At 44.5% G+C, this 117,500-nt stretch overlaps 4 protein-coding genes and 3 pseudogenes across 5 annotated transcripts in view; 4 read left to right on the top strand and 3 right to left on the bottom strand.

The window, feature by feature from the left end:
* Positions 1–3,101, top strand: part of LOC121553542 (storkhead-box protein 1-like) — a 70,312-nt gene extending 67,211 nt beyond the window's left edge. Inside the window, exons 3-4 of the mRNA XM_041866727.2 lie at positions 1–1,444; positions 2,407–3,101. The exon at positions 1–1,444 is cut by the window's left edge and continues 1,506 nt beyond it. Coding sequence (XP_041722661.2) covers positions 1–1,444; positions 2,407–2,560 — 1,598 coding nt within the window. The 3' untranslated portion in view covers positions 2,561–3,101. The remainder of the gene's footprint in view (positions 1,445–2,406) is intronic.
* A 780-nt stretch (positions 3,102–3,881) lies between these two features.
* On the bottom strand, positions 3,882–9,843 carry LOC121553779 (zinc finger protein 883). Its single transcript, XM_041867164.2, has 2 exons — positions 9,715–9,843; positions 3,882–7,759 (listed from the first exon to the last, which is right to left on the bottom strand). Exon 2 carries the CDS (start codon positions 7,608–7,610, stop codon positions 5,961–5,963), a length of 1,650 nt encoding a protein of 549 aa, XP_041723098.1. The 5' UTR covers positions 7,611–7,759; positions 9,715–9,843; the 3' UTR covers positions 3,882–5,960.
* Positions 9,844–18,061: 8,218 nt separating this feature from the next.
* LOC121553237 lies at positions 18,062–20,901 on the bottom strand (annotated as a pseudogene).
* A 413-nt stretch (positions 20,902–21,314) lies between these two features.
* LOC123482749 lies at positions 21,315–22,794 on the top strand (annotated as a pseudogene).
* A 19-nt stretch (positions 22,795–22,813) lies between these two features.
* LOC121553236 lies at positions 22,814–23,594 on the top strand (annotated as a pseudogene).
* A 10,572-nt stretch (positions 23,595–34,166) lies between these two features.
* LOC121553634 (transmembrane protein 150A) lies at positions 34,167–89,542 on the top strand. Its single transcript, XM_041866899.2, has 8 exons — positions 34,167–34,559; positions 34,824–35,084; positions 47,364–47,411; positions 48,470–48,556; positions 54,117–54,184; positions 71,034–71,161; positions 83,626–83,803; positions 84,389–89,542. Exons 2-8 carry the CDS (start codon positions 34,927–34,929, stop codon positions 84,631–84,633), a joined length of 912 nt encoding a protein of 303 aa, XP_041722833.1. The 5' UTR covers positions 34,167–34,559; positions 34,824–34,926; the 3' UTR covers positions 84,634–89,542.
* Positions 89,543–94,064: 4,522 nt separating this feature from the next.
* Positions 94,065–104,140, bottom strand: LOC121553633 (S-adenosylmethionine synthase). 2 transcript variants are annotated; one of them, XM_041866898.2, is made up of 9 exons: positions 103,885–104,140; positions 99,450–99,527; positions 98,472–98,594; positions 97,190–97,446; positions 96,039–96,164; positions 95,796–95,888; positions 95,505–95,687; positions 95,146–95,279; positions 94,065–94,802 (listed from the first exon to the last, which is right to left on the bottom strand). In XM_041866898.2, the coding sequence occupies exons 1-9, from the start codon at positions 103,952–103,954 to the stop codon at positions 94,700–94,702; spliced, it is 1,167 nt and encodes a 388-aa protein (XP_041722832.1). In that variant the 5' UTR covers positions 103,955–104,140; the 3' UTR covers positions 94,065–94,699. The 2 variants fall into 2 exon arrangements, with proteins under 2 accessions (XP_041722832.1, XP_045067489.1); XM_045211554.1 differs by lacking the exon at positions 94,065–94,802 and having other exon boundaries at positions 95,142–95,279.
* Between the last annotated feature and the right edge of the window lie 13,360 nt (positions 104,141–117,500).

The raw sequence follows: 117,500 nt of genomic DNA, 5'->3' as shown, positions 1-117,500 counted from the left end.
CGTCAGACTACAGCTCGGCATACCCCCAGAGCAGCACCCTAAGGATAGACGACAAGGTTAGAAATCAGAGGGAGAGGAAGAACAGAGGGAGGAAGAGCAGGGAGGGAGGGAAGGAGAAGGAGGGAGAGGATAGGATGACACAGCAAGCAGAATATGGCAGTACAACAGACCACAGACACCCAGCAGTAACACGCCAAACCCTGGACTCTGATGCTATCCTCCCTAGTACCCACCTCTATGACCCAGTCCCTGCCCACCTGTGCGACCCGGCCGTGCCCTGGCCAAAGCCTGCTGTGCATCGCAGGCACTCCTTCAAACACACAGACACACAGGGAGACCTAACCCACAGGCCTGACCTGCTCTCCTCTCACCAACAGGCCTGCAGTACCACCCATAACCAGCAGGGGCTGGTACACAGCAGCGTTGGCAGTAGAGAGCACAGGAGTCCAGGGCATGGAAAGGGGGACATTGATGGGTTAATGGTGGAGAGTAATGGCTTTATGATAGAGAGTGTTGAGTTTATAGAAGATGATCACAGGCTTTACCAGAGAGCAGAGGAAGAAGATGAGGATGCCTGTAGTTCTCTGTATCTGAGTGAGGAGGGAGTCATTGACAACAGAGAGGGCTATCAAACATGCATGTCTCACTATCATGACTCTCAGTCCCTCTACCATGATCCTAAGACCATATACCAAGACACTCACTTCGACCACCAAGACCCTACTCTCTACCACGACCAACCTCACTCCCCTACCCACTACCACGACCAACCTCACTCCCCTACCCACTACCACGACCAACCTCACTCCCCTACCCACTACCACGACCAACCTCACTCCCCTACCCACTACCACGACCAACCTCACTCCTCTTACCACGAGCCCCAACCCCACTTCCCTGACCCCCATTCCCTCCAAGGAGACTGGGATAGTGCTTATGCGGAGGAGCACTCTTCTACCATCCACCAATACCCCCCTCTGTCCCCAAACAGCCCCCACGGACAGGAGGAGGAGAGGTGTGTCAGGGTGAGTCGCTCTACCCTTAGCCACCCGTCAACAGGGACCCACAGCGATCCCAGTCCCAGGCGAGGAGCCCCGATCCTTGGGGAGAGACGCGACGCCAGCCTCTCCCTGGAGGGTTTGGAGCTTGCTGGGGTGGCAGACAGCAGCATCTTTGACTACTGCCAGACCAGCGAGGTGGAGTCGGACACTGAGACCCTCCATAAGTCAGCAGATGAGGGGGATGGGGAGTCGGCTCACTGGGGGTGCGGAGTAGAGGAAGAGGAGGAGGAAGAGGGGGGCTTTGAGACCCTTGGGGAGAGAGGAGGCCCTCAGAGCTCCAGTATCAGTCTGGGCATGCCCAGTGGAGCTGGAGGGGGAGAGATAATGGGGGAGGCGGGGGAGAGTCAGAGCAACACTGGAGACAGCGGGATAGACTCGCCACGGTGAGTTTCTTTGTATTCAAATGTTGATGATCATCATCGAACATTAATGGATTGCAGTTATACCACTTTTAACAAAAGGTCTCATTATATTTTGTGGAGTGATTGTGACAATTTGGCACTAGCTAGGTATTATTAAATGACCATGATATTCACCAGCATTAGTATTTTTACGAAAGACAAAATACTCTTATATCTTCTCTTCTCCCTTAATGAATATGCCCCAGGAATGGCCTTCATTAGTAATGTTATCTCAGTAGAACTCTTCTAGGCAGCAGTACCTATCCTCCTCCCATACTCTCCTCTTCTGTCCTAAGGTCCCAGTCTGCCAGAAACACACAGAGGTACTTAGCCCTTAAATCCCCTGTTTATTTGTCTTCTCACCTGCGACCTAGACCCCTTTTTCCAGCTGTAAACCTCTCTCTGTGACTGAGGTAAAGGCTACAGGGCCTATAGCGCTGGCCCAGGGAGGGTGGAGGAATGTGGAGCTGCAGTGAAAATAAGCTGAGGCTGGAGGTAGTTAGATGACCCATGGCCCTGGTCGGCGGTGTGACTTCTCTCTCTTCCCTTTTCATGTAAATGGAGATAAAGCTGAACAAACACCCCGTAGCCAATTACACCAGGCAGTGTTTAGACAGAGGGGGATGATTACCGTGATTAATGTAGTTACTTATGAATGGGTAAACCCTCACATTTAACATTGAAAGAGTGGAAAAGGGAAGAAGTTTTGCCATGAACTTTATAAGGACTTGGCATTTTCCCTTTTGTGGTGAAGAGTCGTTTTTTCACCCTGAATTTCACAGTATACTTAGTGAATGTGAGTGTGTCTATTAGTGTATTGCATATCGTATTTCTATCTTAGTGATATGGTTAATCTCCCCACAGGAGCATTTTGTGTGCAAATGCATTTTATAATAATTTATACTATGCATTTACACCCGGTTCTTCTATGTTTCTCCCTACAGGACCCGTGTGACTCTGGCGACCAACAACACAGTGATTCTGGAGGGTCTAAAGAGAAGAGGTTTCCTACAGAACCTGGAGAAACTGCACTCCAAAAGCTCCGCCATGAGACCACAGAGCTCTTTGCTACAGCTCACACCAGTCATGAACGTATAAGAAACCATAGGCCCCCAGATGCATCTCCGAGGGAGGGACATTGAGCTCCCTTACGCAGCTCCCTGATGCAGCTCCGTCTGTTCCGCCATCAAAAAGCGTGGGAAGTAGGAAGAACGTGCTATCAGATATCGGGATCACAGCCCCAGTCTTCTTGGACTTATAGCATCTGTTTTTTCCCCCACTGCTGTCATTAACCTGCTGTGAACACCTAGCTTTTCCTCATTGTCTATGCTGGTTATTTATCCAGTCGTCCAGACCTGCCCCAGTGGACGTCCTTGTATATTTTATTTCCCCCCATTCTGTATATAACATTTATCAACAAATATATCCTGAGATGTATTCAGCTAACGACTAGTGAATCTGCTGTGATGAATGCATGATCAGTCAATAGGTGGTGTGGATGTAAGAGGTTGTACTATGAGTTGGCATGGTTTTTCCACTACATTCCACTTGGCCTGAAATGACAAAAGTACTCAGTACTGTATTATTATTATTTTTGACATCTTTCCTTGTAGCCATGTGTAACACATATAAATATTTATGTACCACAAGCCACCGCCTCACTGAATGTGTGGGTAAAACATTTTCTCGCTCCTCCAGTTACCCCTCGTCACTTGAGCCTCCATCAGCACCTAGGGCTTAGCTTTTCAGCACCATCTGCCAGGCTTGTTTGCATTCAATAGTAGTAGTACCTACCTACCCTTTCACCTGAAATGACTTTACTTAAGAGGAATTCCAGTGAAAAGCAAACAAGTTCATTGACGTCGCTCAGAAACGGCCGATACGAACCAAAACCTGCCAGACAGCTGATAAGCTAAGTCCTGGGTGTAGGTGGAGGCTCCACCTCTGGGGAAGCTAGAGTTAGGAGTATGGTGTGGATGGAGGAATGCGAGGTGGTTTAGTGATGGGTGACGTGTTAACTTTTTTTTTTTTAAAGTAATTGCTAAACCGTGAGACTTTCACAACTAGAAGGGCGGGCTATATTTCATTTTTCTATGAGGTAAGCAAACCTTAGGCAAGACTGCCCCCAATTGGAAGGAGTAAAAAATGTAGGCATTTCTCAAAACTCAAATGAGCCAATGGTTTGATGGTTACAGCAGTCTGTGTGGAGGGGGGGAGCATTATCACTTACGTAACACAGAAATTCTCACAAATATTTAAGTGGCAAGACCAGTTTTCAAAATCACATGGATTCATGAACATTAAACATATCTACATTGGCCCTGCCCAATATCGTATTTTTAGGGCATCCCAAACTAATTTCATTACCAGACTTATATTTATATCAAAATGACAAATCAGACAAAAGAAACCATTGACGCAATGTTTACAGTCAACTTTTATTTATCCATATATGTACCACTCAGAGATTTGGGGAGAGGTGGAGCTGGGTGGGACCTCTACAGAAAGCCGAGCCATATAGGGAGCAAAAACAATGTAACTCACTTTTTTTCCTTAATTCAACCTCTAAGAAAATCTACATTGAGGCCAATCAACAAAGACAGGAGAGCAAATTAAATGACAATGAAGATGTGTAAACACATAATATACATAGAAGCCCAAAAATAATAAAGTAATGACGTCAACTTAAAATGTTGGGGGTAAGTTCTGAATAAGAAAAAAGGTGTTGCCAAAACCGAACAAGTTTTTTTTGTATGTTTTTGTTTTATGACAGTTCGGCATACATTTCCATAGCATGCAATAAGGCACCTATCTAACACAAGGAATAAGCCTATGCTACTGTTTGAAGCACAATTGTTATTCAAAGGGGAAAAGAATAAAGACTACTCAAAATAAAACATTCCCTCCCATAAAAAACTGTATAATAGCTATTTTTCCCTTTCAAAATGACCCAAACCGTATTTTAAAAAATACATCAGCTTTTAAAATAGATATATATTTTTTTACACCAAACAGTAAATAGAAAGCGTAATCCTGTGGAATTTGGAAAACCTGGAAGTTCAAAATTAAGAGTCTTGTCAGTAAAAGCAACCTCTAGTCTAGCTAGGTAGTATACACTACGCTATTATTACACGGTCAGATTTGATAACTTCTACTCCGAAAACCTTCAGTGAAGCCAACTATAATTCTATACACTGCTAATCAAATTAGTCTCTAAAGCAATAGCAAGAAATAACTCTTGAACATCCGAGTCCATCCATCGTCTATCTAATAATAATAATAATAATAATAATGTACATTTGGTGCTGGAACAGAGAACTGGATAGGGAATTATCAATTAAAACAGACGCAAGTCAACTTCAGATAACGCTACCAGATAGTTTTATTTTTTTGCGATGCATTTTGTCCATTTCTCATTGTCATGTGTTAATTGCACCACAAAATACGGTGGCTTGAGGCAGTATTGCTCTCCACAGTCTTTAGCTGTACAGTATGGACCATGTCACTGGGTACATACCGATCCACTTTACCTGATCCCCATGGAGCTGCATCACACTGGATGGAAACCCAGATCCGAGACATGACAGTATGTACATACGAGAGCAGTAGCAACATTTCCTGGTAGCTCTGTAACAAAAACAATTAATAAAAAGGAAAATGGAGAAGGGAGGGGAGAGATTACGTGGATGTTACTATAAAAAAACATCTCATTTCTGGAACAAAACTGCACAGTAGTCACCTATACAGATATATAAAAAAAAGGATAAATCAACATTTATTTACATAGGATTTATGTCTTTTCGTCATGATTTTACAGGTGGTAAGATGGGGTAAAAAAAAAAGTACAATTGAAGAATTGCTAATTTATACCATCAAGACAGTATGACTCGATAGCAAGTTGCATCAGTAGCCAAGAGTGGGAGATTGACCTCAACGAGGGTCAGATCGGATAAGCACTCCATATAATAGGGGGAGAATTATGCACGAGTGAAATAACTACAGGAGTTTCTCTCCGTTAGTCGGGTAACATGTATCTAGATTATCAAAATAATGTTTATTTTCTTTAAAAGCAATCAAAAAGAGGGGTTCTGGAGCGAAAAGCACAATCACAAATGAGAAATACAGGCTCATTCAAAATGTCTATCACACAATTTATTCAAAACTAACTGATCTGAAAGTCCAAGGAACTTGTCAAGCAACCCAACAGCTCGCCTGTAAAGGGTTATTATAAGTTCAGGCTAGAACTTCTTTTTCTCCTCTTGAAAAGGAGGATATTTTTGTTGTGTCATTGTCCGTTAGTATCGACTGCTCCACACAGAGACAGTTAAACTCTGCCCCTGACCACTACACTGTTACTGGGAGAGCTGGCCTGGTTTTATTCGATGCAGTCCTTGTCGTCTGGAGCTCGGGACAGATTGGTAGAACAGAAACATCACGGGTGGGTGTCGGCCAGGGCTGTGTGTGAGTGAGAGACGGAGTAGGTGTGTGTGTAGGGATCTCACTGGTCGATGTGGATTCTATGATGCCTGGAGAGAGAAGATGAATGGTTGAAGCCTTTGCCACACTGGGAGCACCTGTATGGCTTCTCGCTGGCCAGGATGCGCTGTTTGAGGATGGTGGTGTGGGGGAATCCCTTCGTCGAGGGAACGGCGCTGTACTGTTGCTGCACCACCACCTGCTGCTGCTGCTGCTGCTTCTCCTCCTGGTGAACACGCTGGTGCCTGGACAGGGAAGAGGAGTGGTTGAACCTCTTCCCACAGTGGCCGCAGGTGTAGCTCTTCCCCTCCGAGTGGACTCTTTGGTGGCGGGACAAGGAGGAGGAATGATTGAAGCTCTTGTCGCAGTGGTTGCAGGTGTACGGTTTGTCTCCCACGCCTCCCCCTCCACCCTGGTGCAGCCTTGCCTGCTGCTTCATAGTGGACCCGTAGGAGAAGGCCTTGCCCTGTGGAGGGGAGGAGTAGATGCGTGCCTCCAGGTGGACCTTGTGGTGCCGGGAGAGCGAGGAGGAGTGGTTGAAGCTCTTGTCGCACTGGGCGCAGGAGTAGGGTTTCCCACCCGAGTGGACCAGCTGGTGCTTCTTAAGGTGGCGCTTGCGGACAAAGCTCTTCCTGCACTGGTTGCACTTGTAGGGCTTCTCCCCAGAGTGGATGCGCTGGTGCTCCCGCAGGGTGGCAGCTGCAGCGAAGCACTTCCCGCACTGTGTGCAACGGTGGGGCTTGTCCCCCGCGTGGGTCTTCTGGTGCTGCTTCAGGCTAGAGGCCGTGGTGAAGCCCTTTCCGCACTGGGAACAGGTGAAGGGCTTCTCCCTGGCATGGAGCTCTTGGTGCTTCTTGAGGTGGCGCCGGCGGATGAAGCTCTTCCTGCACTGGGTGCACTTGTATGGCTTGTCCTCCGAGTGCATCTTCATGTGCTCCCGCAGGGTAATGGCCGCCGCAAAGCTCTTGCCGCACTCCGAGCAACGGTGGGGCTTCTCCGGGCTGTGGATCATCTGGTGAGACTTGAGGTTGAAAGCGTCGATCACCCCCTTGCCCACCATCTCCACGCCTGTGGTGGCGTACGCTTTCTCCTTCATGTGGATCTTCATGTGCTGCTTGAGGCTTGACTCCACGGCAAAGCTATCGCCGCAGTGCACGCAGATATAAGGGTTGGTGGCCTTGTGGATCTCGAAGTGCTGGTGCAGGTCGGCCATGCTGCCAAAGATCTCTCCGCACTCGTTGCACTGCAGGCCATGGGCCTCGTGGATCACAACGCCATTCTCGGACTCCACAGTCAGCTCGCCCCCCACGTGGTCCGACTCCACCTTAACCACATGTTCCGTCTCGGTTTTTAACAGCACCTCTCCCAGCAGCGCCTCCCCCTTGACCTCGCCCCCCAAGGTGAAGCACTGGATCTCCCCGTGGTGGTCCGGCTTGGTCACGTAGTCATGGTCAGTCTCCGTGACGATGGCATCCACGCAGGCCACGGCAGTGAGCCCTTGGATCTTGGCCAGGTCGGCCCCGTGGATCTCCAGCTCCAGGCCACGTTTCTCCTCCGTCATGATCTCCGTCTCGGCCGCGTAGTGCAGGTCAACCTGGCTGTGGGCAATGACACACTCCGACCCCAGCGTGTCAAGGCCGGGTGTGTCACACTCAGTCTCTGACTCAGCCATGAGAACACACTCCAGCCCAACGACCTCCGTTTTAGAGCCGGACGGGAAGCTTAGAGGGACTTGGGGTAGAAAGAGCTCCACTTAGTATGGCGAGCACAACTGGGTTGGTAGTAGTGCTTAGATCAGCAGTCAGTCAGTCAGTCAGAGACCTGTCAGGTGGAAGAAATATAAGATACAGAGGGATTAAGTGATGTGACATTGAGCTATCATTTACATCTCAACTAAGTGTTTCCATGCTAATGAAGTTAACGGTAATACTGTAGAACATGTTCAATGCTGCTGATACTAAAAGCACAGAGCTGCTGGTGTAATAGTTATAATAGATTCAAATATGTATTATCCTTGCAGTAAAAGGGGTGAATAACGTTTGCAGAATACTATTCCGTTTTTTGTGCAATAAAAATCAAGAAAACATCTGAAACTCTAAGGAGCCATAGCACTATGACACTTGTTATTAGCCAGATAACTAGCCAGCCAAGACCCCCAGCTAGCAATAATTTAAGGCTAACTAGCCCAAGTGACAGAAGTACCAGTGTCAACAATACACAGGACAAAATAACATGACAAAATACTGGTATTCATTCTGCAGAGACGAAGGGTGTTTTCCGTACTCTAACAAAGGGCAGACATTTCACGAATTTATAAATTATTTTAAACAGTTGAGGTGCATATTAATGCTTCGTTAGCTGGCTATAAATTGCCATCTAGCGGGCTAAATGTTATTTAGCACCAAAGTTATGCGCAAGAGCTGCGGCTACCTGGCTATCTAGGCAGAGGCAGAATGGAAAACATGCAATGACTATGCAAGAACCGATATAAAAGATGGACGCGGGCTTCACAGAAGCCTTAAGTTAACTAAACATTATTTGAAATGGCTGAAAATAGTCTAAACACACTCTTTAACTAGCTAGACCAACAGATGATAACATTTACCAAATTGGCTACATAGCCAACATTAGCCCGCTAGTTAGCTGGCTAGGGTAGGGGGAAAACAACTTAACGACGATACAGCATTGTTAGCGGCTAATGTTTGTCGAGTTAGCGCGCTAACTAGCTTTGTAGCTGATAACTAGCTGGCTAGTTAGTTAGCCGCATGGTTGATCAACAAATCAAGAGTTTCCCCCACATATGTGCAACAAACCTTACATTCACCGAAGTCATTTTTTCATGGTTAGGAATACAATAACGAACGCGGAAATTCTGACAGAGCTTGTGCGCAGTTTTAACAGGCCATCTTGTCTTTGCCACACCACCACTTTCCAGTTAGCCAGGGAAACATAAGATGGCTGCCGCTACGCTAGCTTCCGCCCTTCAAAGCGCATTTCAGAACTACGAAGGGCTTTCCAAAAGTATTACAAAATCCATATTCAAGTAACGGTAGGTTGAGCAACAAGAGGAGAAAACTAGATGTATACAACCCAAATATACAACACCGAGGTGCAGACGGGGTAGTTTTTCGCTATAATCCGTTAAAATCAGCCTGAAACAAAGATGGCTAACATTATCCGGGCGAGGAGTTCTCGCCTCGCTAAAAAGCCCGGGAAAGGCGACCCCATCTTATATAACAATGCATAACAAAGCACGGCTCAAATGCCTTAGAAATCATAAAATACACACAAGACGAATGACTGTATAATCGCAGTTGATTCAATTTACCAATGTATTGTAAGATTGAGAACGCTCGAGCAACAAGCTACCCAAAATGTCCTCGAGATGCGACAACATTCCATGAGCATATTTTCAGCCCATATTCAATATGGCCTAGCCTCGCGAACTACTGCGCTAGCGTACATTGATAGCAGGCTACCTAGCCTAGATATCAAGCTAACTAGCTGGCTATCTTCCTAGCCAGCAAGCACATAGGGGGCCCGAGGTTCATTTTCTTGGAACCATCACTGGGTGAAAATGAATCACTGAAGTAAAATAAAATTTGATAGTGTAATAATTTTGGGCAGAATTTAAGAATATATAAATAACTTAACTAGATATCTGAATAAAAAAATAAGCGTGTACACAATGATCACCTAATCCTAGCCTGTTAATACGCAACCTAAACAGACAGCTGATTGGGAGATTAATTAGTATAGGTCCGCAGGGTACCCACCTCTTTGTCTTCGGGTTATGATGAAACAAAAAGTTTATGGGCTCTGCACAACCGATTGCTCCTGGATGCTTGCTTGCGACTGTCTGCAATGTCTTCCTCTCTCTCTCTTTCTGGAGAGCTTGCGCCACTGATCTTCTGGCGCCAACAACGCATTGTAGGTTGTCACTGGCACATGCAATCAAGACTGCCATCTATAGCCCCGGAGTAATACATCGATTCAGGCCACTGAGGTTCAGGCCGATTGCCTCCACTGTACAAAGTTGCCTTCACCACCCTCCTCTCTTTTATCCCTCCCTATTCTTCATTGGCATGGGAAACATATGTTTACATTGCCAAAGCAAGTGAAATAGATGATAAACAAAAGTGAATTAAACAATTAAAAAACTAACAGTAAACATTACACTCACAAAAGTTCAAAAATAATAAAGACATTTCAAGTGTCATATTATGTCTATGTACAGTGTTGTAATGATGTGCAAATAGTTAAAGTACAAAAAGGAAAATAAATCAACATAAATATAGGTTGTATTTACAATGGTGTTTGTTCTTCACTGGTTGCCCTTTTCTTGTCGCAACAGGTCACACATCTGGCTGCTGTGATTGCACACTGTGGTATTTTACCTAATATATATGGGAGTTTATCCAAATTGGATTTGTTTTCGAATTCTTTGTGGGTCTGTGCAATCTGAGGGAAGTATGTGTCTCTAATATGGTCATACATTTAGCAGGAAGTTAGGAAGTGTAGCTCAGTTTCCACATCATTTTGTGGGCATTGTGCACATATCCTGTCTTCTCTTGAGAGCCAGGTCTGCTACGTCGGCCTTTCTCAATAGCAAGGCTATGCTCACTGAGTCTGTACATAGTCAAAACTTCCCTTAAGTTTGGGTCAGTCACAGTGGTCAGGTATTCTGCCACTGTGTACTCTCTGTTTAGGGCCAAATAGCATTCCAGTTTGCTCTGTTTTTTGGTTAATTCTTTCCAATGAGTCAAGTTATTATCTTTTAGTTTTCTCATGATTTCATGATTTGGTTGGGTCTAATTGTGTTGCTGTCTTGGGGCTCTGTGGAGTCTGTTTGTGTTTGTGAACAGAGCCAGCTTACATTTACATTTTAGCAGATGCTCTTATCCAGAGCGACTTACAGTTAGTGAGTGCATACATTTTTTTTTCTTCTTCATACTGGCCCCCCGTGGGAATTGAACCCACAACCCTGGCGTTGCAAACGCCATGCTCTACCAACTGAGCTACATCCCTGCCGGCCATTCCTGCTGGGCCAATTGTGCGCCGCCCATGGGTCTCCCGGTCGCGACAGAGCCTGGATTCGATGCCACTCGGTGCCCACAGCTTACTTAGGGGACTCTTCTCTAGGTTAATCTCTCTGTAGGTGATGGCTTTGTTATGTAAGGTATGGGAATCGCTTCCTTTTAGGTGGTTGTAGAATTTAACGGCTCTTTTCTGGATTTTGTAATTAGTGGGTATCATCCTAATTCTGCTCTGCATGCATTATTTGTTTTTTTTTTACGTTATACACAGAGGATATTTTTGCAGAATTTCAATTTGGTGTTTGTCCCAATTTATGAATTTTAAATTGGTGAGCAAACCAATCTTTCCACATTTTGTTACATTACAGCCTTATTCTAAAATGAATTAAACTGTTTTTCCCCCTCACCAATTTATACACAATACCCCATAATGACAAAGCAAAAACAGGTTTTTAGTATTCAGACCCTTTTACTCAGTACTTTGTTGAAGCACTTTTGGCAGCGAGTCTTCTTGGGTATGACACTACGAGCTTCTCACACCTGTATTTGGGGAGTTTCTCCCATTCTTCTCTGCAGATCCTCTCAAGCTCTGTCAGGTTGGATGGGAGCGTCGCTGCACAGCTATTTTCAGGTCTCTCCAGAGATGTTCGATTGGGTTCAAGTCCGGGCTCTGGCTGGGCCACTCAAGGACATTCAGAGACTTGTCCCGCCTACTCCTGCGTTGTCTTGGCTGTGTGCTTAGGGTCGTTGTCCTGTTGGAAGGTGAACCTTCGCCCCAGTTTGAGGTCCTGAGAGCTCTGGAGTAGGTTTTTCTCTGGAGAAAGGATCTCTCTGAACTTTGCTCCGTTCATCTTTCCCTGATTAGTCTTCCAGTCCCTGCCGCTGAAAAACATCCCCACAGCATGATGCTGCCACCACCATGCTTCAGCGTAGGGATGGTGCCAGGTTTCCTCCAGACGTGACACTTGGCATTCAGGCTAAAGAGTGCAATCTTGGTTTCATCAGACAAGAGAATCTTGTTTATCATGGTCTGAGAGTCCTTTAGGTGCCTTTAGGCAAACTCCAAGCGGGCTATCATGTGCCTTTTACTGAGGAGTGGCTTCCGTCTGGCCACTCTACCATAAAGGCCTGATTGGTGGAGTGCTGCAGAGCCGGGCGGCCAGCTCTAGGAAGAGTCTTGGTGGTTCCAAACTTCTTCCATTTAAGAATGATGGAGGCCACTGTGTTCATGGGGACCTTCAATGCTGCAGACATTTTTTGGTACCCTTCCCCAGATCTGTGCCTCGACACAATCCTGTCTCAGAGCTCTCTCAGAGCTCAAATCCTTTGACCTCATGGCTTGGTTTTTGCTCTGACATGCACTGTCAACTGTGGGACCTTATATAAACAGGTGTTTGCCTTTCCAAATCATGTCCAAAAAAACAGTTTTATCAATTTTAGAATAAGGCTGTAACGTAACAAAATGTGTAAAAAAGGGAAAGTGTCTGAATACTTTTTGAATGCACTGTATGTTGAAGAGGGTGGGGCTCAAGCTGCATCCCTGTCTCACCCCCATGGCCCGTGGAAAGAAATGTGTGTGTTTTTTGCCAATTTAACTGCACACTTGTTGTTTGTGTACATGGATTACATAATGTTTAGGTTTTTCCCTCAACACCACTTTCCATCAATTTGTATAGTAGACCCTCATGCCAAATTGAGTCACAAGCTTTTTTGAAATCAACAAAGTATGAGAAGACTTTGCCTTTGTTTTGGTTTGTTTGTCAATTAGGGTGTCACACACACACATACACACACACACACACACACACACACATTCGTTTTCGGCACTTGATGTGTGTGTCTATGGTAGGCTAAATCAGTAGCTAGAGCCCGCTGTCTGTCGGCTAGTCATATCAAAACAATAAAGCAGATTTGTAATTTGACATCATGTTCATGGACTTTTGAAATGGAAGTATTCACTATTCAGACCATCCCAAATTCTTGCACATAAACAACAACCAATCTGAGAGACGAAATTCAATAGCTATAGGCTTAGTGTGTCAATGGCCTGGAGCATCCCTGTATTTGCACCCATTCACAGCAGGTGTTGTCTTGTAAAGGAAATACTTTGTATTACAGTGCCAGGACAATCAGGCCATTCACAGAACTGGAAAGACGCATGAGGTCCACTATTCTCACATTCTGCTGCTTGGCCTATATTATTGACTTCCTGTTTCTCTGGGAGTCTCTGAGAATTAAAACACCATTATGTGTAAGGGAGAGTGTAAATTCCCTCAGTTTATTAGAAATGAGGCAAATGGACAACATGAATATATGTTTGATTGTAATTTAGAGAAGAAACTGCAGTCATGCATTTTTACAATCATTGTCTTAAAGCCCCCATGAAGTCTTTTTAATGTTATTTTAAAAAAATAATCACTGTATGTCTAATAAATTACTGTGTGTGTTTATGTAATGAAAATAGCTCAAGAATAAGGCCTCCCGAGTGGCACAGCGGTCTAAGGCACTGCATCGCAGTGTTGCGGCGTCACTACAGCCTGGGGTTCGATCACAAGCTGTGTCACAATCGGCCGTGACCGGGAGTCCCATAGGGCGGCGCACAATTGGCCCAGTGTCGTCCGGGTTAGGGGAGGGTTTGGCCGGGGGGGCTTTACTTGGCTCATTGCGCTCTAGCGACTCCTTGTGGCGGGCCGGGCGCCTGCAGGCTGACTTCGGTCGTCAGTTGAACAGTGTTTCCTCCGACACATTGGTGCAGCTGGCTTCCAGGTTAGGCAAGTGGGTGTTAAGAAGTGCGGTTTGGCGGGTCATGTTTCGGAGGACGCATGACTCGACTTTCGCCTCTCCCGAGCCCGTTAGGGAGTTGCAGCGATGAGACAAGATCGTAATTGGATTGCAATTGGATATCACGAAATTGTGGAGAAAAAGGGGGTAAAATTACAACAACAAAAATAAAACAAATACTGAACAATTACTCTAAAATATATTTGTAATCATTTATCTTCCTGAGCCTCTTTTGGCCATTGAAATGATCAGTCTGATAGTGTGGGCATTAGGAAACAAATGTGAAGATATTTACATACAGCCCTGATTGGCTGATAGAATTGTCTAGAGCCCACGCCCTTACCCAGATGAACAGTCATTTTTTTTCAAACAGCTCATACACAAAAAAGGGCATTATTATCATTTTCACACTTTCAGAGTGTTATTTCAACCTCAGAATGTGGAAATGTCATAAAAAAAACTGGAAAATCACGTTTTTAACTGCACTGCCCTTTTAAGTCAACAAATGACAACATTGAGGTACACATGTGCAGTACTGCAGTCTGATATACAATATAACTGGAATAATCTTTTGGATGAAAAAGGTTATTATGAAATGCAATGATTTTAAATGTATAACCTAAGTAAAGGGTTAAAAACATAAAATACTCACTTCTAAAAACCTGAGCACACAAACTGATGACATACAGAACCAGTTTATCATTGTGTTTTTGAGATCAAATACAATTTTATTTGCCACAGGTGCCGAATACAACAGCTGTAGACCTTACAGTGAAATGCTTACTTACAAGCCCTTAACCAACAATGCAGTTTTAAGAAAAGAAAAACAAGAGAAAAAAGTGTTAAGTAAAAAATAGATAACTAAAAAATAAAAATAGCAAATAATTAAAGAGCAGCAGTGAAATATAATAACTGTAGGGAGGCTATATACAGGGGGTACGGGTACAGAGTCAATGTGCGGGGGCACCGGTTAGTTGAGGTAATTGAGGTAATATGTTATAATACAGTGTTATAATATAATACAGTTGAAGTCGGAAGTTTACATACACTTAGGTTGGAGTCATTAAAACTCGTTTTTCAACCACTCCACAAATGTCTTGTTAACAAACTATAGTTTTGGCAAGTCGGTTAGGACATCTACTTTGTGCATGACACAAGTAATTTTTCCAACAATTGTTTACAGACAGATTATTTCACTTATAATTCACTGTATCACAATTCCAGTGGGTCAGAAGTTTACATACACTAAGTTGACTGTGCCTTTAAACAGCTTGGAAAATTCCAGAAAATGATGTCATGGCTTTAGAAGGTTCTGATAGGCTAATTGACATCATTTGAGTCAATTGGAGGTGTACCTGTGGATGTATTTCAAGGCTCAGTGCCTCTTTGCTTGACATCATGGGAAAATCTAAAGAAATCAGCCAAGACCTCAGAAAAAAAAATGGTAGACCTCCACAAGACTGGTCATCCTTGGGAGCAATTTCCAAACACCTGAAGGTACCACATTCATCTGTACAAACTATAGTACTCAAGTATAAACACCATGGGCCACGCAGCCGTCATACCACTCAGGAAGGAGATGCGTTCTGTCTCCTAGAGATGAACGTACTTTGGTGCGAAAAGTGCAAATCAATCCCAGAACAACAGTAAAGGACTTTGTGAAGATGCTGGAGGAAACAGGTACAAAAGTACTACTGCTCCAAAACCGACATAAAAAGCCAGACTACGGTTTGCAACTGCACATGGGGACAAAGATCTTACTTTTTGGAGAAATGTCCTCTGGTCTGATGAAACAAAAATAGAACTGTTTGGCCATAATGACCATCGTTATGTTTGGAGGAAAAAGGGGATGGCTTGCAAGCCGAAGAACACCATCCCAACCGTGAAGCACGGGGGTGGCAGCATCACGCTGTGGGGGAGCTTTGCTGCAGGAGGGACTGGTGCACTTCACAAAATAGATGGCATCATGAGGAAGGAAAATTATGTGGATATATTGAAGCAACATCTCAAGACATCAGTCAGGAAGTTAAAGCTTGGTCGCAAATGGGTCTTCCAAATGGACAATGACCCCAAGCATACTTCCAAAGTTGTGCCAAAATGGCTTAAGGACAACAAAGTCAAGGTATTGGAGTGGCCATCACAAAGCCCTGACCTCAATCCTATAGAAAAGGTGTGGGCAGAACTGAAAAAGCGTGTGTGAGCAAGGAGGCCTACAAACCTGACTCAGTTACACCAGCTCAGTCAGGAGGAATGGGCCAAAATTCACCCAACTTATTGTGGGAAGCTTTTGGAAGGCTACCCGAAACGTTTGACCCAAGTTAAACAATTTAAAGGCAATGCTACCAAAAACGAATTGATGTATGTAAACTTCTGACCCACTGGGAATGTGATGAAAGAAATAAAAGCTTAAATAAATAATTCTCTCTACTATTATTCTCATTTCACATTCTTAAAATAAAGTGGTGATCCTAACTGACCTAAGACAGGGAATTTTTAATAGGATTAAATGTCAGGAATTGTGAAAAACTGAGTTTAAATGTATTTGGCTAAGGTGTATGTAAACTTCCGACTTCAACTGTATTTCCACTGAGAATCATGTATTTTAGTTTATGCAGATTAGCAAAAGAGTTCCAGAGCAAGTTCTCAATCCCACAGGATGAAATATCCAATGTTTCCAGAAGAGTTATGTTCATAAACAGATAATGTACAGTGAGGGAAAAAAGTATTTGATCCCCTGCTGATTTTGTACGTTTGCCCACTGAGAAAGAAATGATCAGTCTATAATTTTAATGGTAGGTTTATTTGAACAGTGAGAGACAGAATAACAACAAAAAAATCCAGAAAAACCATGTCAAAAATGTTATAAATTGATTTGCATTGTAATGAGGGAAATAAGTATTTGACCCCCTCTCAATCAGAAAGATTTCTGGCTCCCAGGTGTCTTTTATACAGGTAACGAGCTGAGATTAGGAGCACACTCTTAAAGGGAGTGCTCCTAATCTCAGCTTGTTACCTTTATAAAAGACACCTGTCCACAGACGCAATCAATCACTCAGATTCCAAACTCTCCACCATGGCCAAGACCAAAGAGCTCTCCAAGGATGTCAGGGACAAGATTGTAGACCTACACAAGGCTGGAATGGGCTACAAGACCATCGCCAAGCAGCTTGGTGAGAAGGTGACAACAGTTGGTGCAATTATTCGCAAATGGAAGAAACACAAAAGAACTGTCAATCTCCCTCGGCCTGGGGCTCCATGCAAGATCTCACCTCGTGGAGTTGCAATGATCATGAGAACGGTGAGGAATCAGCCCAGAACTACACAGGAGGATCTTGTCAATGATCTCAAGGCAGCTGGGACCATAGTCACCAAGAAAACAATTGGTAACACACTACGCCGTGAAGGACTGAAATCCTGCAGCGCCCGCAAGGTCCCCCTGCTCAAGAAAGCACATATACAGGGCCGTCTGAAGTTTGCCAATGAACATCTGAATGATTCATAGGAGAACTGGGTGAAAGTGTTGTGGTCAGATGAGACCAAAATTTAGCTCTTTGGCATCAACTCAACTCGCCGTGTTTGGAGGAGGAGGAATGCTGCCTATGACCCCAAGAACACCATCCCCACCGTCAAACATGGAGGTGGAAACATTATGCTTTGGGGGTGTTTTTCTGCTAAGGGGACAGGACAACTTCACCGCATCAAAGGGACGATGGACGGGGCCATGTACTGTCAAATCTTGGGTGAGAACCTCCTTCCCTCAGCCAGGGCATTGAAAATGGGTCGTGGATGGGTATTCCAGCATGACAATGACCCAAAACACACGGCCAAGGCAACAAAGGAGTGGCTCAAGAAGAAGCACATTAAGGTCCTGGAGTGGCCTAGCCAGTCTCCAGACCTTAATCCCATAGAAAATCTGTGGAGGGAGCTGAAGGTTCGAGTTGCCAAACGTCAGCCTTGAAACCTTAATGACTTAGAGAAGATCTGCAAAGAGGTGTGGAACAAAATCCCTCCTGAGATGTGTGCAAACCTGGTGGCAAACTACAAGAAATGTCTGACCTCTGTGATTGCCAACAAGGGTTTTGCCACCAAGTACTAAGTAATGTTTTGCAAGGGGGTCAAATACTTATTTCCCTCATTAAAATGCAAATCAATTCATAAAAATGTTGACATGCGTTGTTCTGGATTTTTTGTTTGTTATTCTGTCTCTCACTGTTCAAATAAACCTACCATTAAAATTATAGACTGATCATTTCTTTGTCAGTGGGCAAACGTACAAAATCAGCAGGGGATCAAATAGTTTTTCCCCTCACTGTAAGGTATCCCCATGGAAACTATTGCCAGACATTTTGAGGACTTCAAGGTTGTTAAGTCCCAGTAAGGATATGGTGTTTGAGAAGATGGTGCTTGTATGGGAGCTATCCAGGTACTGAAGACGTGAGAGGTATGTCATGGCTCCAAATTCCAAACCAGTCAGCTTTGTGTGATGGAAATCCAACACCTCAAGACTTTCCAATCCCTGGAATCCCATTGTTTCTATCCGGATATCAGTGCTGGTGCTCGTATTGAGGTGGCGTAGGCGTGGAAGTCCCTGGAACTCCAGTTTGCAGCAGCCTTTCATGACGATTTGGTTGTTGCTCAGATCCACGTATTGGAGGAGAGGCATATCTTCCAACGTATCATTAAAGAGTATAGGATATGAGTTTTCTTTTATTGTCAGTCTCTCTAAGGTTTTTGTATGGGAAAGCTGCAAACTAGATATGCCGTATAGTTCACACTGTGTAAGAACAAGCTCTTTGATACATCTGAAATTAACATGTTCCATGAATCCCGCGAGGTTGTGTTCAAGGGTGATTTTTGTAGCGTTTGTCATGCAGCGAAATACTGGGTTGGATCCAATTGTCCTCTCTTTCTGATAGTAGTATATTTCCTAAAAGTTTATCAAGCAGAGCCCATCCAAAGAATGAATTCCAATAACAAGAGAATCCCTGTAGTCGCCAATGACCAGCTTCCCCACAGAGAGACCAGCGAGTGCTTTGAGGCCGACTGTGCTTGCATTACCTGAGGCAAATGCATCTCGTAGATGCAGCTCTCGTAGGTTAATGTTCTGAAATGCTCCTGGCTCTATATGTAATACAGGATTTCTGTTGAGTATAATTGTAATGTTGTTCCTAATTTGCCTGTTGATGACATAGGATGGGATAGACATGGAGAGGAGATTGTTTGTCCCGACATTCAACTCCTGCAGTTTGGTTAAATGGTTTATATGCAGATTCTCAATGGAGAGAAGACCAGTCTCAGCAAGAACAAGCTTTTGAAGGAGATACAGTGAGTTTAAGGTATTGTTCCCAAGGTTTCCAATGGGGTTTCCAGTAAGAATCAATGTTGTTACATTCCTCACATTGTGGAAAGCATCATCAGCTATATGTTGGAATCTGCATCTGTTGCACAATAAAAGTATCAAATACCATTTACTCCTGCATATCTTTCGGAAAGTATTCAGACCCCTTGACTTTTCCACATTTTGTTACATTACAGCCTTATTCTAAAATGGATTAAAAAAATAATAATCCTCATCAATCTACACACAATACCCCATAATGACAAAGTGAAAACAGGTTTTTAGAAAATGTTGCTAATTTATAAAAAATGCAAAAACAGAAATACCTTATTTACATAAGTATTCAGACCCTTTGCTATGAGAATCGAAATTGAGCTCAGGTGCATCCTGTTTCCATTTATCATCCTTGAGATGTTTCTACAACTTGATTGGAGTCCACCTGTGGTAAATTCAATTGATTGGACATGATTTGGAAAGGCACCCACATGTCTATATAAGGTCACACAGTTGACAGTGCATGTCAGAGAAAAAACCAAGCCATGAGGTCGAAGGAATTGTCCGTAGAGCTCCGAGACAGGATTGTGTCGAGGCACAGATCTGGGGAAGGGTACCAAAAAATGTCTGCAGCATTGAAGGTCCCCAAGGACACAGTGACCTCCATCACGCTTAAATGGAAGAAGTTTGGAACCACCAAGACTCTTCCTAGAGCTGGCCGCATGGCCAAACTGAGCAATCGGGGGAGAAGGGCCTTGGTCAGGGAGGTGCCCAAAAACTCAATGTTCACTCTGACAGAGCTCCAGAGTTCCTCTGTGGCGATGGGAGAACCTTCCATCTCTGGAGCACTCCAACATTCAGGACTTTATGGTAGAGTGGCCAGATGGAAGCCACTCCTCAGTAAAATGCACATGACATCCCACTTGGAGTTTGCCAAAAGGCACCTAAAGACTCTTAGACCATGAGAAACAAGATTCTCGGTCTGATGAAACCAAGATTGAATTATTTGGCCTGAATGCCAAGCGTCACGTCTGGAGGAAACCTGGCACCATCCCTACGGTGAAGCATGGTGGTGGCAGCATTATGCTTTGGGGATGTTTTTCAGCGGCAGGGACTGGGAAACTAGTCAGGATTGAGGGAAAGATGAATGTCCTTGAGTGGCCCAGCCAGAGCCCGGACTTGAACCCAATCGAACATCTCTGGAGAGACCTGAAAATAGCTGTGCAGCAATGCTCCCCATCCAACCTGACAGAGAAAAATGGGAGAAACTCCCCAAATACAGGTGTGCCAAGGTTGTAGCGTCATACCCAAGAAGACTCGAGGCTGTAATCGCTGCCAAAGGTACTTCAACAAAGTACTGAGTACTTATGTAAATGTAATATTTCCGTTTTTTATTTTTAATACATTTGAAAAAATATCTAAAAACCTGGTTTTGCTTTGACATTATGAGGTATTGTGTGTAGATTGATGATGGGGAAAAAATAATTTAATCAATTTTAGAATAAGGCTGTAAAATAACAATATTTTGAAAAAGTCAAGGGGTCTGAATACTTTCAGAATGCACTGTATGTGCTACATATGTACTAACATATAAAACCGATAGTAATTGTCCAATAGTTGACAAAAATATAATTCCAAATACCTTGTGAGATCAAGGACTTACAAATCCGATAATTGAGGGAAAATACTGTGCTGTAAAGATGTCAGGTAGTTAAAACTGAAATCCAGAGTTTCTGTGTAGGGAGGAAGGGCTGGTACTGTATGTAGCTGAGGTTTCTCCCTGCACATGAGTAGTGCCCGTTTTGAATCACCTAATAAAAATGACATGTTAAGACACATAGTCATAGATACAGTATAATGCAATGGTTTAACACTATCAATAACCCTTAGGATTTTGAACTATTTATATTGTAAAATAATCATATTCCAGGGACAAAAATATGAATACAGCTATCAAATTCACTATTTTCCATCATCACCATCATCTTCAATGTTGTCCAATATTACTGTTATAGTGTGGACACTATATAAATAATTACACTGAATATGTGTTGTAACTTACCTGCAGTATAGTATGATTGCTATTCATGTGTGCATGGTTATTATTGGCATTGACCGTGACCTTTCCCCTTTTATGATGTCATCACCAAGAGTCAGATCTGTACAATGTGATTCTACCACAGGTTGAGTGGGCTGTATCGTTCTGCTGTTTTTGTACCATGTGTACATGGCTGTACACCTTTTATTTATTGGGATGAAAGTAAAGGAAAGTAATATTGAAATGCGTGTGGGCACTCCTTGTCAAGTTACTACAATTACATTTTAACGATCAACCATTCAACAACAACCTGTCAAATACAGTGTGGTCCTCTGTAGCTCAATTGATAGAGCATGGCGCTTGTAACGCCAGGGTAGTGGGTTCGATCCCCGGGACCACCCATACGTAAAAATGTATGCACACAGGACTGTAAATCGCTTTGGATAAAAGTGTCTGCTAAATGGCAGATTATTATTATTATACTTTACCTCTGTGCAAATGTCTCCTTCCACAGCACGCAGGAGAAACAAAATCCACAGGAGAGCGGAAACCATGTTGTTTAGTTAAGTATTCAACACTTAGTAATTGATAATAACATGTTAGTCAATAGGCTACTACTATATACTAGACTATCACTATCTATTTGGGAAGTGGCTCTGCATCTCACAGGTATTGTTTATATATGGATGATGACGAGCTAAATGTTCACGTTGTTCCTCATTTTCCTTCCTCATATTTCTAAAAGGACAAAAGCTATTTTAGTTTGTGTTCCCGTCTCCACACTGTCACCACAAATATATATATCTTCAATCTGAAAAGTAGATACCAGTATTCAGGTGCATGGAGAACGCCACCAAAATCACCCTGAACCGCTGTCGTGTGGGATTCATGGAAAATGTCAAATTCAAACAAATCAAAGAGCTTGATATCAGACACAGTAGATTGTTTAAGATTCCAGGTTCTCAGCTCACACATCAGCAAACTAGAGAGAAACTAACAATCACTGACAATGAAATACCACTTCTTTCTGGTGTCTTTATGGATATGCCTCTTCTCCAGTATGTGGATTTAAGTAACAACGGGATAATTCCGAATGGCTGCTATATCTCACAATTTTCTGGACTTGAATCCCTCGAAGGGTTGGATTTCCACAATAGCAAGCTCACTGGAGCTGATGACCTTTTTAACATGGTGAATCTGAGTCATCTCAAGTATCTGGATATCTCCAATACAGGAATCACTGTCACAAACCAGTTGTTCTTTCAAGGACAGGAATCTGAGTGTGCTCAAACTATCTGGCGACAAATTACTCAGGAATATCTAAAATAATTTCTTTGTGAAGCTTACTTTTCTGGAAACTTTAGATATTTCATTTTGCGGTATTGAGAAGCACCTCTGGAACTCTTTTGTTAATCTGAATACGTTACGAGAGTTGATTCTCAGTGGAAATAAATTGATGTCTGTGGATTTTCTATATAATCATAGCCTTGCTTCACTAACATGGATGGATATAGGCAAAAATCTGATTGCGAGAATTAAGATGAATATTCTCCATAATGTACCTAAAAACCTGATAGCATTTGATTTATCCAATAATCCAGTGGATTGCTCCTGCTCACAAATTGACTTTATTATATGGATGAACCTAGGGGCGCAGCTTTGGTTTTAGAAGTGGGGGGGACATAATCATGATTAATATTACATTTTTTATCCGGTAGGTTAAACACTCCAAACAGCCTACCCGACTGCTCGGAGGCGTCAGCATGGTCCTAAAGCACACCGTTGCCTCGTTTTGTATCACATTCCAATGATAAAACTGGGGGGGACAAAATTGCCATTTCAGAATGTCCCCAGTGAAAGTTGCGCCCCTGGATGAACCATAAAAAAATCAACACAGACCACTAAAGTGTTTGACTTTGATGTTGAATACTACACTCACATCTTGAGAGTTACACTTTTAGTGCCCATCTTTGTTGTCATTTTTATTCTTACATTGTCAGTCTTGGCCTACAAGTTCCAGTTCCACCTGCGTTACTGCTGCGTTTTGATGAGAGGCTACAAGATCTCCCGCCAGCAGGATTGCCTTTACGATGCCTTTGTGATCTACTCCAGCAAGGACGAGGCCTGGTGGAGAACCTTGAGAAAGGAGTCCCTCCCATTCAGCTGTGCCTCCACGAGTGGGACTTTGAAGTGGGCAAGTCCATCACCTCCAACATCATAGACGAGGGCATCATGGGTAGCCGCAAGGTCATCGTGGTGGTGTCACGCCACTTCATTGACAGTGTGTGGTGTCACTTTGAGTTTGAGGTGGCTCAGTCCTGGCTGGTGCTGGAGGGCAACCCCAACATCATCTTCATCATACTGGAGGACGTGGAGGAGGAGAGGACCAAGAAAGTGTTTGGGCTCCACAAATACCTGAAGAAGAACACTTACCTAAAATGAAGGGACATCTCAAAAACACAACCATAAACTGGTTCCCGTTGATGAGCTGACATTATTCTCAGAATTAGCATCTCTGTTGTCAGCTTTTTAGCATAACTATATGGCATTTAAGCATTCAAGTTGTTAATGAATGCATGAATGCAAGAATGTAATAGTAGCCTTGAATGATCTGAGAACTAAGTGGTAGAGTATAAATGTGAAATGTAATGGAAACAAATACTGCCTTGGTTTAAAAATAACATTGTTAAATGACAAAATCTAGAAAGTTACCTCTTTCAAAAGAGATAGTGTTATCAAAACAGAAACTGAAGAAATGATACCCTTGCACATTCGACAAATTCATAAGATAATGTTACCTTAAAAAGAGAAGTTTTGAGTTTCAGTCTGTTTGTACAGTTTAACATGTTTAGAGGAGTTTCCACCAACAGCTTTTGAGATGTATTTCCCAAGGGCATTTTTGTTGGCATTTGGGATGTCTGTGGGGTTTACCCAAAGTGGATGGTCGTGTATGAGTGGCTGTGTCCGAATACCCACACATGCGTTCTAAATAGTATGCAATTTGGGTATACAAAAAAATACAGTTTTATAGTATGTGTAATTGTCTTCACCTGCTGACCTCACCTAATTTACCAGTGGATCTTACCTCATTTACCTGTAGAAACTCAACTTGATATTTTTACTTGTGGGTCTCACTTTTACCTGTGAACTTAATCTCTAAACCTCACTTTTACCCTCTGACGCCACCTTTAAATGTGCACCTCTTATCTACCTGAGGACCTCACCTTTAGTCCTACCTGTGGATCTGACTGCTACTTGTCCCAGGAGAGATGTCTCATAGTGCCAGCACCTTGGACCTTCAGTCTGTGTCCTCTGCATGATGGACCAACACAAGCACCGTGACACTGTGCCAGCTGGCACTGAGAGGATTGAGAAACAACTAAGTTAGTTTTGGTAACACTGTCTTCTAGTCTACCTGTATAAAAGGCCAGACAGCTTTTCTAGCACCGGGGGCTTCCGCCCTTGGAACAGCTGTCTGAAGCTAGCCTTTTATACACCCCCTATGTATCCATTCATATAGCCTTTATAACAGCTACATAAGACATTATGATATCCATCATAGGTCTGGTTCATATGTTGCTGTTCCTATAACATTGTGTAAACGTTGTCCCCTACGGAAACAGCTGGGGTCCACTCTAGTGAAGTCTCAGCAGAGGATTGATCAGTGAGTGAAGAAGTGGACAGACCTTCGCCAGGCTGTGGAGTCAGTCAAGGTAGGTTTGTAAAAATTCAAGACCCAAAAAAAATAACTAAGATTTCCAGAAATATGAGTCATTTTAACCTTTTTTTAAATTCAAATAACAGTGTCCATTTACATTTGTGCCCTGTCTCCTGTAACAGCAAACACTTACGTTCATTTGGAGGATGGAAATTAATGTAACACAACTTCCCTGTTGCATGCTCACATTGGCATGATGGATGAAACTGGCATTGAAACCAGTGTGTCAGAGATATTCTGTGTATCTGCAGAACAGGTTAGGTGAATACCATCCAATAGTTCAATCGAGCACAGGCTTAACTAAATTAACAACAAAGACGGAATGCAATATGACATTTTATTAAATAGTTTGGAGAATGGCCTCGTCTGATGATGCCCAGATGATGTGATGACAGGTAGCCCTATGTGGGGCTGCTGGCATCAAAACCCCCAAGCTGGGTGAAAGGAGTTCCAATGACGGGCCTTAAGGTTATTTTAGCTGGTGGTGGTGGGAAAGTGGATGGTTGTCAAAAACTGTTGCTGAAAAACAGCAAGTGAGAGAAAATGGGTAAGTTGACATATAAATACATCCCATTCGTTGAGAGAGAAGAAGGTGATAATTGCAAGAGTGAGCCCATAGGTTGAACAGCAAGCATGAGGAATGTGCATTATAGTGCCATGCTTATAGTAGCCAGGACAAACATATTTTCACAATTTCACTAATACCATAAACATCAATACATCCTAGCACATTGTTGGTCTCATTCAGTAGTTTTTACCTGATAAAGTAGAATGTATATTCCTAAAACATACATTGAAAATGATACTGTTGCTGCTTCCTGTTGTCGTGTCTTTTTGATGTATGGCCTAGTGTCAAAAGACCGGTTTTAGATGTCCAAATTCATAATCAATATGCTGAAATAAATTGTGATATTTTGAAGACCAATACATAAAAGTTACTCCCTACACACACGTCACACGTGTTCAGATTACTTGTATTTTGCTAAATGAGTACCTTCTAAACTGGACATGCACCAATATTGACCAAGCGGTCACTGTTCTACTGTAATTATTAGAATCACAAATGAATCACTCACATCAATATTGTATTGAAATCAATGGAAGTGGGACAATAACCGCGGCGACATGTACCCTTTGCGCTCTTCTAACAGACAAACAAACCTACATGTCTGTCGATAGATGACCACCTGTCGTTGCCATTTATCAATTTATATCTCTGTGAGAAAATGATTTCGGTAGATGGCCAATACGGAAAAGGAAACAAAACACTTTTTTGAGTCGATAATATCAACGAATCACCACCTCACATCGATTTGTAACTAGCGACAGGGGTTGGCTTTCATTTTAATGATAGCATAACCCTCAAAAATCCATGAATTCATGTGAAGCCAGATACTTTTATGGGCAGAGCGGCCGAATTTCTTCTACCCACAGTGTTTTCAACATGACAGCTACGTTCTTTAGTCCCACTACGGACTGGCGCGTATGTCAAAAGCACTGGTAATAAACCAAAGTTAATGATATGTTTTAAACAATTGATTTTGGGAGATTGTGATGACTATAATCTTTAATACTAACATCACCAATCTGAGGTAAAAACGATGAGTATTTCCTGTAATTCACGTGTGGTGAATTCCACCATAGGGAAGTTAGCGTAATATAACATAATTCAATATGCCAAAGTAATTCAATATTTTTTCTATATGATGATAATAAACGTAGCGCACACACATTTTTTACAACAATGACATCTATTTCTTCCTATTTTAACCATGGAGAGATATGTTAAATGCTCGTAAATACAATGTAACCAGGAACTCTAGACTACAGCCCGTGTGGCTCAGTTGGTAGACCATGGCACTGGTTCGATTCCCACGGGTGACCAGTATGGGGGAAAAAAGTATGAAGACGTATGCACACAAATGTATCATCTATAAAGGTGAATGACATTCTGCACATGAGGAGGAGAAGAAACAAGAAGCTATGATGATGCGTTTGTGTTCATTCCCACTATGTCCTTAGAATAGGAAGTGAATGATGTTATGCTTACTGGATGAAGTTAAACGAGCCTTCCTGATTGATCTTTCATAAACTACATCACTAGATCATCTGCCTCTGAAGCTAAGCAGGGTTGGTCCCTGGATGGGAGACCAGATGCTGCTGGAAGTGGTGTTGGAGGGCTAGTAGGAGGCACTCTTTCCTCTGGTCTGAAAAAAGATCCCATTGCCTTGTGTAGGGTGCCGTCTTTTGGATGGGACTTTAAACGGGTGTCCTGACTCGGTGGTCACTAAAGATCCCATGGCACTTATTGTAAGAGTAGGGATATTAACCCCGGTGTCCTGGCTAAATTCCCAATATGGCCCTCATAGCATCATGGACACCTAATCATCCCCAGCTTCCAATTGGCTCATTCATCCCTCCTCTTCCTGTAACTATTCCCCAGATCGTTGCTGTAAATGAGAACGTGTTCTCAATCAATTTACCTGGTAAAACAAAATAAAATAAAAAATGAACACATAAAGGTGTTGCTCCTCCCAGTGGTGGAAAAGCACAGAACATTTATGATTAAACAAACAGTGACGCAACACTGACAATTAATCATGTGTCACAATAAGAGAGAACTGCAACTGGAACTTCAAATGTATTACAGTCGTTATTCCTATAGGCAACTATAAGGAAACAACAGCATAATTACACTGCATATTACACTGGTAGTTCCTCTGATGTAGGGCCTTGTTTGGTCTATCTGGTTGAAACCTCCTGGCGTGAAGGTTAAGTATTGGATTGACAGTCTCAGGGTCCTGTGTTCATGTCCTGGTTGGGGCTACCCCCACTGAATATGCCACAGTATTAAACTGTTTGGTCTTTCTACTCTAAAGCATTTATCCCTCTGTTCAGACCTGGTCCAGCCGACCCTGGATGTCAACAGTGCCCACCCCAACCTGTACCTATCCGATGGCAACACTGTAGCCAAGACGATGAGCGAACCCAATAACTACCCAGATCATCCAGACAGGTTCGACCACTGGCAGCAGGTGAGAGGAACACTGTTTATATCCAAAACGTTCTATCCACAGCAGTATATGTGGCGAGCTGAATTTGACCAAACGACTCTTGTAGGCTCAGGTGTGATGACGTCACATGCCAGACTAGGAAAGGACGGGGGTTTCTCAATAGTTTCAGATAATATTTTCAAAGCACTCATAGTGCTTTACGATGTATGGTGGGTGGGTGGGCGGATGGTCAGACTCGTATCCAATTAACGCAACTAATTCAATTAAATTAAAATCTATTCAATCCCAGCCGCTGTGTGAGGAGGGTCTGTCAAGAAGTCACTACTACTGGGAGGTGTACTAGAGAGGAACGGAGACCGACATCGCCGTCCCCTACCAGAGCATCAACCGCAAAGGCAACAGCAACGAATGCAGCCTGGAGCCTGTACTGCTCTGAGGACAAACACTCCTTCGTGCACAAGAACCAAAGCACAGATATAGCCAAGCCCAGGACGTCAAGGGGAGGAGTGTATGTGGACCAGATAAATGGGGCTCTGGCATTTTACAGTGTATCTGTTGCTTGAACCTCCCTCACAAAGTACAGACCACCTTCATAGAGCATCTCTACCCTGCCTTCAGTCAGTGGTGTAAAGCACTTAAGTAAATATAAAGTACTACTTAAGTAGTTTTTTGGGGTATCTGTTGTAGTGTTTAAACAGTTTATGACTTTGTTGATGTTTGCAAATGGTGTGTTAGAGGAAGTCTGTTAGGTGGCCTCCTGGGATTGGTTTATGGGAAAACACCCATATTATGTTACATAGGGCATAGGATATAAATACCATGGTTAAAACAAAGGAGGACAGAACAACATATTATTTTGAGTCTGTTGTTCTCCAGATGCCTGCAGATGTCTGTCAATTTACGCTGAAATCTTGTGATATAAATAAACCTTTATAATCAAAGTACAGTGTAAGTGGACTCCTTGGTCTCTGTCATGGTTTCGGCCGAGACTGCTCCTCCTCCTGGTTCGGGCAGGCTTCGGCGTTCGCCGTCCCCGGAGTACTAGCTGCCACCGTTGAATGTTTCGTGGTGTGATTGCTTTGGTCTGTCTTGTACACCTGTGTCTGTTTGTGTTCTGATTACGTGTCCTATAAGTTCCCTGTTTTGTATTGGTTAGATTGTGTGTTGTTGTCTGCCTGTATTTTCGGAGCTGCGTGTTGACGCTCTGTTTGTTTGTTTAGTGTTTACGCATGGTTTACGTATTCACTCGCCTCTGCTTGTTTCGAGGCCGTGTATTGTATTTTGCACTTTTGACTAGTCAAGTCTGTTGGACGAAGCCTCTGTGTCCTGCGCCTGACTCCTCCACCACATCCACATCGGTTCATCTGACAGAACAACACACACCAACCATGGAGTCAGCAGGAGCAGCTGCGACACCCAAGTCGCTGGAGGAACGGATCAGCTATCAGGACACCATGATCCGGCAACTTGGGTCCGCCATGGACGAGGTGTCCAACACTCTGCGCCGGTTGGTTACTGGGGAGGTGCCCACGTCTTCTTACACCATCCCATCACCAACGGCCAGTCCTCCTCTCTCAGCACCGGAACCCAGGGGCATTCGGCTCTCGCTCCCGAGGGCATATGACGGTTCTGCAGCCGGGTGTCAAGGGTTCCTCCTGCAGGTGGAACTTTACCTGGCTACCCTACACCCAGCGCCCTCGGGATACGAGAGCGTCTCCGCCCTCATCTCCTGTCTATCCGGCAAGGCGTTGGAGTGGGCCAACGCCGAATGGAGGGGAATAGACGCCGCTACCATCACCTACGCGGAGTTCTCCCGCCGCTTCAGGGCTGTCTTCGATCACCCACCTGAGGGAAAGGCGGCGGGGGAGCGTCTGTTCCACCTCCGACAGGGGAAGAGGAGCGCACAGGAGTTCGCCCTGGAGTTCCGGACTCTAGCGGCGGATGCGGGGTGGAATGAGAGGGCCCTCATCGACCATTACCGGTGTAGCCTGCAGGGACACCAACCTATCCTTCGACCAGTTGGTGGACATCTCCATCCGTCTCGACACCCTGCTGGCTACCCGCGGACGTCCCGAGTGGGGGTCGTCCATTCCACCCTCCAGCACCTCCGAGCCGATTCCCATGGAGCTCGGGGGTGCTGGCGCTAGGGAGAGGAGGAGAGAGAACCCGAGGGGGGCCATCCCCTGCACCAACTGTGGCCGTGGAGGACACACCGCGGCCAGGTGCTGGGGAGGGTCTCCTGGGAGAGGGGACAGCAGGTCACGCACTGGGGAGTCATTTCAGGTGAGTAGGCGCCCCACTTACCCAGAGCTCTCTGTTGGTCACATGAGTATTCCTGTGAGATTTCCACAGGTGGCACCTCATTCCCAGCATAAGGCGCTAGTAGATTCAGGCGCAGCTGGGAATTTTATTGATCGTGCATTTTGTTATAGGTTAGGAATTCCCCTTCGGCCGGTAGAAGCCCCCTTTCCTGTCCACGCCCTAGACAGCCGGCCGTTGGGGTCGGGGCTGATCAGAGAAGTCACAGCACCACTTAAGATGACGACGCAGGGGGGTCATGAGGAGATCATTCAGTTTTATCTGATTGACTCTCCTGCTACCCCGTGGTGCTGGGGCTTCCCTGGTTAAGCGCCCATGATCCTACCATTGCGTGGCAACAGAGGGCTCTTATGGAGTGGTCTGCCCAGTGTGTAGGGAAATGTCTAGGTGTTTCCTTAGGGGCGACCTCGGTAGAGAGTCCGAACCAAGTGCCCGCAATGCGCATTCCCCCTGAGTATGAGGACTTAGCACTTGTGTTCAGCAAAACGAGGGCAACACGGCTACCACCTCATAGACAGGGGGACTGTGCGATAAATCTCCAAACAGGAGCGGCACTTCCCGCAGAGCCGTGTGTATCCCCTGTCTCAAGAGGAGACTGCGGCTATGGAGACTTACATAGCCGAGTCCTTGGCACAGGGATACATACGGTCCTCCACTTCCCGGTTTCCTCGAGTTTCTTCTTTGTGAAGAAGAAGGACGGGGGTTTGCGCCCGTGTATTGATTACCGTAGTCTCAATCAGATCACGGTTAAGTACAGTTACCCTCTTCCACTGATTGCGACTATGACAGAATCATTACGCGGAGCGCAGTTCTTCACAAAGTTGGATCTCAGGAGCGCGTACAATCTGGTGCGCATTAGGGAGGGGGGATGAATGGAAAACGGCATTTAGCACCACCTCGGGTCATTACGAGTATCTCGTCATGCCATACGGGTTAATGAATGCTCCTTCAGTCTTCCAATCCTTTGTTGACGAGATTTTCCGGGACATGCATGGGCAGGGTGTGGTAGTGTACATCGACGACATCCTAGTGTACTCTTCTACACGAGCCGAGCATGTAGCCCTGGTGCGCCGAGTGTTGAGAAGACTATTGGAGCATGACTTGTATGTCAAGGCAGAGAAATGCCTGTTCTTCCAGGAGTCCGTCTCCTTTTTGGGTTATCGGTTGTCCGCGTCTGGTGTGGAGATAGAGGTAGACTGTGTGTCGGCCGTGCGTAATTGGCAGACTCCAACCACTGTAAAAGAGGTGCAGCAGTTCTTGGGTTTTGCTAATTACTACCGGAGGTTTATCCGGGGCTTTGGACAGGTTGCAGCTCCCATTACGTCCCTGCTAAAGGGGGGTCCGGTTCGTTTGCAGTGGTCAGCTGAGGCGGACAGGGCATTTGTCAAACTGAAGAACCTGTTCACCTCGGCCCCGGTGCTGGCGCATCCGGATCCCTCTTTACCATTCCAAGTAGAGGTAGACGCGTCCGAGACCGGTATTGGGGCTGTCCTGTCACAACGGTCCGGCACGCCACCTAAGCTCCGCCCCTGTGCGTTCTACTCCAAGAAGCTCAGCTCGGCGGAGCGCAATTATGACGTTGGGGACAGGGAGCTGTTAGCTGTAGTCCAGGCCCTTAAGGTGTGGAGGCATTGGCTTGAGGGGGTTCAACACCCTTTCCTCATTCTGACTGATCACCGTAACCTGGAGCACATCCGGGCAGCTAGGAGATTGAACCCTCGTCAGGCTAGGTGGAACATGTTCCTGACCCGGTTTGTTTTTAAGATCACATACATCCCAGGGTCCCAGAACGGTAAGGCAGACGCCCTGTCCCGGCGGTATGACACAGAGGAGAGGGCCATTGAGCCTACTTCCATACTGCCGGAGTCTTGTCTGGTGGCTCCGGTGGTATGGGAGGTCGATGCGGAAATCGAGCGGGCACTGCGTACCGACCCTACTCCCCCGAGTGTCCTGTGGGAGCGGACGTACGTTCCGCTCGAGGTTCGTGATCGTCTTATTTATTGGGCTCATACATCACCCTCCTCTGGACATCCAGGTATTGGCCGGACAGTGCACTGCCTTAGCGTGAAATACTGGTGGCCAACGTTAGCTAAGGATGTGAGGGTTTATGTCTCCTCCTGCTCGGTGTGCGCCCAGTGTAAGGCGCCTAGACATTTGCCCAGGGGTAAGTTACATCCCCTGCCCGTTCCACAACGACCATGGTCCCACCTCTCGGTGGATTTCGTAACCGACCTACCCCCCTTCCCAGGGGAATACCACCATTTTGGTCGTTGTGGATCGGTTCTCCAAGGCCTGTCGTCTCCTCCCAATGCCGGGTCTCCCTACTGCCCTACAGACCGCCGAGGCCCTATTTACCCACGTGTTCCGGCACTATGGGGTCCCCGAGGATATTGTGTCTGACCGAGGTCCCCAGTTCACCTCCAGAGTCTGGGGGGCGTTCATGGAACGCTTGGGGTCTCGGTGAGCCTTACCTCGGGGTACCACCCAGAGAGCAATTGGCAGGTTGAACGAGTCAACCAGGATGTGGGTAGGTTTCTGAGGTCCTATTGCCGGGACCGGCCGGAGGAGTGGTCTAGGTATATCCCCTGGGCAGAGATGGCCCAGAACTCTCTCCGCCACTCCGCCACCAATTTAACACCTTTCCAGTGTGTTTTAGGGTATCAGCCGGTCCTGGCACCGTGGCACGAGAGCCAGATCGAGGCTCCTGCGGTGGACGAGTGGATTCGGCGCTCGGAGGAGACGTGGGACGCTGCCCATGTCCATCTGCAGCGGGCCATCCGTCAACAAAAGGTGAGCGCCGATCGCCACCGCAGTGAGGGACCGGTGTACGCACCGGGAGATCGAGTCTGGCTCTCGACTCGAAACCTGCCCCTCCGCCTGCCCTGCCGGAAGCTGGGTCGGCGGTTTGTGGGGCCCTTTAAAGTCCTGAGAAGATTGAACGAGGTGTGTTACAGGTTACAACTGCCTATTGAGTACAAGAATATTAACCCCTCGTTCCATGTGTCTCTTCTCAGGCCGGTGGTAGCTGGCCCACTCCAAGAAGATGAGATAGGAGAGACCCCTCCGCCCCCTTTGGACATCGAGGGGCCCCCGGCGTACAGGGTCCGGACCATCTTGGACTCGAGGCGCCGGATGAGTGGTCTCCTGTATCTCGTGGAGTGGGAGGGGTACGGTCCGGAGGAACGGTGCTGGGTGCCTAGGAGGGACATCCTAGATCCATCCCTCCTGACTGAGTTCCACCGTGGGCATCCCACGCGCCCGGGTCCGCGTCCTCCTGGCCGTCCCCGAGTTTTAGTATGAAAAAACATATTTTTGATTACTGGAAAAGACTAATAAAATGTTGAGAAAGCTTTGAGATGAGTGATGGGTCGGAATGTGCTCAGACAGTTTGGTGACACAATTACAAATGTGGGTTGCAATGGAGTGAAATGAAAAGGTTCTCTAAATGTCCGTTCTTGTAAATGTATCACTAATAAAACGAAATAGCTTTAGCATCTAAGAAAGAACTGTATTGACATTATACTAAAAACACACAGTATGACACTTATTGCAAGGTTTAGTTTACAGCCAACCACTAGTTTTCCATTAATAATTTAAGAAACAATGAGATTTCAAAGCACTAGGTGGCAGTATAAATACATTCAGCCTTGTCCTTCTGACTCCAGCTCATTTACATTGCATTGGAGTCATCGAATCTTCATTTTGATTAGCTGCGGGGAATTGATCGTTGATTGCGATACGGTTTTGGAAAACTTGAATGGAGTGAATGGAATGATATCAAACACAAGTGTTGATGAGTTCGATATCATTCCATTGATTCCGTTCCAGCCATTACTATGAGCCTGTCCTCCCCTTCATTAGGCCCATTTGATTTGTTTGACTAAAAAATCAGAGCTAAACTGCAGGCTCGAACATCAATGCATGTGGGGGGCGCGAGAAAACAAATAGGTTCGCTTTATTTACTTCTCCCGACCGTCGGTTGAGCGGAGTTCGTCCTTTGTGGCCATTGGATATCCAGTCATTTTCTGCACCTCTTGCCCAACAGGGCGAGTTAAATGAAACGTACCCAGTCCACGACGCTGTTGGGAGGAGTTGAGCTCAACAGCTGGCTAGCTGCTTTGAAGCTTTTTGCCAAAGCTACCTCCCCACGACAACACACAGACTAATTGTTCCATTCAAAGAAGAAAAACGAACTAGGAGGACTTAAAACTGCCCTAATATATAAAAAATGAATCGTTGGTATTTTTCGTGAGAAATACGGGAGAGATTTGCCTCGTGAAAAGGTGCCTTTTGACAGAGCTGTTGCAGCTATAGGCGCTCGAGACGAGAGTGAGGTGAAGCGAAAGTTGGGAGCGAAAAACGGATCTTTCCAAAAGGGAAAAGGTGAGATGCTGGGAATCTATCTAATCTTTATTTCCTGTAACAATTAGCAAGAGTTAATAGGCAATTTAGCATCAAATCGCTAACTAAATAATGCAAATGTTGCTAAAGTGTCGAAAAAGTTGATATCATCTTGTGTGTTTACACTGTAAACCAGTTGACTATAGTCACTCAAATACCTAACTCATCTGTCCTGATCTCATAATAGCCAATAGTGACCACACGATGATGGTGATGTTGAGTAGCCTATCTTCTTTCTCTTTCCAGACGCGACACGTCGCCTCACCACTCTCTTCCATTCCTTACCTCCAAGTCACAAACACGTCGGCTGAGATGCGGCTGCCAGTCACCTGGAGTTAAATGCTAGTCCATGAGAGGAGAGTGGGAGTTTGGCCAAGGACGAGGAGAAAGAATAAGAGGTTTCCCGAAGCAGAGGGACCGAGGGACAGAGCAGGGAGAGGACATGTCTCTTTGGGTGATACTACCTGTCAGTCTGCCTTCCTTGACCATCACTGGAATATGGGTTGTGTGAGTGTCTCTGCATTTTGTTGATATTTTAAGCCAACTCAAAATAGTCCATTGTTGTTTGGTCCTTTGGCACTGACTGGTGTGCATGCATCCATTTTATGGATGAGGCACAACATGTCTCACACATAATCTCAAATATTCAGTCATTGGCCAACTCTGTCATACAGCATCAAAATACCCTGATAAAGCAATCCACAGCCATAGTTTCATATAGATTTTTTACCTGACATTTCATGGCAGGATTGGACAATATATGGGCATACAAACCAACTGTGCCAACCACCACTACTTCTCTGGCCAGAGAATCTGTCTGCATAGCTGCGGTGCATTCCAGGGCTCCATGGTGATATGAGTGGATTAGTTCCCTCCCCAGGCCTGTGTGTGGCCTTAGATCACCACTTCTGTCTGTATTATAGCTTGGGCTGTGGTTCATCTCTATCTCCATCTCCATCTCCATCTCCATCTCTCTCTCTCTCTCTCTCTCTCTCTCTCTCTCTCTCTCTCTCTCTCTCTCTCTCTCTCTCTCTCTCTCTCATCTCTCACCATCTCTCTCTCTCTCTCTCTCTCTCTCTCTCTGTCTCAAAATAGCAGGTTCAGGTAGCCTGTAGGCCAATTGTTATATCCGGACCTTTATCAGAACTAGGCCTATGTGAAGTCACTTAGGGTTGTTGGCTTGGGGTTGACTCCTTGATGAGTGTCTAGGGGCTTGGAGGGAAAGGGAGAGGATGAAGAAAGATCAAGTTTCAAATTTTGTCACGTTTTATTGATCGATTGATTGAATTTATTTGACAATTTGTAAAATACATACATAAGGGCGCTCCAGCCGGTGACGCCTCCACATACAATTTAAGAAAATCATCAAGGATAACACAATAAAGCTTAACGGCTTATTTCCATTGTGGTCCAAGTACAGTGAAATGCCTTTCTTGCGAGCTCTTTCCCGTAATCAATATCAATAGTACTATAAAATAAAGTAAAGTAGAACAAAAACACATGAGAAGTAGAAATAATAATAATAATAAGAGGAGTAAGTAAGTAAGCTAGGTCGCTGGTTCGAATCCCTGAGCCGACCAGGTGAAAAATCTGTTGATATGCCCTTGAGCAAAACACTTAACCCTAATTGCTCCTGTAAGTCGCTCTGGATAAGAGTGTCTGCTAAATGGCTAAAATGTAAATGTATATACAGGGTCAGTTCCAGGGTCAGTTCCAATACCATATTTACAATGTGCAGGGATACTGGAGTGGTAGGGGTAGATATGTATAGGGGTAAGATGACTAGGCATCAGGATATATAATAAACAGTGTAGGAGGACGTAGAGACATTAGAAAGAGAAAATACATAATGAGGGTGGATGGAGAGACTGAAAAAGAGTGAGGGAGGAGAGACACTGAGAGAACGAGAGATGGAGAGGGAGGAGGGGGCATTTGCTGCCATGTTGCAGCCAGATTCTTCTCACCTATTTCCTTCCTGTCCAGTGGGCCTCACAAGGGTGCCCTGTCTCCCAGAGCAGTCAAGGGTCCCTCTCCCTGGGCAGCGGAATGTGAAAGGGCACGCTTTGTTACGTAACCCCCCCCCCTCCCTGGGTGGGAGTAGGGTAAATACTGGGCTGACGGGGTAGTCACAGTCGGAGTGCTTATTCGGGGATTTCACACGGCAACCCACACACAAGCACTGCACGCCCTTCTCCGCCCTGCGGCATCAAATACAGTGCCTTTCAAAAGTATTTATTAAGTTTTTCCTATTTTGTTGCATTACAACCTGTAATTTAAATAGATTTTTATTTGGATTTCATGTAATGGACATACACAAAATTGTCCAAATTGGTGAAGTGAAATGAAAAAAATAACTTGTTTCAAAAAATTCTAAAAAATATATAACGGAAAAGTGGTGCGTGCATATGTATTCACCCCCTTTGCTATGAAGCCCCTAAATAAGATCTGGTGCAACGAATTACCTTCAGAAGTAACATCATTTGGTAAATAAAGTCCACCTGTGTGCAATCTAAGTGTCACATGATCTGTCACATGATCTCAGTATATATACACCTGTTCTGAAAGGCCCCAGAGTCTGCAACACCACTAAGCAAGGGGCACCACCAAGCAAGCTGTCACGCCCTGACTCTGGGGACTCGTATTTGTTGAGTCAGGGTGTGTATTTTCTGTGTGGTATGTTCTATGTTGTATTTTCTAGGTTTAGATCTAGATCGTCTAGATCTATGTTGGCCGGTGTGGTTCCCAATCAGAGGCAGCTGTCGCTCGTTGTCTCTGATTGGGGACCATACTTAGGTAGCCTATTGGCACTAGTGGGTTGTGGGATCTTGTTCCGTGTTAAGGTATGTTGTGTTGTGCTGCCTTGGACTTCACGTTTCGTTTTGTTTGTTATTTTGTCGTTGTGTTTGATATTTAATAAACATGTACGCATATCACGCTGCGCCTTGGTCCGTCCCATCTGTAAGCGAACGTGACACAAGCGGCACCATGAAGACCAAGGAGCTCTCCAAACAGGTCAGGGACAAAGTTGTGGAGAAGTACCGATCAGGGTTGGGTTATAAAAAAATATCAGAAACTTTGAACATCCCAAGGAGCACCATTAAATCCATTATTAAAAAATGGAAAGAATATGGCACCACAACAAACCTGCCAAGAGAGGGCCGCCCACCAAAACTCACGGACCAGGCAAGGAGGGCATTAATCAGAGAGGCAACAAAGAGACCAAAGATAACCCTGAAGGAGCTGCAAAGTTCCACAGCGGAGATTGGAGTATCTGTCCATAGGACCACTTTAAGCCGTACACACCACAGAGCTGGGCTTTACGGAAGAGTGGCCAGAAAAAAGCCATTGCTTAAAGAAAAAAATAAGCAAACACGTTTGGTGTTTGCCAAAACGCATGTGGGAGACTCCCCAAACATATGGAAGAAGGTACACTGGTCAGATGAGTCTAAAATTAAGCTGTTTGGCCATCAAGGAAAACGCTGTCTGGCGCAAACCCAACACCTCTCATCACCCCGAGAACACCATCCCACAGTGAAGCATGGTGGTGGCAGCATCATGCTGTGGGGGTGTTTTTCATCGGCAGGGACTGGGAAACTGGTCAGAATTGAAGGAATGATGGATGGCGCTAAAACATGGAAATTCTTGAGGGAAACCTGTTTCAGTCTTCCAGAGATTTGAGACTGGGATGGAGGTTCACCTTCCAGCAGGACAATGACCCTAAGCATACTGCTAAAGCAACACTCGAGTGGTTTAAGGGGAAACATTTAAATGTCTTGGAATAGCCTAGTCAAAGCCCAGACCTCAATCCAATTGAGAATCTGTGGTATGACTTAATGATTGCTTTACACCAGCGGAACCCATCCAACTTGAAGGAGCTGGAGCAGTTTCGCCTTGAAGAATGGGCAAAAATCCCAGTGGCTAGATGTGCCAAGCTTATAGAGACATACCCCAAGAGACTTGCAGCTGTAATTGCTGCAAAAGGTGGCTCTACAAAGTATTGACTTTGGGGGGGGTGAATAGTTATGCACGCTCAAGTTTTGTGTTTTGTTGTCTTATTTCTTGTTTGTTTCACCAAAATTTTTATTTTGCATCTTCAAAGTGGTAGGCATGTTGTGTAAATGAAATGATACAAACCCCCCAAAAATCCATTTTAATTCCAGGTTGTAAGGCAATAAAATAGGAAAAATGCCAAGAGGGGTGAATACTTTCGCAAGCCACTGTACAGTGGGGAAAAAAAGTATTTAGTCAGCCACCAATTGTGCAAGTTCTCCCACTTAAAAAGATGAGAGGCCTGTAATTTTCATCATAGGTACACGTCAACTATGACAGACAAATTGAGAAAGAAAAATCCAGAAAATCACATTGTAGGATTTTTTAAATAAGTATTTGGTCACCTACAAACAAGCAAGATTTCTGGCTCTCACAGACCTGTAACTTCTTCTTTAAGAGGCTCCTCTGTCCTCCACTCGTTACCTGTATTAATGGCACCTGTTTGAACTTGTTATCAGTATAAAAGACACCTGTCCACAACCTCAAACAGTCACACTCCAAACTCCACTATGGCCAAGACCAAAGAGCTGTCAAAGGACATCAGAAACAAAATTGTAGACCTGCACCAGGCTGGGAAGACTGAATCTGCAATAGGTAAGCAGCTTGGTTTGAAGAAATCAACTGTGGGAGAAATTATTAGGAAATGGAAGACATACAAGACCACTGATAATCTCCCTCGATCTGGGGCTCCACGCAAGATCTCACCCCGTGGGGTCAAAATGATCACAAGAACGGTGAGCAAAAATCCCAGAACCACAAGGGGGGACCTAGTGAATGACCTGCAGAGAGCTGGGACCAAAGTAACAAAGCCTACCATAAGTAACACACTACGCCGCCAGGGACTCAAATCCTGCAGTGCAGACGTGTCCCCCTGCTTAAGCCAGTACATGTCCAGGCCCGTCTGAAGTTTGCTAGAGTGCATTTGGATGATCCAGAAGAGGATTGGGAGAATGTCATATGGTCAGATGAAACCAAAATAGAACTTTTTGGTAAAAACTCAACTCGTCGTGTTTGGAGGACAAAGAATGCTGAGTTCCATCCAAAGAACACCATACCTACTGTGAAGCATGGGGGTGGAAACATCATGCTTTGGGGCTGTTTTTCTGCAAAGGGACCAGGACGACTGATCCGTGTAAAGGAAAGAATGAATGGGGCCATGTATCGTGAGATTTTGAGTGAAAACCTCCTTCCATCAGCAAGGGCATTGAAGATGAAACGTGGCTGGGTCTTTCAGCATGACAATGATCCTAACACACCGCCCGGGCAACGAAGGAGTGGCTTCGTAAGAAGCATTTCAAGGTCCTGGAGTGGCCTAGCCAGTCTCCAGATCTCAACCCCATAGAAAATCTTTGGAGGGAGTTGAAAGTCTGTGTTGCCCAGCGACAGCCCCAAAACATCACTGCTCTAGAGGAGATCTGCATGGAGGAATGGGCCAAAATACCAGCAACAGTGTGTGAAAACCTTGTGAACACTTACAGAAAATGTTTGACCTGTGTCATTGCCAACAAAGGGTATATAACAAAGTATTGAGAAACTTTTGTTATTGACCAAATACTTATTTTCCACCATAATTTGCAAATAAATTCATTAAAAATCCTACAATGTGATTTTCTGGAATTTCTTTTCTCATTTTGTCTGTCATAGTTGACGTGTACCTATGATGAAAATTACAGGCCTCTCATCTTTTTAAGTGGGAGAACTTGCACAATTGGTGGCTGACTAAATACTTTTTTCCCCCACTGTAGCTACTGAAAACTAGACAATAACTTTATAGTACAGTCCATCCATAGCTAGCCAGCTTCTTCCATTGATTCTTCCATTGACCTTTCAGTTTGCAAATGTTTTTTTTCTATTGAAAAGCTGCGTGTCAAATGGAAATTCAGTACAGAGGCATTTTCCATGCTCTTCTAAATGAGGAAAACAGGGAAAATGAAATATTAAATTAACCTTTTAGATGTAGCCTGATTTAGCCTGAGGTAACCTGTACTGATAGTCAGCCATTAAGCTCCTCTCTGTTTTCTTTCAGTGGATGACATCTTGGATGCTGATTTGATTACAGAACAACAAATGATAGCAGCACTTTCTCCAATGACATTTCATCATCATTTAATTTATCATGGGGCAGTTTAGATTCAACAGTATCTCTACATCTGTTTAGTGTGTAGTTAGTTGTCCATGATGAAAATGTTAGAAATAATCATGAACTCAAAAGTAGGCTAATACACAGCGATAGATTGCAGTAGTATGACTAGCAAAAATGACTATCAAAATCCACACTTGACTTGGACTAGCTTATCCAAAACCTAAGCTGTGGTCTCTGCTGGTGGTGAGGGTAGGCAACAACACATCCACCACACTGACCCTCAACATGGGGGCCCCTCAGGGGTGCATGCTTAGTCCCCTCCTGTATTCCCTGTTCACCTACGACTGCATAGCCACACACAACTCCAACACCATCATTACGTTTGCAGACGACACAAAGGTGGTAGGCCTGATCACCGACGACGATGAGACAGCCTATAGGGGGGAGGTCAGTGACCTGGCAGTGTGGTGCCAGGACAACAACCTTTCCCTCAACGTCAGCAAGACAAAGGAGCTGATCGGGGACTATAGGGCATAACAACACAATCTTCCATCTCAGGAGGGAAGTTGTACATCTGCAACATTGAGAGCATCTGGACTGGCTGCATCACTGCTTGGTATGGCAACTACTTGGTATCCGACCGCAAGGCGCTACAGAGGGTAGTGTGTACGGCCCAGTACATCACTGGGGCCGAATTTCCGGCCATCCAGGACCTCAAGCAAAGAAAGAGCACTTTATTTAGAGAAATTGCCCTTAGGCTCTAACCAAACCACACTTGGCGTTATTTTAACTTCAAGATATCCATGAGTTCACAAAAAAGAGGTTGAAAACAGTTAGCCAGCTCAGTGAGACAGGACATGCTGAGTGAATGTGATGATTGGGTTTCTGCAGGATAACTTTGTTGCTCTTTCTTATCTAACTGTCCTCTCCGTGTTTTATAAACCCTTCTCCTACCTGAGAGGCCCATGCAGGGTGAGGACACTTTCAGTAATCTTTTACTACCTGTGTGTGTGTGTGTGTGTGTGGAGAGAGAGAAAGTTGTGGAAGAGAGCTGTGGTATCCTGGGTCTGTGTGTGTGTGTGAGAGAGAGATAGAGTTGTGGAAGAGAGCTGTGGTATCCTGGGTCTGTGTGTGTGTGTGTGTGTGTGTGAGAGATAAAGTTGTGGAAGAGAGCTGTGGTATCCTGGGTCTGTGTGTGTGTGAGAGAGAGATAAAGTTGTGGAAGAGAGCTGTGGTATCCTGGGTCTGTGTGTGTGTGTGAGAGAGATTAAGTTGTGGAAGAGAGCTGTGGTATCCCGGGTCTGTGTGTGTGTGAGAGAGAGATAAAGTTGTGGAAGAGAGCTGTGGTATCCTGGGTCTGTGTGTGTGTGAGAGAGAGATAAAGTTGTGGAAGAGAGCTGTGGTATCCCGGGTCTGTGTGTGTGTGTGTGAGAGAGAGATAAAGTTGTGGAAGAGAGCTGTGGTATCCTGGGTCTGTGTGTGTGTGAGAGAGAGATAAAGTTGTGGAAGAGAGCTGTGGTATCCTGGGTCTGTGTGTGTGTGAGAGAGAGATAAAGTTGTGGAAGAGAGCTTTGGTATCCTGGGTCTGTGTGTGTGTGTGTGTGAGAGAGAGAGATAAAGTTGTGGAAGAGAGCTGTGGTATCCTGGGTATGTGTGTGTGTGTGTGAGAGAGAGAGATAAAGTTGTGGAAGAGAGCTGTGGTATCCTGGGTCTGTGTGTGTGTGTGTGTGTGTGTGTGAGAGAGAGATAAAGTTGTGGAAGAGAGCTGTGGTATCCTGGGTCTGTGTGTGTGTGTGAGAGAGATAAAGTTGTGGAAGAGAGCTGTGGTATCCTGGGTCTGTGTGTGTGTGAGAGAGAGATACAGTTGTGGAAGAGAGCTGTGGTATCCTGGGTCTGTGTGTGTGTGTGAGAGAGAGATATAGCTGTGGTATCCTGGGTCTGTGTGTGTGTGAGAGAGAGATACAGTTGTGGAAGAGAGCTGTGGTATCCTGGGTCTGTCTGTGTGTGTGTGTGAGAGAGAGATAAAGTTATGGAAGAGAGCTGTGGTATCCTGGGTCTGTGTGTGTGTGAGAGAGAGATAAAGTTGTGGAAGAGAGCTGTGGTATCCTGGGTCTGTGTGTGTGTGTGAGAGAGAGAGAGAGATAAAGTTGTGGAAGAGAGCTGTGGTATCCTGGGTCTGTGTGTGTGTGAGAGAGAGAGAGAGATAAAGTTGTGGAAGAGAGCTGTGGTATCCTGGGTCTGTGTGTGTGTGAGAGAGAGATAAAGTTGTGGAAGAGAGCTGTGGTATCCTGGGTCTGTGTGTGTGTGTGAGAGAGATAAAGTTGTGGAAGAGAGCTGTGGTATCCTGGGTCTGTGTGTGTGTGTGAGAGAGAGATATAGCTGTGGTATCCTGGGTCTGTGTGTGTGTGAGAGAGAGATACAGTTGTGGAAGAGAGCTGTGGTATCCTGGGTCTGTGTGTGTGTGTGAGAGAGATATAAAGTTGTGGAAGAGAGCTGTGGTATCCTGGGTCTGTGTGTGTGAGAGAGAGAATAAAGTTGTGGAAGAGAGCTGTGGTATCCTGGGTCTGTGTGTGTGTGTGAGAGAGAGAGAGAGATAAAGTTGTGGAAGAGAGCTGTGGTATCCTGGGTCTGTGTGTGTGTGTGAGAGAGAGAGATAAAGTTGTGGAAGAGAGCTGTGGTATCCTGGGTCTGTGTGTGTGTGAGAGAGAGAGATAAAGTTGTGGAAGAGAGCTGTGGTATCCTGGGTCTGTGTGTGTGTGTGTGTGAGAGAGAGATAAAGTTGTGGAAGAGAGCTGTGGTATCCTGGGTCTGTGTGTGTGTGTGTGAGAGAGATAAAGTTGTGGAAGAGAGCTGTGGTATCCTGGGTCTGTGTGTGTGTGAGAGAGATAAAGTTGTGGAAGAGAGCTGTGGTATCCTGGGTCTGTGTGTGTGTGTGAGAGAGATAGAGCTGTGGTATCCTGGGTCTGTGTGTGTGTGAGAGAGATACAGTTGTGGAAGAGAGCTGTGGTATCCTGGGTCTGTGTGTGTGTGTGAGAGAGATACAGTTGTGGAAGAGAGCTGTGGTATCCTGGGTCTGTGTGTGTGTGAGAGAGATACAGTTGTGTATCCTGGGTCTGTGTGTGTGTGAGAGAGATAAAGTTGTGGAAGAGAGCTGTTGTATCCTGGGTCTGTGTGTGTGTGAGAGAGATAAAGTTGTGGAAGAGAGCTGTGGTATCCTGGGTCTGTGTGTGTGTGAGAGAGATACAGTTGTGGAAGAGAGCTGTGGTATCCTGGGTCTGTGTGTGTGTGTGAGAGAGATAAAGTTGTGGAAGAGAGCTTGTATCCTGGGTCTGTGTGTGTGTGTGAGAGAGATAAAGTTGTGGAAGAGAGCTGTGGTATCCTGGGTCTGTGTGTGTGTGTGTGAGAGAGATAAAGTTGTGGAAGAGAGCTGTGGTATCCTGGGTCTGTGTGTGTGTGAGAGAGATAAAGTTGTGGAAGAGAGCTGTGGTATCCTGGGTCTGTGTGTGTGTGTGTGAGAGAGATAAAGTTGTGGAAGAGAGCTGTGGTATCCTGGGTCTGTGTGCCTCCCGTATTTTGTCTGCCATTCACACCTACCTGTCCAAGTTCAACTTGGTGTGTGTGAATGGCAGTGTAGCTGACTCTTGTATTGTGGAGAAGTCACTGTTATTGGACTTGTGCTTTAATGCTCTTCCCCTCTCTCTCTCTCTCCCTCTCGCTCGCTCTCTTTCTCCCTCTCTCTATCCCTCTCTCTATCCCTCTCTTTCTCTCTCTCCCTCTCTTTCTCGCTCCATATTTCCCTATCTGTTGTCTCTCTCTCTGGCCTAGTAATGGTAGTGATGATGATTATTCATGGTTGCCATGGCTTCAGAGGCAGATGGCAGAGTTTGTGTTTACCAAATCTAATTTATTTTGGGGTTCAGGTGATGTGTGTGCACGAATGTTAATGTGTGTGTGTGCGCGCGACTGTGTGTGTTTGTGTGTATGTGTGGCATGATGCTCCTAGTAGGGCGAAATCACAATATTTTCCTCATTTTTCACGGTATGGTGGTGTTTGACCGTATTTTATGTTTCTTAATAATAAAGTTCTAAATATGTTTTATGAGGAGTGCATGATGCTAGGATGGCAACAAATGAATTCTAAGTGTTTTTAGTGGGCTTTCTCTATTCTGATTATTTTATACTCAACCAAACTAGGACAGAACTGACAGTGAAGTAGTCTAATCTTTGTAGAACTTTTCATTTATTTAGCACGGTATAAACATATTGTTATAGACAGTATTATAAAAATCCATACCAGTATACCTTAAAATACAATATATCGCCCAGCCACGGCAGTAGCTTCCATCCATGGAAACACTAGTTGCAGTTTAGCCTGTCACTGACCCCTGAGCACTGTCAGATTTATGCACACAGGAGGACAAACTGTGGGCGTTTCTCAATATGCATACTCCACACTGTCATGCTCCGAGTGCATTCTCCGAGGACGTTCTCTTGAGTACGTTCTTGTCAGGACGAGAGTGTGGAGAACGCATAAAACATTCAATTTGAGAAGCACTCCCCCTACTGTATTACCTCACGCAGCATCTCCCCATTCACTGAACCTTCTTCCAGCCAGGACAATGGCAACAATAGAGACAAAGCAAATGTTTTACTTCATAACTATTCGTTAGCTATATGTGAATCATAATAATCTAGCTAACCAGATAGTTTAACAGGCACAAATGACCTAAAACTAGTGCTATGCAAGGTAGATGTCAATTAGTGGGTAGTTCGCTGCCAATTCTTTGTGGCTATCTGGCTAGCTAGGTAACAGTAGTAGCTAGCCAGTTAATGTTAGCCCTATTGACTTACAATGGGCTTCCGATCTACGTACACTACAGTGGGTATTGTAGGCAGGTAAACATGCTAAAATTCACACAGTATGAATTTATTAACGTATTAAGATGAAATATTGTAATCAGGCAACGTATGAGATGTGAATGGGCAACATTTCATTCCGAAGTCTGAGTTATTTTCTCTCGCTTCAGCTCAAATAATGTCCGTCATTTTTACGTGATTGCGTCATATTCTGTGCATACTTTCCGTTGAAGCTTGCATCGATGTATGCTTCAAAATATGTACAAACAGAGTATGCATCTGAGAAGTGCCCTCCCATACTTTGATTTAGACTCATACTCCGACCCTCCCGTGCTCGGAGCACGGTAGGATGCATTTTGAGAAAGACCCTGTGGGTTTGTGACACAGCCTACACAGATGTCTGTCTGACCTACTGCATGGGGTTGTGCTTCGTCATTTTTCAGGTCATAATTCAATGACAATTACCCTTTACCAGAGTTTGATTTTGTTGGGTGCGTTGTATTCTGGTGCACTCTTTTTTTTCTCTCTGCTCTCTCTTCCCTCGCTCTCACCCATCTCCCCTTTCTATCCTCTCTATCCCCCTCCCTCTCTCACCCCTTCTCTCACCCCTCTCTCATCTCTCCGCTCATTGCCCCTCTGATGGGGAGACCAAGCGGTCAGTGACCCAGCTGAATCAACCTGTTTCTGGGTTAGAACACGCTGACCAGACTGGTCCTCCTCCAGGACTACACCCAGATTTCCTCACATTAGTCCAGTCCAGTGACCGATTTTAGTCCAGTTCAAGCAAACAATAATATCGATTGGAATTAGGAAAATACACATTTGGGTGATTTTGATCGGTCAGAATTGCTAGCTAACTGATTTTTCATCAGGTGACCTGGTTCCGAGGAGGGGGAAGTAAACAGGACTATCTCAGTGACAGGTTGTGTTCTCATTGGTGGGTTTGTTTGTTCTAACGGAAGGCTAGAGTGTGCAATGACTGCATAGATAGAGAGCCTACATTGAGAAGGTATACAACCAGTGATAACCTTTAAACTACATTGGATGTGATTTCCCCCCCCGATATATCCGGTTTAGCTGGTATTGCAGGAATTACAGGAATTTGAGAACCCATTTCATACGTCTAGGTTTTATCTTCTACGGTGGACAGGTTGCTTGCCTCCCTGGATTTCTCTACCTGAATTTGTAAAATATTCAGGGAATTCTTACGACTTAAGCCTCATCCACTTCAAAAATGCCTCCTCCCTATCATAACACTCTGAAAGCAATGCATTTTACCGCTAGAGCATTCTCACATAACGGTCATGTTTCAAATAACCTACATTTTACCTCCAACTCCTCTCACCCCCCCTCTCCTCTCCTCTATTGTGTGAACCTCTACCCTATGGTTGGAAACAACAGTCTTTCACCCCTGTTCTCCCTGGTTCAACCACAAAACCACCAGTGACGGTTATTGTTGTTCCTGTTCCTTTATTTCTCAATGACTCACTGGTTCCGACTGTATTTATCTTTTGACTGTTTATAAGAATAGAGGCCTCTGAGAAAATAAGTATTAAACATTTTAGACTGTGGTTAACTGTTCCCTGAATCAGTTTTGCCATTCCAAGTTATATGAATGACTGTGAGTTCATAACCCTCATGCTTCATGTAATCAAATGTTCAAGTTGCAGTTGTGTGGTCCAGATTGAAGACCATGGTTAGTTGATGAGGTGTGTTTTACCCTAACCATTACCCCTTTACCTGATCCATGTTGTCTATATAATGTGTAGTCTAACCCTTCTCTTTACCTGTCACAGGTACGTCATGGCCCTGTACAACCAGCACGTCTGCCCTGTAGATAACTGGTACGTAGCTAAATAATTCGTGTTAATAGCTGGTTATAACAGCTGTGTAGTTTATTCATGTTAATAACTAGTTGACTCTCCTCTCACAACAAGGAGTCTCTCTTGGCTCTCCTCTCACAACAAGGAGTCTCTCTTGGCTCTCCTCTCACAACAAGGAGTCTCTCTTGGCTCTCCTCTCACAACAAGGAGTCTTTCTTGGCTCTCCTTTCACAACAAGGAGTCTCTCTTGGCTCTCCTGCTCTCCTCTCCTCTCACTCACTCATCCCTGTATCAGCTATGATAAGATACCAGGCTAGCTGTTTGTTAGCAGTCTGTTAGTAGTCTGTAAGCAGTCTGTTAGCAGTCTGTTAGCTGGCTGTTAGCAGGCTGTTAGCTGGCTGTTAGCTGGCTGTTAGCAGTCTGTTAGCAGTATGTTAGCTGGCTGTTAGCAGTCTGTTAGTAGTCTGTTAGTAGTCTGTTAGCTGGCTGTTAGCTGGCTGTTAGCAATCTGTTAGCAATATGTTAGCTGGCTGTTAGCAGTCTGTTAGCAGTATGTTAGCTGGCTGTTAGCAGGCTGTTAGCTGGCTGTAATCATGATACTTTTCTTTGTAGGAAAATACTAAAATCACCAGGAATTTGTTTAATTTAGGAAACCTGTTCCAAGTATTACCATGAATAAAAAAAAGAGATGTGATCGTGTCTCAATCAAGGTATTCAAACTCTTTTTGGAGTTAGTTTGCAATGTACAGATTATTATAATAATGTTCCGGCCCCCCGACCATCTGCTCCGACAAGAATCGTCCAGCAGCTGAATCTAGTTGCCTACCCCTGCCATACTGGGTGTGTGCGGTTGTCAAAGCACTTTTCCATGTAACGTCACTTCAACTAGTATTTCCATAATAGGGCTGTTGCAATAGTGAAACATAGTCTGCTATTATTTACTAGACTGTTTCAGTGTTTCAAGTTACAAGGGCTGCTTAACATTACTTTTAAAACCTTGTCCTCATCAAAACATCCCTCTCCTCCCCCTTCTGTGTGTGTGTGTGTGTGTGTGTGTGTGTGTGTGTGTATGTGCACAGGTTGTATAACCAGTCGTGTGACAAGGAGCTTTATCTACAGAGTGGACCAACGTTGTGCTGTACTCTAGACAATGTTCCTCTTATCAGGTCAGTCTGATTTCTCTCTCTCTCGCTCTCTCCACCAATTTCAATTTCAATTTAAGGCCTTTATTGGCATGGGAAACACATGTTAACATTGCCAAAGCAAGTGAAACAGATAATAAACAAAAGTGAAATAAACAATAAAAAATGAACAGTAAACATTACACTCAGAAGTTTCAAAAGAATAAAGACATTTCAAATGTCATATTATGTATATATACAGTGTTGTAACGATGTGCAAATAGTTAAAGTACAAATGGGAAAATAAATAAACATAAAAATGGGTTGTATTTACAATGGTGTTTGTTCTTCACTGGTTGCCCTTTTCTTGTGGCAACAGTCGTTGGTCCACTCAACAGGTCACAAATATTGCAGCTGTGATGGCACACTGTGGTATTTCACCCAGTAGATAAGGGAGTTTATCAAAATTGGGTTTGTTTTCTAATTCTTTGTGGATCGCTGTAATCTGAGGGAAATATGTGTCTCTAATATGGTCATACATTTGGCAGGAGGTTAGGAAGTGCAGCTCAGTTTCCACCTCATTTTGTGGGCATTGTGCACATAGCCTGTCTTCTCTTGAGAGCCAGGTCTGCCTACGGCGGCCTTTCTCAATAGCAAGGCTATGCTCACTGAGTCTGTACATAGTCAAAGCTTTCCTTAAGTTTGGGTCAGTCACAGTGGTCAGGTATTATGCCACTGTATACTCTCTGTTTAGGGCCAAATAGCATTCTAGTTTGCTCTGTTTTTTTGTTTGTTCTTTCCAATGTGTCAAGTAATTCTCTTTTTGTTTTCTCATGATTTGGTTGGGTCTAATTGTGTTGTTGTTGTCCTGGGGCTCTGTGGGGTCTGTTTGTGTTTATGAACAGAGCCCCAGGACCGGCTTACTTAGGGGACTCTTCTCCAAGTTCATCTCTCTGTAGGTGATGGCTTTGTTATGGAAGGTTTGGGAATCGCTTCCTTTTAAGTGGTTATAGAATTTAACTGGTATTTTCTGGATTTTGATAATTAGCGAGTATTGGCCTAATTCTGCTCTGCATGCATTATTTGGTGTTTTACATTGTACACTGAGGATATTTTTTGCAGAATTCTGCATGCAGAGTCTCAATTTGGTGTTTGTCCCATTTTGTGAATTCTTGGTTGGTGAGCGGACCCCAGACCTCACAACCATAAAGGGCAATGGGTTCTATAACTGATTCAAGTATTTTTAGCCAGATCCTAATTGGTATGTCAAATCTTATGTTCCTTTTGATGTCTCTCTCTACCTCTCTCTACCCCTCTCTCTCGCTCTCTCTACCCCTCTCTCTCGCTCTCTCTACCCCTCTCTCTCTCTCTACCCCTCTCGCTCTCTCTACCCCTCTCTCTCTCTCTACCCCTCTCTCTCTCTTGCTTTTCACTTCACCACCCCTTTCTCTTTCTCCCTCTGTCTCCTCCTTTCCTCTCTGTATCGCTGTCACTATATCTTCCTCTGTCGCTCTCAGTCTCTCTCGGTTCCTGTGTGTGTGTGTGTTTCTGCGTATGTGTGTGTGATTCCTGTTTCTGAAAATAACTGACGGCTCAGATTTGTGTGTGTGTGTGTGTGTGGAACACACACACACACACACACACAGACACAGGAATTCCCCAGAAAAGAGGAGTCCGTTTTCAGATGGGGGTTGAGAGCTTTGTTTAGCCTCTCCCATCCCCAGAGCTTTGAACATCAGAGGACTGTTAGGGAATGTACAGTGAGGGAAATAAGTATTTGACCCCTCTGCAAAACATGACATAGTACTTGGTGGCAAAACCCTTGTTGGCAATCACAGAGGTCAGACATTTCTTGTAGTTGGCCACCAGGTTTGCACACATCTCAGGAGGGATTTTGTCCCACTCCTCTTTGCAGATCTTCTCCAAGTCATTAAGGTTTCGAGGCTGACGTTTGGCAACTCTAACCTTCAGCTCCCTCCACAGATTTTCTATGGGATTAAGGTCTGGAGACTGGCTAGGCCACTCCAGGACCTTAATGTGCTTCTTATTGAGCCACTCCTTTGTTGCCTTGGCCATGTGTTTTGGGTCAGTTGATGCCAAAGAGCTCCATTTTGGTCTCATCTGACCACAACACTTTCACCCAGTTCTCCTCTGAATCATTCAGATGTTCATTGGCAAACTTCAGACGGGCATGTATATGTGCTTTCTTGAGCAGGGGGACCTTGCGAGCGCTGCAGGATTTCAGTCCTTCACGGCGTAGTGTGTTACCAATTGTTTTCTTGGTGACTATGGTCCCAACTGCCTTGAGATCATTGACAAGATCCTCCCGTGTAGTTCTGGGCTGATTCCTCACCGTTCTCATGATCATTGCAACTCCACGAGGTGAGATCTTGCATGGAGCCCCAGGCCGAGGGAGATTGACAGTTATTTTGTGTTTCTTCCATTTGCAAATAATCGCACCAACTGTTGTCATCTTCTCACCAAGCTGCTTGGTGCTGGTCTTGTAGCCCATTCCAGCCTTGTGTAGGTCTACAATCTTGTCCCTGACATCCTTGGAGAGCTTTTTGGTCTTGGCCATGGTGGAGAGTTTGGAATCTGATTGATTGATTGCTTCTGTGGACAGGTGTCTTTTATACAGGTAACAAGCTGAGATTAGGAGCACTCCCTTTAAGAGTGTGCTCCTAATCTCAGCTCCTTACCTGTATAAAAGATACCTGGGAGCCAGAAATCTTTCTGATTGAGAGGGGGTCAAATACTTATTTCCCTCATTAAAGTGCAAATCAATTTATAACATTTTTTACATGTGCTTTTCTGGATTTTTTTGTTGTTTTTCTGTCTATCACTGTTGAAATAAACCTACCATTAAAATTATAGACTGATAATTTATTTGTCAGTGGGCAAACGTACAAAATCAGCAGGGAATCAAATACTTTTTTCCCTCACTGTAAATATATGGTTTCTATAGAAGACTTGGAGAATGTAAATATGGAGTTGTGGCCAAATATATTATATGGTATTGAAAAATCTTACAGGATAAATGGCTCCTGCCTCTAGAAGTTGCAATTACTCTTTCATGGTTCTCTAATCTAGCTGTGAATGAGAGAAAGGGTTGGGTGTGTGCGCTTGCTTGCTTTTTAGTGTGTGTGTCTGTCTGAGTGGCAAGGCCCAGTCAGCTGAGAGGGCTTAACAGGAGACAGGACCAGGCAGACAGGTACACGCTCGCAGGCAGGCATTATGACTGATTGCCTCACCCCTATAATGGCTGGTTTCCCCCTTCACTTCCTCTTTCTAGGAAGGGTCGGAGAGTAGGTGAAGGGTAGAACAGTAGGTGAAAGGTCAAATGCTATGTTATAGCAGAGAAGAACACTCAGACCTTTTCTCAATTGGAGTTCCTTGATTCCTCCCGTCCTTTCCTCCATCCTCGCCTCTTTTGGAAAAAGGTCAAAGGTAATTGAGGAGACAAGGCGAGGAGAGGAAACATGGAAACAAATGACTCTCCTTGTGTCATCAGGTGTTTACATGCAGTGACTTCGGAAAGTATTCAGACCCCTTTTTTCACATTTTGTTATAACCTTATTCTAAAATGGATTAAATAAAACATTTTTCTCAGCAATCTACATATAATACCCCATAATGACAAAGCAAAAACAGGTTTTTATAAATTTCTGCTAATTTATTAAAAATAAAAAACAAAAATACCTTATTTACATAAGTATTCAGACTCTTTGCTATGAGACTTGAAATTGAGCTCAGGTGCATCCTGTTTCCATTGATCATCCTTGAGATGTTTGTACAACTTGATTGGAGTCCACCTGTGGTAAATTCAATTGATTGAGCATGATTTGGAAAGACACACACCTGTCTATATAAGGTCCCACAGTTGACAGTGTTTGTCAGAGCAAAAACCAAGCCATGAGGTCTAGGAATTGTCTGTAGAGCTCCGAGACAGGATTGTGAGAAGGCACAGATCTGGGGAAGGGTACCAAAAATGTCTGCAGCATTGAAGTTCCCCAAGAACACAGTGGCCTCCATCATTCTTAAATGGAAGAAGTTTGGAACCACCAAGACTCTTCCTAGAGCTGGCCGCCCGGCCAAACTGAGCAATCGGGGGAGAAGGGCCTTGGTCAGGGAGGTGACCAAGAACCCGATGGTCACTCTGACAGAGCTCTAGAGTTCCTCTCTGGAGATGGGAGAACCTTCCAGAAGGACAACCATATCTACAGCACTCCACCAATCAGGCCTTTATGGTAGAGTGGCCAGAAGGAAGCCACTCCTCAGTAAAAGGCACATGACAGCCCGCTTGGAGTTTGCCAAAAGGCACCTAAAGACTCTCAGACCATGAGAAACAAGATTATCTGGTCTGATTAAACCAAGATTGAACTCTTTGGCCTGAATGCCAAGTGTCACGTCTGGAGGAAACCTGGCACCATCCCTACGGTGAAGCATGGTGGTGGCAGCATCATGCTGTGGGGATGTTTTTCAGCGGCAGGGACTGGGAGACTAGTCAGGATCGAAGGAAAGATGAACGGAGCAAAGTACAGAGAGATCCTTGATGAAAACCTGCTCCAGAGCGCTCAGGACCTCAGACTGGGGCAAAGGTTCACCTTCCAACAAGACAACGACCCTAAGCACACAGCCAAGACAACGCAGGAGTAGGCGGGACAAGTCTCTGAATGTCCTTGAGTGGCCCAGCCGGAGCCCGGACTTGAACCCAATCGAACATCTCTGGAGAGACCTGAAAATAGCTGTGCAGCAACGCTCCCCATCCAACCTGACAGAGCTTGAGAGGATCTCCAGAGAAGAATGGGAGAAACTCCCCAAATACAGGTGTGCCAAGCTTGTAGCGTCATACCCAAGAAGACTCAAGGTTGTAATCGCTGTCAAAGATGCTTCAACAAAGTACTGAGTAAAGGGTCTGAATACTTATATAAATGTGAAATTTCAGTTTAATTGTTTATAAATTTGCTAAACTTTATAAAAACCTGTTTTTGCTTTGTCATTATGGGGTATTGTGTGTAGATTGATGAGAATAAATATATATTTAATAAATGTTATAATAAGGCTGTAACTTAACAAAATGTGGAAAAAGTCAAGGGGTCTGAATACTTTCCGAATGCACTGTAGATGGAATCGCAAAATACATAAAATGTTGTAAAATAATTTTTAACTAGTTGTGGCAGACATTTTATAGACAAAAGGATAAATAAGTAGTGTATCATTTTAAAATGTGTGCATGCTTTTCCCCTCCGAGAAAACACTAGCTGTTTCAAAGGGGGTGTGGCTGATTTCAATGTTCTTCGACGGTAGGATACACATGAGAATCCTCCGCCAGAGGAGGCAATCGAGGAGACGAGCAAACTCCTTCGTTCACCTATTAAAGATTGACACTCTCCAACATATGGCGACCACTTATCCGTTTCCGGGTCACAGATGAGAGGAGGACGGAGGAGTTGAGGAGAGGACAGTCTTTTACCCAATTGAGAAAAGGCTGAGACACAGACACACACACACAGAGAGAGAGACACTGTTTGTCTGTTGATGGTTGCCCGTGATCTAATTGGTCTTTTGGTGTTGAACTCAGTTGTTCCCCTGTTTGCTTCTACAGTAAATGTGGGACTCTTCCTCCAGAAAGCTGCTTCTTCAGCCTCATCTGCAGCACTGGATCCTTCATGGGTGAGTCTCTCTCTACTGTCAACATACATGAACTCATCTGGGTTGTCAGAGTTAATCAATTAACTAAAGTTAACTTTTTGTAATATTTATTTATTTTCGCAATTAATCGCATTGTCTGAAATACACTGAAAACATCCTAAATACATCATCTATACAGCTAAAAACAACAATGCAATGTCACAACAAGTTGACTTTGAGGTTAAATAAAAGTGTTCTTTATCAATATACCTGATTTTGCTGACTGTTACTTTGGACAAAATCAAGATGTCAATATTCTTGTACTTCTTTTTGTATAATCTTAAATTACAGGTCAATTTGAGAAAATTCTGAATTTGCGATTAATCATGATTAGTCACAGCAAATCCTGTGATAAACTCGATAAAATGTTGGAATCGTTTGACAGCCCTAGCACTCATACATCTATGCACGTGTCGTGCCCTGTGTGTGTCAGCAGTTTGAGTCTAACCACTCCAGACAATGATTCCCAGCTGTGGCTGAGCCCACTCCATTGATGCAGAGCCCTAGGCATGCATGTGTCTGTGTGTGTGCGCGTGTGTTATCCACTGTGGCTGGGTGGGCCAGGGCGGGCAGCCGGACGCAATGCCAAGCATAAGAGAGCCATCCCAGCTCTGCTTTGTGTGTATGTGACTGTGTGTGTGTGTGTGTTCATAGTTTGTGTGAGTTTCCGTGTCCCTACCCTACTCTCAGGGGAGAGGAGGCCTGATGATGACCACTGCTATTTAAGGTCTGCTGGTTGGCTATAGCAGCTTTAAAGCCAGACTCATTAACTTTTTTTTTCTGGTTTAATATATCTCGAAATGTATATTAATTTGCCATTTGGGTCAGACCGTATACCACGGGTATGACAACAGTTATTTTTACTGCTCTAATTACAGTGGTAACCAGTTTATAATAGCAATAAGGCACCTCAGGGGTTTGTGATACGCCTAAGAACAGCCCTTAGCCGTGATATATTGGCCATATACCACACCCCCTCGGGCCTTATTGCTTAAATATATGATCAAACAAACAGATCGATCCACACACGCATTGCTTGCAAATGTGCATAGCCTACCGGTGGGTGATTAGCCAACAGCTAAATAAACATTAATGCACTTACTTGCAAACTTTGCTGAATTTTTTAAAATATTTTTTAAATATTATACAGTGATGATTTTGTATGTTTGCCCACTGACAAAGACATGATCAGTCTATAATTTTAATGGTAGGTTTATTTGAACAGTGAGAGACAGAATAACAACAAATAAATCCAGAAAAACGCATGTCAGAAATGTTATAAATAAATTTGCATTTTAATGAGGGAAATAAGTATTTGACCCCTCTGCAAAACATGATTTAGTACTTGGTGGCAAAACCCTTGTTGGCAATCACAGAGGTCAGACGTTTCTTGTAGTTGGCCACCAGGTTTGCACACATCTCAGGAGGGATTTTGTCCCACTCCTCTTTGCAGATCTTCTCCAAGTCATTAAGGTTTCGAGGCTGACGTTTGGCCTTCAGCTCCCTCCACAGATTTTCTATGGGATTAAGGTCTGGAGACTGGCTAGACCACTCCAGGACCTTAATGTGCTTCTTCTTGAGCCGTGTGTTTTGGGTCATTGTCATGCTGGAATACCCATTCACGACCCATTTTCAATGCCCTGGCTGAGGGAAGGAGGTTCTCACCCAAGATTTGACGGTACATGGCCCCGTCCATTGTCCCTTTGATGCGGTGAAGTTGTCCTGTCCCCTTAGCAGAAAAACACCCCCAAAGCCACCTCCATGTTTGACGGTGGGGATGGTGTTCTTGGGGTCATAGGCAGCATTCCTCCTCCTCCAAACACGGCGAGTTGAGTTGATGCCAAAGAGCTCAATTTTGGTCTCATCTGGCCACAACACTTTCACCCAGTTCTCCTCTGAATCATTCAGATGTTCATTGGCAAACTTCAGACGGGCCTGTATATGTGCTTTCTTGAGCAGGGGGACCTTGCGGGCGCTGCAGGATTTCAGTCCTTCATGGCGTAGTGTGTTACCAATTGTTTTCTTGGTGACTATGGTCCCAGCTGCCTTGAGATCATTGACAAGATCCTCCCGTGTAGTTCTGGGCTGATTCCTCACTGTTCTCATGATCATTGCAACTCCACGAGGTGAGATCTTGCATGGAGCCCCAGGCCGAGGGAGATTGACAGTTATTTTGTGTTTCTTCCATTTGCGAATAATCACACTAACTGTTGTCACCTTCTCACCAAGCTGCTTGGCGATGGTCTTGTAGCCCATTCCAGCCTTGTGTAGGTCTACAATCTTGTCCCTGACATCCTTGGAGAGCTCTTTGGTCTTGGCCATGGTGGAGAGTTTGGAATCTGATTGATTGATTGCTTCTGTGGACAGGTGTCTTTTATACAGGTAACAAACTGAGATTAGGAGCACTCCCTTTAAGAGTGTGCTCCTAATCTCAGCTCGTTACCTGTATAAAAGACACCTGGGAGCCAGATTCTTTCTTATTGAGAGGGGGTCAAATACTTATTTCCCTCATTTAAAATGCAAATCAATTTATAACATTTTTGACAAATTTATGGATTTTTTTGTTGTTATTCAGTCTCTCACTGTTCAAATAAACCTACCATTACAATTATAGAATGATCATTTATTTGTCAGTGGGCAAACGTACAAAATCAGCAGGGGATCAAATACTTTTTTCCCTCACTGTATATAATTTTGTATTTTTTTAGGGGGTAGATCAGCTTTAATATTGCAGATAGATTGTAACTTCCATCAATGTAATTGTCTGCATCACTTCCAATCCCCCATATGTTTTTTTCTTCTCGCAAATATATATATATATATAGACAGTGGGGAAAAAAAGTATTTAGTCAGCCACCAATTGTGCAAGTTCTCCCACTTAAAAAGATGAGAGCGGCCTGTAATTTTTATCATAGGTACACCTCAACTATGACAGACAAAAAAAATTCCAGAAAATCACATTGTAGGATTTTTAATGAATTTATTTGCAAATTATGGTGGAAAATAAGTATTTGGTCACCTACAAACAAGCAAGATTTCTGGCTCTCACAGACCTGTAACTTCTTCTTTAAGAGGCTCCTCTGTCCTCCACTCGTTACCTGTATTAATGGCACCTGTTTGAACTTGTTATCATTATAAAAGACACCTGTCCACAACCTCAAACAGTCACACTCCAAACTCCACTATGGCCAAGACCAAAGAGCTGTCAAAGGACACCAGAAACAAAATTGTAGACCTGCACCAGGCTGGGAAGACTGAATCTGCAATAGGTAAGCAGCTTGGTTTGAAGAAATCAACTGTGGGAGCAATTATTAGGAAATGGAAGACATACAAGACCACTGATAATCTCCCTCGATCTGGGGCTTCACGCAAGATCTCACCCTGTGGGGTCAAAATGATCACAAGAACGGTGAGCAAAAATCCCAGAACCACACGGGGGACCTAGTGAATGACCTGCAGAGAGCTGGGACCAAAGTAACAAAGCCTACCATCAGTAACACACTACGCCGCCAGGGACTCAAATCCTGCAGTGCCAGACGTGTCCCCCTGCTTAAGCCAGTACATGTCCAGGCCCGTCTGAAGTTTGCTAGAGTGCATTTGGATGATCCAGAAGAGGATTGGGAGAATGTCATATGGTCAGATGAAACCAAAATAGAACTTTTTGGTAAAAACTAAACTTGTCGTGTTTGGAGGACAAAGAATGCTGAGTTGCATCCAAAGAACACCATACCTACTGTGTAGCATGGGGGTGGAAACATCATGCTTTGGGGCTGTTTTTCTGCAAAGGGACCAGGACGACTGATCCGTGTAAAGGAAAGAATGAATGGGGCCATGTATCGTGAGATTTTGAGTGAAAACCTCCTTCCATCAGCAAGGGCATTGAAGATGAAACGTGGCTGGGTCTTTCAGCATGACAATGATCCCAAGCACACCGCCCGGGCAACGAAGGAGTGGCTTCGTAAGAAGCATTTCAAGGTCCTGGAGTGGCCTAGCCAGTCTCCAGATCTCAACCCCATAGAAAATCTTTGGAGGGAGTTGAAAGTCTGTGTTGCCCAGCGACAGCCCCAAAACATCACTGCTCTAGAGGAGATCTGCATGGAGGAATGGGCCAAAATACCTGCAACAGTGTGTGAAAACCTTGTGAAGACTTACAGAAACGTTTGACCTGTGTCATTGCCAACAAAGGGTATATAACAAAGTATTGAGAAACTTTTGTTATTGACCAAATACTTATTTTCCACCCTAATTTGCAAATAAATTCATAAAAAATCCTACAATATGATTTTCTGGAATTTTTTTCCTCATTTTGACTGTCATAGTTGACGTGTACCTATGATGAAAATTACAGGCCTCTCATCTTTTTAAGTGGGAGAACCTGCACAATTGGTGGCTGACTAAATACTTTTTTCCCCCACTGTATATATATATACACACACACACAGATATATATATATATACACACACACAGATATATATATATATACAGTGGGGAGAACAAGTATTTGATACACTGCCGATTTTGCAGGTTTTCCTACTTACAAAGCATGTAGAGGTCTGTAATTTTTATCATAGGTACATTTCAACTGTGAGAGACGGAATCTAAAACAAAAATCCAGAAAATCACATTGTATGATTTTTAAGTAATTAATTTGCATTTTATTGCATGACATAAGTATTTGATCACCTACCAACCAGTAAGAATTCCAGCTCTCACAGACCTGTTAGTTTTTCTTTAAGAAGCCCTCCTGTTCTCCACTCATTACCTGTATTAACTGCACCTGTTTGAACTCGTTACCTGTATAAAAGACACATGTCCACACACTCAATCAAACAGACTCCAACCTCTCCACAATGGCCAAGACCAGATAGCTGTGTAAGGACATCAGGGATAAAATTGTAGACCTGCACAAGGTTGGGATGGGCTACAGGACAATAGGCAAGCAGCTTGGTGAGAAGGCAACAACTGTTGGCGCAATTATTAGAAAATGGAAGAAGTTCAAGATGATGGTCAATCACCCTCGGTCTGGGGCTCCATGCAAGATCTCACCTCGTGGGGCATCAATGATCATGAGGAAGGTGAGGGATCAGCCCAGAACTACACAGCAGGACCTGGTCAATGACCTGAAGAGAGCTGGGACCACAGTCTCAAAGAAAACCATTAGTAACACACTACGCCGTCATAGATTCAAATCCTGCAGCGCACGCAAGGTCCCCCTGCTCAAGCCAGCGCATGTCCAGGCCCGTCTGAAGTTTGCCAATGACCATCTGGATGATCCAGAGGAGGAATGGGAGAAGGTCATGTGGTCTGATGAGACAAAAATAGAGCTTTTTGGTCTAAACTCCACTCGCCGTGTTTGGAGGAAGAAGAAGGATGAGTACAACCCCAAGAACACCATCCCAACCGTGAAGCATGGAGGTGGAAACATCATTCTTTAGGGATGCTTTTCTGCAAAGGGGACAGGACGACTGCACCGTATTGAGGGGAGGATGGATGGGGCCATGTATCGCGAGATCTTGGCCAACAACCTCCTTCCCTCAGTAAGAGCACTGAAGATGGGTCGTGGCTGGGGCTTCCAGCATGACAACGACCCGAAACACACAGCCAGGGCAACTAAAGAGTGGCTCCGTAAGAAGCATCTCAAGATCCTGGAGTGGCCTAGCCAGTCTCCAGACCTGAACCCAATAGAAAATCTTTGGAAGGAGCTGAAAGTCCGTATTGCCCAGCGACAGCCCCGAAACCTGAAGGATCTGGAGAAGGTCTGTATGGAGGAGTGGGCCAAAATCCCTGCTGCAGTGTGTGCAAACCTGGTCAAGACCTACAGGAAACGTATGATCTCTGTAATTGCAAACAAAGGTTTCTGTACCAAATATTAAGTTCTGCTTTTCTGATGTATCAAATACTTATGTCATGCAATAAAATGCAAATTAATTACTTAAAAATCATACAATGTGATTTTCTGGATTTTTGGGCCTCTACATGCTTTATAAGTAGGAAAACCTGCAAAATCGGCAGTGTATCAAATACTTGTTCTCCCCACTGTGTGTGTATATATATATATATATATATATATATATATATATATATATTGTGATGTCACGAGAGGCTGTGTCCTGGAGGGACGTTACATCCCCCTGAGGTTGCTGCAAACCCAGACAGCTATGGCTCCATCTGCTGGTATGGTCGGGAACTCCACCCCTCTATGGCCAATCTTCCCACGCAGCTGGAACAAATGAGGAGCTGATGAGCTGAAGGTTGGGGAAGTGAAGAGACACAGTCTCCAACCTGGGCTCTCTGGAGGACAAGAGTGCTGCACGTCCACTTCCAGGAGGAATATAAGGATTTGGAGATACTTACCTTTGGGAAATACTCACCTTTGGATATATGCACCTGTGGAAATACGTGAGAGACATTTGGAAGGACTTTTTTGCTGGGTTGGCCACTAGCTGCAACGTGGACTACAGTAAGGCTGGGGAAAAGTTATCTGAGCGAGTGAGAATTATGATTTTGGATGTGGAAGAGACATCCCTGAACTGTTAACCCTTAAAGAGCCACAAGAGAACAGAATTTTGTTATTTTCGTTAATTTCCCAAGACCTATAATAAAATCCTTGTTTTGTTTGAACCTTGTCTCCTTGCACTACTTGAGCAATCCCGCTGAAAGCTGTGTAGCCTCTCGTGACGTCACAGATGGTGGAGAATACGGGCACGCTCAAGCGTTAATAGTGCAGGTCAGAGGAGGATACCGAAGGTTTGATCACCCAGTTTTCCAAGTTGGCCGTAGGCTCCCCGCCGACTGAAATGGAGGACATATTGAAAGCCCTTGTTGCTGGCCAGCAAGCCCAGATGCAAGCAAACGTGGCTCTCTTGGAGGAGCAAAAGAAAGCCAACCTTCTGAAGGCAGAGGAATTGCAGTTGCAGAGACAGAGGGTTGTCCAAAATACCCGCCCAATAAAGGCAAGTGACTTTATATCTAAGATGGGAGCTACCGATGACATTGAGGCATACCTGCATGCATTTGAGGCCACGGCCACTAGGGAAGCCTGGCCCAAGCAACAGTGGGTTGGTCTGTTAGCCCCCTTTCTAACCGGGGAATCGCTGAATGCTGTCCGGGGACCTGGGCCCTGACCAGGTTACTGACTATGATGCCCTGAAGTCTGAGATCCTCAGCAGATATGGACTCACAAAGTTTGGTATGGCCCAGCGCTTTCACAGTTGGACCTTCCAACCAGACCAACCTCCTCGGGCGCAGATGCATGAACTTGTCCGAATCGCAAGGAAATGGCTGGATCCGCAGAGGAATACAGCAGCGGCAGTGGTGGAGGCCGTTGTAGTGGATCGTTACCTACGCGCCCTGCCTTATGAGGCAAAACGGTTCATCAGTCAACAGGCCTTGACCACGCTGATCTGACCGTGGAAGCTGTGGAAAAGTACCAGGCCACAGCGGAGATGCTGAATGCTTCCCCGAAAAGACCCCAGGAGTGCGGCCCCACCACAAATGGGAAGAACCCGTCCAAAGGACCCCAAGGTCTCGAACCCAGCCACGTCAGGACTTATCCCGGCTCCAGGGGGAGCCAGAAACCAGGCGGGTCCAAGAAGAGTACACCAGGAGGGGGAAACTTCGACAGTGTTACCGGTGTGGGGAGATGGGACATATCTCCTGGCAGTGTGGGAAACCAGCCGATGAACCTATGCCCACTGCGGAGTCCTCCAGCTCAGCACCCACACACCGTTTTGCCTCGCTCTTGGGAGTCGTAGATGGCGGCCCAGATCGACCCCCACCTGCCCGGTAACTGTGAATCACCATGATGTGGAGGCCTTACTGGATTCTGGTAGCCGGGCCACCCTGGTGCGTAAGGATTTGGTGGGCCCAACGTGTCTGACCCCGGGGAAAGTCCTCCCAGTTTCCTGTGTCCATGGGGACACCAGAGAATACCCCATTACTGAACTTACAATGACCAGCACACGGGGAACCATACACACGACGGCGGGGTGGTTGATTCCCCTCCCCGTCCCTGTCCTAATTGGACGAGACTGCCCAGCCTTTTACCCACTCTGGAGAGAGTCTCAGGAGAGGATAACCAGAGTACCTCGGAAACGGAGAGGCAAGACTCATCCTGGGAAGGCTCCGGTGCAATCCTCCGAATTACTCACTCCCGCCCGGGCTCTGATAGGGATGGCAGGTGCCCAGACCGACACAGAGACGGAGCTACAGAATCTGGACAAAGAACTGTCTGGTCTGAAGGGGACCGCTGAGAGGTATCGTTTGTTAAAGCAACAGTTAGACATGAAGACAGAAGAGTTAGATATCCTCCAGGCTAAACTCCAACAGAGCTCCTTCCCTAAGCAACAGGAGGAGCTGGAGAGGCTGCGCAGGACCATCGAGGAGTGTGAGGAGACCCTGCGCAGTAGTAAAGGAGGTCCAGAAGAAGGCAGAGGAGAAGTACAAGGTGTTGGAGAACAAGATGAAGAATGCGGAGGCAGAGAGAGAGAAGGAACTGAAAGCTGCTCAACAGAAGCTAAACTCTGCTAAAACCAAGGCTGATGCGTTCAGTAAGAAACTCAAGGAGAGACAACAGGAGGCTGAGTCCCTGGTCCTAGAGGTGGAGGAGTTGAAGAGAGAGCAGGCTGGCAAGCACCACGGCAATGCGGACGCCCTCTCCGGCGTGATGCCTTCTTCGCTGCCTTTACCCGACGAGGACGTCGGTCCCGAGGGAGGGGGATGTGTGATGTCACGAGAGGCTGTGTCCTGGAGGGACGTTACATCCCCCTGAGGTTGCTGCAAACCCAGACAGCTATGGCTCCATCTGCTGGTATGGTCGGGAACTCCACCCCTCTATGGCCAATCTTCCCACGCAGCTGGAACAAATGAGGAGCTGATGAGCTGAAGGTTGGGGAAGTGAAGAGACACAGTCTCCAACCTGGGCTCTCTGGAGGACAAGAGTGCTGCACGTCCACTTCCAGGAGGAATATAAGGATTTGGAGATACTTACCTTTGGGAAATACTCACCTTTGGATATATGCACCTGTGGAAATACGTGAGAGACATTTGGAAGGACTTTTTGCTGGGTTGGCCACTAGCTGCAACGTGGACTACAGTAAGGCTGGGGAAAAGTTATCTGAGCGAGTGAGAATTATGATTTTGGATGTGGAAGAGACATCCCTGAACTGTTAACCCTTAAAGAGCCACAAGAGAACAGAATTTTGTTATATTTTCGTTAATTTCCCAAGACCTATAATAAAATCCTTGTTTTGTTTGAACCTTGTCTCCTTGCACTACTTGAGCAATCCCGCTGAAAGCTGTGTAGCCTCTCGTGACGTCACAATATATATATATATATACATACATACATACATACATACATACATACATACATATTAATATATATATACAGTGGGGGAAAAAAGTATTTAGTCAACCACCAATTGTGCAAGTTCTCCCACTTAAAAAGATGAGAGAGGCCTGTAATTTTCATCATAGGTACACGTCAACTATGACAGAGAAATTGAGAAAAAAAAATCCAGAAAATCACATTGTAGGATTTTTAATGAATTTATTTGCAAATTATGGTGGAAAATAAGTATTTGGTCACCTACAAACAAAGCAAGATTTCTGGCTCTCACAGACCTGTAACTTCTTCTTTAAGAGGCTCCTCTGTCCTCCACTCGTTACCTGTATTAATGGCACCTGTTTGAACTTGTTATCAGTATAAAAGACACCTGTCCACAACCTCAAACAGTCACACTCCAAACTCCACTATGGCCAAGACCAAAGAGCTGTCAAAGGACACCAGAAACAAAATTGTAGACCTGCACCAGGCTGGGAAGACTGAATCTGCAATAGGTAAGCAGCTTGGTTTGAAGAAATCAACTGTGGGAGCAATTATTAGGAAATGGAAGACATACAAGAACACTGATAATCTCCCTCGATCTGGGGCTCCACGCAAGATCTCACCCCGTGGGGTCAAAATGATCACAAGGACGGTGAGCAAAAATCCCAAAACCACACGGGGGGACCTAGTGAATGTCCTGCAGAGAGCTGGGACCAAAGTAACAAAGCCTACCATCAGTAACACACTACGCCGCCAGGGACTCAAATTCTGCAGTGCAGACGTGTCCCCCTGCTTAAGCCAGTACATGTCCAGGCCCGTCTGATGTTTGCTAGAGTGCATTTGGATGATCCAGAAGAGGATTGGGAGAATGTCATATGGTCAGATGAAACCAAAATAGAACTTTTTGGTAAAAACTCAACTCGTCGTGTTTGGAGGTCAAAGAATGCTGAGTTGCATCCAAAGAACACCATACCTACTGTGAAGCATGGGGGTGGAAACATCATGCTTTGGGGCAGTTTTTCTGCAAAGGGACCAGGACGACTGATCCGTGTAAAGGAAAGAATGAATGGGGCCATGCATCGTGAGATTTTGAGTGAAAACCTCCTTCCATCAGCAAGGGCATTGAAGATGAAACGTGGCTGGGTCTTTCAGCATGACAATGATCCCAAACACACCGCCCGGGCAACGAAGGAGTGGCTTCGTAAGAAGCATTTCAAGGTCCTGGAGTGGCCTAGCCAGTCTCCAGATCTCAACCCCATAGAAAATCTTTGGAGGGAGTTGAAAGTCTGTGTTGCCCAGCGACAGCCCCAAAACATCACTGCTCTAGAGGAGATCTGCATGGAGTAATGGGCCAAAATACCAGCAACAGTGTGTGAAAACCTTGTGAAGACTTACAGAAAACGTTTGACCTGTGTCATTGCCAACAAAGGGTATATAACAAAGTATTGAGAAACTTTTGTTATTGACCAAATACTTGTTTTGCACCATAATTTGCAAATAAATTCATAAAAAATCCTACAATGTGATTTTCTGGATATTTTTTTCTCATTTTGTCTGTCATAGTTGACGTGTACCTATGATGACAATTACAGGCCTCTCTCATCTTTTTAAGTGGGAGAACGTGCACAATTGGTGGCTGACTAAATACTTTTTTTCCCCACTGTATATACACTGCTCAAAAAAATTAAGGGAACACTTAAACAACACAATGTAACTCCAAGTCAATCACACTTCTGTGAAATCAAACTGTACACTTAGGAAGCAACACTGATTGACAATAAATTTCACATGCTGTTGTGCAAATGGAATAGACAACAGGTGGAAATTATAGGCAATTAGCAAGACACCCCCAATAAAGGACTGGTTTTGCATGTGGTGACCACAGACCACTTCTCAGTTCCTATGCTTCCTGGCTGATGTTTTGGTCACTTTTGAATGCTGTCGGTGCTTTCACTCTAGTGGTAGCATGAGACGGAGTCTACAACCCACACAAGTGGCTCAGGTAGTGCAGCTCATCCAGGATGGCACATCAATGCGAGCTGTGGCAAGAAGGTTTGCTGTGTCTGTCAGCGTAGTGTCCAGAGCATGGAGGCGCTACCAGGAGACAGGCCAGTACATCAGGAGACGTGGAGGAGGCTGTAGGAGGGCAACAACCCAGCAGCAGGACTGCTACCTCCGCCTTTGTGCAAGGAGGAGCAGGAGGAGCACTGCCAGAGCCCTGCAAAATGACCTCCAGCAGGCCACAAATGTGCATGTGTCTGCTCAAACGGTCAGAAACAGACTCCATGAGGGTGGTATGAGGGTCCGACGTCCACAGGTGGGGGTTGTGCTTACAGCCCAACACCGTGCAGGACGTTTGGCATTTGCCAGAGAACACCAATATTGGCAAATTCACCACTGGCGCCCTGTGCTCTTCACAGATGAAAGCAGGTTCACACTGAGCACGTGACAGACGTGACAGAGTCTGGAGACACCGTGGAGAACGTTCTGCTGCCTGCAACATCCTCCAGCATGACCGGTTTGGCGGTGGGTCAGTCATGGTGTGGGGTGGAATTTCTTTGGGGGGCCGCACTGCCCTCCATGTGCTCGCCAGAGGTAGCCTGACTGCCATTAGGTACCGAGATGAGATCCTCAGACCCCTTGTGAGACCATATGCTGGTGCGGTTGGCCCTGGGTTCCTCCTAATGCAAGACAATGCTAGACCTCATGTGGCTGGAGTGTGTCAGCAGTTCCTGCAAGATGAAGGCATTGATGCTATGGACTGGCCCGCCCGTTCCCCAGACCTGAATCCAATTAAGCACATCCGGGACATCATGTCTCGCTCCATCCACCAACGCCACGTTGCACCACAGACTGTCCAGGAGTTGGCGGATGCTTTAGTCCAGGTCTGGGAGGAGATCCATCAGAAGACCATCCGCCACCTCATCAGGAGCATGCCCAGGCGTTGTAGGGAGGTCATACAGGCACGTGGAGGCCACATACACTACTGAGCCTAATTTTGACTTGTTTTAAGGACATTACATCAAAGTTGGATCAGCCTGTAGTGTGGTTTTCCACTTTAATTTTGAGGGTGGTTCCAAATCCAGACCTCCATGGGTTGATAAATTTGATTTCCAATGATAATTTTTGTGTGATTTTGTTGTCAGCACATTCAACTATGTAAAGAAAAAAGTATTTAATAAGATTATTTCATTCATTCAGATCTAGGATGTGTTCCCTTTATTTTTTTGAGCAGTGTATATACACACACACATACATATATACACATACATATACATTTCCTTTTTTAAAATATATTTCCCTTTATTACATTCCAACCCCACCACCCCTTCCCTAATTGGAGTAAACTAGTGAACAACAATGCTTAGGCCTCTACTTCCAGCTTATACATACTATCTACATTGTATTTGCTGGAGTTACTAGCTGGCTGGTTGTTTTCCTCTTGGACGTTGAGTTTACTATTGCAGTCTTTTGATGGCAAATGTATTTTATAATTCAACCCTATAGTTGCTGAGGGTCGACTTTTCCAGGCAAGTGTTTGCACTGCAAGAGATCAAGCAGATAATGGCTTTACCGTTGCACCGCAGTAGGAGACCTATATTGTTGAGCTTGACTATGTAAAATAGAATGACATTTTACTGCACTAACGTTCATAGCTGACTCCACTTGTAAATTTGAATTGTTATAATGCAGTAGAGTTGCCTACATGCTTTTTGTAGGCTACAAGAAAAGGAGAACACCAGCTGTCTGATACTGACTGATAGAAGGGTGGCTGGCCCAGCGGCTGCTTGAGAACTCTCATAACGAGAACGTTATGACTGGCCTGGGTTTGTTTATATTATGTCTTGCCTGGGTTTGTTGACATTATGTCTTGCCTGGGTTTGTTTACATTATATCTTGCCTGGGTTTGTTGACATTATGTCTTGCCTGGGTTTGTTGACATTATGTCTTGCCTGGGTTTGTTGACATTATGTCTTGCCTGGGTTTGTTTTGTCGCCCGACAGTTTGGTATTTCACCATCACAAATAACGTAAATGAGACTTACTGAGTTTAAAGGGATAGTTCACCCAAAGGGTTTAGTTTCCCTGGCACTGTTTCCACATGCTAATGTTTTAGCATTTGTTGCACAAATCCAATTCTAGTCATGGGACCAATATTAGCATTTTTCACACATCATGTTAATCTATTAATGACTCTGTGGAGCTTCACAATCAATTCTAGATACTTTTGGATGATTTGAACATGATGTGCAAAAAATGCTAATATTGATCATGTGGAAAAAGTGCCAGGGAAACTAAACCAAAGCATGGATTGCTGCCATACCTTGTCCATAGTCTACTTATAGGGTAAGAAAACCAATGTGCCATTTTTGTAATTTGGGTGAACTATCCCTTTAAACATTACATATTTTAGTGCAGGACTGCGACCCAAATGACACACTATTCCCTACAGTGCACTATTCAGAGGGCGCTGGTTAAAAGTAGTGTACTATGTAGGAAATAGGGTGCCGTTAGGGACGTAGCCCAGGACATTTGTCCCTCCTGGAGCCTCAATAAAAGCTTTCCCTCACTTAACTTAGCTCTGACTTGACCCCACAGAGAACACAGATAGCTTAACTTAGCTCTGACTTGACCCCACAGAGAACACAGATAGCTTAACTTAGCTCTGACTTGACCCCACAGAGAACACAGATAGCTTAACTTAGCTCTGACTTGACCCCACAGAGAACACAGATAGCTTAACTTAGCTCTGACTTGACCCCACAGAGAACACAGATAGCTTAACTTAGCTCTGACTTGACCCCACAGAGAACACAGATAGCTTAACTTAGCTCTGACTTGACCCCACAGAGAACACAGATAGCTTAACTTAGCTCTGACTTGACCCCACAGAGAACACAGATAGCTTAACTTAGCTCTGACTTGACCCCACAGAGAACACAGATAGCTTAACTTAGCTCTGACGTAAAAACACAGAGAACACAGATAGCTTAACTTAGCTCTGACTTGACCCCACAGAGAACACAGATAGCTTAACTTAGCTATGACTTGACCCCACAGAGAACACAGATAGCTTAACTTAGCTCTGACTTGAGAACACAGATAGCTTAACTTAGCTCTGACGTGAGAACACAGATAGCTTAACTTAGCTCTGACGTGAGAACACAGATAGCTTAACTTAGCTCTGACTTGACCCCACAGAGAACACAGATAGCTTAACTTAGCTCTGACGTAAAAACACAGAGAACACAGATAGCTTAACTTAGCTCTGACTTGACCCCACAGAGAACACAGATAGCTTAACTTAGCTCTGACTTGACCCCACAGAGAACACAGACAGCTTAACTTAGCTCTGACGTGAGAACACAGAGAACACAGATAGCTTAACTTAGCTCTGACGTGAGAACACAGAGAACACAGATAGCTTAACTAAGCTCTGACGTGAGAACACAGAGAACACAGATAGCTTAACTTAGCTCTGACGTGAGAACACAGATAGCCAATCCCTCCACATTGGGTAGAAAACAGGGAGGGGGTCGTAATGAATAGAAGAAACATTAGCTTTGGTTTCGATCGAAGCTTCAGGGAGCTGCGACTTTAGGGTGTGTAGCAGCTGACTTTTTAGAGCATGCATCGTTCCATTTGATTTCAATCACTTTTTGACTGCACCCCTTTTGATTTGAACCAAACTTCCCATACATATTTGCCCATGGAAGAAGTGGTCAGAAAGTGACTTTCTGGACCTGAATGCCAAAACATTCAGGAGATAGAAGTGCCCAAAGTTGACCCATTTTGCATACCCCATCATACCATGAGACATCCATGTCTTCATCACTGGAAGATATAAACTGTTGAGTTTGATATAATTTAAAAGCTTACGAAAGGGTTTTCAAACGATTTGATAATTTCATGAAAAAAATGTCATCATCTGAGGTGTTTGTGTTGTGCCCGCCATCGGTTGAGACGCAGCATACTCTCGAATACAGGGTGGGTCTGGCTCAAAGCCATGGCTCAGTTTCCCCCTCTCCTTCCTGAGTTCAGAGAGAACCAGAGCAACCCGGCGAGTAGTGGGGACAGCGGGGTAGGGGAAGGAACAGGAACAGGCACATGATGTTCTGTGGTAGGGGCACGTTTACTTTAATTTGGTATTAGCTGTTGGAAATTGTATTAGCTGTTGAATCTATTATGGGATGACAGGGATGACCGGTATTCTCAGAGGAGAAGGATACTGTTGCTATGGTCAACAACACTGAGTGTACTGCCAGAGAAGTTTAGCCGTTTTAGGGGGAAATTTATATTTTGTGATCAAACTTCAACATGTTTCAGCATTAAAAGCCTACAGTAGGGTCGAGCACTATTGAAGGCTTCAATATGGAAACTGTTGTTTTTAAGTAAAAACACAGCTGGACCTTATTGACCAGGACCGCTAGCTAGGCAACCAGCCAGTGCACAGACCAGACAGACACTGTAATTGAATGCAGTAAACGCCAATTAGCTTTCTTTCTCCTCTCAAAGTGTTCTCTGTTGAATAGAAACCAGAACACAGAGAGAGGAATAAGGTATAATTTCCTTTTCCTACGAGACAAGGCCGTTTGTTTTTCCATGCTCGTAACTTACCTCACTTCTCTGAAATGACTTGGGCGCACTGAACACACACACACACACACACATAATGAAACCCCATTTTATTTTCTTCTTACCACTGTCCGTGTGTCTTCAGCTTAATGCCCTGCGGCAGGGGAACTCTAGCTAGCTGCTTTTGTTGGTCTGTTCTTTCACAACGTCACTCTGCCCCTAGGCGCATGTTTACTGCCAGAATTCCTTATTTCCCATAGTGTATGTTTAAGTTATTGTCAGAACTGTGGTGCCTTTGTCTTCTCTGTCTCTTTGTCCTGACTGTGTCCCCTGTAGTGATGCTAGGCAGGGTTGGCAGCGTTGGCACGGCAATCACCATACCAACACCTGTCTGGGTTGAGCAACAATGGTATTACGACCCACCATTGAGGAAACCCTACCCTAAGGAGCCTGTGGTGGAGGCCCTACGTCAACACAGTACTAGTCCCTCCCTCCTTGGAACGGGCCCCTGTTCATTAGGGATTAAACAGAATTTAAAAAACTGAAACAGGGAGGCATTATGTGGACTTGTGAAATTAGAAACATTTTTGTTTTCCGTTGCAAAACATTTAAAAAAGTTTTCTGTTGCATGACCTTATGAACATGACCCGGGCATCTCGGCTTGAGGTCAAGACACTAGTTCTCTACCCACCTCCCACTCTCCCCTCCCTCCCTCCCACTCTCCCCCTCCCTCCCACTCTCCCCTCCCTCCCTCCCCTCCCTCCCTCCCACTCTCCCCTCCCTCCCTCACACTCTCCCCTCCCTCCCTCCCTCCCTCCCTCCCACTCTCTTCCCTCTTCTTCCCCCTCCCTTCCCTAGTATTCAGTCACCTCGTGAATTTCCTGGAAACCACTGAAAAGCTCTCTCTCTTTCTCTCTCTCCCCACAGTGATGGTGATAGTATTCCTACGTTATGCCCATGTGATAGAGAAGTATCAGAACTGTGTGTTGAACACAGCGGGCCTGTCCACCGGCTGGATCTGTGCTGCAGGACTTATCATGATCGGCAACTTCCAGGTACGTACGTTCAGCAACGCAACAACTGTTCCACAACCACCGTTTTCATGGCTGTTTCACAACAGTTTCATGCAGCACCGCATCATAGTCCAGTAGATAAGCTCCAAATGATACAGTATTGTTCACTTTGGTATAGAAGCATGAAAATTGGCACACCTTTTTTTGCCATAAAGAGATGCTTCATCCAGAATCCAGTTTTCCCAACAAGTGTTGTGTAGGTCTCACAGTATGCATCAGGAGAAATGTGTTAGGGAAAGACTTGGCTTGGCATCATCTTGTATTTTCAGGGAAAACTCAGTGCCCCCAACCACCTCATATCCCGCCACACCTCCATTTGTCCGCTGCTCCTAATCCTTCACTCTCCTCATCTGCCCCCCCCCCCCCCTCTACCTCTACCTCGCCTCCGCTGCCCCAACCCTTCTCTATTCTCTCCTCCTCTCCTCCCTCTCTCTCCTCTCCTTCCTCTGCTGGTGCCACTGCATTCCAGACCTGCTTCATGTTGTAGTTATGGACCACTCACATATGGGAACACACACACACAGACAGACACCAATACACACACACACTATTAGGGTAGTTAACGCAGCGCCCCACCTTAATTCCTGCCCTGTGGTTGTTGGTTGTTCAGGACTGAGTTTCTGCAAGTTGAAATATTTGGAACTTTGGCACCGTGCCTGGACTTGGAGCTGTGTGTGTGTGCGCATGTGCGGGTGACTTGGGGCATCAATTTGGGGTACTATAGGAGGGTTGCCGTAGAGACTAGTGGAGCGGGGGTTCTTACAAACATGCAGTACATTAGGCCTTTGCCTGTAATCAATTATGTCTGAATGACTTCCTCCCTCTTTCCTTCTCTCTGTCTATCCCTACTCTCTACTAGGCTTGTAAAATTCTGCAAATATTCATAAAATTCCCAGGTATTTCAGAGAACGACGATTCCTAGACCGAGGATTACCTACCCGCTTTTTCCCTTCCTGATTTCAGGAATCCTCCACCAGGATTTCTGAAAAAAATAAAATATTTTGCAACTCTACTGCCTACTCTCTGGGTGTTCTGGGCTCCAGGTGGTGTGTTTGTGGAAGGAAGTGGTGTGTGTACAGGCTGTTTCTACCCTGAATGCCAGACATGGACTCTTTATAACAAAATTGGAGAGGAGAGGTGTAAAGCTGACACCTTCACTACTCCCCTGATTCTCCTTAAGGCGTCTGCATACTATGATCTGTTTGCTCCTAGCAGAACTCGACTAGGCGAAGTGAACGTTTGTGACTCGCATACTCAAGGAAAAAGCGGCAATAATACTGTTTGTCCCACCTTGAGACGCCGTAGCCAGTGTACACCTCCTCAAAATAGTCATTAATTTAGATGTTTTTGCAGAGGAGGTCTTAGGCGCGCATTTTACGTCTTTCTGTGTTCCCTCTAACAAATCTGGTGGCTCAGCGAAAATACAGGAAGTTGTGTTACTTCCATAGTTGTGTACTGTATGTCTGAGCTTTCTGTCCAGCTTAGTTTATATTCCCACTGCACCCTCTCCTTCCTTGCAATGTACACCTACTAAATACACTAGAGGGATATTAGAAAAGGTGCAGAATTTGAAGATTATAATAATAATAATAACTTTATTTGTAATAGCGCTTTTCAATACAAGTAACACAGTGTTTCACATCATAACATAATAAAATAAAAGTACTTACAAAGAAACAAAGACAAAAGGATAATTAATGAGAAGCATCCCAAATGTCTTTGTCAAACAAACTGAAACTTCATCTTATCAAAGCAAAACCTTCAAATTCCTAACTAAGAATTAGTCATCATGCCATGTCTTTATATGACTCAAGGTGTTCATGAGCGAGCTTCCTGACAGGGGGAGGTTGTAAGACAGGGTTGTGTGTTGAGAGAGTGAGGCACCATGTTTAGTGACCAATAGACTGACAAATTAGAGCCCCGGGGCAGGATAACCCTTGCTCAAGAAAATATTTTTCACCTAGTCGGCTTGGGATTCAAACCAGTGACCTTTCGTTACTGGCCCAACGCTCTTTACAGCTAGGCTACCTGCTGGCCAACATATTTTCTTTTCTCAGGGAAAGGAGTCTTCTGATGGTGTTTTAGTTGAATGGTTTTAGTTTAATGGTTTTCTTCAGTATTAGGACCCCTACTCCGCTGAAGCTGTTGATAGGGCCTCTCATTCAGCCTCACACCTCTAGCCCCACCAGAGGAGGCTGGTGAGAGGAGCTATAGGAGGATGGGCTCATTGTAATAGTTGGAATGGAATCAATGGAACGGTATCAAACACATCTAACATATGGAAACCACATGTTTGACACATTCTATTTATTCCATTCCAGTCATTACAATGAGCCTGTCCTCCTATAGCTTCTCCCACCAGCCTCCTCTGAACCACACCTCTCGGAGGCCAGTTTAACACAGTCCCTTGCTTAAGTGTGGGCTCTGACAGGGGTAGGGTTAAAGGGGTCAGCATGCTTCAGTTCGGCTAGGCGAGCCAAACTAGTGTGCTCGCATATAGCAATAGTACTGTTTGTCCATTTTTGAGACGCCATAGCCAAATAGTCTGAATTAATCTAAAATAATTTAACTCAAGAAATCTGCCATTCATTTTGATGTTTTTGCAGAGGAGATCTTAGTCGCGCAATTGTACATCTAACTAATATTTCTAAATAAAACAATGTGCATGAAAACGAGTCGTCTCTCGTTGAACAACAACAAACACTATATTGAAAAATCCCTACAGTTGACCAATCACCAAAGAAGGGGCGTAGACTTCGGCTACTGAAATTCGGTTTGCCACAGGAAGATTTTTTGTGTGCACGAACAACCGAAAAAACCCTTGCCGAAGACCGAAACGAACAAAAACGTCACAAAATGTCGCCATAATATGTGCACGAACTGTTTCGGATGGGAAGCATGCGGACGCCTTTAGCCTCTTTGGTGTGTGTGTCAAAGCGAAAGTAACAGCAGGGACTCCCTTTCCTATCCCTTTCTCCCTCTATCCCTCCTATCCTCTGGGGCCTGTCTGCCAGCAGTACGTTGTGGAAAACCGAGGGGAAATTTTATTACGGGGGAGGGAAGTGAGTCATCACGGCATGTGTGTTTGTAACAGCCAGGAAAGCACTGTGTGCACACGTGTCACAGACCCCATCTGTACCCAATCAGAGTCAGTCTCTGGAACTTTCTGTATTCAATCACCAATCAGAGCCAGTCTCCACTGCGGTGGTGTTGGATGACATATAATCTCAATTCAATTCTATAAAACTTAATTCATCCAACAAATTAGCTACGCAAAACAATGCAAATATAGATATGTTATACATGTATAGCTACATAAATACATATAGACATACCATATTTAACAATCACATTAGTAGACCAATTTGAAGCAGGGAAAATATAATAGGCAGTGATTGCAGCTGGCACAGTAGCACTAACCTAAGATGAGAGCCTCACAGAGTGATAGAGAGAGCATCAGAAACAACACCATCAGTATTAGACTATAATAAGACCATTAGAACATCATGTTGTGTTATGCAAGACTGTGGCAGGGCAGGGCTCTTTGACTCAGATCCTTTTAGACAGGAGAGGACCTGAATAGATGGCCCCAGACACACACACAAACACACACACCAGGGGTGGATTTGAATAGTACATTTCTTCGGGTGTTCCCTCTGTGGCCGCTGGCCGGGAGAGAGACCACAGGAAAGCAGGAGAGGGGAGAAAGAAGGGAGAGAGACCACAGGAAAGCAGGAGAGGGGAGAAAGAAGGGAGAGAGACCACAGGAAAGCAGGAGAGGGGAGAAAGAAGGGAGAGAGGCCACAGGAAAGCAGGAGAGGGGAGAAAGAAGGGAGAGAGACCACAGGAAAGCAGGAGAGGGGAGAAAGAAGGGAGAGGAGAGGGGAGAAAGAAGGGAGAGAGGGAGAGGAGAGGGGAGAAAGAAGGGAGAGAGGGGGAGGAGAGGGGAGAAAGAAGGGAGAGGGAGGAGAGGGGGTGAAAGAAGGGAGAGAGGGAGAGGAGGGGGTGAAAGAAGGGAGAGAGGGGGAGGAGAGGGGAGAAAGAAGGGAGAGAGGGGGAGGAGAGGGGAGAAAGAAGGGAGAGAGGGGGAGGAGAGGGGAGAAAGAAGGGAGAGAGACCACAGGAAAGCAGGAGAGGGGAGAAAAAAGGGAGAGAGACCACAGGAAAGCAGGAGAGGGGAGAAAGAAGGGAGAGAGGGAGAGGAGAGGGGAGAAAGAAGGGAGAGAGGGAGAGGAGAGGGGAGAAAGGAGGGGGAGGAGAGGGGAGAAAGAAGGGGGAGAGGGAGAGGAGAGGGGAGAAAGAAGGGGGAGAGGAGAGGGGAGAAAGAAGGGAGAGAGGAGAGGGGAGAAAGAAGGGAGAGAGGGGGAGGAGAGGGGAGAAAGAAGGGAGAGAGGGGGAGGAGAGGGGAGAAAGAAGGGAGAGAGGGGGAGGAGAGGGGAGAAAGAAGGGAGAGGAGAGGGGAGAAAGAAGGGAGAGAGGGAGAGGAGAGGGGAGAAAGAAGGGAGAGAGGGGGAGGAGAGGGGAGAAAGAAGGGAGAGAGGGGGAGGAGAGGGGAGAAAGAAGGGAGAGGAGAGGGGAGAAAGAAGGGAGAGAGGGAGAGGAGAGGGGAGAAAGAAGGGAGAGAGGGAGAGGAGAGATGAGGGGATGTGACAGGCATGCGGGCGGAGGTGTGAAAGGCATGACTGGTAGTCAGTCTGCTTCTCTCCCCTAGAGACAACTGAAGGTTCTCTGGGCCACACACACACACCTCTCTTTATACCTATTTCACCTTTACACCACTCCCAGTTCTGAATGATCCTTCCTACCTTCTCTTTCTAAGCCTGTTATTCACTCTCTCACAATTAACCCTCTCTCTTTTCTCCTCTTGGTCCTCTATTCCGTCCCTTACATGACCTCTGAACTGCTTGTCCCTCTCACCTAATCTCCCCTACCTCAAGCTACAGTCAGTCCATAAAGCAACATTAGCAACATAATAAATACAGGATATTACCAGGACACACTTTCAAGAGTTACTTTGTTACTTTGTTATGGTTATAAGCATGTGCGTGTGTGGGGCAGGCAGGTAGCCAGCCTAGCGGTTAAGAGCGTTGGGCCAGTAACCAAAAGGTCACTGGTTCGAATCCCGACCCGACTAGGTGAAAAATCTGCCGACGTGCCTTTGAGCAAGGCACTTAACCCTAATTGCTCCTGTAAATTGCTCTGGATAAGTGTCTGCTAAATGACTCAAATGTAAATGTCAGTGTGCTACACAGCCTCTTCACCCTGCCTCCGACAGTTAGATTGATGACATCCTAGCATTTGCTGCCTGCCAAAGTCAACTACAGACTTTGGCAGGCGGGCAGCATTCGAACATATGGCTAGCTAAAGGGGTTTACATTGGAAAGACTGTCAGAAAGGCAGTACTTTCCTCTCCTCAGCTCTACTGGTGTGTGACCGGAATGGGAAGGTGTTGGACCAGAAGCAATAGGATTTACCTTATGGACACTGCTAACGGGGAGAGGGATGAGAGGTGTGACTCCACTGCAAGCTGTCTATATCTGGAACACTGCTATGTGGAATATGTCAACAGTAATTATATACTGGAGCTGTCATCTCTGGCCGTTTTTGTCTTTGATTTTATAGGAAGAGCCATTGAGATACACTACCGGTCAAAAGTTTTAGAACACTTACTCATTCCAGGGTTTTTCTTTATTTTTACTATTTTCTACATTGTAGAATAATAGTGAAAATATCAAAACTATGAAATAACACATATGGAGACATGTAGTAACCAAAAAAGTGTTAAACAAAACAAAATATATTTTATATTTGAGATTCTTCAAATAGCCACCCTTTGCATTTATGACAGCTTTGCACACTCTTGGCATACTAGTTGCTAAAGGTGACTTGACACACAAGTACATGTCATTCATTCATTCTGTGTCGGTCCCTTTGGTCTGGTCAGTACCCTGTATTGTTTTAAAGCTCCTTTGTGTGTGCTGTTCTGTTATCAGGTCCCATCGGACTGTCTGGTGCCACTGAGGCCTGTGTGTGTGGTCACATGCTCCTATGTGTATTGTGTGTTTGAGCCTGGCAGCGTAATCAGATTCAGGAGGGACAAGGAGGCGTTATACTGTACTGTACCGCTGTACTGAGGAGGCGTTATACTGTACCGCTGTACTGAGGAGGTGTTATACTGTACTGTACCGCTGTACTGAGGAGGTGTTATACTGTGCTGTACTGAGGAGGCGTTATACTGTACCGCTGTACTGAGGAGGTGTTATACTGTACTGTACCGCTGTACTGAGGAGGTGTTATACTGTACTGTACCGCTGTACTGAGGTGTTATACTGTACTGTACCACTGTACTGAGGAGGTGTTATACTGTACCGCTGTACTGAGGAGGCGTTATACTGTACCGCTGTACTGAGGAGGCGTTATACTGTACTGTACCGCTGTACTGAGGAGGCGTTATACTGTACCGCTGTACTGAGGAGGTGTTATACTGTACTGTACCGCTGTACTGAGGAGGTGTTATACTGTACCGCTGTACTGAGGAGGCGTTATACTGTACTGTACCGCTGTACTGAGGAGGTGTTATACTGTACTGTACCGCTGTACTGAGGAGGCGTTATACTGTACCGCTGTACTGAGGAGGTGTTATACTGTACTGTACCGCTGTACTGAGGAGGTGTTATACTGTACCGCTGTACTGAGGAGGCGTTATACTGTACTGTACCGCTGTACTGAGGCGTTATACTGTACCACTGTACTGAGGAGGTGTTATACTGTACTGTACCACTGTACTGAGGAGGCGTTATACTGTACTGTACCGCTGTACTGAGGAGGTGTTATACTGTACTGTACCACTGTACTGAGGAGGCGTTATACTGTACTGTACCGCTGTACTGAGGAGGTGTTATACTGTACTGTACCGCTGTACTGAGGAGGTGTTATACTGTACTGTACCACTGTACTGAGGAGGTGTTATACTGTACCGCTGTACTGAGGAGGTGTTATACTGTACCACTGTACTGAGGAGGTGTTATACTGTACTGTACCACTGTACTGAGGAGGCGTTATACTGTACTGTACCGCTGTACTGAGGAGGTGTTATACTGTACTGTACCGCTGTACTGAGGAGGCGTTATACTGTACCGCTGTACTGAGGAGGCGTTATACTGTACCGCTGTACTGAGGAGGCGTTATACTGTACTGTACCGCTGTACTGAGGAGGTGTTATACTGTACCGCTGTACTGAGGAGGCGTTATACTGTACTGTACCGCTGTACTGAGGAGGCGTTATACTGTACCGCTGTACTGAGGAGGTGTTATACTGTACTGTACCGCTGTACTGAGGAGGTGTTATACTGTACTGTACCGCTGTACTGAGGAGGTGTTATACTGTACCGCTGTACTGAGGAGGCGTTATACTGTACTGTACCGCTGTACTGAGGCGTTATACTGTACCACTGTACTGAGGAGGTGTTATACTGTACTGTACCACTGTACTGAGGAGGCGTTATACTGTACTGTACCGCTGTACTGAGGAGGTGTTATACTGTACTGTACCACTGTACTGAGGAGGCGTTATACTGTACTGTACCGCTGTACTGAGGTGGCGTTATACTGTACTGTACCGCTGTACTGAGGTGTTATACTGTACTGTACCGCTGTACTGAGGAGGTGTTATACTGTACCGCTGTACTGAGGAGGTGTTATACTGTACCACTGTACTGAGGAGGTGTTATACTGTACTGTACCACTGTACTGAGGAGGCGTTATACTGTACTGTACCGCTGTACTGAGGAGGTGTTATACTGTACTGTACCGCTGTACTGAGGAGGTGTTATACTGTACTGTACCGCTGTACTGAGGAGGTGTTATACTGTACCACTGTACTGAGGAGGTGTTATACTGTACTGTACTGCTGTACTGAGGAGGCGTTATACTGTACTGTACCGCTGTACTGAGGAGGTGTTATACTGTACTGTACCACTGTACTGAGGAGGTGTTATACTGTACTGTACCACTGTACTGAGGAGGTGTTATACTGTACCGCTGTACTGAGGAGGCGTTATACTGTACTGTACCGCTGTACTGAGGAGGTGTTATACTGTACTGTACCACTGTACTGAGGAGGTGTTATACTGTACTGTACCACTGTACTGAGGAGGTGTTATACTGTACCGCTGTACTGAGGTGTTGTACTGTACCACTGTACTGAGGAGGTGTTATACTGTACTGTACCGCTGTACTGAGGAGGTGTTATACTGTACTGTACCACTGTACTGAGGAGGTGTTATACTGTACTGTACCACTGTACTGAGGAGGTGTTATACTGTACTGTACCACTGTACTGAGGAGGTGTTATACTGTACCACTGTACTGAGGTGTTATACTGTACTGTACCACTGTACTGAGGAGGTGTTATACTGTACTGTACCTCTGTACTGAGGAGGTGTTATACTGTACTGTACCGCTGTACTGAGGAGGTGTTATACTGTACCGCTGTACTGAGGAGGTGTTATACTGTGCTGTACTGAGGAGGTGTTATACTGTACCACTGTACTGAGGAGGTGTTATACTGTACTGTACCGCTGTACTGAGGAGGTGTTATACTGTACCTCTGTACTGAGGAGGTGTTATAATGTACTGTACCGCTGTACTGAGGAGGTGTTATACTGTACCGCTGTACTGAGGAGGTGTTATACTGTACTGTACCACTGTACTGAGGAGGTGTTATACTGTACTGTACCTCTGTACTGAGGAGGTGTTATACTGTACTGTACCGCTGTACTGAGGTGTTATACTGTACCGCTGTACTGAGGAGGTGTTATACTGTACTGTACCACTGTACTGAGGAGGTGTTATACTGTACCTCTGTACTGAGGAGGTGTTATACTGTACTGTACCGCTGTACTGAGGAGGTGTTATACTGTACCGCTGTACTGAGGAGGTGTTATACTGTACTGTACCGCTGTACTGAGGAGGTGTTATACTGTACCACTGTACTGAGGAGGCGTTATACTGTACTGTACCGCTGTACTGAGGAGGTGTTATACTGTACCGCTGTACTGAGGAGGTGTTATACTGTACTGTACCGCTGTACTGAAGAGGTGTTATACTGTACCGCTGTACTGAGGAGGTGTTATACTGTACCGTTGTACTGAGGAGGTGTTATACTGTACTGTACCACTGTACTGAGGAGGCGTTATACTGTACTGTACCGCTGTACTGAGGAGGCGTTATACTGTACTGTACCGCTGGCCTCTTTCTCACCTCTCTCTCTCTCGCTCCTCTTGCTTTCCTTCTTTCTTTCTCTCACGCTCTCTCTACAGTATCTCCTCTCTTTCTCTCTCTGATTCTCTCTTTCTCTCTCTGATTCTCTCTCTCTCTCTCTCTGATTCTGTCTTGCTCTCTTTCTCTCTGCCCCCCTCTCCCCCCTCTCTCTCTCTCAATTTCATTTTCAATTTCAATTTAAGGGGTTTATTGGCAATGGGAAATAAACAATAAAAAAATGTGGCCACATGCGCCGAATACAACAGGTGCAGACATTACAGTGAAATGCTTACTTACAGCCCTTAACCAACAGTGCATTTATTTTTAACAAAAAAGTGAAAATAAAACAACAACAAAAAAAGTGTTGAGAAAAAAAAGAGCAGAAGTAGTAAAATAAAATAACAGTAGGGAGGCTATATATACAGGGGGGTACCGGTGCAGAGTCCATGTGCGGGGGCACCGGCTAGTTGAGGTAGTTGAAGTAATATGTACATGTGGGTAGAGTTAAAGTGACTATGCATAAATAATTAACAGAGTAGCAGCAGCGTAAAAGGATGGGGTGGGGGGGCAGTGCAAATAGTCCGGGTAGCCATGATTAGCTGTTCAGGAGTCTTATGGCTTGGGTGTAGAAGCTGATGAGAAGTCTTTTGGACCTAGACTTGGCACTCCGGTACCGCTTGCCGTGCGGTAGCAGAGAGAACAGTCTATGACTAGGGTGGCTGGAATATTTGACAATTTTGAGGGCCTTCCTCTGACACCGCCTGGTATAGAGGTCCTGGATGGCAGGAAGCTTGGCCCCAGTGATGTACTGGGCCGTACGCACTACCCTCTGTAGTGCCTTGCGGTCGGAGGCCAAGCAGTTGCCACACCAGGCGGTGATGCAACCAGTCAGGATGCTCTCGATGGTGCAGCTGTATAATTTTTTGAGGATCTGAGGACCCATGCCAAATCTTTTCAGTCTCCTGAGGGGGAATAGGCTTTGTCGTGCCCTCTTCACGACTGTCTTGGTGTGTTTGGACCATGATAGTTCGTTGGTGATGTGGACACCAAGGAACTTGAAGCTCTCAACCTGTTCCACTACAGCCCCGTCGATGAGAATGGGGGCGTGCTCAGTCCTCTTTTTTTTCCTGTAGTCCACAATCATCTCCTTTGTCTTGGTCACGTTGAGGGAGAGGTTGCTATCCTGGCACCACACGGCCAGGTCTCTGACCTCCTCCCTATAGGCTGTCTCATCGTTGTCGGTGATCAGGCCGACACCTGTTGTGTCGTCGGCAAACTTAATGATGGTGTTGGAGTCGTGCCTGGCCATGCAGTCATGGGTGAACAGGGAGTACAGGAGGGGACTGAGCACGCACCCCTGAGGGGCCCCCGTGTTGAGGATCAGTGTGGCAGATGTGTTGTTACCTACCCTTACCACCTGGGGGCGGCCCGTCAGGAAGTCCAGGATCCAGTTGCAGAGGGAGGTGTTTAGTCCCAGGATCCTTAGCTTAGTGATGAGCTTTGAGGGCACTATGGTGTTGAATGCTGAGCTGTAGTCAATGAATAGCATTCTCACGTAGGTGTTCCTCTTGTCCAGGTGGGAAAAGGCAGTGTGGAGTGCAATAGAGATTGCATCATCTGTGGATCTGTTGGGGCGGTATGCAAATTGGAGTGGGTCTAGGGTTTCTGGGATAATGCTGTTGATGTGAGCCATGACCAGCCTTTCAAAGCACTTCATGGCTACAGACGTCAGTGCTACGGGTCGGGAGTCATTTAGGCAGGTTATCTTAGAGTCCTTGGGCACGGGGACTATGGTGGTCTGCTTGAAACATATTGGTATTACAGACTCAGTCAGGGACATGTTGAAAATGTCAGTGAAGACACTTGCCAGTTGGTCAGCACATGCTCAGAGTACACGTCCTGGTAATCCGTCTGGCCCTGCGGCCTTGTGAATGTTGACCTGCTTAAAAGTCTTACTCACATCGGCTACGGAGAGCGTGATCACATAGTCATCCGGAACAGCTGGTGCTCTCATGCATGCTTCAGTGTTGCTTGCCTCGACGCTAGCATAGAAGTGGTTTAGCTCGTCTGGAAGTCTTGTGTCACTGGGCAGCTCGCGGCTGTGCTTCCCTTTGTAGTCTGTAATAGTTTTCAAGCCCTGCCACATCCGACGAGCATCAGAGCCAGTGTAGTACGATTCAATCTTAGTCCTGTATTGACTCTTTGCCTGTTTGATGGTTCGTCGGAGGGCATAGCGGGATTTCTTATAAGCGTCCAGGTTAGAGTCCCACTCCTTGAAAGCGGCAGCTCTACCCTTTAGCTCAGTGCGGATGTTTCCTGTAATCCATGGCTTCTGGTTGGGGTATGTACGTACGGTCACTGTGGGGACGACATCATCGATGCACTTATTGATGAAGCCAGTGACTGATGTGGTGTACTCCTCAATGCTATCTGAAGAATCCCAGAACATGTGCCAGTCTGTGCTAGCAAAACAGTCCTGTAGCTTAGCATCTGCGTCATCTGACCACTTTTTTATTAACTGAGTCACTGGTGCTTCCTGCTTTAGTTTTTGCTTATAAGCAGGAATCAGGAGGATAGAGTTATGGTCAGATTTGCCAAATGGAGGGCGAGGGAGAGCTTTGTATGCGTCTCTGTGTGTGGAGTAAAGGTGGTCTAGAGTTTTTTTTTCCTCTGGTTGCACATTTAACATGCTGGTAGAAATGAGGTAGAACGGATTTAAGTTTCCCTGCATTAAAGTCCCCGGCCTTTAAAATGTCATATTATGTGCAAATAGTTAAAGTACAAAAGGGGAAATAAATAAACATAAATCTCTCTCTCTCTGTCTCTACAGTATCTATTTATGTCTAAAGAAAGGATAAAAGTGGCAGGTGGCTCTAATGACAAAACAGCAGGGTCAATGAGTTACCTGACTCAGTACTATTTCAATGACTGACTGCTGCTGCCCCCTTCTGGCCAAACTGAGCCACAGCAACACAAGAGGCTGGAACAGAGAGAGGGCTTTTCAACTGTCTAGTATCGTATGCCATTATGTTTCTATGTGACTTCTTCAGTGTATTCAGTATGTGACTTGTTCAATGCCCATTGAGACAATGAAAATCAACCCTATACTAATAAATGCATCTCTTTCTTTCTACCTCCCCCCTCTCTGTCTCTCGTCTCCTTCCCTCTCGCTCGCTCCCTCCCAGGTGGACAATGCTAAGATCCTCCACTATGTGGGGGCAGGGGTAGCGTTCCCCACCAGTATGCTGTTTGTGTGTCTGCAGTCGGCTCTAACCTACAGGCTGGCCAAGACTCAGGGAGAATACAGCGTGGCTCACCTACGACTGGGCATGACACTACTGGCCTTCATCACCCTGGTGCTTAGTATCCTTTACTGCGAAAGGTATAGAACCAAACTCAATAAGATCTGTTATCTTCACAACCAAGGCCCTGCGATAGACTAGTGTCCTGTCCATGGCGGGTACTGGTACATCAAGCTGCCTCATGCTACAGAAACAGGAGATGATGTTATGAGGTGTTAAGTCAAGGCTCATACTACTTATCATCACGACCAGAGAGGACAGAGGGAAGATGGAGGAGGGTGGGGGGGAGAAGCGAAGGATGGAGGGGGAGAGAATGGATGAAATAGGTAGTTGAAGGTGGAAAGGATAGGAATGTTGCTGCTGTAGTCCAAATAGGATACATCCACTCCCTACTGCTCTTCACTAGTGCATAGGGACTAGGGTTTGATTTGGGACTTGGACATCCTCTTCTCATTTCAGTCAGTCAGGAAGTTAGTCTGTCCGTCTGTTAGTTGTGCTCCTTGACCTCCCTGCCTCTAGGTGGGTTAGAGTCAGTCTGTTATTCAGTCAGTCTGTTATTCAGTCAGTCTGTTAGTCAGTGTATTAGTCGGTCAGTCTGTTAGTCGGTCAGTCTGTTAGTTGTGCTCCTTGACCTTCTTGCCTCTAGGTGGCGTGTTCTTTGTCCAGGAGAGCTTCGTCCTGCAGCACGCGTCGGCCATCTTTGAGTGGGTGTTCTGCATCATCATCATGCTCTTCTACGGAACCTTCGCCTTCGAGTTCGCCGGCGTCACAGGAGAGACTGTGATGGTGCTCGCCAGAGGGGGAGCCCTGGGGCCGAACGGGAGAGATCACAAAGTGGAGTCCCGAGGAGGTCCCATTCCACACCCCCCTGAGACCATATCAATGCTGTAGTCCCTGGGAGAAAAGCCAGAGAGCTGGCCTGTACCATTATCAATCTGGGGGAGGTGGAGGGACTTTTGAGTATCCATCGCTAAAACACCAAAACACTACCATTCCAGGGCATGAAGTGGACTATGCCAATGCCACATAAGCCTGGGGGAGTGGAGTGGAGTGGACACTATGGGGGAGATGGGGGTTTGTACTGTTCCCATGTCCCCTGTCCCAGCCTCCAAAGACCCTGTTAGCACGTCACTAAGGACCCAAATCCTCTTTTCCTTTTCCTTCATCCCCCGCTGGTGCTTTACAGGAAGTGATCCCTGCTGCTGTCTGATGACATCACTGTCGTCTGGACGCAGGTTTAGAGAAGAGGGCAGGCCACCAGACGGCCATAGAGAGAGAAAGAAAGAGAGGCTGTATCATGAGAAAGAGAGACTGAGAGAAAAATAAAGGAATGCATTAGAGAAGAGAGAGAGACTGCCTGCGTGGGAGAGCTAGGCCTGTGTAATGTTAGATTTGCATATGAAATCCCCTTATTTTCAGAGACGTTTAGCGAGCAGACATGGATGTTTCCCCCAGTGCTAGAGTCCAAATGGTCCAAACGAGACAAAAACCTGCCATCATTTGTTCATTAAAACGCACAACAACATTACCATGAGACCCGGGTCTCACACAGCTCCCAATACACCAAATTGAATGTTTAGAATATTCTGAATGTTTAAAATAGTTAAATTGACTCCCCTCACATGTAGCGAAAGACTGAGGACTAGCTAAAACGAATGTGTTCATGACATGGATGTTTCTCTGATTTAACAGTATCCTGGTCATTGAAACCCGGTTTTAAACCTGGGAATAACTGGCTACCAGAATGACCTTATTTTTTTTACTGAAGCTATGTAAACATTGTGCCTTATAAAGCTGGACATTGTAATGCAGACTTTTGCAGACTGTAAAAATATCTTTTTTTCCCTGATGATTATTAGAGAAACTTGAGTATATGGAAAGCCAAACCTCCAATAGGATTTTATACGTAATGTCCAAAACATTTGTATTTTATAAATGTTGACTGTACAGTTCAGCCAAAACTTATGGATGTTGGGAGTGGAGAAGAGGACTGGAAGAATCCAACTGTAAACCAGCTCATACAAGCCAGAGCTGTGCCTGGGCTGATCGAGTTAAATCGCAGAAAATCAGAAACGTTTCAGAGTCTGAAGAACTGAGGACCAGAATAGAGGAGGAGTGGACAAGCCTTCTCTACTTCAGAGCTCCTCTTCTTTTATTTTTGGCAGCCTGGGTGTTCATCTGTTTCTGCTTCAATCAACTTGTTACCGTCCCAGACTACTTGTTACCGTCTCAGACAACTTGTTACCGTCCCAGACTACTTGTTACCGTCCCAGACAACTTGTTACCGTCCCAGACTACTTGTTACCGTCCCAGACTACTTGTTACCGTCCCAGACAACTTGTTACCGTCTCAGACAACTTGTTACCGTCCCAGACTACTTGTTACCGTCCCAGACAACTTGTTACCGTCCCAGACAACTTGGTACTGTCCCAGACAACTTGGTACTGTCCCAGACAACTTGGTACTGTCCCAGACAACTTGTTACCGTGCCAGACAACTTGATACCGTCCCAGACAACTTGTTACCGTCCCAGACAACTTGTTACCGTCTCAGACAACTTGTTACCATCCAAGACAACTTGTTACCGTCCAAGACAACTTGTTACCGTCCCAGACAACTTGTTACCGTCTCAGTCAACTTCTTACCGTCTCAGACAACTTGTTACCGTCTCAGACAACTTGTTACCGTCCCAGACAACTTGTTACCGTGCCAGACAACTTGATACCGTCTCAGACAACTTGTTACCGTCTCTGACAACTTGTTACCGTCCCAGACAACTTGTTACCGTCTCGGACAACTTGTTACCGTCCAAGACAACTTGTTACCGTCTCAGACAACTTGTTACTGTCCAAGACAACTTGTTACCGTCCCAGACAACTTGTTACCGTCTCAGACAACTTGTTACCTTCCCAGACGACTTGTTACCATCTCAGTCAACTTGTTACCGTCTCAGACAACTTGTTACCGTCCCAGACAACTTGTTACCGTCCCAGACAACTTGTAACCCTCTCAGACAACTTGTTAGCTTCCCAGACTACTTGTTACCGTCTCAGTCAACTTGTTACCGTCTCAGACAACTTGTTACCGTCTCAGACTACTTGTTACCGTCCCAGACAACTTGTTATCATCCCAGACAACTTGTTACCGTCCCAGACAACTTGTTACCGTCCCAGACAACTTGTTACCCTCTCAGACAACTTGTTACCTTCCCAGACTACTTGTTACCGTCTCAGTCAACTTGTTACCGTCTCAGACAACTTGTTACCGTCTCAGACTACTTGTTACCGTCCCAGACAACTTGTTATCATCCCAGACAACTTGTTACCGTCCCAGACAACTTGTTACCGTCCCAGACAACTTGTTACCGTCCCAGACAACTTGTTACCCTCTCAGACAACTTGTTACCTTCCCAGACTACTTGTTACCGTCTCAGTCAACTTGTTACCGTCCCAGACAACTTGTTACCGTCTCAGACAACTTGTTACCGTCCCAGACAACTTGTTACCGTCTCAGACAACTTGTTACCGTGCCAGACAACTTGATACCGTCCCAGACAACTTGTTACCGTCTCTGACAACTTGTTACCGTCCCAGACAACTTGTTACCGTCTCGGACAACTTGTTACCGTCCAAGACAACTTGTTACCGTCTCAGACAACTTGTTACTGTCCAAGACAACTTGTTACCGTCCCAGACAACTTGTTACCGTCTCAGACAACTTGTTACCTTCCCAGACTACTTGTTACCATCTCAGTCAACTTGTTACCGTCTCAGACAACTTGTTACCGTCCCAGACAACTTGTTACCGTCCCAGACAACTTGTTACCCTCTCAGACAACTTGTTACCTTCCCAGACTACTTGTTACCGTCTCAGTCAACTTGTTACCGTCTCAGACAACTTGTTACCGTCTCAGACTACTTGTTACCGTCCCAGACAACTTGTTATCATCCCAGACAACTTGTTACCGTCCCAGACAACTTGTTACCGTCCCAGACAACTTGTTACCGTCCCAGACAACTTGTTACAGTCTCAGACTACTTGTTACCGTCTCAGTCAACTTGTTACCGTCTCAGACAACTTGTTACCTTCCCAGACAACTTGTTACCGTCTCAGTCAACTTGTCAGTTGTTGTTTTGCAATGGTACAATGTATTGTTGAATGCTGAAACTACATAACAGTCCGACACCCGGGTTATCTTCTTGGCTTTAGCTTTCTGTCCCTTTAGCTTAACCTGGCATAGGGCCTACAGGGAACGGGATGGAGCTGCTGCTTGCTGCTGTTCTTCTTCCATAGAATGTAGAGACATAAACCATCCGTATCCATTCTCCTGCCTGTAACTACACTGTGTCAAACCATTCTCCTGCCTTTCAGATCTTGTGCTAAGAGATCTTATTATGCAAATCTGTCTCCACTGTTTCAATGCGGCCGCATTAGCTAAAATAATGAATAATAAATAGGTGGGTGCTTATATTTGTCCTATTTCACACATGTACAAGTGTGTATTAATACGCATGTGTTAATTGGAAATGTTAAATTCTTTTGCATATCCCAACTCCCGCTGAGACACCTGTAGAGAGTGGGGTCACGGCCAGGGTAAGCCATTATCAACGGCAACCCTGGAGCAATTAGGGTTAAGTGCCTTGCTTGAGGGCACATCAAAATATTTTTGATTCAATTCCTGTCGGCACTAATATCACTCCATATACCCGCCTCAGTTTTCAAGTGCCATTTAAATGCTCTGTTCTTGAAACTGTCTTAATAAATCTCACTGACCCAGTATTGACTTACTGTGCCAAACAATATCAAATCATATGAGTGCTTCAAGAAGTAGGATGAAGTTTTCACCTAGATACTTATCCTGGGTCAGTTTAGCATATTTCCTCCCTAATGGTTATGGTTAGGATTTGGCCAGGGTTAATGTCTACGCTGAGCACCGTGGTCATTAGGAACCAAACGGAAGAAAACGGGCAGAAACAGGGAGGGACTAACTGGACTACCTGTCCAATGAAAAATGCTAATTTTCGTGGTAATTTGCAAAACATTATAAAATGTTTTCTGTTGCATGCCTTAATGAATATGACCCTTGTCAATGTTCTGTTTCTCTGTTTACTGATCTACCTTCAAACGTTTACCTCTCAGGAATCTGTTACATCACCAGCTGGCCGCAATCTTGTGATTCTAAACAAAACTTCACATTTTAAAGTAGATTATGTTTTTTGTATATTCAATTGTGTTTTAGGGAACTTGTTTTGACCAGTGTGTTGATTTTACATTTCAATGTCAAAGTGCCATTGGCTCTGCCCATATCTGACCTGATTGGTCATGCCATGGTTCCATTGGTTATATGTTTTATGCAGAACCATATATTTACATATAGAGCTGGTTCTATGCTTTATCAAAGAAGGGCAACACTATACTGTATAAATACCAGCGGTATTATAAGTGCTTCATTCAGATATTATCAATACAGTTGATGGATAATCAATAAAGTTTGGTTACGTTTTATTTGTACACCCAAAGGTCTCTCTAAGGCTGTAAGTTGGCACACGCACACAGAGTAGAGAACATTCCTCTATCTAGCTGTTGTCCTCATTGGTATGTTCATTAAGGTCTTACCTACCTACAGATATCCAAATCAAAATGGTGCCATACTCTACTGAAATGTAGGGAACCTGTATGTGACTTTTATTTTGACGAAACCAAAGAAAGAGATGTGCCAGGTTAAAAGTGTTTGTTATAATGAGAGAAGATTCTATATTTGCCTTAAATTGTTCTACAATAAAACTAAGGTAATATCTTATCAACATCTTTATTTCACTCACCCTCCTTTCACCACCTTTCTACGAGCAATTCATTGCTAATTATGTCACTGGAATAAGATACATGTCTTGGAAATTATACAAATAAGTTATCAAAGTTATGTTCAACATATAATATATTAACTTTAACAGCGATACGTAGACACCTTGCATACCAAGTTCCTGAGGACTGTAGATATGATAAAAACCAATAACACCATGCATTAACAACCCAAACACATGCTCTATACACAGCTTTCTATGTTTAAAATATTTTTTATTGTCAACAATTATTTACATTTTTAGATTTCTATGCCAACTGTTAGGACTGTGTGTAGAGTTTGGGGGGGACAGCATACAGTAACTACTAGGTACGGAGAGGGGGGGGGGGGAACTTCCTTAGGACAACAAGGTTGGGACACAGTTAGGAAGAAATGATAGCTAGATCAGTACAGCTGAATACATCACAAGGCTACAATGACTCCGGAGCAGAGGGGAAAGAAGGGCAGAAACACCCACACACTGCTACAGTAGACTGCTACTAGACCCCTCAAAATGCTTCATTTAAGTTATGTACTGTACATAAAAATGAAACAGCTCAGGATGGTTTTTAACAATGTGCAGGTACAGTATCTGTGAGGTATTTCTCAAGTCCTTTACTTATTGTTTCACAAACTCAGCACCCTGAAACATTTTGAAAGACTGTTTTATACACTATTCCCCTACTAGGTCCTTAAAGGTCCAATGCAGCCCTTTTATATATATATAAAACACTGGAAAATCAAGTTTTGGACTGCATTGGGCCTTTAAAGAAAATACTGGGCCCAGCGACTCAGAGTAAGACATAATGTAAACAGACAAGAGTGAGGGAGAGAGAGAGAGAGGGAAATTCTCTCATCAACATAAAATACTTCTGTCATGTTTGTTTGGGAAGGTCAATGTTATTATTCTCAGAAAGCACCTTCTCAGGCATATACAATTGTACAAATGTAGAAACGTTAAGATAATATACCTACTGTTGGCAGCATGCAGTTTGGCAATCTATTCATAGACTATTTATGCCTATAGCAAAATAATCACAACAATTAACTCACAATCAAGTCAGAATACTAAATACATCAAACCTTATCAGCCATCAGAGATGAGATGAGAACAGTTCATTCATTCAAGGCCGCTAATATTGTTTACAGCGAGATCCCAGCAGCAGCTCTAAACTAGCTCTAGACTACAGATTAAGATACAAATAGCATTTAGTCAAACAGGACTGAGCAGGGGTTCATAGACGTCATAAATCATAAGGCCTTATAAACAGTTATTAAGCATCATTGTGATGCCTTATAAATTGTTATAAAGCCTTATTCTTCAAAGCTATTTCTACTGCTAGATTTGGTCTACTGTAACACACTGGTAAGAGGGACAGTATACTGCCCAAGACGACCCTGGGATAAGAGACCTGTGTCATCTGACTGCACACCTGTTGTTGTTGTTGTTGTTGTTGTGTAGTAGTAGTAGTAGTAGTAGTAGTAGTAGTAGTAGTAGTAGTAGTAGTAGTGCATTGTAAAAACTGTCCTGCAGCATCGATTATATAATTACAAAATTAAGACTTTTGTGGATTTGACCTTTACAAAGCTACATATAATATAAACCAGTTTGATACAGAGCAAAGATAAGAGTTGTAACGGCATCAGAAACCCAAGTTAGAGGGTGATCTCCCTTCTAATATTAGATGGGATTGTAAGACCCTACTGACAAAATAAAAATATACTTTGATTGATTGAAGGTTGTGGTTTGAACCTGCAGATACATGTTCTGCTTCGATTATGGATGAATACCAATACAGGATTTATAGCACCAATATTGAGGTGATATGGACAGAGCAGAGGGGATTATAATGCTATACAGTGTATTCACAGTAGTGACGAGCGCCACAATCTGACCCTTAGCTAAGCCCCGCCCCAGAATGTCGGGCAACCAATCGCAGCGCTCCAATGGATAGCAACTGTCGTCGAGTCTGACATCCCACACTTGGACAAGTTTACGTTTAAATCGCATGAAAGCCAGTGAGGGCTATAGCACAAACAGAGTTTTCTTCCAAAAAGTAATGTTTAAATGGCTAAATAATTGAATAGTGCACCAGGAGTACTTGCTACTGTGATTCCTGAAATGCAGAGCCTGTTGATTAAGTATTGTTGAAATCCGAAATTATACTTGTTACATTGTTTGCTAGCTCAGCTGGTTAGCTAGCTCTCAGTCTCATTGACCACCAAACGTTGCTAGCGAGCCAGTTAATATAACTTGTTTTCTCAAAATGTATGTTAGCTAGCTAAGTTAGCAATGTTATGAATAAAACTCCTATCTGCTGTCAACATCAGGATATGATTTGAGAGCACTAGTTTGCTCCAAAAAGTGGTTATAGCTTTGACTGCATGCTGCCAGGGCATTCAGAGCCATTCAGTGGCTACTGTAGCTACACTACAAACATAATAAATAAATAGAATTGTAATGACAGTCCACCACAACATACCCAAGTTTTTCCTGATTAGCAAGGGGTATTCTGTGTGTATTTCATTGTGTATTAGAAACACAGTTTGAGATCATTGTGAGGGGATTTTGCCAGTGATTTAATAGAGATCTTTTTTAGATAGGCCTATGTTTCGGCTTATAATTTCCAACATTTTGGTAGGCTATTTGTTAGTCAACTAATTAGATACATGCAGCTTCTCTACTTGTTGCCCTAGAAGACTTAATAAACCCTTGCTCACCAGAATAATGCCACACAGCAAATTGGCTAGTGTTACCTAGTGTTGTTTTTTCAGTGTAACATTTCTAGTTTTGATACAGGTGTTAGCTCTGTAAGTGTTAAATTAATACTCATTGGTGTAAAATAACCCCAGTGTTAAACCAAAACCACGCCAATCATTATCATATTTCCCAGCATGCTCTATTGCAGGTTGATTTTTGTTTCAATATGTTTTTACATGTACATTGATTGATGATTGATTAATTAATCTTATGCTACTCAAATATAAATAACATACGTTTTTCTAAACTAATCCAATCTGTTACTTGGACTTGTTGCACCTGTTACTGTAATGGTGTTCCAGTTGAGATGCTTTAGGTAGTCTGATATTTTAGTCTTCCCAACCCGGCAGTCATTCTAAATGCAGGTTGCGTGTGAATACAAATTCCAAATGTTGGATATTCCCAATCTCACTGGAATCCAATAGGAATTACACATCATTTAGCAATCCAGCATAATGTGATTTGCAGGCCTGATGTTGCCTGTAAACCACGAGTTTCAGGCCACCTCAAAATAAGGCCTTATGAAACATGTGTTGTATTGTGTTAAATAATTTAATTTTAATGATAACATTTTCGCTTGGAATCTCACTTGGTGAAGGCCACAGGAATGCATAAATGATGGATGAATGCAACAACCATGTCTCTGCCACTAACAAATACAGTCATGGGTGGTAACTCTACAATTCACTCAAAAGGCAAGGCATTCTGGGAATTATGCAAATAAGGCTTTACACTAAGTAGTGAGTTAGTTTAACACTGAAAAGTGTGGACCCATATAGACACTGGACCAGTGTTAAATTTAACACCCTCAGAAATTGCTGTGCATAAATCAATATAATTCATGTTTCAATCTAGTTGCCATGGTAAAGTTTGTTTTCTCGTTCCTCTTTCATCTCTGCTTCTCTCCTGCAGCAAAGACATTTAGGGACCGGTGCAATAACAAAACAAAAAAAACTGGAAAGATTCTCAGTGCAAAATTTCCAAATGAAATTAAAAGATGTTAAACCGACCCAACATGTTTTTGATAAGATTTCAGTTCGGCTTGGATGCATATTTTATGTGTTTGAAATACGATCAGCTTTTATGACGCTGATAAAGACTGCACCTCCACCTTTACAGACGGTCCCTAACCGCGCACTATCAAGATGCAGAATTAAATAAATAATATTTCTCCACTCCTGCTACGAGTGAAAATGTACATTTGGTGTATAATTTTACTGCAAGAAATTCTTAATTTTGCAGGAGTTAATATTATATTAGGTTATGTGAAAGGTTGTAGACCTACAGTCAGCGTCCAGATTTCAGTTAGGCTACTTTTCCATTTAACCCATCTGAATCGAACAGTTCCCTTGACGTGCCATTTTGAAGTCCCCGTCTTGTCACTGTCAAATTTGAATAGCACCTCACAATCATCACGCATAACATAGCTGGCACTGCAATCATCCTCTGTTACCACTTTACCTAATCTTTCCGTGGCCTTCCCTTCTATTTATGTTCAACACTCCATTTCGCAGCTTTTCTCTTATTGGATTAAACTCCGACATTGTCCTTTTTTGTCTCAGTGGATCGACGTAAACATTTTCTGGCCAAATTCCCAAAAGCATTTGGCAATTTACGTGTATTTGGCACGCTACAGTTAGGCCCTAAGGCTTAGGTTTAGGCTATGCACTAACGCCAGATAAAAATAGCCTATGAATTGCACTATAATGATACATTTATGGATTTTTAATACATCGTTTTCTCTTTATTGAACCCGCCCGCCACTCACAAATGCTCTGCTTTATATATATATATATTTTTAATTTGGTTTTGTTTGTTTGTTTCTTTTTTTCTTTGTTTAATAGCAAAAGTGACCATGGTATCACTCTTTGACCAGAGTGAGTGTGTATAAATACTTCTGCACATGTAATACTTCTAATGCATCATTGTTTTGATACTAAGGCACATAATGTAGGTGAGACACTATACTAAGGACACCTTTTATCTGAATGAAAATGTGTGGATTGTCTGATTAAAATCACAGTGAGTTCATCCTCTCTATTGACTGAAATGTTTGATGTGATAGAAAAAGAGATGGAGGAGAGAGAAAGAGAGGGAGGGAGAAGAGAGATGCCCCTCTATAAGTGGCACCCCTCTCATTCATAAACAAACAGATCCCCTCTATGGGCTACGACCACATAAATTATTGTTTAGCACTAACCCAAACCTTTTACCCTAATCCTAATCCTAATCCTAAACCTTAACCCCAACACTAGCCAATGAAAAAGCAGAACCATTTGTGGTTGTAGCCTATAGAGGGGGCCTGTTTTCTATCTCTGGGAGAGCTCGTTATATACTTGACCACCAGGTGGGGATGTTTAGTAGTTGAGATCCTTGGGGACTTCCCAGGTGAACTCACTCCGGCCAAAGTGGCCGTAGCACGCTGTGTTCTGGTAGATTGGCCTCTTCAGGTTCAGTTCCCTGTGGAGAGAGAGATAAAATACACATCAGAGGTGGGAAAGACACACCTGTAACAACCGTTGCTACACAAATGTACATTACCACTGCTTGTGTAACTTAAAAGTCCACACAAATCTGTCAATGACATGATAAGCATGACTTACGTGAACTGAGTGACCTGAAACATTAGAGGGGTTTGCAGCTCTCAAGATGGGTTCCGTAATTGAGCTAATAATATGACCTTAAATCTGATATAGACCTCTATGGTTAATAGTGATGTGTGTGATGATCTACGACTACGTGTTACAAACAACAGTTTTCCTTTGATGACAAGCTGGAGTGACTGCAGAGGTGAGGTGTTTACCGGACGATGACACCAGGTCGTAGGTCAAAGTTCTTGTTTACGATCTGCAGCAGCTCTCTCTCTGACTTTTGTGACGAGCCGTAGGTGAACACGGAGATGGACAGAGGGTGAGCCACTCCGATAGCATAGGATACCTACAGTCACACACACAGAATGCCCTCAATGCTCATGTCAACGTTTGAGACTTAACACAAACCACTGATAAAATCTACAGCGGTAATGACAATCATGACAATATAAAGTAAAAAGTAATTCGCTGATATCAGTTCTGTCAGGAGAACTCATGTATTTAGTTGGTATTTTATTGAGGAGGAGAACCCATAAAGTGGAGAACCAGGAGAACCGTGATAAGACCTCACCTGAACCAGCACCCTCCTGCACAGTTTGGCCTTAACCAGGGACTTGGCCACCCAGCGGGCAGCATAGGCAGCCGAGCGGTCCACCTTGGAGAAGTCTTTACCAGAGAAAGCTCCACCACCGTGGGCCCCCCAGCCTCCATACGTATCAACAATGATCTTCCTACCCGTCACTCCAGCATCACCCTGGCAGTGGAGGAAGAGGGAGAGATGTGTGTGTGTGTGTAGGATGAGGTGAGTGAACTTGTGTCTGTTTACATGTGTGATTGCACCCGTTTAGGTTATGACATTCACCTGGGGTCCTCCGATGACAAAGCGTCCACTGGGCTGAATATGGTAGATGGTCTTATCATCCAGGTACTTAGCTGGAACCACTGCCTTGATCACCTGATAGGAGGGAATAATAGATTGCATTTGTATGGAGCCTTTCACTAGGTGTCAAAGTGCTTTACATTGCATTCACCACCAGAGCCACACATAGAGATATGTTGTGCAAGTATTGAAATGATCTTCCTGGCAGTAGCATCTACTACGTACTTTCTCCTTGAGCACCTCCTTCTGTTCCTCCAGGCCAATGACGTCATCGTGTTGAACAGAGATGACCACAGTGTGGACCCTCATAGGGATCACTGCCCCGTCCTCCTGCTCATAGTGTACCGTCACCTGAGGGAGGAGCGGGATGAGATGGGGGGAGGAGGGAGAAGATAGGAGGAGATGAGATGTGTTATCATGTGTGTTTGTTTTTGTGTTTCTCAGTCCTGAAGGCAAGACACTGTCAATGTTATCAATAAAGTTTTCTGAGGGCCTTGGTGAACTGAACTGAACTTCAGACATGGATGTATTTTTTTTATTTTTTTTTATAGCTTTATCAACCAATCAATTCTTCAATCAATTGGAGCTCATCCGTCAGGAAATGTATCACTTAAAAAATGACAATTTACGGCATTTGGGGTTCAACTCAGACCCCTCACCCCCCCAATACCTGAATGTAACCCCTCTCACAAGGTCCTATTTTGGGCCAGTCCTCTTCTAGCCACTCAAAAATACCCCTTAAACTGGAGACCATTCCCTCTTCACTTCCCGCTCATAGGAATCTCAGGAACTCGAGAATTGCCCATTAGGTTACAGCTGCCTGAGGTAGGAATCCATTGGATGTTGGTCTGTTCCATTTCAGCTTCTTGCCCCTCCTCCCAACTTGAACCTTAGACATGTATTGTAGGGCAAACTCAGTGGAGCTTCCACCACATTACTGACACCTATCCAGTCCTTTCAGATCTGTGAACGTTGAAGTGAGTAGGTGCTAGGAGAAGAGGTAGGAACTAGCAGAAGAGGTAGGAACTAGGGGGTTAGAGATCATAATGGCCCTTTGCTGTGGTTGACGAGAGCACAGCCGGTCTCCTCTACTCAAGACTAGTCTTACTACATTGGGTTAGGGGTTAGGGGTCAACTCATTCCCACTCAGCGGTATAAACAGACCAGTCACATGGTCTCATGGTAACAACTTCCTAGTGGCAACCTCTCAACTTTTCTTTCTCTCTCTTCCTTAATTCTCTCCCTTTTTATCTCTTTCCCTTTCTCTCTTTCTCTGCTATGAGAAGCCTATATAAAACCCTACACCACTTCTCTCCTCCCCCTCAGAGAGAGAATGAGGGAGAGAGAGAGTTCATTGGTAATTCTCTCAGTCTCACTTGTGTTTTAGAGTCGGGGCGGAGCCAGGGGATGGTTCCGTTGCGTCTGAGTTCGGCCATCTTGGAATTGAGTTTGTGAGCCAGGACGATGGTGAGAGGCATGCACTCCTCTGTCTCGTCTGTAGCGTAGCCAAACATCAGACCCTGGTCTCCAGCTCCCATGTCTTCCTCTTTCCTGTCGATGTGGACACCCTGAGCGATGTCTGGACTCTGCTGCTCCAGAGCCACCAACACATTACACGTCTTATAGTCAAAACCTGGGGAGAGCAAGAGGAGGGAGAAAGGAAGAGCGAGAGAAAGAGAAAGAGAGAGGGTAAGAGAGAGGAAGCGAAAGAGAGAGGAAGAGAGACAGAGAGTCAACAACAACAACAATAACAACAACAACAACACAATTAGACCCAACCAAATCATGAGAAAACAAAAAGAGAATTACTTGACACATTGGAAAGAACAAACAAAAAAACTGAGCAAACTAGAATGCTATTTGGCCCTAAACAGAGAGTATACAGTGGCATAATACCTGACCACTGTCACTGACCCAAACTTAAGGAAAGCTTTGACTATGTACAGACTCAGTGAGCATAGCCTTGCTATTGAGAAAGGCCGCCGTAGGCAGACCTGGCTCTCAAGAGAAGACAGGCTATGTGCACACTGCCCACAAAATGAGGTGGAAACTGAGCTGCACTTCCTAACCTCCTGCCAAATGTATGACCATATTAGAGACACATATTTCCCTCAGATTACAGCGATCCACAAAGAATTCGAAAACAAACCCAATTTTGATAAACTCCCTTATCTACTGGGTGAAAAACCACAGTGTGCCATCACAGCTGCAAGATTTGTGACCTGTTGCCACAAGAAAAGGGCAACCAGTGAAGAACAAACACCATTGTAAATACAACCCATATTTATGTTTATTTATTTTCCCATTTGTACTTTAACTATTTGCACATTGTTACAACACTGTATATATACATAATATGACATTTGAAATGTCTTTATTTTTTTGAAACTTCTGAGTGTAATGTTTACTGTTAATATTTATTGTTGATTTCACTTTTGTTTACTATCTACTTCACTTGCTTTGGCAATGTTAACACACGTTTCCCATGCCAATAAAGCCCTTAAATTGAATTGAAATTGAAATTGAATTGAATTGAATTGAGTCATCATGATTACCCCTCTATGTTTCTGATTCCCTAGATTGTGCTTCCTACACTACAGTATGCATATAGACAAATCAGTTTCAGTAGAAAACATACAACAGAAGCCTGTTTCTCACCTTTGTCTGAGTTGTCATAGCCAATGTGTTTTATGGTGTCTCTGACAACCTTCTGATAGTCTACGTTGGCCCGGGACGTGATCTCTCCACATAGCAGCACCATGCCAGTTTTACACACCGTCTCTACACAGGGTGAAGACAACCATTAACACTTTAGAACTGTGTTATAACAACCTATGACACTTTATACCTATGTTATAAAAACCCATTACACTTTATACCCCTCCTTGTTCGGGCAGGCTTCGGCGTTTGTTGTCACCGGCTTACTAGCCACTGCCGCTCCATTATTCATCATTCCATTTGTCTTGTATTGTCAATCACACACACCTGGTTCTTATTCCCTCATTAGTCTGTGTATAAGTGTTCCCTCTGCCCCCTTGTCCTTGTGCGTGATTGTTTATTTGTGAGAGTAGTGTAGCTCGGTGGAGCTACTCGTACCTTGTTATTGCTGGGGTAGATTTTCCCCTGTGCCTGTTTCGTTTGTCGCTATCCAGCGCTATTTGTGTACGACGGAATAAACTCTGCATTCGGTGATTACCCTCCTGCGCCTGACTCCTTCTATCACACTCATCACATCAGTGGGTTTCTTATGTGTTGTGTCCCAACTGTTCTAATAAGCTTATTTCTTTGAGTTATTTCTTGGAAGTTAAGAAGTTATGTAAGAGAATATGAAAGGGTTTGAGTTCAAACAAAGTAGAAACAAGTGCTAGCTTTAGACAGAACTCAGTTGGAATAAAAAGTAAAATGCTTTTGGGACATTGCCATTGTTTGTTGCTCTGTGTGTTTCACTTAAATGTGTCCCCTTCCCTCTCATTTACCACAAGCAACGTTATATTCTGTATTTCATTTAAATGTGTCCCCCAACACAAGCAACCTTGTGATTCTGTATGTTACATTCCAACGTTTGGGGCCCTCACTCACTAAACATCTTGTTATTCTGTGGGTTTAATTTAAATGTGTCCCTCCACTCTCACTCACCACAGGCAACCTTGGCATTTGGATCCTGCTTCAGGTGAGCATCCAGGACAGCATCACTGATCTGGTCACAGATCTTGTCTGGAAAAGAACAAAGGATAGAAAGAGGACAAGAGTAAATGAATGAGTCTTTAGAGTGAGGCCCGCCACCCAGCACTTGGCTTGAATCATAAGCACACTGAAACAAAGTGTATTTGAGCGTGATGCGAATTAATAATTTCCTCATGAACAGGATTGTACCCATTGAACTTGTGAAATCTTTAAAAAGTGACACATTCCTTTTGCTGGGATAATCCCAGAGTACAAAAGAGCAGTATTTTTCACAACCAATGTTTTTCACACCACACACAGTCAAACAGCTCTGTAGGAATGTAGGCTTATACAGTATGCTGCATGAAGGATTGACTCGAATTGTAACTGGCTAAATGCATTATGTAGGATTGAGGAGTTGGTGCATGATTTACAGTACATTATTGGTTCAGGGAGAAGTCCAGTTTGCACTGTACAGATACACTATGTTAATTTGACCCTGCTTCTCACAGCAGGAAAATAATCCTGCAGCAACAGGAAATGTGAATTATTATGTGGATTATAATTCATGGACATTTTTGTAGGGGTTGATACATTTTTTGTCAGGGCAAATCAAGTCTGACATTTTAAAGTAGAAATGACAAACTTTAGAAGCCTTTTAAAATCTTTAATACACTACAATTTGCATTTCCTTCTGCGCAGGAAAATGTGGCAACAGAGTGATCAAATTAATATTGCAGATCTAGTGGGGAAAGTGTTGGGAATGTTGGGAATTTTTGGGCTTCATTCCAGTTCCCAGTGGGATTTCAAACTGTCACAGTGTCACTGCACAGCAGCTGTAGAACAATGCTACCATACCATCCCCTGCATTCATCTGCTCTGACCACTAAAGCAACGTGTAGCATGTGTTGTATCAGAAACAACACAAAAATCCCAGATATCCCAGGCCTGGCAGGCTAAATTATGCAATACAATTTCAGCTGAGATTATTATTATTTTTAAATGGACTATAATATTATACTACTATGATGTTGATTATCAGTGGAACAGTTGGAACATTGGAACAATAGCTTGGAAAGACTTCTAAAAGGATTAAGACTGTCTGGGTGTCAGTTGTGTCTGCTTCGGCCAACTAGCTACTGTCCTGTCAAAGCAACCATGTACCCAGTGGACAAAGCTGGGTACATGTCCCCACTGGATATAACATTATTCAGTGCAATGCAATGCAACATTGTAGCTCTGCTAGGTCTTCCAATTTGGACAGAAGCAGGCCGAACCAGTTTCCACCATGTGTGGGAACAGTCCAGACCTCATAGTTGTTATCAGATGGAATGGTGTGTACTAAACCCTGTCTTCACGGCCAAGCCAACGGTGCACTGTAGCAGAGAACCTGGTGGCTTTCCTTCAAATAGAGAGAGAGAGAGAGAGACAGAGCGAGAGAGAGAGAGAGAGAGAGAGAGAGAGAGAGAGAGAGAGAGAGAGAGAGAGAGAGAGAGAGAGAGAGAGAGAGAGAGAGAGAGAGAGAGAGAGAGAGAGAGAGAGACTCTTCCTTGTGTATTCCTAATTGAGAAAAGCTGAGGCTTGGGCCTGGAGAAATGTAACCACTCAAATTCATAGACAGAGCTATGGATGCAAGGACTGACCATCCATTATATAAACATTTCAGTTTTAACCATGTTTTGAGACTTTACAGTGTTTGTTTACATTTACATTATTTACAAGCATTGGGGTAAAACAAGCTTCTATTTTGGGTTCTGATGGGGTAAAACAGTTAAACTAAGCTCATGAGGCATTTCTAAGTTATATTCTTCAAGAATCAATTTAAGTCCAAAAATTGATGTAGCAACTAAGGATTCTAGCTTTAAGACAGAAAACAGGCTTCTGAGAACACAGAGAAATAAAAATGAAATATAGGCCAAACTTTGTTGTTGTAACAATTTCAGTTGTATTTCTCCTCGACTTGGCCTGATGTGTTCTTATCTCAGGGTTTGGCTTCAGTGGTGTAGCATTGTTCTCCTGAGGTGACTATGCATTTTGTGTTGGGCATCCAGTCTAATGTGTGTGTGAGGAGAGATGTACTGCCAAGCCAAATAATGGGCCTCATTTCTAAGGGATGAAGATAACTAATAAAGGTGCCTAGTCTGAAGAGTTTTCTCTCTGAAACAGATGTTTTGGAAAACATTTGGAAACGCCTTTTCTGGGTTTCTGAGAGGTTCCCCATTATTATTTTATTTATATTCAACCCTTATTTTACGAAGTTGACTGAGCACATGTTGGAAACGGACATACTGTACAGATAACTCTATTGCTCAATCTCAATAGTAAGTAACTTCTCATACATTTCTCGATCAGCATCTTTGTATTACAGTTTGTGTTTCTGTGAGGGTATGTATACGTCTTTGTATATGTGTATGACAGTGTTCTGGAGGTATTCTCACACACAGGGTCAGCAGAGGGTCAACACAGGGTCAGACCAGTTTGGTAAATATAGCTCAGAGGGCAGAGTAGGTTTTAGCACTTCTGATTGGATGTGAATTTAACTTGGTTGGAGGGGGCGGGATGTATGAGACATCAGACCGGTTGGTTGCTGTATCAGAATGCACACGTTACAATTACAGCCAAATCAAACAGTAACATTACAAACACACACATCACTCTCTCTCCCACGCTCTCTCAGCCATGCAACTCTACACCAGACCTTTACTCATCATCCCCCTCAGAAAGAGAGAGAGAGAGCGAGAGACAGAGAGAGAGAGAGAGAGAGAGAGAGACAGAGAGAGAGAGAGAGAGAGAGAGAGAGAGAGAGACAGAGAGAGAGAGAGAGAGAGGGTGAGAGAGAGAGAGAGAGAGAGGGGGGTAGGGGGGTGGAGAGAGAGAGGGAGAGAGAGGGGGGGGGGGGGGGGTGGAGAGAGTGGTAATGATGAGAGCCTGAACACATGTCTATGGGAGTAGTCTATCATTGGAATATCATCCATTTGCTCTCGTAGCAAATGTGTAAGTGTGTGTTCCAGAAGCACAGACAGATTAACAGCTGCAACTTCGTCCAGGGTCTTACAGTGCCTGGTTAGATACTGTCTCTGTTCTAGAGCACCAACTGTTTCTACATCAGTACGGAAATCATTTTTTGAGCAGAAATGTATGATTTTGTCTGTATTCAGCTTTCATTTATATGCACATTGTGTTAAATTCTGTCTAATTGTATTTTATTTTATATCTCATCTTTTATATCATACTATATACCAGGGGTATTCAGATGCTACCCTACGAGGCCCGGACTAATGCTGTTTTTTTGTCCTGCCTGATAATGAATTGCACCCACCTGATTTGATTGATTGATTGACCTGGTGCTATATACACTGAGTAACTATTCACACTACATACGACATGTACAGGCTATGGATGTGGGGCCACAGCTAAAGAAGTGGGAGTACTGTTAAAGAGCAGGTAGATATAGAGCAGGTAGATAGAGAGCAGGTAGAGAGAGAGCAGGTAGAGAGAGAGAGCAGGTAGATAGAGAGCAGGTAGATAGAGAGCAGGTAGATAGAGAGCAGGTAGAGAGAGAGCAGGTAGATAGAGAGCAGGTAGATAGAGAGCAGGTAGAGAGCAAGTAGAGAGAGAGCAGGTAGAGAAAGAGAGCAGGTAGAGAGAGAGCAGGTAGAGAGAGAGCAGGTAGATAGAGAGCAGGTAGATAGAGAGCAGGTAGATAGAGAGCAGGTAGAGAGAGAGCAGGTAGAGAGAGAGCAGGTATAGAGAGAGCAGGTAGAGAGAGAGCAGGTAGAGAGAGCAGGTAGATAGAGAGCAGGTAGATAGAGAGCAGGTAGAGAGAGAGCAGGTAGAGAGAGCAGGTAGATAGAGAGCAGGTAGAGAGAGAGCAGGTAGATAGAGAGCAGGTAGATTGAGAGTAGGTAGAGAGCAGAAGAGATAGAGCAGGTAGATAGAGAGCAGGTAGAGAGAGAGAGCAGGTAGAGAGAGAGCAGGTAGATAGAGAGCAGGTAGATAGAGAGCAGGAAGACAGCAGGTAGAGAGCAGGTAGAGAGAGAGCAGGTAGATAGAGAGCAGGAAGACAGCAGGTAGAGAGCAGGTAGAGAGAGAGCAGGTAGATAGAGAGCAGGAAGACAGCAGGTAGAGAGCAGGTAGATAGAGAGTAGGTAGATAGAGAGCAGGAAGACAGCAGGTAGAGAGCAGGTAGATAGAGAGCAGGAAGACAGCAGGTAGAGAGCAGGTAGAGAGAGAGAGTAGGTAGATAGAGAGCAGGTAGATAGAGAGCAGGTAGAGAGAGAGCAGGTAGAGATAGAGAAGGTAGAGAGCAGGTAGAGAGAGAGCAGGTAGAGAGACAGCAGGTAGAGAGAGAGCAGGTAGATATCGAGTAGGTAAAGAGAAGGTAAAATACAGCCAGGTGAACACTCACCTGGATGTCCCTCTCCGACAGACTCCGAAGTGAACATGAAGGACCCATCATCCAGCAGAGTGTCACTCATTTTGACACAGGCAGGTGCTCAGTACCACTAAAGAAACGGAGAGAAATGTTCCGGGGAGAGCTTTATATCTCCGCTCGTTCTCTTGAGAGAGAGAGAAGGTAGAGGGAGAGAGAAAAAAGAGAGAGAGAGAGAGGGTTGCAGCCCTGGAGCCAATCGACTGTCTATCCAACAGAACTCCTGGACTATCTACACATGGTCCTATATATGGCTAAGAAAACACACACACGCACACACACGTCATGTGAACCCCTGGGTGAGACCATTCCTTGTTGCTGATGGGAGGGGATTTAAACTTTTTGGAAGTCCCAGTTAACCCTTAGTACTCTCCACACTCCCGAATGGTGGAAGGAATCTACCACTTCTGTCTTCCACAGGGGTGCTGCTGGAGTCCAATAACCTTTGTTGGGCTGTAGAAAGCAAAGATTTATCATGAAAATATCCCTCCCCCCTATTCGAGAGAGAGAGAGAGAGAGAGAGAGAGAGAGAGAGAGAGAGAGAGAGAGAGAGAGAGAGAGAGAGAGAGAGAGAGAGAGAGAGAGAGAGAGAGAGAGAGTAAACAGAGAGAGAGAGAGAGACCGAGAGAGAGAGAGAGAGAGAGAGAGAGAGAGAGAGAGAGAGAGAGAGAGAGAGAGAGAGAGAGAGTGGGGCTTTAACATATGATGCAATGTATCGTGTTTACTACATTTCTTCAGCTACGTTGGTTTGGCATTATTACTGGATGTACAAAAACGAGTTTTATTCGTAGGGAAATAGGTGAAATATTTCTGTAGTTGATGTGTCACACTAGTTCTGGGTGTTGTAACTGAAAGAGGGAGTGTTGCAAGTATTCTATGTACCACAGTATGTAATGGTTCTGAAAGCATGCCAGGTTTCAAGTCATTGGGCTACATTGTGCAATAAATGTGTACTTTTTCAAATGTCCTAGTAGTGGCAAGGTACAAACACACACACACACACAAACACACACACACACACAGGGACCAGAAATCAGCCCAGGCATTTCTATCACACCAGTCCATTTTTTTTCTTAGAGGCTCCCATTATTATTAGATGGTAACTTTACAAGTAAAGTTCTGGGGCTTGCTAAAGCTCTTTAAAATAAATGTGTGGTAGTGAAAAAATGTTGATTATATTATTCAAATATTGAAATCATTTAAAATTCCCATCGATAGTCAGTAGTTGTGGTCAGTAGTAGTGGTCAGTAGTTATGTGGTTGAGTAGTAGTGGTCAGTAGTTATGTGGTTGAGTAGTAGTGGTCAGTAGTTATGTGGTTGAGTAAATAATAATAATATGCCATTTAGCAGACGCTTTTATCCAAAGCGACTTACAGTCATGCGTGCATACATTTTTTTGTGTATGGGTGGTCCCGGGGATCGAACGTTAGTTGTGGTCAGTAGTTATGTGGTTGAGTAGTTGTGGTCAGTAGTTGTGTGGTTGTGGTCAGAAGTTGTGTGGATATGGTCAGTAGATAGATGTGGGTCAGAAGTTGTGTGGTTGTGGTACGTAATTGTGTGGTTGTGGTCACTAGATGTGGTAAGCAGTAGTGTGGTTGTGTTCAGAAGTTGTATGGTTGTTGTCAAAAGTTGTATTGTTGTGGTCACTTTCTTCTCTGTCTTCATCATTTTGGCAACGGTTCCGTTTTGGAATCCCAATAATGACACAGAGAACTGTTACATTTTTTTAATTTTTTTATTTTTTTTTAGTCATTTAGCAGATGCTCTGATCCAAAGCGACTTACAGTTAGTGAGTGCATACATTTTTTCATACTGTTGTTGATGCGGTTACTTACACTGCTGTAACTTTTTATCAGAATATTATTTTTTGTTCAAACGCCAGATTTGAGTAGCAGAGAAGTAGACAAAGATGGGAACGCTTTAACTTTTTGTCTAAGTTGTTGCAACGTGGAATAATGATCATTGTGCGTAAAGAAACACACAATTTAGACTGGCTCACTGGGCTAAAGATGGACCCACCCATCTGGCATTTGACAGAATTGCCCTATGGCCAGTCCATCCCTGCACACACACACCTGGAAACCTTAAGGAAGTGAACTAACCATCTAAATACAGTGTACACATGGAATGCATTGCAGGGGATACACTCTTAGAAAAAAAGGTGCCATCAAGAACCTAAAAGGCTTCTTTGGCTGTCCCCATAGGATAACCCTTTGAAGAACCCTTTTGGGTTCTGTGTAGAACCCTTTCCACAGAGGATTCTAAATGGAACCCTTTTCACAGAGGGTTCTACATGAAACCCAAAAGAGTTCTACCTGGAACCAAAAAGGGTTATCCTAGCGGGACAACTAAATAACCCTTTTTTCTAAGAGTGTGGGACGTTGGAGGAAACATAGAGAGTACATTGACTCACTGACCCACTGCTCTGACAGTAATCGGATATGAAAGTACAGTTGATACTCTACACACACACAGGGGTGTAAGCTTCAGTCACACTTATGCTTACGTTGTATTAGAGAATTTGGCAGTACATCCAACCGGCCTCACAACCGCAGACCATATGTATCCACGCCAGCCCTGGACCTCCACATCCGGTTACTTCACCTGCGGGATCGTCTGAGACCAGCCACCCGGACAACTGATGAAACTGAGGAGTATTTCTATTTGTAATAAAGTGCTTTTGTGGGAAAACAAATTCTGCTTGGCTGGGCCTGGTTCCCCAGTGGGTGGTCCTGGCTCCACCTATGGCTACGCCCCTGCCCAGTCATGTGACACACAAAAAGTGAGAATTTGTCACACAAAAAGTGTTTTAAGTGGGAATTAGGCTGGTCTGATGCGAAAAAAGATAGGACATTATTGCCTACTTTTTTTTATTTTCGCTAAAAGAAGTGTGTAGTTCCAGTAGTTAACTACACCACTACATGGCAAAAAAGTAATTAACTACTGAAAATACTACCAGGATTTGAATTTAATTAAACTACCATCAAGCTACTGCAAAATGTAATTAAATTACTAGTTAAATGTACTCCCCAACACTGTGCAAGAAAATACAGTGCATTCGGAAAGTACAGTGCATTCGGAAAGTATTCAGACCCATTTACTTTTCCCACATTTTGTTACGTTACAGCCTTATTCTAAAATGGATTAAATTAAATACCCCATAATGAGATAGCGAAAACAGGTTTTTAGAAATGTTTGCAAATGTATTAAAAAATAAAAACAGGGCCTCCTGAGTGGCGCAGCAGTCTAAGGCACTGCAGTGCTTGAGGCGTCACTACAGATCCGGGTTCGATCCCGGGCTGTGTCGCAGCCGGCCACGACCGGGAGACCTATGAGGCGACGCACAATTGGCCCAGCGTCGTCCGGGTTAGGGGAGGGTTTGGCCGGCCGGGATGTCCTTGTCCCATCGCGCTCTAGCGACTCCTGTGGCGGGCCGGGCACATGCATGCTGACATGGTCGCCAGTTGTACGGTGTTTCCTCTGACACATTGGTGTGGCTGGCTTCCAGGTTAAGCGAGCAGTGTGTCAAGAAGCAGTGCGGCTTGGCAGGGTCATGTTTTGGAGGACGCATAGCTCTCGACCTTCGCCTCTCCCGAGTCCGTACGGGAGTTGCAGGGATGGAACAAGACTGTAACTACCAATTGGATATCATGAAAAAGGGGTAAAAAGTAAAAAAAATGATCATCCTTGAGATGTTTCTACAACTTGATTGGAGTCCAACTGTGATAAATTCAATTGATTGGGCATGATTTGGAAAGGCACACACCTGTCTATATAAGGTCCCACAGTTGACAGTGCATGTCATAGCAAAAACCAAGCCATGAGGTCGAAGGAATTGTCCGTAGAGCTCCGAGACAGGATTGTGTCGAGGCACAGATCTGGGGAAGGGTACCAAAAAATTTCTGCAGCATTGAAGGTCCCCAAGGACACAGTGGCCTCCATCATTCCTAAATGGAAGAAGTTTGGAACCACCAAGACTCTTCCTAGAGCTGGCCACCCGGCCAAACTGAGCAATCGGGGAGAAGGGCCTTGGTCAGGGAGGTGACCAAGAACCCGATGGTCACTCTGACAGAGCTCCAGAGTTCCTCTGTGGAGATGGGAGAACCTTCCAGAAGGACAGCCATCTCTGCAGCCCTCCACCAATCAGGCCTTTATGGTAGAGTGGCCAGACGGAAGCCACTCCTCAGTAAAAGGCACATCACAACCCGCTTGGAGTTTGCCAAAAGGCACCTAAAGGACTCAGACCATGAGAAACAAGATTATCTGGTCTTATGAAACCAAGATTGAACTCTTTGGCCTGAATGCCAAGCGACACGTCTGGAAGAAACCTGGCACCATCCCCACTCCTCCGCACACTCCACTGGCTTCCAGTTGAGGCTCGCATCTACTACAAGACCATGGTGCTTGCCTACGGAGCTGTGAGGGGAACGGCACCTCCTTACCTTCAGGCTCTGATCCTACACCCAAACGAGGGCACTACGTTCATCCACCTCTGGCCTGCTAGCCCCCCTACCTCGACGGAAGCACAGTTCCCGCTCAGCCCAGTCAAAGCTATTCGCTGCTCTGGCACCCCAATGGTGGAACAAGCTCCCTCACGACGCCAGGACAGCGGAGTCACTGACCACCTTCCGGAGACACTTGAAACCCTACCTCTTTAAGGAATACCTGGAATAGTATAAAAGTAATCCTTCTACCCCCCCCCCCCCCCACCCACCCATATTTTTTTTTTTTTAAAGTGGTTGTCCCACTGACTATCATCAGTTGAATGCACCAATTTGTAAGTCGCTCTGGATAAGAGCGTCTGCTAAATTATGTAAATGTAAATGTAAATGTAAGGTGAAGCATGGTTGTGGCAGCATCATGCTGTGGGGATGTTTTTCAGCGGCAGGGACTGGGAGACTAGTCAGGATCGAGGGAAAGATGAACAGAGCAAAGTACAGAGAGATCCTTGATGAAAACCTGCTTCAGAGCACTCAGGACCTCAGACTGGGGCGAAGGTTCACCTTCCAACAGGACAACGACCCTAAGTACACAGCCAAGACAACGCAGGAGTGGCTTCGGGAAAAGTCTCTGAATGTCCTTGAGTGGCCCAGCCAGAGACCGGACTTGAACCCGATTGAACGTCTCTGGAGAGACCTGAAAATAGCTGTTCAGCAACGCTCCCCATCCAACCTGACAGCTTGAGAGGATCTGCAGAGAAGAATGGGAGAAACTCCCCAAATACAGGTGTGCCAAGCTTATAGCGTCATACCCAAGAAGACTCAAGGCTGTAATCACAGCCGAAGGTGCTTCAACAAAGTAATGAGTTAAAGGTCTGAATACTTACATAAACATAATTTTTCAGTTTTTTATTTTTAATACATTTGCTAAAATTTATAAAAACCTATTTTTGCTTTGTCATTATGGGGTATTTTGTGTAGATTGATGGGGTGGGGGGGTGGGGGGAACAATTTAATCAATGTTATAATAAGGCTGTAACGTAACACAATGTGGAAAAAGTCAAAGGGTCTGAAAACTTTCCGAATGCACTGTATACAATTATACAAATCATAAATGAATAACTGTATGGTGCATAGGTATATATACACACAGTCACACACACATCCAGATCTGGTAATAGTTAATGTTGACTCACCTCCAAGAAATGAGAGGAGAATTTTAACAAGACTTCAGCAGTTTTCAGTTTAGTAGTCTCTTTCCTGTCAGGATACCAGAAGCAGATTGTTTAAAAGCATTATTCACTATATTCCCTTTTTCACTGACAGTCACCATAGTGGCCCAGTATCTCAAACTGACAGACATTCATCATAGTGGCCCAGTATCTCAAACTGACAGACATTCATCATAGTGGCCCAGTATCTTAAACTGACAGACAGTCACCATAGTGGTATAGTATCTCAAACTGACAGACAGTCACCATAGTGGCCCAGTATCTCAAACTGACAGACAGTCACCATAGTGGTATAGTATCTCAAACTGACAGACAGTCACCATAGTGGCCATGTATCTCAAACTGACAGACAGTCATCATAGTGGTATAGTATCTCAAACAGACAGACAGTCACCATAGTGGCCCAGTATCTCAAACTGACAGACAGTCACCATAGTGGTATAGTATCTCAAACTGACACACATTCATCATAGTGGTATAGTATCTCAAACTGACAGACAGTCACCATAGTGGCCCAGTATCTCAAACTGACAGACAGTCACCATAGTGGTATAGTATCTCAAACTGACACACATTCATCATAGTGGTATAGTATCTCAAACTGACAGACATTCATCATAGTGGTATAGTATCTCAAACTGACAGACCGTCACCATAGTGGTACAGTATCTCAAACTGACAGACAGTCACCATAGTGGTATAGTATTACAAACTGACAGACAGTCACCATAGTGGCCCAGTATCTCAAACTGACAGACAGTCACCATAGTGGCCCAGTATCTCAAACAGACAGACAGTCACCATAGTGGCCCAGTATCTCAAACTGACAGACAGTCACCATAGTGGTATAGTATCTCAAACTGACAGACAGTCACCATAGCAGCCCAGTATCTCAAACTGACAGACAGTCACCATAGTGGTATAGTATCTCAAACTGACAGACAGTCACCATAGTGGTATAGTATCACAAACTGACAAACAGTCACCATAGTGGCCCAGTATCTCAAACTGACAGACAGTCACCATAGTGGCCCAGTATCTCAAACTGACAGACAGTCATCATAGTGGTATTGCTCCTGAGTGGTGCAGTGGTCTAAGGCACTGCATCGCAGTGCTAACTGTGCCACTAGAGATCCTGGTTCGAATCCAGGCTCTGTCGCAGCCGGCCGCGACCGGGAGACTCATGGGCGGCGCACAATTGGCCCAGCGTTGTACAGGGTAGGGGAGGGAATGGCCGGCAGGGATGTAGCTCAGTTGATAGAGCATGGCGTTTGCAACGCCAGGGTTGTGGGTTCGATTCCCACGGGGGGCCAGTATAAAAAAATAAATTAAATAAATAAATAAAAACATGTATTCACTAACTGTAAGTCGCTCTGGATAAGAGCGTCTGCTAAATGACTCAAATGTAAATGTAATGGTATAGTATCTCAAACTGACAGACAGTCACCATAGTGGTATAGTATCTCAAACTGACAGACAGTCACCATAGTGGCCCAGTATCTCAAACAGACAGACAGTCACCATAGTGGCCCAGTATCTCAAACTGACAGACAGTCATCATAGTGGTATAGTATCTCAAACTGACAGACAGTCACCATAGTGGTATAGTATCTCAAACTGACAGACAGTCACCATAGTGGCCCAGTATCTCAAACAGACAGACAGTCACCATAGTGGCCCAGTATCTCAAACTGACAGACAGTCACCATAGTGGCCCAGTATCTCAAACTGACAGACAGTCATCATAGTGGTATAGTATCTCAAACTGACAGACAGTCACCATAGTGGCCCAGTATCTCACTCTCACATTGAGATAATGGTTAAATGTGTGCTAGAGGCTGTGTGGGTAATGATTGCTGTGATTTTCTAACATTATCTACCATCTCCTCCTCTTGTCTTAATGTTAATATTTCACCACTGCTGTTCTACTGTCACTGGAAATCTGTTGTGTTCAATCTTTTTGTCTCTGGATCGACCATGCCACCATTTATGGCGTGTTGGAGTAGCAAATAAACACCTTCATCACCTTCATATGATAGTAAAGGATAACATTTACAATCACAGTTTTTGGTACAGTCTTTTATCATTATTTGGTGACAATAAGTGATTGAAGTGAGAACCCTACTGATCTAGGACCAGATTATCACACCCCCAGTGCTAAACATAACCATTAGGGGGATGAAAACATATCTGACCCCGGGTCAGGGGTTTAGGCAACTAGCTACTCTTGATGGGTCACCATGATGACACACACACACACACACTATCTATGCTCTGCCCAAACCAGAGAGCTCCAGAACCAGACCCGGTCCAGTTCAATAACACACATTGACACACAGTTCAGGGACATACAGTGACACACAGTGACACACAGTGCCCTGTCCAACCACTGAACTGGTCCCTGTTTGGTTTGATTACACACACATCTGTGGGTTCTTTCCTACAAAATTATTTACAGTATAGTACATTGACATTTACAGTAATAGTACATTGACATTTACAGTAATAGTACATTGTCGTTTACAGTATAGTACATATACATTTACAGTAATAGTACATTGACATTTACCGTATAGCACATTGACATTTACAGTAATAGTACATTGACATTTACAGTATAGTACATTGACATTTACAGTATAGTACATTGACATTTACAGTATAGTACATTGACATTTACAGTAATAGTACATTGACATTTACAGTAATAGTATATTTCACACTCGGTTCCACAGAAATGAGTGAGTCAGTTAAGTTGTGGTTTCGTGTGTGTGTGTGTGTGTGTGTGTGTGTGTGTGTGTGTGTGTGTGTGTGTGTGTGTGCCTGTGTATGTGTGTGCATGTGACAGCAACCAGATAGTGGTTAGTTGAGTGATGTGGTGTAGCAGCAACCTGCACAGCCAAGGTTAATGACTGACTGACACAGCAGGGGAAGTTTTCCACCGCGACAACATCGTTCTGTTTGTGTAGATAGATAGCAGCTATCTGTCGCTGGGGTGACCACGTGTAATATAACATGTTAAAGAAGGTCACGGCACGGGCACTGTAATTGATAATAGATTGATCAATTATAATCCGAGCAGTTGCCAAAGCAGAATTGATCTTCAGGTGAATAAAAAACATATGATATGGATTAGGGATGTTGAATTATGATAAGGATTGTGAGTTTACAGTGGGACTGTGACACTAAGGAAATATGACTTTAATAGGAATGTTGAGAATGAAAGCACAAAGAATCATCACAATCATTCAAATATTGTTTAGGTTATATAGGAGGTGAGGTCATTAACCACAACAACACAACAAACCCAGACAGTACAGGAGGTAGCTATTATGAACCCTTTCTTCCCAGGTCTGAGGGGTTACTATCACCATGAGTTATACTGATAGACCATGAGGGCTGTACAGGAGGAGCCAACATTCATACCGTATACCTGAAAAGTGGTGTTATATAAATATATGTGACCGATTGCCGTTTTGATAAATAAGAGTGACTGTAGAATAAGAGAGGGAGAGATTGTGTGAGTGTACGTGGGTGTGCATGCAGATGTGTGACAGGCAAGAGAAAGATAAAGAGAGGTAGAGGTCAGATGATGATGCATGGTCTTACCTTGATACATCTAATCTTACTAGGACCAAATGTCAAAGCAACAACAAATACTAAGAGACCTTAGATTGTCAGTAGCGATTCCTCATTCCCAGACCTTTATCGAGAGTTATCTGGCATAGTGTGTGTTGTGTGCGTGAGCCATAGAGAGAGAATATGATTTATTTCATTTGTTTTGCCTTTATCTAACCAGGTAAGTCATTGAGAACACATAACGATCCTGACTTAGTATGTGTAGGGGGATTCCCTGGACTGTGTACGCTGTTGACACGGCGGTGTAGAAATCCCGTGTTCTCCTTTTCTTTCAAAATCCCAAATCAACCCTGAAGCCTGCCTGACTCATAGCCTGCCTGACTCATGGCCTGCCTGACTCATGGCCTGCCTGACTCATAGCCTGCCTGACTCATGGCCTGCCTGACTCATGGCCTGCCTGACTCATAGCCTGCCTGACTCATGGCCTGCCTGACTCATAGCCTGCCTGACTCATGGCCTGCCTGACTCATAGCCTGCCTGACTCATGGCCTGCCTGACTCATAGCCTGCCTGACTCATGGTCTGCCTGACTCATGGCCTGCCTGACTCATGGCCTGCCTGACTCATAGCCTGCCTGACTCATGGCCTGCCTGACTCATAGCCTGCCTGACTCATAGCCTGCCTGACTCATAGCCTGCCTGACTCATGGCCTGCCTGACTCATAGCCTGCCTAACACATGGCCTGCCTGACTCATAGCCTGCCTGACTCATGGCCTGCCTGACTCATGGCCTGCCTGACTCATAGCCTGCCTGACTCATAGCCTGCCTGACTCATATCCTGCCTGACTCATAGCCTGCCTGACTCATGGCCTGCCTGACTCATAGCCTGCCTGACTCATAGCCTGCCTGACTCATGGCCTGCCTGACATATTGCTTGTACCTATCAGACCTCGATCTTCTGGCTTGGAGTCCGGCTTCGCAAGACTAACCACTATCCAATCCTCTGGAGTGTCTAGGGGTAAGAGCGAGGGGTCGATTTGGGATTGGCTGAATGTCAGTCAGACCTTAAACTTGACAAAACAGGTTGAGATAAGTCCGTTGGAGTCGGGCTGCCTGTGATGTGAAGCCTGTAGGAAAGTTGTTAACTGCTGTTTGTCTTTCTGCATGTTCAAGGTCGTGCTGCCTGGGTAGCCCTGCTCACAGCCCCAGCCCCAAAAGTATTCACCCCCCTTGGCATTTTTCCTATTTTGTTGCCTTACAACCTGGAATTAAAATAGATTTTTTGGAGTTTGTATCATTTGATTTACACAACATGCCTACCATTTTGAAGATGCAAAATATTTTTTGGGGTGAAACAAACAAGAAATAAGACAAAAAAACAGAAAACTTGAGTGTACATAATTATTCACCCCCCCAAAGTCAATACTTTGTAGAGCCACCTTTTGCAGCAATTACAGCTGCAAGTGTCTTGGGGCATGTCTCTATAAACTTGGCACATCTAGCCACTGGGATTTTTGCCCATTCTTCAAGGCAAAACTGCTCGAGCTCCTTCAAGTTGTATGGGTTCCGCTGGTGTACAGCAATCTTTAAGTCATATCACAGATTCTCAATTGGATTGAGGTCTGGGCTTTGACTAGGCCATTCCAAGACATTTAAATGTTTCCCCTTAAACCACTCGAGTGTTGCTTTAGCAGTATGCTTAGGGTCATTGTCCTGCTGGAAGGTGAACCTCCGTCCCAGTCTCAAATCTATGGAAGACTGAAACAGGTTTCCCTCAAGAATTTCCCTGTATTTAGCGCCATCCATCATTCCTTCAATTCTGACCAGTTTCCCAGTCCCTGCCGATGAAAAACATCCCCACAGCATGATGCTGCCACCACCATGCTTCACTGTGGGGATGGTGATCTCGGGTTGATGAGAGGTGTTGGGTTTGCGCCAGACATAGCGTTTTCCTTGATGGCCAATAAGCTCAATTTTAGTCTCATCTGACCAGAGTACCTTCTTCCATATGTTTGGGGAGTCTCCAACATGCCTTTTGGCGAACACCAAACGTGTTTGCTTATTTTTTCTTTAAGCAATGGCTTTTTTCCGGACACTCTTCCGTAAAGCCCAGCTCTGTGGAGTGTACGGCTTAAAGTGGTCGTATGGACATATTCTCCAATCTCTGCTGTGGAGCCTTGCAGCTCCTTCAGGGTTATCTTTGGTCTCTTTGTTGCCTCTCTGATTAATGCCCTCCTTGCCTGGTCCGTGAGTTTTGGTGGGCGGCCCTCTCTTGGCAGGTTTGTTGTGGTGCCATATTCTTTCCATTTTTTTATAATGGATTTAATGGTGCTCCTTGGGATGTTCAAAGTTTCTGATATTTTTTTATAACCCAACCCTGATCTGTACTACTCCACAACTTTGTCCCTGACCTTTTTGGAGAGCTCCTTGGTCTTCATGGTGCCGCTTGCTTGGTGGTGCCCCTTGCTTAGTGGTGTTGCAGACTCTAGGGCCTTTCAGAACAGGTGTATATATACTGAGATCATGTGACAGATCATGTGATACTTAGATTGCACACAGGTGGACGTTATTTAACTAATTATGTGACTTCTGAATGTAATTGATTGCAAAATATCTTATTTAGGGGCTTCATAACAAAGAGGGTGATTACATATGCAATCTAAGTTTTTTTTCACTTCACCAATTTTGAGTATTTTGTGTATGTCCATTACATGAAATCCAAATAAAAATCAATTTATAATAATAATAATAAATAATAATAATAATAATAATAATAATAATAATAATAATAATAATATGCCATTTAGCAGACGCTTTTATCCAAAGCGACTTACAGTCATGCGTGCATAATTTTTTTTTGTGTATGGGTGGTACCGGGGATCGAACCCACTACCTTGGCGTTACAAGCGCCGTGCTCTACCAGCTGAGCTACAGAGGACCAATTTTAATTACAGATTGTAATGCAACAAAAAATATTTTGCATCTTCAAAGTGGTAGGCATGTGTGTAAATCAAATGATACAAACCCCCCAAAAATCAACAAAATAGGAAAAATGCCAAGGGTGAATACTTTCGCAAACCACTGTAATTTCATTTATTTTTCTGGGAAAATTCACATCAATCAACATTTCTGTATACGTGCCAGATTTTGTTAGATAGCTACTTTTCAACTACAGTCCCTGGGTAGATAGAGGTTATTATACTTTAGTTTTTTTATATTCATTTTTATTTCAATTAGTTTCAGTTACTTTTCAGACCTTATTTGCTAGTTGCTATTTGGTTGTAGTTGTATACAAATATTTGTATTTTGTTTTTATATGATTTAATTTCAGTTTTAGTTTTAGTGTTAGGGAGAGAAAGCATGCGTGGGAGGCTAGGAGCCATTTGTGTTGTATAGTTGTTTTGTGTGTTTTTGGGATGTCACTTCTGGCCACTGGAGGGCAGTAGTACCTAAGGTGGTGGGTCAGATCATAGGTTAGGTTTAAATTATAAAGTCAATCAATGTGACTTGGATTTTAAAGGAATAGCGCCGAGAGTGCTGCAAAAAATATGGTGGAAGGAAACTCTCTCTCACCCATGTTTACACCAATCCAATGCTTTTTAACTTTAGTAGTACATGTAAGAAGAATTACGTTAGCTACCTAGCCAATTTCCTTGTTAGCTAATAGTGATAGCTAGTGACAGTGATGCACAAGCTAGGCCTATTTGAAACCTCGCCATTTCCATTTACCCGCCAAATTCAATAGTTTGAAAGCCCCATTACATTTTTGCCCAAAGTAAAAATTAAAAATAATAAAACTGAACATAATTCATGATGTTTTTTATTTTATTTTAGTTCGTTTTGGAGTCAAAGATCTAAACAGTTTCAGTATAGTTTTAGTTTTTCAAAGGGTTTGTTAACTATTTTATTTAAGTTTACTATATTGTTTTTTTATGATTAGTTTTCATTTTAGTTTCAGTTTACAATAATAACCTTGGTGCAGTATACAATCAAAGTGGCACAGCGGTCTAAGGCACTGCACCTCAGTGCTTGAGGCGTCACTACAGACCCCCTGGTTCGATTCCAGGCTGTACCACAACCGGCCGTGATTGGGAGTCCCATAGGGCGGCGCACAATTGGCCCAGCATCGTCCGGGTTTGGCCGGTGTAGGCCGTCATTGTAAATAAGAATTTGTTCTTAACTGACTTTCCTAGTTAAATAAAGGTAAAATAAAAAATATAAATAAAAGATACAGTCTCTATCAACTTCACCTGTGATATAAGAAGTGAACCTACTAATGATTAGTCCTAATCGTTAATGGCATGGGCTCTCACATGTTATTGCTCCTGTGTGTTTGTTTACAC

This window comes from Coregonus clupeaformis, chromosome 37 (assembly GCF_020615455.1).
Source record: "Coregonus clupeaformis isolate EN_2021a chromosome 37, ASM2061545v1, whole genome shotgun sequence".
Classification (NCBI taxonomy): Eukaryota; Metazoa; Chordata; class Actinopteri; order Salmoniformes; family Salmonidae; genus Coregonus; species Coregonus clupeaformis.
The sequence above is the reverse complement of the archived record's forward strand: the minus strand, read 5'-3'. Positions and strand labels throughout refer to the sequence as shown.

What these genes read in the sequence shown, in the direction of transcription:
- LOC121553779 (XM_041867164.2), bottom strand. Translation starts at nt 7,610, where the DNA reads ATGGCTGAGTCAGAGACTGAGTGTGACACACCCGGCCTTGACACGCTG.
- LOC121553634 (XM_041866899.2), top strand. Translation starts at nt 34,927, where the DNA reads ATGAGAGGAGAGTGGGAGTTTGGCCAAGGACGAGGAGAAAGAATAAGA. An exon ending in GACAATGTTCCTCTTATCAG is followed by an intron (nt 48,557 to 54,116) that starts GTCAGTCTGATT and finishes TTGCTTCTACAG; the next exon opens with TAAATGTGGGACTCTTCCTC. An exon ending in CAGCACTGGATCCTTCATGG is followed by an intron (nt 54,185 to 71,033) that starts GTGAGTCTCTCT and finishes CTCTCCCCACAG; the next exon opens with TGATGGTGATAGTATTCCTA.
- LOC121553633 (XM_041866898.2), bottom strand. Translation starts at nt 103,954, where the DNA reads ATGAGTGACACTCTGCTGGATGATGGGTCCTTCATGTTCACTTCGGAG. An exon ending in TTGTCATCGGAGGACCCCAG is followed by an intron (nt 95,688 to 95,795) that starts GTGAATGTCATA and finishes CTCCACTGCCAG; the next exon opens with GGTGATGCTGGAGTGACGGG. An exon ending in GCAGGAGGGTGCTGGTTCAG is followed by an intron (nt 95,280 to 95,504) that starts GTGAGGTCTTAT and finishes GTGTGACTGTAG; the next exon opens with GTATCCTATGCTATCGGAGT.